Genomic DNA, 137,511 nt, shown 5'->3' with positions numbered 1-137,511 from the left:
GATGCCACTGCCTCCATCTCTCTTCTTCACAACAACGCTGGAGAATGCCCTTTCCTTCGACCACAGACCAAAACAAGGATGTCGGCTCTAAATTCCAGGCAGAAGTCTTGCCGTTTGTATTTTAAGCAGAAACAACTGTTCGCAGCCATTCAATCTTGTTTCTTAAAAAAAAACAGAAGCACATGAGATATTCCACCTGGGTTCTCAGGACTCCACTAGCTGCTTATTATAGGTTATTTTGAGCAGTTGTGAGTTTCTTATTTTCCTCCCAAATTTGATGTGTGTTGTGTGTTGTTTTCCCTACTGAATAATCAACAGAGAATGCAAAAAAAGAAAAAAGAAGTCCTCCAGCTCTACAAAACATCAAGGTCAGACAGTGACCATAGACATGAATCAAAGCATCTTCAATTTCCCCCCAGGGCTGGGGATTGGGGGTTCAACAGGCTGTCTGGACCAGAAACCTGTATCAATTTTATACCACTTTCACTTCCATCACTTTCCCCAAAGAATCCTGGGAATTATAAAGCTCCATTCAATGAGTGGTTTACTGCACACTCGTTACTGGGCACTCACGGATTATGACATCATGTCTGCCTCTCGCGCATCTTCCGTCCCTTCTGGCCTTTGTTGCACCACAAAACCCCCCAGAAAAAGTCCGGTTGCTGCTCTCTCCTACCGGACGGAATGGGGCTAATTACTTCCTGTTAGCATCGACAGAGAAGGGACGGGAGCTGCGTGTTTGACTTAGATATGATGGGGCTTGTAGTTTGGTGAGGTGCTCAAAATGATACAGGGCTTTTCTACGCAATGCATTTACATGCGCTGGTCATTTCCCACTCATGGTTATTTATGGATTCTGTAGATGATGACATGACTTCCCAGTTTTGCTTCTGTGTTTAAACCAGCACCTTTGGTGAGGTTTTTTTTAGAGCAGGGAAAATGCGGCATTTAATTGTGAAAGCAAAAGAAAGCATGATTCCTGCAATGGGCAGGGATTCTCTTGTTCTATTTGAGCGATTCTGCAATACCACAGTGCCACCTAGATGTGACGTAGGAGAAAAGCAGGAAAGGAAATGGTCCTAGTCTCTACTGCTTAGATCTCAGTTCTGTGATGAAACTGGAAATAGGTACAACCAATTAAAAGCTGATTAACACACTCATAAGAAGAGCCCTGCTGGATAAGACTAAGGGAGGTGTTCCTAACATCCTCTTTCTGTCAGGGGCCAGCCAGATGCTTTTAAGAAGGCTGCAAGCTTCTCTTGTTTGTCCCTAGCATCTAGTCCTGCTTCTGAACATGTGTGTGATCCTTTTTTTAAGGCCCTGTAGGTGGGCCATCATCATCAGCTCTTGTAGCACTAAATGCCATATGTGAATTGCCCATTTTGCAAAGAAGTGCTTTCTCTTGTCTGTCCTAAACTTACTGCCAATTTTATTGGAGGACCCCCAGTCCTACAGAGATGAAAAGAGTGAACCATTCTCTATGAGAGATACCCAACTCAATTCCCACATCACTACAGTTCCCAGAGTTCCCTGGAGAGAAGGAAGGGCTTTAAAGCCCATAGTTATCCTTTGGGCTGTGGATATGTCTGCATTGAACCATTTATTCTCAGTATTTCTACTCAGCAAAGCAGCTAGATCCATGAACTCATAATCTGTTAGCCACACACACCCTGATTTAATTCTCGCTGTGCTATGTCCCCCAGCAAAGTGAGGCGCATTTGCACAAGAATGACTTACACCAACGGGTGGAGTGTTTGCTGTGCAGAGGCCTGCGGAGGCCAACGGCCCAGAAAAGAGCTGAAATTACTTCAGAAAGAAAGACTTCTCACGTAGAATCTCACTCAACTTTGCCTGCAAAAGTTCAATCAAATTGAATGGGTGTTTTTGGATAGAGAACAGTTTATTATTTTAGAGGGGGACTCTAAAATTTTGAATTCTGTCATTACTTAATGTCACTGCCTTAACGTGTCTTTTCAGCAAGACTTACTAAGTTGTTTTTTTTTAAAAAAAAAATCCCTTAAAATTGACTTCTACAAAATCAAAATGTGAAGAAAATCTTTTTAGTTCATTTTCTTTGTACTCCATCTTTCGCCTCTCATTTTACCATCACAATGACCCTGTGAGGAAGGCCAGGCTGTGACTTGCCCAAGGGCACCAGGGACTTCGATGGCTGAGTGAGGGTTTAAACTAGAATTTCCCACATCCCAAACTCCACAGTCCGGGCACTGTGGCACAGTCTCCATACACACAAGAACGGTGTGCACAATCAATATATGCAGCCCCTCCCCTGGTGTGACAACTGTATGCAGTTGTGCATTGGGGGGGGGGGGTTACAGCTGCTCCCAGACTGGAATTCTGAAAGTGTGCCACATTTCAAGTTGGACTAAAGTTCCCTACTGCTCTTTCCCCAAACATAGCTAGATTGTGGTGTTCCTATGCACTTTAGCAGTCGTTCCCAGTCTGGTGCTTTCCAGATGTGTTGGACTACAACTGCCAGAACCCCCAGCTGGGGGATTATGAGAGCTGTAGTGCAACAGCTAGGGGACAACTACACTTAAGGGTGGGCATGTCACCCCTCAGTATAATAAGTATAAGACATATGGAGATTCTCCTTTCTTGCCTCAGTAGTTAATCAGCTCACCGGGTAGGATCCTGTGTGAATCTTTCCTTGTTCCTCCATTAAGGTGATGGAAGTTATACGTAGACAGTCTTCTGGAGTTAATAAGCCTTTTGTGGTTAAAAGTGGACATCTGTACAGGTGAGGGGGTGCACATGGAGGAGGCATTCCATCAAGCAGGAGAAAGATTAATTTGTGGTACCTTATTATTTGGCATGTACACGCTGCTCCAGGAAGCCATTTCATCCACACTGGGGGAAGAGATGGGCTTCTAATTGCTCCACCAAAATGCCAAGATGGGATGGTCTGAGAAGGGTTTAAATCCTCCTCTGTTGAGCTCCTCTGTCTCTAGCCATGGCTGAGATAAATTACTGGCTCAAGGAGCTTTTCTACACAAGGCATTGATTGTGCGCGTGTGATTGCTGACTTATGGTTGTTTAAAGGCTCTTTAGATGACGTTGTGATCCTGCAGTTTCAGTTCTGTTTTTTCAGAGCATTTTCCCGGCTTTTTTAAGAACGGGGGAAATGGGCCATTATTTCTGAGAGTGCTGTTTGTAGCTGTGTGTTTGTACTAGTCCGCTATGCCACAGCTCCACCCAGAGGCCATTTAGCAGAAAAGCAGGAAAGGAAAGCTCTTTGTGAAGAGCTTGAATCTCAATTCTGTGACAAAACCAGGATTATATACAGCAATTAACAGCCTCGTGTAGAAAAGGTCAAGTTGGAGGTTGGCTCAACCATTTCCAGTGCTTTCAGCTCAAGGCGATCACTCTCCTGGGTTTTCTGAAGGAAAGAAAGCATTGGAAAGCGTTCAGTGCAGTGATGACAAGAATGGACTGTCACCACTTTTTCCGTAGCCCTACTCCTGTGTCCATAATGGTATTGCCCCCACCACCATACCCCCTTGCCGACACACATGATGATTCATATACTCACAAAATAACAAGTGAAGTTTTTCCTGGCTTGCACAGAGATAAAGAAATTGGGAGATGTTTCCTCTGCTCAATGCCTGCATGTCAGGCTGCTGCTTTTCTGGCATGGGAGAAGGGCCGAAAAGGGGAGGGCGGGGCAGCAGGCATGATGAGGGGATCTCCAGTTCAAATTCTACTTCAGTGGCAAACTCACTGCATAATCTTAAGAGAAGCCGTGAGCTGCCGTCTATCAATGGCTAAAATGCTGACTCTCCCAGCCTGGTGCCCTCTAGAAGTGTTGAACTGCAATTCTGACAGCCATGATAGGAGTTGCAGTCCAACACATCTGGAGGGGAGCCTCCATCTTCAGAGGCAGTCTACCACTGAATAGCAGTTGCTAGGGAGAAACTGCCCAGAGAGTTTCGGCTATGGGGTGGTATATAAATGTAACAAATAAATAAATAAATAAATGAACAGCTGGGCAGAGCTGTGGCTCTTTGTTTCCTGCTTGTAGGCATCTGGTTGGCCGCTGTGGGAAGCAGGATTTTGGACCTGATGGGCCAGCTCTGGTACCATCCAGTAGGGCTCTTCTTATAGGCTACTTTAAAGGGTTGTTGTTGTCAGCGTGGCTGAGATCATGTATTTGAACCAGGAGTGGGCAGATAGTAGATCTCCAGATGTTTTTGTATTTCAATTCCCAGCATTTGTCACCAAGGGGCTTCTGGAGGTCGAAGTCCAAAATGTACTTTCTGCCCAGCCCTGCTCTAAAGTACTCCATAAATGCTAAGTAATTGGATGAAATGTGATGTCTCCATGATGACATCACCAATACCTCCATTATGAACATTCACAGGACAGGATTTTTCCTGCTTCCAAGCCCTCCTCCTCATCTCTGCCATCTTTTAGCTCAGGAGAGCTCACATCCACAGGTGGGTCCCAGGTAGCGGCTTCATTTTCTGTAATGGCACTAACAAGCCTTGTCCAAAATGGCACCTCTTTTCACAGGGGACCTGAAGCAACCAGGTTCACACGATTGCCAGGCAGTTAGCAAACCACGGTGGCTTGTTAACTGCCCAGCCGTGGTTGTCGCATGCCAGAGGGATTTGCATAATTACCCTTGGCAGCGCAGCTTGTGATGTCATGTGAACTTGGCCAGCCCGGTGGCCACCCTGGTGGCCAGCCTGGTGGTCTGGTGGCTTGTCATCCATGGAAACAAGCCACCCTGGCCATGTTCACAAGACACTACAAGTTGCGCTGCCAAGGGTTAGTTATACAGATGCCCCTGGCACATGACCAGGATAGTTGACAAGCCACGGTGACTTGTTTACTGCTTGCCATTTGTACGAACCTGGTTGTCTTGAGCGTTAAATGTCTGTGCAGCAGGGGTGAGGAACTTGTGGCCCTCCAGCTATTTTGGCCTACAACTCCCATCATCCTTCACCTTTGGCTATGCTGGCTAAGGCTGATGGGAATTGTAAGGCAAAGCACCTCGAAGTTTCCCATCCCTGATATGAAGGCCCATTTCAACCAAGCCAATTCCAGGTAAGTTTCCAGCGAGGAATAATGTTGTGCTACATCATAACAGTCATTTGCAATGTCCACAAGTGCTGCACGAGAGACATTAAGGCTTTTTTAGCCTCACTCCTTTCAACTCCTGCCAAAAATGTGGCTGGGAGCAGATTGTCTGCCTTGGGATACAGAAAGGCTGTTGTTACCTGTGATAACAGTTTGAGCAATAAACCATGTTTTTAAATGTAACAATGAAAGGCAGATAGCCTTTGAGTGTAAATAGATCAGAATTTAAAAGGTCACTTATCCTCAGCCTCACTTTGGGCAGAACATTATCTGTCAGGTTTTTGGTGTATGTGTGTGTGTGTCTGGGTTTTTTCTCTCCATAATATGACATCCATGGTATGTGCTTTTCCAGAACTCATCTAGTTATACATGCAGTTAAAGTCACATGACATGGAGTTCTTGGGACTGTACCGTTTTAGTTGGCAGGTGGGGGACTGTATTTAAAACAACCCCCTCCCCCCAAAAACCCTGCATATAGAAAACTAGTATCTCAGGGTTGGTATAGAACCTTTTCCTGATATAATTTTCCATGAGAAGGGAATTTTTGAGATTGGGAAGCATTCAAACATACCTGTAATCTGAACTCCATGCAAAGTGAGTTATCTACATGTGGAGGTCAGCTCTCACAAGCTGTTATTCCTCCCGTTATTACAATATAGTCATTTCCATGGTATTCTGCTATTTCTCAGGTCTTGACTGCAGGGGAACATGCAGTTAGGGAAAGAGAGAGATGGTAATTTTAATTTAGCACTTTGTCTCTTCCTTGTTGTAAGGAGTAACATGGGAGAGAGAGAGAGATGCCTTCCCTTTCAAATTCTAAACTTCTGAGTGGGTGTGTAAAAGTAGGTCATTCAGTCCCATTGGAGAACTGCTTCTGCATGATCCAGCCTTGGTTCTGAATTTCCACAGGAAGATTTGTGTTCAAGGGTTGTGTGAATGTCTCTGAGCCTCAGGCTACATATTCCCATGGCCAGCAGCACAGGTGGTTGGGTTGGGTCATTCCCAGGGCCCAGAGGCTTGCATTTTCTGCTAGGCACCAATGAAGGCTGGGCACAGTGGATGAAGCCAGAAAATCTTTTCCCCTTCCTCTGAGTACTGGAGATGAATTAGAAGAAGGGGCAGGTAGTGGGCATTTCTCCAGAAGGTTGGAATCACACAGCAGGAACAGACACTCCATCCTATCTCCCCAGAATTGCAGTCAAAAGTGACAACACCCCTTCTCCTTTGGGATCTATTCGGGAGGGGTGCAGGACTTCCTAGGGTTCACTGGGTTCCTGAGGCCAAGTGAAGTCAGCAGAGACAGGGAAGGAAGGTCTGGGCAGATACTGGGGGCACAGAGGCTGGATATCCCATACTCCACCAGTTATGGGGACCACTAATGCTTCTCACCAAGGGTCCTTAAAGTCCTGGGGTCTGCCCTCCATATTTCCAACCTCCTGCACAGTAGCCTTGGGCTACTACTATGTGGTCTACTGTACTCCCCATTTGCCTTGCCACGACATTTGCAGGGGGACAGGCCTGATGTTCCTTAAAGCGTTCCCTTCAGCTGGGACCTGAGCTGGCCTTTGAGGAGGCTGGTTGAGGCAAAACACAGCTCAAGATGTGTGTGTGTGTGTGTGTGTGTGTGTGTGTGTGTGTGTGTGTGTGTGAATGAATCAGGTGCCAATAAGAATAAAGATAATTTGTCTGACGTTGTCAGCAGCATTTGTGCGTGTGCCAATGGACTTCCTAGCTCGTTCTGTCTGCTCATTAGAGTGGGCAGTCTGATGTCGGATCCCACCTTCCCTTTCCACATTCAGCATTTAGATGGACTTCCTACAAGCAGCAATCGGGAAGAAGGTGTGCACGTTTTTTGTTATCATCAGCCTCTGTAATTGCAGGCTTTAAAACGTGCAGCAATAAATGCCATTAGCAGGAGAGAAAACAAAACACAGGCCGAAAGCAATTCCACGCTTCACAGAGAGAATGTTCAAGCTATCAAAACCAGCCACGGATTCTCTGAAGAGGAAGTTTTAAAGGAGCAGGAATGTAATAAGAATATACCATAGTAAACAAGGAATGGTATAAAGGGGAGAAAGATTTCAGATGGAAAAAGAAGAATGTGTGTTGTGTGTGAGAGAGAGATGCAGTGTTGCTGCATTATTTTGGAAAGGTATGTGCTGTGCTGAACCATGGAAATGGAGCTTTATGAGGTTACTGGACAAGTCAGAATTATCACAACATAATACTCCATGGAAAATAGTTATTCTTTGTTGGATTATTTCCAGCATTTATGGAACTCAAGAAGTTCAAGGTGGACTTCTAATCAAATAATTTAGCAGGTAGGAAACCAAGGATTTCAGCAATGAGTGGGGTTCCATTCCAGTCCCAGCTGAAGGGCAAATTCCCACATTAGAACTAGCCATCTATTTGCAGCTTATTAGTTCATGTGGACATAGCGCAAGAGGTGAGAACTCATGCAGTGCCAGAGCAGCAACCTCCCCCAAACAGGAATTTCTGTTTGCAATTTACCCCCCACCCCATCTGCTACTTCATCCATTGGTTTGCAATAAAGATGTGAAACTTGATTTCCTGCGTAGAAAGCTATGACACAAAAGACAGAAACACACACACACACACACACACACCCCTATTGTCAGGGTGTGTGGGTGTCTCAGTGGTGGCCAGAATTTACTCAGGACATAACTGGAGGCATTTGTTACCACAGGAATTCTGTGGTTCTGTTGAAAGGTTTTACCCAGGGCCAGGCCTCTGGGGGCCCAAAAGCACTTAATATTTGCTCAAAAGTACCCATTACTTCACACTTTCCAAGCCCTGATGATTCCGAAAGGATTTCTCAAAACGATGCTGTTCCACAGAGCATAAGAAAATCCACAAAGCTATCTAAATAGCTTCACAGATACGGGCAGTGAATGGAGACTAATAGAGCTAATTTCTAGCGGCATATTACACTCGGGCACTTGCACAGGAAAAAATCCAAGATTTTAAACACACACACTCACAGAAGCTCTTTTATTCAGTGAATGATTAAAGTTGGACAAGTTTTGCCCTCAAAGAGTCCTCGTCCCTAATTCGATGCAAGTCCTCCTGGACAAGTCCTCTATTTGCACAAAGGGGCAGTTGCACTGGAGCCCAAAGCCACACTGAACGCGGCTTTCCCATTCACACCCCCTCATTGTGATTAATTGTTCTGCTGCTTCATCCTGTAGTTTAAGAAGTCACATTTTGATATTTGAGAGGGGGAAAGCCAAATATCTCCCCCCACACTCCACAAGTAAGATGGGGCATAATCCACCAGGAAGACCATCCCAGTGGCGCCTTGAGGATCTCTTCCGTCTCCCACTCTGCTCCCATTAACAGCATCCCAAATCCCGCAGCTCATTTTGTATCACGAGAGTCACCTCTGACTACACCCCGCGCCTTCCCCCAGACTTTAAAGCATTTATTTCCCCTTCACAGCAGTGCAACGGTACCAAAGCCCAACAATCCTTCCACTAGTGTCAAGTGTTGTTGTGATCTCTGCGGTAATGACTTAGTGGGGTTCATAAACCGACAGAGGCCGTCCGCTAATCGCTGGATTTGTCTAACATCTTAAAGGCTCACTGTGCTCTTCTGTGGCAGCTGCATGCTCACCGGAGAGCGCTCAAGCAACAGAATCTCCTTTCCAAAAGGGAATTAAAACTTGCACCAGGGGTGGGATAGCAAAAGCTTTGCTATGACACATTGGCTCAATGACCTGTCTTCTTGCTTGCTTGGTTACAGAGGCGGGGTCTGCTCCAGGCAAAGACAGTGTGGGGAAACGGGGCCAAGTCCACTTTAGAGCTGAGCACTCTGTGTGTGTGGAGAAAGCAGGGGAGGATCTTGGGGAAAGTGCAATTTAAGCCTCTCCTTCCCTGGGATCTCCCCCTCACCCCTTACACACAGACTCACCTTCCACAGATCAGCTGAGGAGCACCTGAGACTGGTGCAGTGTTGGAGTGTTGTTGTTTTTAAAAAAAGTTACAAGGAAACGCTTTTAACTTAAGAACAACATTGCACTGGTCTCAAGCATCCCACAGGCAGCTTCCCAAAAGGGAGGACCTTAAAGGGCAGGCAGCCTGGGAGGGTCTCTATGAAGCACCTGAGACTAGCAGGATCAATTGTTAAAAGGAATTCCTTTTAACTTTAAAAAGAAAATGTGATACTCAGGAGGCTAACCATATGGAAAGGAGGTCAGGGCTCCTGTATCTTTAACAGTTGTACAGAAAAGGGAATTTCAGTAGGTGTCATTTGTAGGCATGCAGCACCTGGTGAAATTCCCTCTTCGTCACAACAGTTAAAGCTGCAGGAGCCCTGCCCTCTTTTGTATCTGGTGAAGAGGGAAGGGCTCCTGCAGCTATAACTGTTGTGATGAAAAGGGAATTTCACCCGTTACTGCATGGTGAAATGGCACCTGCTGAAATTCCCATTTCTGTACAACTGTTAAGAGATACAGGGCCCCCGTCCTCCTTTCCATATGGTCCCTGTACTCAGGAGCTCCCCAGATGAGCAATATGTAGGGAAAGGGAGACAAACATTTCCCCTCCTCTCCCCACTCAGGAAAGACAGGCAAAGCAAGTCCCTCTTTTCCAAGCAGCCGGGGGTCAGGGTGGGGGACTCAATTAAGGAGCTGCTTCCTCAGGAGCCAGTGCTCCTCAAACCTGTTCTGAGGGGCGGGGCTTTTGGGAGTGGGAGGGCCCTCAGCAAATTGGGCAAGCTGGAACTGCCCTGCAGGCCAAAGTTTGCCCACCACTCACTTTTTGTCTGCTTTAAGCTTTGTTTTGCTTTTGATTAAGATGTTACTGCCCCCTTTTAGTAAAAACCAGGCGGACATTGTGGGAAAGAGGAAGACTTCAGAGCAGTGGGGTGGGTGGGTTGTGACTGCTGCACTCTGTTCAGCCTCTGTTGAACTGTTGCGAAGGGTTCTGGATAAATAACACCACTTGTTTTGTTTGCATCTTCCTGGGCTTTGAGTGTGACAGCAGTGCTCCATTCTCCTCCTACTTGGTTCAGGCTGGTTCTCAATTGGCTTCTGAAAGTTGGGCCCAGCACTTGGAAGCAACAGGAGTTTGGGGAGGGGGAGTAGTGTGATGGCACCACCACCCCAGGGTGAGTAGCCTCCCCCCACCCCAGTTTAACCAAAGGAAACCTCTTCCCAGATCTCCCATCATGCCTCTTTAACACACACGTCAAATCATACCTCTGCAGTGAATAGAAACCGCATGCAGAATGCCTCTTCTAAGGCTTAGTTACTGGCAGGAAGAGCTCGATGCTGTAATAGGCTGACACTTTAAAATACTATTTGTATTTTTGGCCTCCCCCCACCCCTTGTACCACTGGAACGCAGGCCCTGAGGACTTCTCCCAAACTGAATTCGGCCCACAGGCTGAACGAGGTGCCCCTGCTCCTGCCATACAGGGAGAGGCTTGGCAGGACAACTGTGTGATTCTCTGACCCACCCACCCCAGATGGAAGAGATTAATCTGACAGGTAGCAAAGCCACCTTCTTTGCCAGCTGCAAGTCCTTGAAGCGGTGGTTGCCAGGAGCCTAATGCAGGATGGAAGCTAGAAAAGCCCTTTTAAGATTATTCTGCTGAAGAAGAACTAGCAGCTCTAGACTCCGGCTGGTAGCTGTGGAGAGGCCCTGCCTTGACCCACACACGCTAGTGCTGGGATCTACAACGGCACCACTCGTGGCTTGCTGCCCCTCCTGATTTTGATTTTATTTCTTAAGTGTTAAAAACCAAACAAAGAGACTGAGATGCCATAAGGCAAAGGGCTGATCACCAGTTCCATCGTTTGCAGGTTCAAAAGTGTGATTTTCTGTTTCTGTGTTCGGACTAGGGATGTGCTCCGCTTCTAATCAGACCGGAGAAGCAGTAGCGGAGCGGGGGGCTTCGCCTGCCCTTAAGGCGGAGGCGAAGAGGATTGGGGGGCCGGCGGAGCGTGGCGAAGAGGATCGAGGTGAAGGCGGATCCTTCGCCTCTATCCGGAGCTCCGCCGGAAAGGTAAGTGGGGTTTACCGGGCCCTGCCGCTGTCGCCCATGCGGCGACGGCAGCAGGGCCCGGTAACGCCCCCCGCCCTCCTCTCCCTTACCTGCCTCCGTCCGTGGTCCATCAGCGTCTCCAATTGAGCCCGTGATTCCAGCAGGAAGTCTGGGCCGCACTTGCGGCCCAGACTTCCTGGTGGAACCACAGGCTCAATTGAAGATGTTGACGGACCACGGACGGAGGCAGGTAAGGCCCCCCTCCCCCTTGGTCCCTTACCGGGCTCTGCCGCCGTCGCCGCATGGGCGGCGATGGCGGCAGGGCCCGGTAACCCCCCCTATGGGGGGGGACCGGAGCTCCGATCCGGATCCGGAGCTCCGAGCGGAGCGGAGTGGGCACAGGCGGAGTGGGGGCGGGGCGGAGCGGGCCAATCCGAAAATGGCGGATCTTAAAGTGAAGCGGAGTGGGGGGGGGTCCGTGCACACCCCTAGTTCGGACCCCACCACTGCTTTATAATTTGGTTCTTGAGCAGTTTCTCTTCTTTTAGCCTCTCCAGTTCCCCTTCTGGGAGATAAATGTTTTGTGATTGGCCATGTCCACCATGGCACCCATTTTACGCATGGGCAACACCCCGCCTGCATGGCAGCCATTTTGAAAGAGTGCCCAGTCTTCTCAAAATTCTAAATGAGTCTATAGACCCAAAACATGTTGGGGGCTACTGCCTGGAGTAGGGGTGGGTCAACTTGCAGCCCTCCAGATGTTTTGGCCCACAACTCTATCAGCCCTTGTCAGCATAGCAGATGGTGAGGGCTGATGGGAGTTGCAGGCCAAAACATAGGAGGGGCTGCAAGTTGCCCATCCCTGGTCTAGAGTAGCAGCTCATCTGTTTCCATCCAGGTTCAAACAGCAGGCCCCCTTCAATGAGATGCTACTACTGCAACTCTCCAATCTTGCACCTTTAACTGACAGACCAACAGCGGCTCATTTCTAAGAGCCTTGGCCTGGAAGCCTTGGCCCTTGAATGGAAAGCCCTATGGGGGAGGATGGAGAGAACACAAATACCCTGTATTTACAGTGTTGTCTGACTGGGAGTCAGAAATATCCTGCTTCTAAACATGGGCACGCCATGCGTAGCCATTGCTCACAGGCACTTGTAGAACTGTCCTTCTCTTTAGGCTTGTCCAACCTGTTTAAAAAGCCAGCTAATGGCTTTCACAGCATACTGCTGAGATATATAATTTAATGACACAAGTCGGGCCTGCAACAGACTGTTGCATTTAAATGTTTCCCTGGTCCTTAAGAAGTACATGTGTTCAGGGGTAGGGCAGAAGATTCAAAAGCCAGGAAGCGTCCAGGGGAGGAGACAATTGCTCTCCTTTCAGCATTCCTGCTGTACTCTCCAGCACCAGGTGGCACAGATTTGAGTTTGGCAGTCAGCCCTGAACTTGAGCATTATTATACTAGCAAATGGACTAGGCTTTGCACAGGTTGGAATAGGCTTTAGCTTGATACAGTAAACCCTTCAAGCAAAATTACACAGCTGTCAGAACCAGGCAGACTGTGCCTACTCCAGGAGTGATGCCACGCCTGTTCGCCCCCAAGGCACAGCCTTTGCCATGGTTCACCCCAGTAGCCCCCTGAGGAAGGGGCCTGTCCACCACACTCCCCTGAAGGGGCAAGCCTAGAACTCTGCCCTGAGCCTGGTCGTCTCCTCTCTCAAACTGCAGAGCTGTGCTGGCAAGAGACATCTACCCCTATTGACCAGAGATCTTGCTGCAGGCTTCAATTAACTCGTGTGTTTTAAAATAACCTGAAGGTGCACACCTCTAGGGTCCCCTTAGAATGCATGCCAAGTTTCAGGTATCTAGGTTTCACTGTCATGGTGCTCTGGCATGGACAGTCAGACACACCCTCTATTATTCATCATGATCATCATCATTAATGCAAAGGGGAGGGCATAATTATGGAGAGTGGGAAGGGGCAATGGTGTCCCTTTGTCTTTCCTTTTTCACAGAACTTCATCATACATCACAGGGAGTGGTTACTTTAAACTTACTTTAAGTGTTAGATAGGGGCTTGAACAAGTAAACTCCTTCTCTCCCATTTTCCTTTCCCTCCCTCCTATCCTAGCATTATGTATCTTATCTACACTCTACTGCTGGTTTGTTTAGAACTATAGTTTAGCGTTCCGTGAATGATTAAGCTGCTTCCCCCATCCTCCCCAGCATGGCCGTGAGATCAGAAGGATTCACTTCCATTTAAAGCTAGCCATACTTCGTCATTTCATCCAACCTGGAACTATGTATAGTTCATTTTGAAGAACCCAGGATCAGAAACCATGGCTTGATCCTGGCTTGATCACATAAAAACCATCGTTTAAATTAACCATAATCTTTCTCAATTCAGAAAAAAAATGGGACACTGATTATTTTAAAAATGAAGTGAGTACTTCCAATCAATTCCTTGCAGGCATGCCAGAGAAGAGGGGGGGGGGGGGGTTTAGGAGGAAACTGAGGCTCATGCACGCAACAATAAGCTATGGCTTAGTATTATATTTGAACATTCCTTCTTTCTGAATGTCCCCTGGGCAGGAAGTGAAAGTTACCTATAGAAAACAGTGGAAAACCCCTAGACTTCAGCATATCTGTAGTTGGGCAGCAGCACATCTGTTTAACAGAAGGCACTAGCAAAGACATTGGTTTTCAATGGGAACCTGGAAGTTCCCTCTCCAGACAATGAAGCTAATTATTTCAGAATTTCTTATCTCTAAGTTGGTACCAAAATTATGCAAGTCTTGGAAGCTCACAGGTCCTTGCCAGCTCATTTTGAGGTTTTAATTTTTCTCTTTAAACTTACAAACTTATATACTTTTGAAATTGTAGCATTCTACAGATACCAGTGTGGCTTAGCACCCAGGTCTCTACCCATCCTTGCTACCAATTCCACCAAAAACCTCTGGCATGTGTTGAGGATTTGCTGAAAAGACCAGGTTTCTCTACATTGTGCTGCAATATGAAGAAGCTAGGAGAAAGCATAAGAACATAAGAAGAGCCCTGCTGGATCAGACCAAGGGTCCATCTAGTCCAACACTCTGTTCACACAGTGGCCAACCAGCCATCGGCCAGGGATGAACAAGTAGGACATGGTGCAACAGCAGGTCTCTTCTTTTACATCCCCACCCCAACTCTGCCAAGCCCTCTAGTAAGCACAGAGGGCTTGGGAAAGAGGTGGAGTCTACACTCACTTGCACAGAAGTGTGCATAAGGAGCAGCATGAGAAATGCCTGCAGTTTCTTTTTTATATACAAACTGCATCTCAAAGGAGAAAAATCCCCATGTCCCTTCCAAGCTGTGCGTGCTTTCTTCACAGAGAGGCATGATCTTCTCTTCTTTGCAGGAAGAGTTGGCAACACCAGACATTTTTCCCACTCTTTCCTTCTTCAAAGCTTCCTGCAAATTCGGCCAGACCTCCCGCCCTCTGGCAACTACGAAGCGTTTGAGGGAGGAACAGGATCATGCCTGAATGACTGAAGGCACCCACTGTCATGCCATTAAAAATATGTGTCTTTAAGGTGCCAAAAGATTCTTTGTTGCTGCCATTTCTTTAAGTTGCCAACACATCCTGCTAGTCATAGAATCATAGAATAGTAGAGTTGGAAGGGGCCTACAAGGCCATCGAGTCCAACCCCCCGCTCAGTGCAGGAATCCACCCTAAAGCATCCGACAGATGCTTGTCCAGCTGCCTCTTGAATGCCTCTAGTATGGGAGAACCCACAACCTCCCTATGTAACTGGTTCCATTGTCGTACTGCTCTAACAATGAGGAAGTTTTTCTTGATGTCCAGCCAGAATCTGGCTTCCTGTAACTTGAGCCCATTATTCCGCGTCTTGCACTCTGGATTGATCGAGAAGAGATGTGTGACAACCTTTTAAGTATTTGAAGAGTGCTATCATGTCTCCCCTCAGTCTTCTCTTCTCCAGGCTAAACATGCCCAGTTCTTTCAGTCTCTCTTCATAGGGCTTTGTTTCCAGACCCCTGATCATCCTGGTTGCCCTCCTCTGAACACGCTCCAGCTTGTCTGCATCCTTCTTGAAGTGTGGTGCCTAAAACTGGACACAATACTCTAGATGAGGCCTAACCAGGGCCAAATAGAGAGGAACCAGTACCTCATGCGATTTGGAAGCTATACTTCTATTAATGCAGCCCAAAATAGCATTTGCTTTTTTTGCAGCTACATCACCCTGTTGGCTCCTATTCAGCTTGTGATCTACAACAATTCCAAGTCATGCAAGCCTTCCCTCAAACCCTCCATACTCACTAGAGGGCTGGAGGGAGAGGCAGATCTTTTCTCCCTGCAGGAAGCTTTGCAGAAAGACTGAAATGGGAATTGCTCTCATGGTTTCTATCCTTCTCCAAAGCTTCCAGTACGTGAAAGAAGACCCCTATCTCTTGCTTCACTTGCACAGATGTTTAGATAAGATAGAAGCAGCAGAATGCCTGCAGTTCTCTTCTTACCAAATTACTGCATGAGGCTGCTCCGGGTATCTCTTGCCAGGGGCAACAGGCGTTTGCCCTGAGAAAGGTATCAAGTACATGCCTCCATTACAAAGCTCTGTGTTTAAAGAAACATGAAACCTTTGCTCCTGGTGTTTGAACTGGGATGGCTGTTCCACACACTCCGTCATCACTTAAGGCGGCAGCCATCAACATGCGTGTCACCTCGAGACTTTTAAAAGCGGGGCAGAACCAATGTGGAGAGCCGCTCCTTGTGGGGAAAGAGGATAATACACCACAGGATACTTAAAAGGCACAAACATTTATAAAAGTTATCAAGGTGCATTATCAAACAGAATAGTGAGAGCTTGAACTCGCCAAACAGACAAACATTAGGCAGCGAGGAAGTTCGCTGGTATTTCTAACAAAAACACATACTAAACAGGGTTTAGCTTTAAAAAATAAAACAAAACAAAATGTAACAGGTCAGCAAGCTGAGCTGTCAGCAGCTAAACAGCTTTTAAAGTGCAAGATAAAAACGTAACTTTAACGTCAGTAGCGAGGCTGCTGCTTCTAGGTCAGGATCGGACTGCGCTCAAAGCGATCAGGGACAGAGTCAAACCGACCGACGTTGCGGTTGCTCCTGTCAACCCACTGGCTAAGGCTGAATCGCTGGGTTGTGCGGTTGCTTCTCTGAGCATAATTTCTGGATAGGGGAAAGAGAACAAAAGATTTAATGTGAAATGTGATAATGAAAGCAAGGACAGAAGCAAAAGAGGCAACCCCCACAGAACTGCTCCTCCACCCCCAATTTTATCTGTTCTTTGTTATGGTTCCTTCCCCAAACACATACGGAGGAGCATCAAGACCCCCACCCCACAGTTGCTCTCCAGCACCTGGCATTCAGAAGTATAGGACCTCCAAAAGGATATTTAGCTCCTGTGGATAAGAGACCTTTCTTCCCTGCATTCACCTAATCCTGTTGTAAAGCCATTCGAGCTAGCAGTTACCACAACTTACAGAAGTCAACTCCTTACGAGAATTATCTGTTGCTACTGAATATTAGAGGCGAGTCATATTAAATAGCAATCAAGTTATCTTGACTAGAGTCCAGGATCATGTCAGGAAACCACAGCTAAGAGAGGTGTGCGTGTGCGTGTGTGCTTTTCGCACTGGGAAGGCTTCCTCGGTAAAGGCCCCAGAGCTGTCTGAAGGCTTCTTCATGCATGACAGTACAACCCCCCAGAGTCAGAAGAAGAATTTCTGGGAAGCTTCCGTGGCTTAGTTTTAAAGTTGTTAGAGTCAACGGGCAACTGCTGCCCCTCGCCCTCCCCGCCATGCTACTCCTCAGGCATGTCAAAGAACAGTGTTGCCCTGTCATGAGAAGCGGCAGCTTTGCCCCTCGGGCACCACTGAGAGGATCAAACACCAAAAACACCAATGGAAGTGGCAGCCACACAAAGAGCCCCCCTTCCCCCCCCCCCCGGCTCACTAAACTGAGACTCTGCAGATTGAAGGACCTGCTTCAGAGGGTCCCGAAGTTGCTTGAGGACCCTATTTTTCAAAGTTTTACTGGAAATCCACCAAACTTTTACAGCTTTCAAGCGATAATCACACTTTGAGAGAATTCTCTGGCTGGATTCGCCCCCCTGCCACCTCTAACCCCATTTATATTTTATTAGATGGCTCTTCGCCTCACCAAAAGTGCCCTTGAGAAGGAACAAGCTTTGTGTGTGTGTGTATGGGTGTGTGTGTATCTGTGTTAGTTAGCAAGGCCAGAACAATGGTGCTATTACAAACAATCGGTGTTGCAGATTTTGCATTTCATGGTCATTTGGCCACATTGCTTACACGGTTCCCTCACTGCACCCATACGTATAACACTTCATGCATGTGATGTAGACTCTAGTTCACAAAAGCTTATGTCACAATACATGTTAGTCTTTAAGATGCTACAAGGTTGTTGTTTTCCAGAAGGGCAATTGAACAGGTTTAAGACAGTGCTTTTGTTTCCTAAGGAAGCTTGCCAATAATAATAATAATAACAACAACAACCCGCCTCTCCCTCTGGATTGAGGCGGGGTACAACACAAAAGCAAACACCATAAAATACATATAATTGATAAAAACATTTAAAACTAATACATTATTTAAAGCAGCACATTAAAAGGCATCTTAAAATTCAACTGGGTAGGCCTGCCGAATAATAATAATAATAATGATGAAGATGGGGGCCTGCTGTAACTCTCATGAAGGGTGACACAGTACCTGACGGTGAGGTCTGTTGGGTGCACGTATCCAGTAAGATGTTTTTGAGAAGCCACCTTCCTCATTAATGTGTGCAGTTCATTCACCTCCCCTGAAATTTGGCAGAGCAAGGCATTAATTGAGAGGTGATATTTATTTATTACATTTTTATACCGCCCAATAGCTGAAGCTCTCTGGGTGGTTCACAATAATTAAAACCACGAAAAGCATAATAAAACAACCAATGGTCTAAAAACACAAATACAAAATACAATGTAAAAAGCACAACCAGGATAAAAACCACACAGCAGAAATTGATATAGGTTAAAATACGGAATTAAAACAGCAAGTTTAAATTTAAGTTAAATTAGGTGTTAAAATACTGAGAAAATAAAAAGCTGGCGACGGAAGGAATACAGTGTAGGCTTCAGGCGAACCTCTCTGGGGAGCTCATAGAAGTTTGATTATAAGTTTATTTGTATTAGGTATGATAAAAACAGCTCTTTCCCCCATTCCAATCCCATCTGCTTCCACTAGAAGCAAATATTTATCTGGTGCCAGCTGTATGCTAGGACACAGGGAGTCAAATGTACAGTGACCCCATTTTGCTAGTCTCAAAACCCCACTGTGCTAGTCTCTGAACATTTCAGTCAATATTACTGCAACTGACAAAGCTACTGCAGATGCCCAAATTCAGTTTCCTTTGAAATGCTGAAGTACATTATTTAAAGAATGGATTTCCCAACTAGGGATGAGTTATATCAAGTTGGAACAAACTAAGAAAAGTTCGAGGACATTTATTTAAATGCATGTAACTTGAAGGATGGAAATTGCAAAAGAAAGAGACAAACAGACACATCAAATATTTTCATGTACAGGTAGCACGACAATGGATTGGAAGATGTGAGGGATGGGGAGGATAAAACCTGAGAGGCACATGCGAGAGTTGAGCAGAAGAAGCAAGAGGAGACATGGAAAACAGAGTGTCTTTGGATGTTGCCTTTACAGACGGTCTCAGCAGCACCTGGCACAAGCTTTTATACTGCTATGTAGATACTGGAAGACTTTTCGAGTCTCAGCAGGCTTTGGGCCCAAAAAAATTATTTATTTATTTATTTCATTTCTATACTGCCCAATAGCTGAAGCTCTCTGGGTGGTTCACAAAAATTAAAACCACGAAGAGCACAATAAAACAACCAACAATTTAAAAACACAAATACAAAATACAATATAAAAAGCACGACCAGGATAAAACCACACAGCAAAAATTGATATAGGTTAAAATATGAAATTAAAACAGCAGAGTTTAAATTTAAGTTAAATTAGGTGTTAAAGTACTGAGAAAATAAAAAGGTCTTCAGCTGGCGACGAAAGGAAAACAATGTAGGCGCCAAGCGAACCTCTCTGGGGAGTTCGTTCCACATCCGGGGTGCCACAGCAGAGAAGGCCCTCCTCCTAGTAGCCACCTGCCTCTCTTCCTTCAGCAGGGGCTCACGGAGAAGAACCCCTGTGGATGATCTTAAGGTCTGGGCAGGCACATATGGGAAGAGGCGTTCCTTCAAATAACCTGACCCCAAGCCGTTTAGGGCTTTGAATGTTAATACCAGCACTTTGAATCGGGCCCGGACCTGGACTGGCAGCCAGTGAAGTTGTAGAAGGACTGGCGTAATATGATCTCGTCAGCCAGTCCCTGTTAGTAGGCGGGCTGCCCTGTTTTGTACCAGCTGAAGTTTCTGGACCGTTTTCAAAGGCAGCCCCACATATAACGCATTGCAGTAATCCAAACGAGAGGTTATCAGAGCATGGATAACTGTAGCTACGCTATCTCTGTCCAGATAAGGGCATAGTTGGTAAATCAGCCTGAGCTGATAAAAGGTGCTCTTTGCCACTGAATTCACCTGTGCCTCAAGTGATCCAAGAACACCCCCAAACTACGGACCCGATCCTTTAGGGAGAGTGCAACCCCGTCCAGGACAGGGCAAAGATCACCTCGCCGGACAGATGAACAGTACCTTCGTCTTGTCTGGAATGAGTCTCAGTTTGTTAGCCCTCATCCAGTCCATTACCGTGCCCAGGCTATGTGTTAATCAGCAGGGGCAACCGTAGAATCGGAAATATTCCTTCTCAAAAATGGCCTCCCAACACAACCCCATCTGCAACAACAGCCTGTCAACTCCATTACCTAGAACCTAGCTACCAATGCTGTAGCTAGACCAATACCATGCACGTGGCATCGAGGCTTCAGCCAACATAGCTATTTAGGAGAAAAGAGCCATTCCAAATCCTCCGGAGTACGGTGAGCAGCACAGAAGAGCAATCCTAATTCAAACAATCCTACCTGGATAGCAGTTTGCAGAACCGCTAGCTGAAATATTCAGTTATGCTGCTAATGACCCATGAAAGCTAATTTCCTGAACAGAGGTTTGGGTGGGGAGAGGCAAGAAATCTTTCCAGAAATTTGCTCTTTGGAGTAAACAAAAAAGCTCTCAGCACTAGACTTGCTGCCTGGAAACTGTGCAAAAGGGGTGGGTGTCCTGTGTCTCTTACAAAGCGACATTAGTAATGGGATTTAGGCACCCAGCAGAAGCAGGGGTATTCCAAAGGCATTTCTTTTTTACATTCACCAGCTCTTAAAGAGCCATGTATGAAGTGAGCAGATACCGAGAATGCATCCAAGTTTTAAAAAAACCAAGTCCCTTTTCAACAAGGAAGAGGCCACTGACACACCCTCCTACCCCAGGACAGAGAGGAAACTACGTGTTCATGTTACTGCTACTGATATGCCAACTTGCAGAGAGCCAGTCTCTTTGAAAGCCAAGGAAAACAGGCCCATCCCTCGCTTCATTTAGGCGACAGTGTATTTCCTCCACTGTATTCTGGCGCCATCTGTAAGCTCAAAGAAGTAAAGACTTTTGCCTTCCCTTTACAAAAAAAACTCCACCTACACACATGTATGCTATTCTTCTGTTGGGCACATGGCATGAGATGTGTACCACACTCATGGTCATAACCTAACAAGAGGCTGTACTCTGGCAATGGCCATTTCCCTAGGTGCTCTGCCCATTGAGCCATCTTGGACTGTAAGAGCTTAGAACAAAAATGCTTGAGATGTGTATTTGTCACACTTGTGTGCCCGTTGCTGCCTCAGGCAGGCAGGCAGGCAGGCATTCGGTGGATGTGGAAATATGTTGGCTTGACAATTATAATAGCTTTGCTATTCAAGTGGAGAAAACAGAGAGGGAGGAAATGTAATAAGAACAGAACTTCAAAGTTCCTCCAGCTCCTAGAAATGTCAGCCACACAAATGTTTCAGTCCATGCAAATCACCCACAGGAGGATGTGCAAAAAAAGTCCTGTGTGTCATCTAGAATTTCTTTCCCTTTAGCAGAAGCCTTCCTTTTAACGGACCTCCTGCATGCCCTACCCAGCCAGACAGCCTGCCTGCTAACCACCCTCCCTCCTGGAAACCCCACAGGAAGCATCAGGTGTTGCACAGACTGATGGGGTTTCCTTTGGAAAGATCAGCTAAGATTTTTATTCCACCCACAATTGCAAGTTGTCAGGCATGAGAACATTTTTATTGATTGATTGAAGAGTTTTATGCACTGCTTTTCAAAACACAACGTTTTCCTAAGGCAGCATACAAAATGTGACAAAATGAATTTGAAATACATAATCATGAGCAGAAAGTGCCATAACATCATGTTACTTCATTTCGGCCAGCCATTCTACCATAAAATCTGAAGAAACAGGGCCAGTGAAAACCATACAAACCTAACCAACCCTCTCAATTAAATGTGGTCAAATAAAAAATGTTTACAAGGCCCATCTAAAGCAAGGAGAGAGTTAATCTTAACTCCCAAGGGAGGAGTTGCACAAGTACGGGGGGCTACCACTGGAAATACCCTGTTGCTTGCGCTTGTCAGCCTAACTTAGGTGCTTCCAGATGGAGGGCTACAAGCACTACCCTGTGCCTGCTTACCCTACCCTGTACCTGTTTGCATTCTCTTCCCCTCCTTATTGTTTTACTATGATTTTATTAGATTGTAAGCCTATGCGGCAGGGTCTTGCTATTTACTGTTTTACTCTGTACAGCACCATGTACACTGATGGTGCTATATAAATAAATAAATAAATAATAATAATAATAATAATAATAATAATAATAATAATACCAGTCAGAAGGCATTGTGCAGCATTTCTGCCCTTTTCTCCTTAACAGATTTTCCACAGTAAGGAAAAAGATAGAAGGAGCAGTGGGAAAACATAGGAGGGTTACAAGGGGAAGACTGTGTTGCCTAGACCACCCATCAAACTCTGTGAATGAGGCACAGCAATGGTGCTATAAACGCCCCATCTAGAAGCACCTTTACTCGCCTGGTGGACGCACGAGCAGGGCCTCTGTAGCTGAGCTCAATGCTTAGGCAGGTTCATATAGGCAGAGGCAATACTTTGAAGTCCATGCTCCTCACACCTCCTTAGCTTTGCCCTATTTACATAAAGCCCCCACTGTCCACGTCAACTGATTGTGGGGAAATCCTCTTCCATTGGACCTCTTTCAAAAGAAGTGGGAACCCTATTCAGTCGGTTTACCAAACTCTCTTGCAGTTTCAAAATACGAATCTTTCCCCTGAAGAGTTGTCAGATGATACTGAATTAAAAACCGCTTTCCTTTAGGATAATCTATAAGTTTTTAGCTGTCCTGATTGTGAAATGCATAGCAAGATTAAAGAAATAATCTTGTTTTCGTTTATACTACCTGTCTTCAGCATCTCCCCCTTCTGCTGTGTGTATTAATAAAATACTGAATTTGGACCCCCTCCCCCAAGTGGTGAATATGTAAACCAGGAGCTACTCCCCACAAACTTGGCAGTTTACCCAGGCTCTGGGAGAGGAAGCATGAGGAGACTAAGAGAAGCTTTCGTCATCCTGCCCTACCCACCGATTTCTCCTCTCTCGTTTCACCAAAAATGATGGTGGCACTAGAAGCCTAATAACAGGGAGAGTATGGGCAAGAACATGGATCAAAGGGAGTCCAAATCTTCCCAGAGGGGTAAAAGGTAATATTCAGTTAGCACTTTTAGACCACCATATTAAAACTAAACCCAGGATCAGGATCCAGCTAACATTAAGATCTACAACTGGCCAGGAGCTACTCTGAGAAGAAATTGCCCGAGTTGTCCAACAGAAGAGTTAAGTCATGCTAGTCTCAGTCTGGCTTTGCCCTTTCCCCTTCTGTCAACTTTGCCTCCACACCCATCTGTACTTCTCCAGGAACTTGTCAGTGCCCCACAGTCTAGGTCTCCTGACAGCATGCATTTGCGCGCGCGCACAGCAGCATGTGCTTGGGACAAGTGATGGCCTCCACAGATTGATCAAGTAATATAGTAGGAGGGGAATCAGGGATTTTATGAGCAAACTAGCCCAACTGCTACCAGTCAGGCTGAGGAAAGGACACCCTGCTGATAATAGGAGGGAAGAGTCCTAGCAGCCTTGCCGAATGCAGGCCTGGAGCCAAGCGAATAGAAATTAGTCACAACAATGCATATGCAGGCAGTGGAACTATAGACAGGGCACAATCCACCAGGAAGTTTTTGTGCCGCCTAAGTCACTAAGGGTACCATTTGCACAGAGAAACCCTCCCCTAGCCCCCCACCATGTAGTCATCTAAACCACTTTTAAAGCCATTTCATTCATAAGACCTTCTCCTCTTCACCAAGTCCGATCAAATTCCATTCTATAAAAACTCAAGATACCTGCAATGTTGTACATAATGGCCTGATTTGCACACAACTCTAGCCTATGGTTTATTTTAACCTATGGTTTGTTGCCCTATCCAGGGTTTGTCTGGAAAACAACTGAACAAGCCATGGTTTGTTTCCTAGTCCCTGGGTTGTTCGTTTCTCTCCTCCTTTGCCTGTTTCCTCCCCTGCATAGCAAATGCCTTTGTGACACTGTAGTACCAGCACATAGAGTGGCTTGGTTTTTTAACCGCTCTTGCTTCCTATCTCTGTAGCCTGGTGAAACAACCCATGGGTCTGGGTTCACACATAATAACCCATGGTTTGAAACAACTCAAGAGTCCACAACCCAAAAATAAACTTTGAATCTTCATTCTGGGTTGTTTGTGGCTGACAAGCCATAATTGGCATGGCTAGGTTCATACTTCATGACAACCCAGAATTCAACAACCCATATCACGGGTTAGCATTATTAGAAACTAGGCCAATGTCACAGGTGTTGCCTTACAGGGCTGTTACAAAAGTGATTGAGGTGAAATGTATACATCAGCATAAAGGGATGCTTACATAAAAATTCACAGGAGAGCACAAGGTATTAGTATGGGCTTCCCTTTCTGAGCAGTAGGCTGCCCTTTTACCTGCTTTCACCTAGGAGCACCCCTCCCTCGCCAGTCATTCCCACCCACCAATCCTATGCCTAAAGCCATTCGAGAGAATACATGTTTGTGCTAATAACCAAACAGCTTGCCCACATTATATAAAGCATTCATGAGCAACTTCGATGTGAAGCGCCAGAGCTCTGAATGTACACCGTGCATATTAATTTGAAATGCACAATGTAAAAAGAAAAATAGGACCCTAATTAGACTTTTCCTTCTCCTCACATTATTTATGCTCAGTGTGTATACTGGAAACAGCCCAGCAGCTGTGCAGCTGTTCATATTGTATGCATGGAGACACAGAATCTTTGGGCAAGAAGCAATATCGTTGACTTTCCTGAAAGAGCCTCTTCATCTGCCCTGGAAGAAACCAGAAAACGAGCTTTCATACGGAGTCTGGAGGATTCCTCTTTAAACTCTGGGAAGTTCTTAGAGACTCAAATCCGACTAAAGGAAGGGACGGGTTCTCTGCTCCTCCCTGCCCGGCAATCATTTATGAGAGTTGATTGCCAAGCGGATGGGGGGTGCAAAGGACATGCCCCTTCCTTTGGTCAGATTTGAGTGGCACTCCATACTGTGCCACATGCAAAGACCTGGCACATGGCAGAAAAGAGCCCCAGAGCAAAATGGATGTCCTGCACACTAAAGGAAGAAACACAAGCAGGGGGGAATCTACACAGCGTACTGAAGGCGCACGGAAGCACCTTCAGTGCGCCCCGAAAACGCCTGTGTAGATCCTGCCTTCCGAGGTGCAGGAAGAGGCGGAGGAGGAGGAGGCTGGGGAACCGGCCGCGTCCTTGCCGCCGCCTCCCCGCCGGCCTCCTGCTGCCAGGGTAAAAGCCACCCAGGTCGGAGAGCTTGGCTTCCGCTTCCGCCGAGCTCTCCGACCTGGGTGGCTCTTACCCCGGCAGCAGGAGGCCGGCGGGGAGGCGGCGGCAAGGACGCGGCCGGTTCCCCAGCCGCCTCCTCCTCCGCCCCTTCCTGCGCCTCGGAAGGCAGGATCTACACAGGCGTTTTCGGGGCGCACTGAAGGTGCTTGCGTGCGCCTTCAGTACGCTGTGTAGATTTCCTCCAGTTTGCCTCAATAGAGCCAGTGCAGCCTAGCAGCTAGAATTTCTGACTGGGGAAACCTAGGTTCAAATTCTTGCTGAGACATGGGGGCTTTTCTAAGTCAGCCTTGGGCAATATGTGCTGCCCCCACACCACCCAGGATGACCACTGCTGCCCCTTGTAGTGGCAGAAAAACTATTTTTTCATTAAAAATTGTGCTTTTAGAATTTTTTGTTTACAAGCTAAATTTGACCCTTTTAGGGTTCCATCACACATAAAAGAGTCAAATTTAGCTTGCAAACAAGCTAAACTGAACCCTTTTAGCTTTACAGAGCAGTTTGCCAGCAAATTTCAGTGACAAGCCACCAATTAGGGGTGTGGCATCCCATGGAATGCTGCCTGCAGATGTTTGTGTGTATTGGGGGTGCAAAATGGCCTCCAGACCTGCTGCAGTCGCTCATCCTTGCTTGTCATGAACCTACCTCACAAGGTTATTGCAAAGATTAAGTGAGAAAATCCCCTCAAAACCACCCTTCGAGCTCCTTGAAGAAAGAGTGAGAAAAGTGCAACAAATAAATATGAGGAAAGTAATATGAGGAAAGTAAAGACACTCACAAGGTCACCAGCCTTCCTGACCTCACTTAGACAGAGTGATTACAGCACCCAACTACAATAGAAAACCCCCGTTTGTACAGAACTCCACACCAACTGATGCCCACCCCTGGCCTGGTTGAGGCAAAATGCACACACACAAAAGGAAGGAACTCTTTCTGGCAGCAATCTTGATCTGATAGCAACCCTTCTCAGCAGCCATGGCTGGAAAGAGAAACCCAGGCATTACTCAATCTCCACTTTGAGCTCAGTTAGGCTTTGGCAACCCATAATTGTGTTTAACCTCAAACCTACCAATTGCGGGTGCAGCACGACTAGCATGGTTAAGTACGGCGTAGATGTATTTTTCTTTGCTTGACTCGAGGTCTGCCTCTTGAATGCATATTCGCTTAGGCCTTATAGGTAGAGAGGAGGGGGAAAAACATGAGAAACGTCTAACTTCTACTAGGCACAAAGAGGACAAGTTATGGGGGGGGGGGGCTGAGACTGGAGCATGGCCTTATAGAGGTTGCTCCTGCAATAACTGCCCCACGTCTGGGAGGCCGTACCCCCGATTTTTGAAGAATCATGTCTCCCACATTTGTATTCACTAAAGTTGAAGCACATCATTAGATGTTAGGTGAAAAGTTGTAACAACATTGCTCTGAAATGCTGGGAGTGGGGCGGAGGAAAGGAAAGTTTACCTTACCTGTAAGAATTTAAGAGTTATGGTTTTCAGATATTTACCCCCACTCTAACCTGTAGATAAACTAGAGAAAGTTTTCCCTTCTTAATATGTATGGAAGATTAGTACTTTTTAAGTGCACACTCCTCTGTAACTAAGCAGAAGGAGTATAAGTGCAGATTAAAGGGTCAGCCCCATCCAAATAAAGCACATTTCCACAACTTTCTCATGTTAGAAGTCAGGGCTATAGGTAGTCTGTAGCACAATCTGGCAACAGATGTATGCAAGCTCTCTTGGGAATCTTCTGGTTTTGAGGAGAAGCAAACTCCTAGCCCTTGTGATTGCAGCAAGAGGACTCAGCAACCCAAGGGGACTCTCGTGCAATGCTTCCCATGAGTGAGTTTTCTGTGTTCCTGCAGAACTGGAAACTGGGGGTCCCAGCAGAAACAAGAAACACAGGAAAGAGCAGGAAAAGGTGAATTTAGAACATAATCTAACTACACAGTCAATAAGAAGTTAGTATGTTAGCTTCCAAATCACAGAAGGAGAGGGGCCCTCCTGCCAACTTAGATATGGCATCTACCCAGCACCTCTTCAGCAGTCAAACTGGGTGCCTGCCCCTGCCAAAGGAAGTTAGGGAGGTGGCTACCAGAAGGAGGGCCTCCTCTGCTGTGGCACCCCGGCTGTGGAATGAGCTCCCTAAGGAGGTTCGCTTGGCACCTACATTATATGCTTTTAGATGCCAGGTGAAGACCTTTTTATTCTCCCAGTATTTTAAGTCTATAAATAAATTTTAACTTGGTATTTTAAATTTGTAATTTTGCATTGCTGCTGTTTTGATCTGGTTGAGCTTTCATATTGTATTTTATATTATGGTTTTATACTGTTGTTTTATACTTTGAATGTTTTTAAATTTTGTGAACTGCCCAGAGAGCTCCGGCTATTGGGCGGTATAGAAATATAATAAATAAATAAATAAATAAATAAATAAGAAAAGCCCTGTCAAGTTTCAGCACTGTTTGAAGTGGGCACGCGTACACCCCCTCCCAAATGCAACTCCCTAAGTTCCCAAGATCAAGCTTCCCAGAGCAGCATGAGAGCAGAATAACACAGACCCTAGCAGACCATGCTCCAAATCACTTGAGAAAGCAAGCCTAGCGGCATACATCAAGGGAAGGTGTTCTGACCTCTTTGGTTCTTTGGCACTGGGATCTTCCACCCGAGCCTCTCTTCGGTCACTGACAGAGTTGGGTGGTGCCGCTTCCCCACGTGAGCTGGCAGAAGCTGACTCTCCTTCAGCCTCATGTGGCAAGTCATTTGTACTGTGACCTCCTCTCTCGTTTTGTTTCGTGAAAGCCTGTCCTTCAGAGAGCCCTTCAGCTACCGCATTAGTTGATGCGTGCTCAGCCGTTTGCTGGCTTGCTGCTTGTGAATCCTCTCTCACTGCCTTATCCGTGACCCCAGACACAACATTCTCATCTTCACTCAAAGAAGCTGCTTCAATAACTGGAGCAGCTTCTGCAACCATGGGACTATTTGAACCCAAACCAAGTCCAGCTTGATTCTGAAATCTCTTGTTCAAATAGCTCTCACTTGCCAGATTCCCAAAGTGTTTCTTGCAAGCATCACCACTGCTGGAGGAGGCTGAAGGGCCAGTCTTATCTAGAGCCCTAGGAAGCTGCGCTACTTTAAGAGATGCCAACATAGAAACACTTTCCACTTTCTGTGTGTTTAGTCCATATACTATGGAATTTGGGGAGGTCTCCAGATCATCTGACAAGAGCTTTTCCTCAGCTTCGAGGGAGAGTCCAGTGGGCGAGTCTAGTTTTTCCCCAAATGAGGGCTCAAGCAATGCGTCATCGTCACTATCAACACAGCATCCACTGGTGGCAACTGAACAGATGGGAGAAGTTGCTATTCCATTGCTTGGGGACGAATGAAATGAAGGTAACAGAGATGATGAGCTGCAGCTTTTCATATAGCGCTGTCTCTTCACATCTGCCCGATTTCCGTCTTCAAACTCTTCTAAGTGCCTCTTGCTCCTGGGAACTGAATCATTTAAGAAAGTGACTTTAAGATCACAATGGAGCCCAAAAGTGCAGGAGCGGAAAGTATGGCTTGCCATGATGCTGCTTTCCTGGCTTCTCTGTGGGTGTTTAAAAAAAAAAAATGTCTCCCTGCTCTACTTCTGCTGTCCAGACTAAGTAAGGGAGGTCCTAAACTCAAGACTTTCTTTCAGCCAAACCACTTCTCAGTAACCTGCAAAAAGAAAAGCAAAAGAAGTAGGCTGAAGTGATCATGACACTCAGCTCTTTCCCTCCTTCCACCCTTACCCACCTCTACATTGGAAAACAGAAACCGCTCCCACTGCTAAGGACTCTTCTCCCTCAAAGACTGCGTTTATCTTACAGAAAGCGGAGGAAGGAACTAGAGGATCAGCTATCCTTGACTTGATACTGACCAATAGGGATGACTTAGTGGATAAAGTGGCAGTTATGGGAACTCTGGCAGAAAGTGACATCATACTTGAGTTCATAATTTTAAAGGAAGCAAAATCCAGATTGGCCATATGTGTACTCTGGATTTTAGGAAAGTGGATTTTAATAAACTCAGAACTATGATAAGTAAGGTCCCACGGTAAGTAAGATCCCTGCTCCTCCCACTCTGCATTTTTGCTAGATGGGCTTTTCCGCTCATCTAGCTGGAGCTCTGCAGAGCGGGAGGGAAGGAGGCTGGGGAGGTCCCCAGACCCCTTCTCTCCCCACCCGCAGTCCTTTCCTTCCTCTCCACCCCGGCTGCTCACAGGAGGGGTGCTCGGACTCCTTGCACTTAGTTTGAAGCGCTAAGTCCAACATTAGATCCAGGAATCCTAACTATGCTATGCCCACCCACCCCGACAGTGTCCATGGTCTATGTGAGTGCTCTCTTTTCTGTTTTAAGACATCCTTCCTCAACCTGGTAGCCTTAAGTTGTTTTGGACTTCAGCTCTCATCCCCCCATGCATTCATTATTCACAGAAATTTTACATCTTCAGTCTTTCTATAAAAGTGTGTTACTATTACATCATTTTTAGAAATCATTTGGGGAGAATAAATATTGTGTGGCTATACTGCGCAGAAGCCAATGGGGGCACTTACACCCACCCACCCCAAATTCTGTTGTGCCCTGCCAATTCCCTTCCAGAAACAGCAGTGCTTCTGGGGGAAACTGGAAACAAGCAAAGATGCTTGTTTCTGGGACATGTCAGGTCAGTGGAGCTCAAGCTCCACTGATCTGTTATGATCTAAAAATGAGCATTTCCCAAATTTTTCCTTCTTTTTCCTGGGCCTTCACACCTCTGTGCAACCCTAAACAAACTTACAAGAGAATAAGTCCTATCGAACTCACAGTGGGGCTTATTTCTGAGTAACTATGCTTAGGATTGCACTAACAACGCATTCAATGAGAACAAAAAAAGATTTAATCAGACTTGCATCAATAATCTCATAAGAACATAAGTGCCCTGCTGGATCAGACCAAGGGTCCATCTAGTCCAGCACTCTGTTCACAGTGGCCAACCAGCCATCGGCCAGGGATGAACAAGTAGGACATGGTGCAGCCCTAGTAACCTCCCATTTAGAATACTGCAATAGGCCTGTTCAGACAACATGCTAAGCCATGGTTAGGCTGCTAAACCTTTTGCAGCAAATGGTTAGTGAGTAGTTTAAACTGCGCAGAGCGGTAAAGCAGCAGTTTCTGCAGCTGAAACTCTCCCCACGGCCTAAGTTTGATCCCAGCGGAAGCTGATTTCAGGCAGCCGGCTCGGGTCAACTCAGCCTTTCATTCTCCCAAGGTCGGTAAAATGAGTACCCAGTTAGCTGGGGGAAAGGTAATAACGGCCGGGGAAGGCAACAGCAAACCACCCCGCTATAAGGCCTGCCAAGAACACGTCAGCGAAAGCTGGCGTCCCTCTAAGAGTCAGTAATGACTCAGTGCTTGCACGAGAGGTTCCTTTCCTATGTAGGTAGCATGGTTAGGAATGGTTTACATGACATGCTAAGTCATGGTTCACACAGCACGCCAAGCCATAACGTTTAGCTCAAAATGCTTAAACCACCATGGCTTAGTGTGTTGTCTGAACAGGGTCAATGTGCTGTATGTGGGACTGCCTTTGAAGATGCTCTAGAAACTTTAGTACAAAATACAGCAGTTGGGGTTTCTGGAACTGGCTTGCGATCATATTACACCAGTACTATGTCATCTTCGCTGGCTCCCAGTCTATTTTCAGGCTGTATTCAAAGTACTGGTATTAACCTATAAAGCCCTTCCCAGCTTGGGACCACAGAATCTGAATAATCGCTGATTTCTAGGCATATTCTTACCCAAGCCTCAAGATAGTTAAGAGGCCCTGCTCAAGCGTCTTCACATGGTGAGGTAGAGCAGATGGACACTTAGGAGTAGGCCTGTTTAATAGTACCCCCACCCCCATCACCTGTAATAAAATAACTTCCTCAGAGAGACAGGCCTAGGGGCTACTTCATTATCTTTTGAGCAAGAAGCAAAAACATTTTTATGATCTCAGGATTTCTAATCCTCTGTAGGTTTCTGCTATGGTATGCTTAAGTAGCTTTACCTCTATGCCGTTTTTAATTGGTTGTTTTATTAAGCTATTTTTGATCTGATTTATAGGACTTTTTTGTGTTTTTATTGTCCATCGCCCTGAGAGCTATAGGGTGACTAATAAAACCAAAATAAAAGCAGCAGCAAAATAAAGAAGCACAAATGTCTAAAAAGCACTGAAAATACTGTAACACAGGCGTCAAGCAAGCCTCTTCGAGGAGGGTACTCCACAGATGGGAGTGCCTCCACTGAAAAGGCTCTCTCATAGCCACCCCGGTAATCTGGCTACAAGCCATTTAGGGCTTTAGAAGTTGAAACCAGCACCCAGAAACAGAGTGGCAGCCAACGCAGATGGCAAACTAGTGTGGTGTAGTACCTAGAGTGTCGGACTGGGAGTCCGGAGATCTGGGTTCTAGCTCCCATTTGGCCATGGAACTCACTGGGTGATTTTGGGCCAGTCACAGACTCTCAGTGCAGCCTACCTCACAGGGTTGTTGCTGAGGATAAAATAGAAAGAAGGGGGATCATGTACGCCGCCTTGAGTTCCTTGGAGGAAAAAAGGTGTGATATAAGAGCAATCAATCAAACTACTGACATATGAGCAAACTGGCCAAGAAAATCTGACCCAATTAAAAATTGCCAAGTATGTTACCTTGTAAGTGTTGGGCTCAACAAGGTAGTAACACCTTCTATAACAACGTAAGATGCGCTTACAAGAATACTGTTAGAATAAACAGGGATTGGCAATATGGTGCCCATGGGCACCAGTGTGCCCTCAGATACCTTTCTTGACACCTGAGGTGCCCCTCCTCTCCCACTTTTTATTTTTATTAACAAACTTTCTTAATGGCAGCTGGGATCACTTCAAAGCAAAGTGACAGCCTCTAGCTGTTCCCAACCTTTCCCCCCATAAATGTCTCTTAAGCTGCATGTGGCGCTCAGAGACATTGGCCTGGTTCGGCCGACATATTAGGCAACAGAGTGGGGAACAGCACACTCACCGTGCATTATTTTGCTGGTACTCCCTATATGATATGTTGCCCTTTCCCCCGGTCGCACGGCTGAAAGTCCCGGCATCCTTCTGGGTGGCTGCTGCTCCACCCTCAGTCCTCCCAGCCCTATCCCATCATGCATTAAAAGTTCTGCTGGCTGTACAGGAGCAGCCAGGGTGATTTCGGCTGCTCCTCCCGGAGAACTCTATGACCTATGGAATAGTGCACTCGACAGGGGAGATTATATAATGGAGCCCTCCACACAACATTTTAATCAATTGATTAATGGATAAGCAACAGAGTAGCCCGTTGTTTTTCTGTGTTCCTTAATTCAAGAAAATAGGGTACCATGCGTTGCGTGTCTGTTGTGTGTAGAGATGTGAAGGCCTGGAGAAAAATTAGGAAAAAAACGGTCCGTCCCCCCGGTTTCCCCCCGAAGCCTCTTTTCGTTTTTTCCTGAAAAATTGGAAAAATTGAAAAAATAAAGAAAAAATGGATTACGGGGTGTTTTATTTTAGCATGATGAATAAAATGTTTAAGACAAGGTGTTCAGATATTTACTTCTCCAAATGATTTCTAAAAACTGTACAGTATCAGATTATTACAATGTCTGTGCACCAAGGACAAGCAAGTCCTAGGTTGCAAACTGAGACTACACCTCTCAAATGCAAGAGCAAGATGCATTTCTGCCTCTAGGAGGCACTGTATTGAAGCAGAGGCTGAAACTAATAGCGATAGCTATAGGTCAGAAAATGAGTCTGATTAAATTTCATGCATATTCATTGAATCTTGGTTCCCCCTTTTTTCTCAGTTCTTTTTATAGGAATGGGTGCTTTATGTCTTGACACTGGAGGACTAGCGGAAACATAATTTTGTTTGCTACTAATGTTGTTGGTTTCTTCTGTTGTTGTTTTTAATTGTTTTTTGCCTGCTTCTCATAAACTGGCAGAACCAAAGAGGTTCCTTACAGTTCAGGTGTTCCTAACAGTTCAGGAGCTTGTAGCTCCATTTGTTACCAAAAAAAGTAAAAAAGAAAATTTGTAATAATTGTTTGAATACACTGTACTTTTAATGTACCAAATGTAATAGTTTTATGCCAAACCAACTTGGACATAATTACATTTTATGTTACTAAAGTAACAAAGTGACTTTCAATCTGTAAAAAGTGCTAATATTGCATTATTTCAATTTTTCTGAAAATTTGTTTTTCCCCCGAAACCCCGTGGGAAAAAAACCATTTCCCCCCCCCATGGCTTCAAAATTTCTGGAAATTTTACATCTCTAGTTGTGTGTCGGCCTCCCACAACACTATGATCAACACAATGGATTGATTATCGTGTCGTCCGAACCAGGCCATTCTCAGGCAATGAAGATGGCAATGAAGATGGCAAGTGGCTGCAGGCTGATGCGTTCACCTGCAATGCACCCATTCTGTGTTGGTGTCCAGCACAGTTTCTTAAATGGCCAAGTGTGTCCATGTGCCCAAAAAGGTTACCTACCCTCACAAGAAAGAGCAGAATAGAGTTCTCTTCCAACTAGGGAAATATAATGGGCAATGGCTAGTTTACAACTTGCAATGCCTATTCTGTTAACCACAAAAAGAGTCAACTTTTTTTAGGTGTAGGGAGTGGAAACAGTTGCAGACACTTGCAGGGGCAAACAACAACCACAAAGGAAGGAAGTCTGTTGTCAGGAGGCTGGGCAGAGGGAGAGAAGTCATCTCAAATATGTTTAAAAGGCATAGCTATGTTAGTCTGTGGCAGCAAAAACAACAAAGAGTCTTGTGGCCTCTTAAAGACCAACAAATTTATATGATGAACAAAGTAAAATGGGCAGTTTCCACAAAAGCTTATGCTAGAATAGGTTTATTAGTGTTTAAGGTGCCACAAGACTTTGGGCCGATCTACACCAAGCAGGATATAACACTTTTAAAACAGTACGAAAACTGTATATGTAATGTGTCCTGGGCCTGAACCGTTGTCATAACCATTATAAACCGTTATAAGCAGTAATGTAGATCCTGCCCTTGTTGCTTTTGCTTAAAGGGGGAAGATGCTGTGCAAATGGCATCCTGAGAAAACCACCTTGTGTCAGGACACCATCAATGGAATTCTATTTGTGGGATTCTACTTCAGGTATTCTTACGCCCCAATTCTAAGGAGGACAGTAAGCTGACTCAAGCCCGCACTCCTGCTCCTTAGGATTGGCCTGCTGTGAGCTCAAAGCAGCAATCTACCACAGCCTCCACCCACTTTGAAGAATCAAAGTGTCCCTTGACAGGGGAGATTACTCGCAGAGAAATTAAGGGGCTCAGGGTACCTCTCACCTCCTGGGAGCTCAGGATCCCTCCCACCAGTCATCAAGAATTGAAGGGGACAAGAGTATCTCTCCACCTGCTGTCCTCCTGCAGTGTGGGTACAGTGTAATCCACTCCCAGAAATACGGTAGGTGCTCCGTGGTTATCTAATTCCACATGAGTTGAGAGGGTGGGTGGGGGGAGAGCACCTCCTACCACCCTGGAGTAGCTGGGGGACAGCCAGTGCACACCCCTCCCTCTCTCTCTCTCTCATGGCACTAACCCCCCCAACCTACCACGTTTATATTCCCCCTCCCTTCTTCATTTCCCCAATATCGAATTACAGATTGTAAGCCGCTCGAGACAGGGACCTGCCCAGTTTCATTTTGTGAAGCGCTGTGCACAGAAGTGAAACCACATCGGTAACAAAACGCATCTCCCTTCCTTCCCCCATATTGGGAGGCTCTTCAGCCCTTCCACTCCTTCTCCTAACCCCTTCTTTGCTGGCAGGAGAAGCTGCACGCCCCCGCAGCACTCTGTATGGGGCGGGGTGGTGGGTGGCAATGACTAAATGCCCCCACAACTTCATCCCTGGCCTCGCTAGTGCCGGTAGGGGTGGGTGAGGGGAGGGAAGCTCGGTCCCCCTCCCCGGTTCCTTTTCAAGAGGAGGTGCGGAGCAGGGGCTCAAAGCGCCCCCTCCAATCCTGCCCCAGCCCCCCTCCATCTGGGGGGCGGGAGCTGAGGGTTCCCGCTTTGAACCCCTCCTACACCTCACAAGGGGTGTGGGGCATGAGTGCCTTCCCTCTATCCCCACACTGGGCTCCTTAGTGCTGCGGCTGCTCTTCTTCTTCTTCGCCCCCCAACCGGTCCTCTCCCTCCCCGGCGACGAGGGAGGCTCAAACTCACCCGCCGCCATCTTGGCTCAAGATGCGCCGGGAAACGCCGACGCCGCGAGCCAAGACGGACAAGCCCCGCCCCCTCCCTCGCCCCGCCCCCTCCCTTAGGAGATGCCGCGGGAGAAGCCGCCAAGGAAGCGCCGCCCCCTTCCTCGCCGATCGAGTCTCTCGGCGCTTGTCTAGGAGAAGGCGAGGCAAAGGCTGGGGAGTAGAGCGCCGAGAGCAGGGAAGCTGATGCAACCCAGAGAAGACCGGCTGGTGAGTGCACGAAGCGGGAGGGAACGCATGAGTGGTGGAGGGGGTTGCCTTGGAGACCCCTCCCTTGCGGGCGAGGGGAGGCCGTGAGGAGTGGGGCGGATGAAAGAGGGCAGCGCCATCCCTCACACAGGTGGCCTTGGGTCCTGTGGGGACCTTCGAATCTGGCCAGTGTGGCTCCTGGCTGGACCAGGCCCTGATTCTATTCTGTCAGGGATGCTTTAAGGTGGATTCCTGCATTGAGCAGGGGGTTGGACTCGATGGCCTTGTAGGCCCCTTCCAACGCTGCTATTCTATGATTCTAGACGGAAGGCCCTGGGCTGGTGGGCGCCTGTCCTGGCTTGGGTTTCCAGGGAAGGGGCCTCTGACTACCCCTGGCTGGGGACACACGAGCAGGGGGTCACTTGCGCCCGTGCCCCGCTGGTGGGCTTCCCCTGTGGCCTAGACAGGCGCCCTTTGGTCTTTTGTCGCGCCAGGGCTGTTCATAGGCTTTAGGGCAGGCAGGCCGGATTTAGGCCCTCGATGACAGTCATCTGTTTCCCCCTTCTGAACGGGGAGCCGTCGTTCCTCAACCAGGCGACGGGCTGCTTGGTTGCTCAGACCGGTCCAGCGCATCCGTTTGCCAGAAAACATGGGGGTCCTTATGGCCACCCCGGATCCTGCCTTCCGTGCAGGGTGGGACACTCAGGGCAGAGGTGCTGGGCGGGTCGGGTGGGGGGCTGCAGGTGCTGGTCAGTCCTAGGCCTGCTTGCCTTCAGCCAAGGAGGTTGTGCCACATTGCCTGGAACAGACGCTGCTCAGGAAGGGCGTTTGTGTGTGTGTGTGTGTGTGTGTGTCTTTCTCCTCTGCTCCTGAATCTGTGGCTGTTTTGCCCCCTGTCAGGCCATTGATTCATCACGCTCACTATTGTCTGCTGACTTTTCCCCAGCTCTTCTTCCTGAACTTCCAATGATTGAACCTGGGGTCTTCTACCTATGCCACACGCGTGTGTTCTGACCCCCGAGTTCTGGTTACTCTCTGCCACTACTCCCCTGCTTGGCCTCAGTCCCACCCTCACTTGAGAAATGCAACACATACCCAGCAAGTCCAGAACTCTCCTGCTTGTTGTGGCCCATGTAGCTTTGTCTCTTGAGAGGCAACAGAGGGAGCATCAAGGGCTGGTAGTTACCGATCAGGCAGAATGATTAATTTTCATAAGAAGAAAAAGGAAATAACCTTGTTTTTATAGCATACCAGATTTGGGGTGGGGCAGGCAACCCCATCTTTGCACTGGCAATAGGTGGGGATGCTGAATGATCCTTGTCCCTCCACCCACATTAAAAAAAGAACAAACACACAAAAAATACAAGACAGCTTTTGGTTCAACTATTAAGCCATCCCTGGGGAAATAAAAAATCGGCTAATGCTGAGAATGCCTTGTGAGGAAGCAGGAGATAAGGGCAACGTATGCTTCTCTTTGATGTGGCTGTCTACTCAGTGCTTCCACCTGCTTTTCCTTGAACAACGTGCATTTTCAGTTTCTAAGGGCTTGTTGGCGAGTGAGCAGCTGCTGGCACAATGGGGCACGAACTGACAGCACAGGAGAAGTACAACCTGATCACCCGGAATTTGCAGGTACTTTGATTGGAATGGCTAAATAGGAGGCTGAAATGTGTTTCCAGGGTCTTATTCAACACCTATGTATAGAATTAGGTTGAATAAGGAACTGAAGTTTGCATCACTCTGCCCCCCAAAATAAGGTTTGGGCCACCTCAGATATCATCTCCCCCACTAGGAGACTGTTCCTTTGTAATGTTCCCACTGAATTATTTTCTGATACACATATGAATAAGGAATTGAGGCTGTGGTGCCCTGAAAGAAGTCTTGTCCCACCACAATTATTATTATTATTAGTATTATTAGTATTTATTTATATAGCACCATCAATGTACATGGTGCTGTACAGATAACACAGTAAACAGCAAGACCCTGCCGCATAGGCTTACAATCTAATAAGTTGTAGTAAACAATAAAGAGGGAAGGAGAATGCAAACAGGCACAGGGAAGTGTAAACAGGCACCGGGTAGGGTGAAGCAAACAGTATAGAGTCAGAACAAACTCAATATTTGAAGGCTATAGGGAAAAGAAAAGTTTTTAGCTGAGTTTTAAAAGCAGTGATTGAGTTTGTAGTTCTCAAGTGTTCTGGAAGAGCGTTCCAGGCGTAAGGGGCAGCAGAAGAAAAAGGACGAAGCCGAGTAAGGGAAGTGGAGGTCCTTGGGCAGGCGAGAAGCATGGCATCAGAGGAGCGGAGAGCACGAGCGGGGCGATAGTGTGAGATGAGAGAGGAGAGATAGGCAGGAGCTAGACCGTGAAGAGCTTTGAAGGTCAGCAGGAGAAGTTTATATTGGATTCTGGAGTGAATTGGAAGCCAATGAAGAGATTTCAGAAGTGGAGTGACATGGTCAGAGCGGCGGGCCAAGAAGATGATCTTGGCGGCGGAGTGGTGGACAGAGACCAGCGGACTGATGTGAGACGAAGGAAGGCCAGAGAGAAGAAGGTTGCAGTAGTCCAACCGAGAGATAACCAATGCGTGAACGAGAGTCTTGGCAGAAGAGACAGACAAAAATGGTCGAATCCTGGCAATATTATACAGGAAGAAATGACAGGATTTAGCTACTGCCTCGATATGAGGAATAAAGGAGAGCGAGGAATCAAATATAAAGCCAAGACTACGAGCTTCCTTGACCGGAGTAAGCGTGACATCGTTGACAGTAAGAGAGAATGAGAGATGAGGAGAAGGTTTAGGAGGAAAAACAAGCAATTCAGTCTTTGCCATGTTAAGTTTCAAATGACGATGAAGCAGCCAGGCTGAGATATCTGAAAGACATGCCGAGATACATTATAGAGTCTTGCCACAAGGACAGTATCCCCTATGAGATGCCCTAATGTTGTGTCTGGGCAAAGTATCTTTGAGCATGCAAGCAGTTTTAAGTTCTAAAACTTGAGCACAGATTGGGCAAAAACAAAACTTTAGGCTAAGGCTTCTCAAAATGACAGTCATCTGGTGATGAGGGTGCATGATGAATTGGAAGGCCAAGAATTATTTTGGGGTGCTAGCTTCTCCCATGTTCCTTATTCATTGATATAGTTGCAAGAAATTAGTATAATTTATGTAGAGGAATTACACTTGAGTGTCTTGTACAAAAACAAAGCTTTGGGTCAGACATAGTGCTAGATCATCTCATAGGGAGTCTCTCAGTGCAGTGCTGTACAAGCATCAGTTCCTTATTTATGTTGTTCCTGCACCTATGTTTTGAATAAAGAGGAAAAACCAGGAGCCAATTGAAGTGATAATATTGTTTGTAATTTGCACAAGTATCAACCCCACCAGAAACCTTTTATGCAGGATTTTAATAAATCATACAAGTAACTGTGCACATTACCATTTGGAGCAAATAAACAGTAAATGCACTTACCAAATGTATCTTATCCAGCTCTTGGTTATTTGTACAGGCAGGCAATCCCAGGCAGCTAAGATGTCAGGAGTTGAATTAGTCAACAAAGACACAAATGTATCCCTCTCTATCTTTAAAGGCATTACCACTTGGGTTGAGGTGGCAACCTCACAACCCATGTGATTTCCTGAACCAGTGCCAGCTCTGGGATCTCAGGTGGCTATTAACTGAGTTTTGACTTCTAAGTTAATTAGCATTAATATCTAAAATTTTAGGTAAAGCAGTTTGAGAAACATGTTTTTAGGGGAGAGAGATAAGAAAAGGCAGGAGGTTTGCACAGGTTTGGTACTGACTTGTGGCTGTAAAGATGCTTTATTACGTTTGAGCTTGCGAAAAGCATCTTTCTTGCTGATTGGTAGTTTGACCTCCTATGGTAGAGTTCTTTGAAATTCACCCTTTCTTAACCCACCGCAGTAATCTAATCTAGATGTTACCAGAGAATAGACTTCTGATACCAAACAATTACCCATCCAGGTAGCCACAACTGGTAGAAGACACTATGTGCCTCCGAGACTTCCTGAGTCTCCAATGACAATGATGGATCCAGGAGTACTTCCAAGCTGCATATTTGCTCTTCCAGGAGAGTGTGATCCTTTCCAGAGTCAGTTGCAATTCCCCCATACAGACAGAGGAACTACCCGCCCCCACAGGCAGAGCCTCAATCTAGTCTGGATTGAGCCTTAGTTTATTCGCTCTCATTCTATCCAGTACTGAGGCGAGACACTGGTTCAGCGCATCCTCCACCACACCTGCTTGAGATGAAAAGGAGTAGAGTTGCATGTCATCAGCATAGTGATGACAGCGGTAAAACTCTGGATGACTCCGCTCATGTAGAATCATAGAAGAGACCTATAAGGCCATCGAGTCCAACCCCCTGCTCAGTGCAGGAATCCACCTTAAAACATCCCTGACAGATGGTTGTCCAGCTGAATGCCTCTAGTGTGGGAGAGGCCACAACCTCCCCAGGTAACTGGTTCCATTGTTGTATGCTCTAACAGTCAGGAAGTTTTTCCTGATGTTCCGCTGGAATCTGGCTTCCTGTAAATGGAGCCCATTATTCCGTGTCCTCCACTCTGGGAGGATCGAGAAGAGATCCTGGCCCTCCTCTGTGTGACACCCTTTCAAGTATTTGAAGAGTGCTATCATGTCTCCGCTCAATCTTCTCTTCTCCGGGCTAAACATGCCCATTTCATTCAGTCTCTCCTCACAGGGCTTTGTTTCCAGACCCCTGATCATTCTGGTTGCCCTCCTCTGAACACACTCCAGCTTGTCTGCATCCTTCTTGAAATGTGGTGCCCAGAACTGGACACAATACTCAAGATGAGGCCTAACTAGTGCCGAATAGAGGGGAACCAGTACCTTGCATGATTTGGAAGCTAAACTTCTATTAATGCAGCCCAAAATAGCATTTGCTTTTTTTGCAGCCACGTCACACTGTTGGCTCATATTCAGCTTGTGATCTACACAATTCCAAGATCCTTATCATTTGTAGTATTGCTGAGCCAAGTATCCCCCATCTTGTAATTGCATTTGGTTTCTTTTTCCTAGGTGTAGAACTTGGCATTTATCCCTATTAAATTTCATGCTGTTGTTTTTAGCTCAATGCTTCAGCCTATCAAGATCACTTTGGAGTTTGTTTCTGTCTTCCAGGGTATTAGCTATCCCACGCAATTTTGTGTCATCTGCAGATTTGATAAGTATTCCCTGCACCTCCTCATCCAAATCATTAATAAAAATGTTGAAGAGCATGGGGCCCAGGACTGGGCCCTGCGGTACCCCACTCATTACCTCCCCCCAGTTTGAGAACGTACCGTTGATAAATACTCCTTGAGTCCGATTCTGTAGCCAACTGTGGATCCACCTAATAGTTGTTCCATCTATCCCACTTTTAGCTAGTTTGTTAATCAGAATATCATGGGGCCCTTTGTCAAAAGCTTTGCTGAAGTCAAGATATATTATGTCCACAGCATTCCCACAGTCCACAAGGGAGGTTACCCGTTCAAAAAATGAGATCCGTTTAATCTGACAGTATTTTCTCTTGACAAATCCATGCTGTCTTCTAGTAATCACTGCATTGTTTTCAAGGTGCTTACAGACTGACTTCTTTATATTCTGCTCCAAAATTTTCCCAGGGATGGATGTCAGACTGACTGATCTATAGATCCCATGTAGATGTTAAATGGCATGAGTAGGCTTCATAGGGTCAAGCAATATTGCCCAAGCACCACTATCTGGAAAAGACCATGTAGGTAGGAGCAGAACTACCACAAAGCAGCGCTCCCAACTCAGACTGTCGCTTCAGAAAGATACCATAATTATGGTACAGAATGCTGTCAAGAGATCAAAGAGTATCGACAGGGACACACTTCCCTGTCTCCTGTTGCCATCATACAGGGCAACCAAGGCAGTCTCAGTACTAAAATTGGCCTGAACCCTGACTGAAATGGATCCAGAAAATCAATCTCAGCCAAGAGTCAAGGAGCTGGCCTTGGTTGTCCAAAATGACCAAATCACTTGTGGTACCTTAATAAATCTGTTAAATCTTTGTAGATTAACCCTTTATGTATAGAACCCATTTCATCAGATGCATGCAGTTTCTCTGTACAGTGGAGCCAAATGGCCCTGAAATGTCCCATCTGTGACTTGTCCCATCTGTGACAATCCTATGTAAAGCTAAAATGTATGCAAGGTAAGCACAGTGGCCATTTTCAACAGCAGTAATTGGTGATGTCACAACCTTCCTAGCTTTTCTGCATTGATTTCACATTCAGGCCACAGCTAGGCCTAAGGTTTATCCTGGGATCATCCAGGGTTCGCTCCTGCCTGAGCATTAGATCCCCTGTGTGTCACTAGATGAACAGGTTTGACCCCTGGATGTTCCAGGGATAAACCTTAGGTCTAGCTATGGCCTCATAGTAGAAAAGGAAATCAGTGTCTCAGTTGAGACAAATAAATCCTCTACTGATAAATTATATTTCAGCAACGTCATGCTAGTGACACAAGTTGACATTTGTTTGAGAATGGCAATTCTCAGTTCAGCAGTGGGAGTGTCCTGGGAGATTGAAATAATCTCCCTGTGGTTTCTGAATGTCAGATTTGTGTCCTTTTATATTTTTGCATGGAGACTGATCTGTTTGCCTCATGCAAACAGCAGATAGGCAATGTTGGCAGGTGATAGAATATATCACACTGGAATATCAGGAGGTGAATGAGCCCTTGAAAGTTTGAGCTGCCATTATTTGCTCCCATTAGAGCATTGCCCCATGGGAGTTTGTTGCAGGGCCTTTTCGCTGGGTTTCTCTTAGATGGCCTGTTGTTGCTGCTCAGTAACCATTTTAGATTAGGGGGCTATTTATAAGCGAGGAAAGGCCTCACCACCAGATGCCTGTGAAAGAGTACGTCATTGTCGAGGATGGAACGTAGATCACTTGATAGGTTGGGAGTGGTTTTACCTGGGAACTGTAGGTCACACCGAGTAGTGTTCTTATGTCACTTTTTCTTCTGGGCCTGCCCTGTAGAGCAGGCAAGGGCAGACCTCAGGCTTGTGAGATCTACTTTTCATTGTAGTAGAACCATGAAGTCCAGCAGTGGGAGCAGAACGTTGCTTTGAGGCCTGTGCGTCATGATACAAAATAATGGCTCGGGGGCAGCACCAATGGGCTACTGCGTCCCACCTATGCCACCGTTGCCTTCGTAAATGCAACGGTGGCGTTTACCGTTTACTGGCCTTGTCAATCTATTCCTTCACTTCATCGGGTGGGTATTGTACTTTTAGGGATGCCTGATGTAAATCCTCAGGGCAGCTTTCCCCAACCTGGTGCTTGCCAGGTGTTTTGGACTACAGCTCCCATCAGCCCCACTCAGGGAAGGTGGGAGCTGTAGTCCAAAACATTTGGAGGGCAGCCAGTTGGGGAAGGCTCCTTTGAAGTGTGGAACTGTGTCTTGAGGACCTGCAACGGTCTAGCATGGCTGCCGCCTCTCTGGAAGTTGCATTTATTTATTTATTTATTTATTTATTTATTACATTTCTATACCGCCCAATAGCCGGAGCTCTCTGGGCAGTTCACAAAAATTAAAAAAATTCAAAGTATAAAACAACAGTATAAATCCATAATATAAAATACAATATAAAAGCTCAACCTTCTCTGTCTCATGGTGGCAGTCTCTGTCCAAGGGACCTCCAGGACCCCTCAGTGGGAAGACCATTAATACTGGACAAGATCCCCTGAAGAAGCACTTGACTGCCGAGCGCTGCTGCTCATCTTCTCTTGCAGTGTGCAGGCGTGGGAGAGACTACGGTAGAACCACTACCTCTGGAGGGCGCTGGATTGGGGGAGGCGTCACTAAGTTAACCCTTTGCTACCCCCTCCCTCATTCTGTTGACCCTTCATGATGGCTCTTCAGTGTACATAAAATGTTCTATGATCCTTATCTTGCGTTATCCTTCCAACGGCCCCCTGAGGTGAGCTGGGGGGGGGGGGGGGAGTTGATCTGGCCAAAGGCCCACCAGCTCTGTTTAGTGGTTGAGCATTTGCTCGTGGCTTTTCACATGTCCGGTCTCAGCACTGCCTCTTTGCTGATGCCAAGGGCTGGCATTGGGCTGCCATTGTGGATGTCTTCGGGATCCCAAGGATGCCTCAGATTTCCCAGCATGGCCTGGAAGTGTGACTGCCTCTGGGATTATCCATTTCTTACCTCAAAAACTGTACGGTGAAGAATTTAGGTTACAAAGCAAATGCCTAAACCATTCCCGGGGGTTATGGAGCTGTTTGGCTTTCACTTCTTGCTTTTTCCCTCAGGTGCCCTTTGGTTTTCCTCTTGTGATAGTATCTTGTCCAATTTTATTTTCTGGGTTTTCCTGTAATTCACATTGCTACATCTCTGCTACATCTGAGCATTGAAAGCAAGGTTGAGCAACTTGTGGTCCTTCAGATGTTGTTGGACTGTATCCCTCACCACTGACTAAGTCAGCTAGGGCTGATGAAAGTTGTAGTCCAAGAACATCTGGAACATCCACATTGGCATGAAGAGAAGCGGATGCAAAAGAGCCAATGGGAAAAAGCAACACCACAGGCAGGGTTTTTTTTTGGCAGTCCGATGCAAGCAAGCTTTTGAGTCACATAAAACTCTTATCTCTGGCTGTTTTGTAAATGGAGGGATGTCACCCAGCCATATCTGTGAACTTTCCAGTACAAAAGAATAGAGGACGTAATAACATTTGAATTGCTGATCTTGATTGTGTCCTGATTAGAAGGTGAGCGCCCAGAACAATGAATCATGCAAAGATGCAACAGGCAGTCTCCCTTGAGAGCAAGTAGCTCTGTTGTGCATCTGCAGCTGGAGTGATTGAGTGACCCAGGCCATCCAGTATGAAGACGGGGCCCAATGACCTGCTCCATGGAGGGTCTGATTGGAAGAGGCAAGGCTGGAGCAGAGATGCCTCCTCTGTTGGTGGATTCATTGGGATCACAACTGCTTATTTCTTGTGCTTTGTGTATTGCTGATCTCATGTTTTACCCAACCCTCTGCGTCAGTACCCTGGCCACCAACTTCTCAGCTCTTGTCTCGTTTTCTAGCAGAGATATTGAACCTGTCTCTCTCACTTGCAGGAAGTTCTCGGAGAGGATAAGTTGAAAGACATCTTGAAAGAGCGCGAGTTGAAGATCTACTGGGGGACGGCCACGACGGGCAAGCCTCACATAGCCTACTTCGTGCCCATGTCCAAAATAGCAGACTTCCTCAAGGCCGGCTGTGAGGTACGGATGGCTTCTGTGGCTTCTGTGGATTCCCTTGGCTGTTGAAAAGCCATCTTGGGCAAGAAGAGCTGTGGAATTTCAGAAACCTCTGGAGAGGGAGGCACCACGTTTCCCTGCATTCCATGCACAGACTGCTTGCGCATATACATCCACACCCCAGATCCCTGTTAGTAGAAGTTGGCCCCCCAATTTCAGGACAGGAGTGCAAATATTATGTTCCCAAAAGTTTTCCCTAGTATGCCTTTTTAATTTGGGGTGCGGGGAGTAAAGCGGTGCAGTTTGGGACACTGTGACTATATGGGTGGAACCTGAAAAGGAAAGGATGTCTAGCAGTAATGCTACAGCTTTAATTTCTTAGTGGCTCTGGCCACTGGACAAAACACAGATCTAGCAAAGAAGTGTGAATCTCCTGAAAGAAAGAGATGGAGGGAGAAGCAGAAGGAGCGAGACCATAACCACATAGTTTCTTGGGAATACGGACTCCCTGGGGATCCATTCCAAATAAATGTGGTTTCCAATCAGATTATCTGTCTGTCTCTTTGTTCTCTGACATGCTGAGGAATGTCTTGTTGGTGCAGTTTTGCTAACATTGGGGTGTGCAGGCCCTGCGTTTGACTCCCTGTTGCTCTTTCCAAAGTTAGTTGGAGGAAGGGCCGGGATTAGCATTAAGCTAGCTAGCTAGCTCCAACAACATGTGCTCCTCTCTCTTAGGTGACAATCCTGTTCGCTGACCTCCACGCGTACCTGGACAACATGAAGGCTCCCTGGGAGCTTCTGGAGCTGCGTACCCAGTATTATGAGAGTGTGATCAAGGCGATGCTGGAGAGCATTGGGGTGCCGCTGGAGAAGCTCCGCTTCATCCGGGGGACCGACTATCAGCTCAGCAAGTAAGTCTGCTTAGAGGGAATGTGGAATTGCACCATGATGAAGGGGGGGCTTCTTTGAACAGAGGGCTTTGAACCATTAAGGTCTCTTCAGCTGATTCTTAAATTCCCATTGAGAAAAGCTCATCGTCCTGCTAAACTCTAATCTGATGCCAACCGTTGAGTTGGATGGGAGGTTTGCTGATGTTCCATACGATGCCTGTTTGTTTCTGTGGCACAGAAGAAACTGAGGCTGTTGCCCATTGTCTTCTTCAATGCTCCGTGGACCTGCTGGAGCTCAGCTGGGCCTCTCTGGAGAGACCCTGTGGCAAGTCTCACCAATATCTGAGGCTTGTTTGGTGGGAACGCACAGTAGAACCTTCTCTCTTGCCATGCCTGGGCTCCTGGATGACATTTTGCTCCAGACCTTTGGCTGGTTGGATGCTTGGATTTGGCTGGGTTCAGATATTTATTTATTTATTTATTTATTTATTTATTTATTTAATTACATTTATATACCGCCCCACAGCCGAAGCTCTCTGGGCGGTTTACAACATTTAAAAATAGTAAACATTAAAAGTATACAATTTAAAAACACACACACACACACACACACACACACACACACACACACACACACATAAAAACAGTATAAAAACAACAGTATCCATTTAAAAACAACAATTGTGGGGTCCATTAAAAAAAAAACTTAACGTTGTTAAATGCTGTTAAAATGCTGTTAAAAATGCCTGGGAGAAGAGAAAAGTCTTGACCTGGCGCCGAAAAGATAACAATGTAATGCTCTCTGGGCGGTTTACAACATTTAAAAATAGTAAACATTAAAAGATAACAATATAATGATAAACCACATCGTTCAGGTGAGCTCCCCCCTTCTCCCTCCTTTGATGCAGCTGCAAGGAAAATATTGGAAGCTTTTGCTTCATAAGAACATAAGAAGAGCCCTGCTGGATCAGACCAAGAGTCCATCTAGTCCAGCACTCTGTTCACACAGTGGCCAACCAGCCATCAACTGGGGATGAACAAGCAGGACATGGTGCAACAGCACCCTCCCGCCCATGTTCCCCAGCAACTGGTGCACACAGGCTTACTGCCTCAAATACTGGAGATAGCACACCACCACCAGGGCTGGTAGCCATTGATAGCCTTTGCCTCCAGGAATTTATCCAACCCCCTTTTAAAGCCATCCAAATTGGTGGCCATCACTACATCCTGTGGTAGTGAGTTCCATAATTTAACTATGAGCTGTGTGAAGAAGTACTTCCCTTTATTTGTCCTGAATCTCCCACCAATCAGCTTCATGGGATGACCCCGGGTTCTAGAGAGGGAAAAAAATGTCTCCCTATCCATATTCTTCATACTATGCATACTACTTGGCAACTACTTGCACCCCTGGTTAGATGATGAAGTGCACAGGGAGTGATCCCAAAGCAGGATGTTGTTCTGGGACATCCCAGGTCTCAACCCAGACTGCAGGGCCCAAGCCAGTCCTACAGACGTTCCTACCAGCCATGCAGACGGTTGGGATCCAGCATATGCGGTAATACCCTGCTTGGGTGAATGGTGGGCATTGGATGCAATGGCTTGAAATGGCTCATCTGCCTCATAGCGGGAAACTCTAGCAATGCACAGAGGAGCTTCTGTTTGAAGGCAGCGTCATATCCAGTCACTTAGGGAAGGCCCAGGTGCGACTCTGCATCTGGTCACCCTGTAGATGGTAAGTTCCTTGGGCTGCTTGTAGTTCTGGAAAAGGAAGAACATCTGGTGCAGTGACTCCCTCTTCTTTCTGCTTAGGGAATACACGCTGGATGTTTACCGTCTGTCCTCTGTCGTCACTCAGCATGACGCCAAGAAAGCCGGTGCGGAAGTGGTTAAGCAGGTGGAGCATCCGTTGCTCAGTGGCCTCCTCTATCCAGGACTGCAGGTATCTATTGTTAGCTTCCCCTTGGTGAGCAGGGGTGGGAGGAGGAGGAGGAGAGAAGAGCTTCTGCCCCGGCTAACAATGGATATCCTACCTAGAACGTATAGAACCATACATACATTTCTTTCACGTGAAAAAGGGGCAAGAGAGAGATCGTAAATTGGCCGTATGGTAAGTGTGTACTGCAGTGTCATTTGTGGAGCAATCGTGTCTCACGTTACTGTATGTGCATGGTGCAGAGTTGGACAACACCCCTGTTTTTCAGCCATGTGTGTGACCTGGCCCTAGCTCTGTGGGTCTCCTAACTATTGATTTGCCAAGTTCAGTACTATTTTCAAATGATCCAGGGACTTAATACGGCGTCTAAAAGAATACCCAGTTCTTGCATTCAACCTTGAGCCTTTGGGATAAGGAACGAATAAAAACCTCAACTAAGAAATCCCTGGGGTTGTAGAAAAGCAATCCTGGTCTTAAAATCAGTGGGAAGGCAGGCAGTTCTTTATCCTTCTGTGTCCCTGCAGGCACTGGATGAGGAGTACCTGAAAGTGGATGCACAGTTTGGAGGAGTGGACCAGAGAAAGATTTTCACTTTTGCAGAAAAGGTGAGAGCAGAGATGTGCTTGGTCTTCTGAGACAATCAGACCGCTGGTGCTGAAGGCCTGGGGGTGGTTCGGCTATGCCTGGGAGACAAAGCTGTGCTTCCCTTGGTTGTGTGTTGTGCTCCAGACATTTTGGTTGCCAAGCTTGTAGGCACAACGCACTGGGGCCTTCTCCCCCGCAGGTCCCATTGATAGGAACAACAGCTATAGAACAGCACGGTAGAGGGGAGGGGACTGGCCCACTCGGGCAACCCACTTCCCTCCCATCTTCAGCCGTTCACTTTTTGTAGAGCAAAGCTCCTCCGTCTTTTCTCCACCCTTCACCCCACCAAGCCCCCACCTCTTCTTTCAAGCCCCTGGATCTTGCAGCTGCTGAAGTGTTTATGGCCTCTGTGCGTCTCTCCATAGTACCTCCCGTCCCTGGGCTACGCAAAGCGCATCCATCTGATGAACCCGATGGTGCCAGGATTGACGGGCAGCAAGATGAGCTCGTCGGAAGAGGTCAGTTCCGAAGCTTGACTCTTGCCCTTGACCACCACGTCCTGCAGGGATGGGATCTTGAATGCGGGGGTCACCTGGAGAGCTGTCCTTGTGGACATTCAGGGAGTAGATGTGCAGCACAGCCTTATGCATGGGTACTCAGAAATAAGTCAATAAGTGCTTAATCCCTAGTAAGCGTGTTTAGGATCTCAGAAAAGATGCAATGCTCTGAAGCTCTCTCCCGCAGGGATGGGGATGTTTGGGGCAGGCCTAAAGTGTGGGGTGCCCTTCATGTGCTGATTTTACACGCTTCAAGGGGGCTCGTGTGATGCATAAAACTGCCAATGACAAAAAATATTAGATTATGCTATAGGATTGTAGCCAAAACAGGGCTACTGAGAAACAGGAGGGAGGTATTAGCATGCTTGGGTGAAACCCAATGTTTGCCGAAGTAGAAAACAATATTTAGGGGGGAAATAAGACAAAAATAAAAACCCCAACACTCCAGTTAGGATTGAGCATGCTCTGGGGCCATGGAATATGGAGGCCCAGTTCGCCACCATGAGTGAATTTCCCTGTGAGGCTTCCCATTGTGGCAGCTGTCATTTTGAATAGTTGGGGCGCAGCAGGGGAACACCGTTATGAGAGTAGGGTGTTGTGGTGGTTGGCAAGCCACCCAGAACCCTAAAACAGCCCATGGGTTCTGTATGGTTTGTCAACCACCCCAGCAGCCCACCCTAACCAGGTTCACACATAACAAGCTACGGTGTGCCCCTGCTGTGGTTCAAATATTCAAAAAGGTGGCAGCCACCACCACAACAAATCCCGTGGTGGCTTCTCGTTACATGGAAACCAGGTCTCTGTGTCTATTAGCGAAACGGAATGGAATATGACGCACGGCTGGCTGAAGCTCTGAGTGGGAATTCATCACATACTCACATTTTGTTGCAATCTCCACTTGTACAGAAACTATAATAATGGTTTGTGAGTCACTTTGTGCAACTCCGTTATTTATTATTTCTTAAATAAATAATAAAACAACAACGCAGAGGACTGGTGAATTAGAGCTTCGGATATTGGGTGGGATAGAAATGCAATAAATAATAAACTGTTGCAGCAATAAATTGATATGCTAAGTACTGGAGATGCTCAGAGATGCTGAATTTAAAAGTGAGGATGTGTAAATTGTGGGAGCTTGCTACTATGGCAAAACTTACCAGCTATATTACAGAAAGCAAAGGCAGAAATGCAAGATTTTTTTGAAAAATTGATCACTGTTCACCAAATAGCTTTTGTATGATGTAAGGTTTTCTTTTTCCTCTCTTCAATTCACTTTCTGTATGACTTTTGCTGATTTATTACTTCCCTTTGTATCCAATTTGACTCTCATTTTGTGTTAATTGAATAAACGATATTTCTGGGGGTAAAAAGCATTCTTTGTCTTTTGGGTGTTGCACGTGTGAGTCGCACCAGGCATACCGCCTTTAAAGAGGCAGTCCCATCTTTCTTACATAGGGAGGAATGCATCTCCTAAGGCTTGCTTCTGTAAGCGTTTGTAAAACATTTTAAAAAGAAGGTGTGCTGGCCAGCTAATTGGGAACTCCTTTTAAATCAAGCAGTTGGATCTGCCCAAATGCTTAATTGGCTTCAATGTTGTCTCCCTCGTTCTGTGCCCTTTCTGCAATGGTTCCTCCTCCTGTTTGCAAACTGGCTGGCTCCAGAACCGCTCCGCAGCCCATGCATGGAGGCTGTTTCCAGCAGTGACACCCCCCCCTCTCTTTTAGGAATCCAAGATTGATCTCCTGGATCGTAAGGAGGACGTGAAGAAGAAGCTCAAGAAGGCTTTTTGTGAGCCAGGGAATGTGGAGAACAACGGCGTTCTGTCTTTCATCAAGCACGTGCTCTTCCCACTCAGATCAGGTGATGGCAAGCAAGGCTGGGGGTCTTGATGATGGGCATAGAGGAGTTGCTGGCAACCTGATGGGCCAATCTCAAGTGAGGGACTCCGAAGTTGCATCTCCTCCCCCCCCCCTTTTGTCCTCCTCCTGTATCCCCTGTGTTGCTCCCTGCTGGCTTAGATAGTAGCCCAGGGAAAGTGGCTGTGTGTCTGGCCTTCTCCCTTCTCTGCCTGGGGTAGAGAGAGGCCCTTTTTAGCCACTCAGAGAGCACTGGTGAATGTGGGGCTGCCTGCAGGCCCGGTTCTCTCCCACAAAGAAGAGAAGACAAAATTGTTGAGTTGGGAGGCTGCCTTGTTGGTAAATTAGTCCACCCACCTCCCTGCTCAATTCAGGAAATTCAGAGGTACAGACGGCTGTCCAGTGTCTGCTTGAAGACCTCTAGCGTGAGAGTGCCCCCACCCCCACCCCTGCAGGGGGATGGATTCTACGGTTGAATTGCTCTTACCATCCAGATGTTTCTCCTAATGTCCACCTGAAATCTACCCTCCTGGAACTTATTTTATTTATTTATTTATTTAAGGATTTTTATGCCGCCATTCAGCCGAAAAAGGCTCTCACGGCGGCTTACAAAAGTATTTCTTGACAGTCCCTGCCCACAGGCTTACAATCTAAAAGACATGACACAAAAGGAAAGGGGACTGGGAGGGAGGAGGAGGAGGGGGGAAAGGAAAGCAAATTCAGGCACTACAATCTTAGTTGTAAAGTTCAGCAGTTACAGATGACAGCAGGAGGGAAGGGAGGAACTGGCACCTATCAGATCACATATGGCCTTCTGGGGTTAGCAGAGAGAGAGCAAATCTTTGCCCTCTTCTCTGTGACAGGCAGCCCTCCAGGGATGCCTGTGTGTCGTCTCTTCCCCGGTCCCTTCGACCTCCCCTTATAGGACTTGTTTCCCACACCCGTGACCATCTTCACTGCCCTCCAGCTTGCCTGAATCCAGGACTGGAGATGGCCCCCCAGGTGAAGTGCAGCTGGCGTCAGTCAGCCTGGCGTACAGTTGGGTTCTTTTCTAGGCACACTTAGTTGGGAATAAGTCCTCTTAAATCCGGGGCTTATGGCTGAGGAAACGTTGGAGAGATAAATAGCCAGGTCCTAGGCCTGTTTGCTCAGAAATCATGTCACTCCCAAATGCTGTTTTGTGGCCACGGGCTCATGGAAGTGCTGGGGCTCATCTTGCTTTGACTAGCCATGGGGCGCGCCAAAAGAGGCCTGGTGGTCCTCTCTGTTACCATCCGCTTCATCACCAGGTGCTCAACTGTGCCCTCTGCAGCCAGAAGGGCTTGGGACAGGTGCAGGTCCCCTGGCTGTGGGCCTTACCCAGCCTGCTGAGCCTCATCCGAGCCCTGCCTCCTCAAGGAATGCCCCCCCCCCGGGAGGGAATCCCTGCTCTTGCCTCCGATCTCGGAGACATAATGGTGGGGAGGGATGCTGCCATCAGGCCCAACATGCTGACGCCAGACCCACCAGCGCCATCCTGCCTGCAGGGGGCCTTGGGGGGGGGGGACAATCTGGCCGTCACTCACGTAATGTTTTGTGACCCTGGTTTAGGAAACTGCGTATAGTAAAAGCAGAGTGTTTGAGGGCGCTGGATCCCCATCTTCCACTTCTGCGTTGTGCTTTTGGCTGCTTGAATATGTACAGCTTGTGCTCACGTGGATCTTCTCTCTCCTTCCCCCTACAGAGTTTGTGATCCTTAGAGATGAGAAGTGGGGAGGGAATAAAACCTATACAAGCTACGGGGACCTAGAGAAGGACTTTGCTGTGCAGGTGAGCTACTGGGATGGGCTTGAGGTCTGGATAGCAAATGGGGGAGGGGCTTGTGCTTCTTCGCTCTTGACTTGCATGTGTAAAAGGCTGAGGGATTGGCCAGTCCTGGCAGGCAGGCTTTGAAATCGGGCATTTGGGAGGAAATCATTCTGCACCTCTGTTAGTGGAGTCCGACAGAAAGCCCATACAGGGAAGTTGAGTCACAGGGAAGGGGCTGGTCTGACTTAGAATCAGAAATTGAGAGCATTATCGGACGGTTTGAATACGTGAAAATGATATGGTGATAAACCTTGGAGGGTTCCACTCTAAATGTATAGCTGTGGCTCCTTTTGTGAACCAGTTACGTCCTACTGATGAAGAATTCTCGAAACAGGACTTGTACCGGACTACTGTTTGTTATTATTAGACGCTTTTTGAAATTATTTATTAGACGCATATATTATGAGATTATTGATTCTTGTCATGAATGTTTAATGGATGCCAACTTATTGTAGGCTTCATTATGAATGTCTGATGAACAACTTGTAAATGTTATCTATATGCCTGTCTTTTGTACATTTGTGATATCTTTTGAACCATTCGTCTATAAAAATTTCTTAATACCTTTATGGTTGAGTGTTATCACTCCTATTGTACCATTAGAATCATAAAGGCCAACTCTAGAGTCATAATGAATACAGACCACAGGCCTTTTGATAGACTTTCCAGGGTTGTTTTTTTTTAAAAAAAGGCTGTCCTGATGATTATGTACTACCAGGAATGTCCTCCTAATGGAGGCCCCTTGGAGTGAATGTGCTATTTACTCACTTCTCATTCATGTCATTTGGTCTGGCAGAACAGAAATTCCTACTGGTTTGTGCCCATTTTAGAGATGGCAGGGACTGAGGAGAAGCCATTGGGAATGCACAGGGCAGAGAGAGAGCGCATTTCTGCATGTATTAGATATGCATCACATCAAGGGAGAGAGATACTAATTGGATCTCTATCTTTCTTCCTGGTGGCAGGTTGTCCATCCTGGGGACTTGAAAAACTCTGTGGAGGTAGCCTTGAACAAGCTCCTGGATCCCATCAGGGAGAAATTCAGCAGCTCGCAAATGAAGAAACTCGCTAGTAGTGCATATCCTGAACCATCCAAAGCAAGTAAGGGCTAAAAGTCACTGGCGCTCTGTGTGTGTGTGAGAGAGAGAGAGAGAGGGGGAGAGAGAGAGAGAGAACGAGAACCTACCTGGTCAGCTCACAGCAACGGGGAGTGGCAGCGTATGCCTTTGGAACACTTTTCTTTGGCCTCTTCTCGCTACCTTGTTGCAAGACCTTGAAAATGCCGCTCTCCTAAGGTTTGCCCTTCCCTTTCCTTCCACGTGTGCAGAGTCTGCGATGAAAGGCCCTACAAAGAACTCCGATTCCGAAGAAGTGGTGCCATCACGAGTGGACCTCCGCATTGGCAAAGTGCTCAGTGTGGAGAAGGTAAGGGGTGCCAGCGTCACGGCTCCTGGACACGTGAAAAGCATCCCCTTGCCTTGGGTTCCGGCCAGAGAGTGCAGCTGCCCTGACTTCCGGCAGCCCACAACCTGGGAGGGTCTTGTTTAGGTTCCCCCTTCTGGGCCTTGACGCTGCTCTTCTCGTGTCCTCAGCATCCTGATGCCGATGCCCTGTACGTGGAGAAGATTGACGTGGGGGAGCTTGAGCCACGGACAGTGGTCAGTGGCCTGGTGGAGTTTGTGCCCAAGGAGCAGCTGCAGGACAGACTGGTGGTGTTGGTGTGCAACCTGAAGCCTCAGAAAATGAGGGGGGTGGAGTCCCAGGCCATGCTGCTCTGCGCTTCCAGGTGTGCACAATCAGAGAGGCCGGGGGGGGGGGGAATTGATCTACCTGCCATGTTTTTGGGCAGGGGTGAAGGCAGACGGACATTAGCTCAGCTGCCTTTTCTGTTAGGTGAGGAGAGACTGAAGCCAGCTGACATATTGCTAAAAGAGATATGTTCTCTCTCTGTTGCAGCACGGGGGAGCCCTGCGAAATCGAACCTCTGGACCCGCCGGCAGGCTCCTGCCCTGGGGAGCGCGTGTTTGTGGAAGGCTACGAGAGCGGCCAGCCTGATGAGGAGCTGAAACCCAAGAAGAAGGTCTTTGAGAAGCTGCAGGTGAGCAGGGAGGCCTCTTCCAGTGGTAGGTTTTTCTGGTCAGGTACCTGAGCGGCTTACGCCTAATGGGGTCCCATCTTCGCTTGGAGCAGCCTGAGCCGCTCCCAGTCTAGGCATCATTCTGCAGTGCAAAGTGGCTGGCCAGGCCGGCCCGCGTGGAGGAGCTGCGTTTCTGCTTCTGGGCCAGGCAGAAGGGGCCCGAGGCAAGTGAATTAGCACAAGTTATGGGGAAAGGGCCAGTTGGTGTTCCTGGGCTACCTGGGGCTGCTACTGCTTTTTATGGGTGCAAGACTTGGGACTCTGCATCAACCCAGCCCTTGAACTTCTTTGCTCACCTTTTGGGAAAGCAAAATGTGGGAGCACTACTAGATGACAAAACTGGAGGCGTGTTAATACGTTTCCCCCAGTATTGGGAGTAAGAATAAAGGTAGTCCCAAGCAAGGCTGAACTGAGATGACCACTTTGATGGATGTTGAATAATCAGAACGGTTTATTGAAGTGCTTGGATCAATTACGTTAGTAGTGTTGTATGTGGCTATCTTTGCTCAGTTATTCAGGGGAGGGGCGTTTGTTCCTTTGACATCTGTTGCAAGCCAGGGTTCCCATCCCCACCCGTTAATGACTGTGGATTTCGGCGCAACGTTGGATGCTGTCTTTTATCACGTCAGCCCCATGGTTGCTGTAGCTCAGTTTATTGTCCACACCAGGGAGGGGAACGTGTAGCCCTCCAGTGTTGCTGGACTGCAGCCCCCCCCCCCAATCCTTCACCATTGGCTGTGCTGCCCAAGGGCGGAGGGGGGCTGCAGTCCAACATCTGGAGAGCCACACGTTCCCTCCTCTGACCTGCACTGACCAGGAGAGGCTCTCCAGGGACTCAGAGAGCCCTGCCTGGAGGTGCCAAGGGCCAGTATTCAGAGCAGGTGTGGTGGCGCTGGGGCATTGTCCTTTAGCATGCCCTAGCCAGGGAAAAGTCACCCTTGGCCATGAGCTGGAACCCAGCCTATATTTTCTCTCCCCAGGTGGAATTCAGGATTTCTGAGGAAGGTGTAGCCCAGTGGAAGGGGAAGAGCTTCATGACCAAGCTGGGGGCCGTCACGTGCAGAACTCTGAAAGGCGGCAGCATCCGCTAAGCACCCTTGCCTCCCCCTTTCGCCTTCTCCATGCCAGCTGCTGCCTGCTGATCATCCTCCCCACATCCGCTGCTCTCCCAGGCTGGAGATCCCAGACCAGCTGCACCTGCCCCACGAAAGAAATGAACAGACTTGGCTTTGATGTGGACAAAAGGAGAAAGGGGCATCTAGAAGCATGTGGCTACTGCATGGAGACCCATTCCCTCAGGTCAAGTCATGTGTATTTATATGGGGGAGGAAAGAGCCAGTTGCTTCACCAGACTGACTACTGGAGGTAATGGGAACCCCGCTCAGATGTGCCAGGAGCAAGGAAACCCGGCTGAAACATCTGCCCTCCAGAACATTGGCGGACTTGCATTCACCTTACAACCGTTGTGACTTTGGTCACGCTTGGATCCAGGCTGGCAAACTTTGGCAGGAGAAGCTCTTGGTCAGATCAGCAATGGTTAGGTTTGTCTGTCATGAACACTGAAGTCTAAATCTGTCATCCATCTCCACATAAAATGGTCTTACTCTGGCTCTTTTAAGTTAGTGGCAATAAAGGGGCAGTAAAAGCTCACGGTCTGTTATATACCGGAGTGAAAACGAGTTTCAAGGTTGAAAAGTTGCAATTTTGCTGATTCAGCCCCTCAGTAAAGGCTTTTGGAACTGGGCTCCCTTTATGCTAAGGGCCCTTGTGCGCTCTCTCTCTCTCTCTCACACACACACACACATACACACCTCCCTCTTCCTCCAGCTCCTAGTATATTCATGTCACAGCCAAGAAGTAAAAGAGTCAGCAAGCAAGCTTTAATCATTCCTCTTTACAAAGACACTTTTTTTAAAAAATGGAGCTCACCATCATTTTTACTCCTCCCTTTCTCAAAGGTAGATTTTCCCTCCTGTTTTACAATCATGGAAATCAAACCAAATGACCCCAGGATTTTTAAGTATATAAATCTGTCATCTAATGTTTCTAGAGAACAGAAAACAAAGGCATATTGCGGGGTGGGGACAGATGGGAGATGTTTGGTCTTATTTTCGAACACGCCTAGCCCCAGTGGGGCGCCCAGACCGCTGCTCTGCTTTGTCCGCCCTCCCTTTCTCCTGCCTTCAAAGTGTTGTTAGTTCCCAGCCAGCAGGGAGGTGGGAGAGCCCGGCCTTCCATGCTTGTAGGGATGGCGCATTGGGCATCCACTCACCCTGCCATGGCAAATTACGACACCTCCCCACTCTGCTTGGGTGGTAAGAGCAAAGGGTACTCTTCTGACAGCCTCCGTGGCCTGGGAAAGGCCCACTTGGGGGGTTGTAACATCAGGCACATGTGGTCATAAGAGCAGTACCAGAAAGGAGAAAAGGGGGGGGGGGGCTTGGCATGGTGGCACCTCAAAGCTCTGCCTCCCAGGACCACCTTTCTCTAGACACCGTAGGGATGGCTATGTGTGTTTGGCAGGCGAGTTGAAATCCTCTCAGGTGCAAAGTACCACTTTTCCATGGTCCTGGCACCAAAACGAATAGGCCACAGCATAAATTATCACTTGTCACACTTCAGAAAAGTGCTTTTTGAAGGCAGGAAACCCCCTTCTCCTGAGTGAGACCCCAAGTCCATCGAGCCCCATGCTGTCCAATGGCAGCTGCTGTAGAGGGTCTCAAGGAGGGTCTTTTCCAGGTGGAGGGAAAGCACCTCATGCCAAGTAGGTGTTCTACCACTTAGCTATTGACCCGCCTTTGGGTCTGCAGCGTTCCTCTGTGGGATGATTGGCAACGGCAGACAAGCAGCCCCGAAAGACTGTTTGCTTGCGATGACCAGTTTCCTGGAACCCACAGCTGCAGAGGTGCCTGCTGAGATGGCACACATCACATCATCCTCTGTGATGCAGAGCAGTTCTCTGGCTAAGAGGTTAAGGTGATGAAGGTCGTCAGAGCCATCACGGACTGTGAGGATCATCCTGGGTTTTTCTACCATGCTGGTCAAGGCTTTGCCAATTTCTGTACAGTGGGATCCACAGGGATACAAGAACCAGCACTTTTGTATTATTAGTACTACAAGGGACACTGTTGTAATCTGCCCACCAACAGAAGACTTCCCTTTGAGCTGTGGGGAAACGCATCAATCCTGTGCTCCTTGGTGCAATGCAAAGTATGTTGTGGGGTAGCTTGTAACTGAGTGGGTGATTTAAGACCCACTAGCTTTACAAAAGACCTGCTCTCCCTAGAGATGAAAACTGCCAGAAGTGGTTTGTTGATATGGATCCCACACAGCCACCTGCATTTTTGGACTCTCCTTGGAGGGGGGGGGAGGGGCGTAGCTACGGGGACAGTCATGCTGAGCATCTGCACTTCAACATTTACCACTACACCACTGTTTCTGTAGCAGCACCAGGGCAAAGAAAATTAATGTGCACACCTTGGACAAAGAGGATAGAACTGCACCACTTTCAGTAAAGGGAACTCTTTGCCTCCAGCCAAAGTTATGGTTTGGGTGGACTTGGGCCCTCCAAACGGGCAGGCGTCTCCTAAGAGATACAGCTGAGCTCCCTCCAAAACTGGGATGGGCCACAAAGTCCTTTTAACCCCTCTCCACTTTCCTGGCATCCAAACACCTTCAAGAAATATCAAATACACCATCAAAGAAAATGCATCTTGTTGCCAGAATTATGCAACGTCCATGGGGGATTGATGACGGCAGGAGCATTGGGGATGTGCCAGTATTAGTCCTACTTAGAGTAGTTTTGTTGAAATGAATTAAGTTAGACAGACACCTGGGTGCAACCCAGAATGCTTGTGGAATTGTGTCTGTCCTCAGACTCGAGGCAAGACCTCCTCCACACCTGGAATGTTTGGGTGCACAACTGATGGGTCTCTTGCTTTGTTCTGGCAGTGAAGAGCGCTGCTCTGGCTGCCTCTCCCACCAAGCCTTGACAGCGGTCTTTTCTAAGGCCCCTGCTAACGGGTCAGTAAGATCCTCTTGGACTTAGTGAAGCTGGGCTGCCCAGCCCTCTTTCGGAAGAGCCCTTCAAAAGATTTTGCCTTGCCCTCACCAGCGCCACGCGAAAAAGGGGTTTAAAACCCAAACCCTCAAAAAGAACTCAGCAGATAGTTCCAGGCACAGAGGAGGTAACGCAAGTGGCATTTGCAAGGATTGAGGGCTTTCCACGGTGTGCGTGTGCTACTACCCACCCACCCACGCTATGTCCTAATTTGCGCTGTGGCCGAATCATACTGGGCCTCCTCCCAGTGACCTGCCCTAAGAATCCCCCCACTGCCCAGAATAAGCTATTCAAGACAGACAGGTCTGCACAAAGGAGCCCCACCCATGTTATCTATGTCACAGCATCGTCCTCCCTATAGAACAACAAAGCTAACCAGCAGGGTCCCTTGAGAGCACGCTGTTGCAACCGTCCACAGGATGTAAGCAGAAAGGAGCCGGCCCCCAGCAACACCGGGGAGGAGGATGGAGCTGCCGTTCCCCAAGGTGGCGGTCCCGGCTCTCTCCAGCCTTGATTGGAGAAAGTGCTTCGACGTTGTACCGTTCCAGGTATGCAAGAGCAGACTATTCTCCCCCCTCCCACACACACTCCAGCTGACAATGCAACTCATAAAGGGGGGGGGGCTTCTTTTGAAAAACACGCCAAGCAGATGCAACTTCGTCTGGCTCTCCTGCAGGTGGTGTTGGGGGAAGGGGAAGCTGTCATGGACCCCCCACCCCTCTTTTTAAGCTTTTTCCTCATACACAAAAAACTTCCAACGGGAAAAACGAAACACCAGCAAACCGAGCCAGAAAAGGCTGCTCAAGGCAATAGCCCTCAAGGGAGGGAAAGGGAGGGAGGGAGGGAGGCAGCAGGAGGAAAGGGTTTTGTGCTACTTTGTCGTTAAGATGTAAAATAAAGCTGTATTGTTGAAAATAAAGTGAAAACGACACAACTTTTGCATAAATATCAAGGCCATCAGAGGCTAAGGCTGTTTCTCTCCCTTGTCACCACATCCAAGATCATCCTCTGGCCTGTGCAGGTCCCTGAGATTATTTTTTGTTTTCAAAATTCCTGTATGTTGGGGGCAACCGTACCGCAGGGTCCTCCTTCACGCCATCTCCTCCCGTAAGTCTGCAACAAGAAGAGCAGAGTCGGTACAGCTTTCCAGACAACATTTGAGAATTCGGAGCTGGGCTAGCAATTCAGGATTTGAGAATTCAGTTTCACGCTACTAAACAGCCTTGCCCAAGACTACACCATTCTCTCAACCTCAGTTTCTCAACTGTGACATGGGAACAGTCTGGACTGTCTTCCGCCACCAACATCACAGAAGTGTAAAGCTTCGCATCTGGGCAATTAAAATTTGTTGGCAACAAAAAGCTCCCGGTCGATGCTTGCGAAGTTTGAATACTTCTATCCTGTTCTTGCTAGTCACAGGAAAGGACAAGCCTCACTATTCCAGCTTTTGAAAATTCAACAGGCTTTGACTGCTCTAGCGGAATGAAGCCATTCTGCCATTTTGCAGTTGTTCCAAGTTTAAAAATAATATGGGTTATTTGGGATTTAGAGGCTATTCTTGGTAGGGGGTTCAAAAGGCCATAGAAGGGCAACAGGTCAGTGGAGGAAATGCAAACCTATCCGCAGGGTGCTGGCGGTGGAAACCAGAAACAGAAAAACCTATTGCCCTTCTGATTGGCTAACAGGCTGGGAGAGGAGGTGGAACAGGGTATATAAGTGAAGCAGGCAGGCTAAACTACAAAATACAGAGTTGCAGAGGACCACAGCTCCAGGGATAAAGGAAGCGGAGCCCCAAAGCAAGAAGGCAGGAAGCTGCCCTGTCAAAGGATTAGGATGAGCTGAAAGAAACGGCTTTATTCCTAGGACACGGGTTAACTGTCTAGAGGAATGTATTTTTTCCATGTTATTTTCATAGCCTCATTGCTCTTATGTTTAACTGCTAAAACTGTTTTCAGATGTTTTTCTCCTTAGAAGTTTCATTCCAATAACTCTCTAAATACTATTTTTGTAACTATATTAAAAACTAAATTTGTTGGTAGTTTTAACCTTCGTTTGATGCCTTGATCTTCACCCCATGCTTTCCCACTCTACCCAGTTCAGAGCTAGGGTCAGTAAGGAACTCCGTAGGAAAAACAAAATGACAAAAGAAGGGCTATTTTAGTGGTCAGGGGGAAAAGTTCACCTGACGGTAGCAGTGAAGACCAGAGGAAGAGCAAGACAAACAGGGAGCAGATTAATTGGCTTGCTTGTCTCACCCCCTGCCCATGCTGTGATAACCACACACTCTTAAACATGCTGTCATAGCAATATGGGCTAGAAACTTGCTTTTTAAAAATTAAAGTTAACATCTCAGGAAGAATGCCACATCTTCTGCTTATTGGACAGGAAACACAGCCCTGGTAAGAGTGACACACCTCACAAGGCTGGAAGGGGACATAGGCATTTTGAAGTGGAAAAGGCCTTTACAAGGCTTACTTATAAAACAAAGGCTATATGACAAATGTTGGATTTGTTATTGTTTGTTTTTAGAAGTTTGAAATGAATAAAGATATACTGAAATGTGTTGAAATTCTCATTCCAATCAGAACTCTGCTGGGGTGTGGCCAATGGACGGAGGGACCCAGGCAACTCAACAGCAGCTAAGGGACTGCAATATTTCGTTGTCCCTCACAAAAAATCCAGTAGCAGCGTCCAACACCGAGGGAGGCATAAGAATTTTGGACCCCTTGGAAATGGAGAGTTAAGATTGAGGGACAGAAATTCTGTGCTCCCTGGGAGGGTGGCAGAGGGTGGAGTTGGAGCTCACCCTCCAGGGTCCACCGTCACAAGTCAGCTCATGGGCGGGGAAGTCCCCACCCACCCCTTGCCAGCAAAAAAAGGGGGCATTCTGGGGACAGACGGGGAGAGACTTTAGATTCAGCCGATCTGGGATTACAGTGCTTATTTTCTTTCCATCGTTCCACCCTGCCATGTTGGATCGCTCTGCCTGTCTAACAGATTGAGTTCAGAACCAGAATTCTTTGGCTTCATCTCAGCCATGCTGTGAATTTATCGGGAGGCCTTAGACAAATCTTTCTTTCTCAGCCTCAGTCTCCCATTTGCAAAATATGGGAGTCACAATTACAATATTGGATTACTGCAATGCGTTCTATGTGGGGCTGCCCTTGAAGCTGCTCCGGAAGCTGGAGCTAGTGCAGAATGCTGCAGCTCGGCTGTTGTCTGGAGCTGCCTCTTTCCAGCACATAACTCCTCTGTTGAGGGAACTGCACTGGCTGCCTATTCGCTACCGGGCCAGGTTGAAGGTTCTTGTACTTGTGAACAAAGCCCTAAACAACTTGGGACCAGGATACCTGAGAGAGCGCCTTCTCCCTTACCAACCTGCCCGGTCACTGAGGTCATCCGAGGGCCTGCTCCTGGTGGTTCCACCTAGATCCATCCTCCGATTGGAATCCACCAGGGGAAGAGCCTTCAGCATGGTGGCACCCCTCCTGTGGAATCCCCTGCCTCTGGAGGTCAGGCAGGCACCAACCTTGTACTCCTTTCGGCGCCTCCTGAAAACATCTTTATTTCAAGAAGCCTTTCTTTAACATGCAGCCTTGGATTACTGTTATTGCTTCTTTTTAAATTTTTGTTTTAACTGTTTTATTCTGTTTTTATTTTCATTTTACCTTGTAAACCGCTCCGAAATTTTTCAATGGGGAGCAGTATATAAATATTCTAAATAAATAAATAAAATGACCAATCTCCCTTACAGGCTTTTTTTAAGGGTTGCAGAGAATTATATGAAGCAGTCTGAACTCCTGCAAGTGCTGCCTGCAGGAAACGTTATTCATTCATTATTAGTTATTAATGACTCTTCTTGTTAACGCAGCTAGAGAGCCATAGAATCAGAGCTGTTGGCAACTTCCCTGAGTCAGACCCTGGGTCCATTTAGCCCAGTACTGTCAACCCAGACTGGTAGCATTGGCTCTCCGGGTTTTTGGGTAGGGATCGAATCTGGGACTGAGCTGTGGCACAGAGCGAAAAGTCAACACTTGGCCCTCTAAGTTCTCTTGCTTAATAAAGCAGCCCTGCAGAATTGAAACGTTTGATGTCTCACGGTTTTTATTATGTTGTCGTTTTTAAGGTAATTTTGAGTACCACCCTGATATGCATAGACGAAGGGCGAATTTAAAAAAAATATTCCTAAATAAATATGCAGCGACCCATTGGCGCCACTTTAGGAGGGCAAAAATGACTGGCATAAAAGGAAAAGGCACAGGCGGTACTTGCTAAGGATGGGATGCAAAACCCGATCCAGGATGTAGCTTTTGCTGGAGTGGACAGAACAGAGCCCACCGCGTGATGGAAAGGGCACCTCCATGCATCCTGCACACTTGGGTCAACCACAGTAGTTCTGACCCAGGTATTCAAGCCATCAGAAAGGTTGTGGGGGCAGGGGGCGGGGCTCAGCATCTGTGCAGATGTGGAGGCCTGTTTGAGGGGGGCCCACCTGGCCCCCACTTTTCTTTGCCAACGCATAAATAATCGTTTATTTGGCTGTTTGGCAGCTCCCAATTCTGCTGCATTTCTTTTTTTGGGGATGCGTTGCTTATTTTTATGGCCTGCCTGGATTGGTGACCTTTATTGCTGCTTATTCATGATTCCTTTTTGTTGTTTTGCATTTTTATTACCTTTTGTCATTTCTACAACCTCGTGTGGCACAGACTGGTAAGCGGCAGTTTCTGCAGCTGAAACTCTCCCCACGGCCTGAGTTTGATCCCAGCAGAAGCTGGTTTCAGGCAGCCGGCTCGGGTCGACTCAGCCTTCCATCCTCCCGAGGTCAATAAAATGAGTACCCAGTTAGCTGGGGGAAAGGTCATAATGGCTGGGGAAGGCAACAGCAAACCACCCCGCTATAAGGCCTGCCAAGAAAACATCAGCGAAAGCTGGCGTCCCTCCAAGAGTCAGTAATGACTCAGTGCTTGCACGAGAGGTTCCTTTTCCTCCTTTCCCTTCCTTTGTCATTTCTATTATTGCTATAAGTGTCTTTGGATTATTCTTAGTGGGGTAAAATTGGACTAGTCGTGGCCATGTAGTGGCACTGTTGAGCAAGTGTTAACACAAAAGCCTTAGAAAATGTCTTTAAAATATCGAGGGAGAAACCTCAGGGCGTCCTTGAGCTGCCTCAGCCCCCAGCCTCCCACCACAGCCAGGGCCTGCCTCTGGCAAGCCCCCAAACAAGACACGGTGGCAGCCAACCTCTCTGGTTCTTGCCCCGGAAGAACCGGTCTTCTGGAGCTGGAGGCGTTTTATGACCACCCTGACCGGTGGGAAAAGGATTTATGAGCCACAGGGGAAGTGGGGAAACGCTTCATTCCTCACCAAGGATGACCACCCAACATCCCTCATGGCAGAACTGCCAAAGCGGAGTGCGTTGCCCTTGCTGGATTGGGACCGCCCCACACCCCTTACCTTGTGCCAGGGGGCTCTGCAGTGGTGTTTCCGGCCCCGCCGGGGGGCTGTCGCCACTAGGCCGCACAGCAGAGGCCTGGCTACCAGGCCCCTCCTCCTTAGTCCTCTCCCCGACTACAGCCAGGGGGGAGCCCAGCTCCTCCGCTCCCGGTGGCTTTGGGCTCTGTGGGGACTGCAGGCCCGGCCCAAGCGAAGGCTTCTTGGCGATGGGTGGGGGGATCTTCTGGGCCTTCTGGGCCTGGGATTTCCCAGCGCCCTGCTGGGTGAGCCCCACGGCAGCTGTGGAGCGCTGGCCAGAGACGTTAATCAATTCTGCAACCAGGTTCTTCTTCAGGTTGGCCTGGGCCTCCCGAGAAGACGCTGTCTCGATCACCAACTTCTTCGAGCTCTTTGCAAAGATGAAACTGGCTGTGGAAGCCGGGGATTTGTGCAGCGGGGACACCTGGCCGTCCTTGGCCTCGCCGGCGGGGGGCACCACCGCTGGCAGGGTCAGGCGGTGGCCCGCCTTCTTCTCGGCCGCTCCAAATCCTGCTGCTTCCCTGGAAGACAAGGTGGAGGCCTTCAAGCGCACGGCCTCGTGCAGCGGGTTTGAAGACGGGGTGTTTTTAGAAGCCGATGGGGGCCCCCTCAAGGAAAGCGACTTGCGGATCGGCTTCTGGGGGGTGGGCTGCCCCAGCTTGCCGCCCCCCAAACTGGGCCCGTTCTGCTCCGCCAGGGCCTTGGTGGCAGCTGGGCTCGCTGCGGGGCCGTGGGCGTCCATGTTGACCGAGCGCAGCCGCACCATCTGCAGCAGGGAAGGAGTGACAATGGGCAAGTTCGCGTCCTCCTTTGGCACAGAGTTGCTCTTGCTGCGCGTGGCCGGCTCCTTCTTGAGATCGGCGTGAGAGCCGTTGGCCGGTTTCTCGAGGTTTGGCTGGGCTTGGAGGCTGGAGGGCGCAGGTGCTGCCGACACCGACGTCACGGGCTTCCTGGGGATGAGCTGGGGGCCGGAGGACTCCCCCGCCGTGGGGAGCTTCGGGGGTGGAGGGGGCTCGACTTTCGCCGCTGGCAGTGGCGAGGCGTCCGGGACGCCCTGTGCTTCGATCTTCGAGGAGATCCTGGTGGAGAAGGAAGGCGAAAAGGTGGGCGCTTTGCCCTCCGTGGCAGCTGCTGCTCTTTGGCTGGCTGGCTGCTCCACAGCGGGAGCTGCCCCAGGGGCTTTCACGGCGGGTGTTTCCACGGCGACTGGCTGAGGCAGTGAGAAGAAGGCCTCATCCGGGGGAGGGAAGTCGGCCATGGAGAGGTCGTGCTCTTCTGGCACAGGCGGGGGTGGAGGGGGCCACAGTCCGTCTGGCTCAGTCCCCGAAGGGGCTGGGGTGGCGGCGGTGGCAGCAGCGGAGGCCTCAGGACTCAGGCCGGCCTTCTTTGTTGGAGGCGGGGGTGGGTGGTAGGCCGGAGGGGGTGATGGAGGCGGCGACCCGCTGCTGGGCTTTGCAAGGCCCCCCGGCCGCTTGTCAGCCTGGCCAGGGCCGGGCGAGGAGGCAGGTGCAGCGTGGTCATTTCTGGGCTCGGCCGGTTGGGCCTTGGTGGGCGGAGGGGAGAAGGGAGCCGGAACTTTGGGGTGAGGCGGAATAAGAAACTTGTCCATTTTGTTTGGAGCAGGAGCGGTGCTGGAGGGGGGACCAGCCATCACCTCAGCGGGAGCTGGATCTGAGGCAGAGGAGGATAAGGACGTCAGGGAGGAGGAGACGGAGACTCCTGGGGACTGGAGGGAGCAGACCCGCTCCGGTTTCTTTGGTTGTGGCCTCTTCCTCCCGGGGGACGAGGCCTGGCCGACCAGGCCCTTGGGCTGGAGGGTGGGCGTGCCGCTCTGGCTTGAGTACCCGCTGGAGGGCGACATGGTGCGGCCCGGGGAGCTGTGCTTTGAGGCGAGATCCTGGGCCTCGCCCACCCTCAGCCCGGCCGCCTCTCGGAGTTTGTCGATGGTGATGGGGCTCCGGTGAGAGAGGTCGGGAGAGCAGGCCAGGCTGTCGGAATGGAGGCTGCTGGTCTCGCTCCGTGAGCAGGGGGAGAAGACTTCGTCCTCGACCGTCAGGCTGGGGCTGCCCCGCTGCCCCGCGGCCCACGCCTCACTGCTCTCCCGCTGGGGCCTGCGCTCCGGCTTGGGGGGCAGGCCCATTGCTTTGGGCGCCCCCTCAGCCTCCAACTGCTGGGCCTTCTGGTGCAAGGAGTACGTCCTCCGCGGGGGCGCCGGGGCTCTCTTCATCTTCCTGAGGGAGACGCTGCGGGCCGAGGAGCGGTCACTCCGTATGCTCATGCTGTCTGAGCCGTCCGCCGCACTGCCGGTGCTGTAGGCGGGCGAGGCCCGGCCGCTGCTTCCTGACGACCGCACACCCAGGAGGTTGGGTGAGGCAGGGGCGGCCTTGGCGCTGACGCAGTTGGAGCTGGTGCCGCTCATGGCGCTGTAGGTGCTGAGCTGGTCAGGTTCAGGCCTCCTGGCCGCTTGGGCCCGGCCGCTCAGCCCAGCCTCACCCTTCCGGCTGCCGCTGGCGCCCCCGTGTGATGAGATGGTGGAAGTGTTGGAGACGATGGTCTCCGTAGACTGGGAATGGCTCCAGTTGTCGCTGGAGGAGGAGTGCTCGCGGCTGCGGGGGGCGGAGGGGAAGCGCCCCATTGAGCGCACCGAGGTGGCCGGGCTGGCCGTCGCCAGGCTGCAGCGGCTGAGCGTGCGCACCTTGTTGCGGGAGAGAGCGATGACGTCCACCATGGGCGGCAAGATGGCGTTGGGAATGATCTTCGACAGGTAGGTGCCCTGCGGTGAGATGGACATGACTGGGGGGCTCAGCAGCTCTGGGGAGCCCGGATGTGTGGTCACCCAGGGAACAGCCAGCGACTTGGGCCTTGCCAATGGGGAGAGCTTGGCGGCCGTCTGGCGCCCCAGCAGTGAGTCATCATAGTAGACGCGGTCGATGTGGCGCTGCAGGGCGGTGTCGGCCACCTCGGCCTCGAGCACCTGCAAGGAGACCCGGGCGCCCCCCTGGGGGACGGCCGCGGGCTGCAGCTTCCCGTCAATGGTGGGGATGTGGATGGCATTGCCAGGCACCTGGCCGCCATTCATCAGGGCCGGGGGGGTCAGGCTGGGTCGGACAGCGATGCTGCCGGGGCGCTTCTTGGCATCGTACCCATTGCTCAGGCCTGGAGGCAGGGAGAAAACAAAGCGGTTAAGGCCAACCAACCCCAAAGCAGCCCAGAAGCAGCAAATAAAAGGGGCAAACGAGAAGCAACAGAGTGCTGGGAGGGAGGAAAGCTCTCTGGTCCCCAAAAACGCTCTCGGTCACTTGAGAAGGCCTTGTCAGGAATGCACTAAGGAGCATTCCTGCACTGAGCAGGGGGTCTATTTATTTATTATTGCATTGATATCCCACCTGCAAGGAACCCAAGGCAGCGAACATAATCCTCCTCCTCTCCATTTTATCCTCACAACAACAACCCTGTGAGGTGGGTTGGGCTGAAAGTCTGTGACTGGCCCAAAGTCACCCAGTGGGTTTCCATGGCCGAGTGGGGACTAGAACCCGGATCTCCTGACTCCCAGTCCAACGCTTTAGCCACTACACCACACTAGCTCTTAGAAGCCCCTTCCAACTCCACTATTCCTATGATTCTATGATTTCCCCCCCCCCCCCCACCTCACTGCATAACTTACGGCTGCTCCACACCTGAGCCAAGAGAGAGGGGCAGGTTTCACAATCTCAGAAAGTCATAGAATCATAGAATAGTAGAGTCAGGAGGGGCCTAGAAGGCCATCAAGTCCAACCCTCTGCTCAATGCAGGAGCATTGAGTCGTCCCATCCACCCCTCCCTCGCACCCCAAACTGGGAGAGAACACTTTCTAACGGCCAAGACAGTCAGGTCCACATAACGCCCTGCGGCCTCGGCAATAGAGCCAGGCACCTCCCCGCTCGGACTGAACCGGAGGGGCAAAGTGTTTGGTTCATCCTCTCCCTCAGGGACGCTGTCATCTCACCAAATCTGATGGGCTGCACAATGGGCCCCGGGAACCTGGGGCATCGTTTTTGGTGTTTTTAAATCTTCACATTGGTGATACTTTTTTTGTTTTGTTTGTTTTATTATGTCTGCTCGTTTCATCTTGTTTTCTAACTGAATTGTTTTATGTTTGTTTTCTTGCTACTTTGGAGAACTTTGGGTTTTGGATGGTTCAAAAAGGTGAGAAGTAAATAAACACAGCGATGTTCGGCATAATTCCTGATTGGCTGGGAAGAAACAGCCTGGCCCAAAATGTACGCGGGTGGTTCACGCCCCCAAAGCCTTACTTTTTGCCTTACAGAATTTCTAAACTGAACACCCAGTTCAGCTGTTTTTTTTTTTTTTTTTTTAATTTTTATTCATTTTCAACACTATATAAACATAGATAAACATTTCCAAAATATAACTGAAACTAACACAATAAGAAAAAAAATACATCAAATATCTGCTGCATACATATTGAATAATTGTTGAGTACAAATATCAAAAACTATTACATATGCCTTATCACTCTACAACATCTTCATTCTTAACATAAATGTGCACCCCCCACCTCGGGATCATTCTTGAGTCCAAAATCTAATCATTTCTTCTGCTGGTGGTTTCCCACTTCCCTTAGTAAACACGAACACTAGGAACTGTTTCCAGATTCCTTCGAACTCATTTATTTTAGTTACGCCTTTTCTCCACTTAATATTACATGTCAGTTTATCATTAATGGCTATGTCCCATACTACTTTATACCATTCCTCAATAGAATATTCCCCTTGGATCTTCCAGTTCCTAGCTATCATCAATCGTGCTGCAACCAACAAACTCGATATCAGCTCTATAGTTCCTTTTCCACACTTTATATCTTCAAATAGTGACAGCAATGCTATTTTTGGTGTTTGTTCTATTTTCATTCCCACTATTTCTTCAATTTCTGAAAACACCATCTTCCATAATCTTTGTACATATTTGCATTGCCACCACATATGTAAATACGTTCCTTTTTCCCCACATCCTCTCCAACAATTTGCTGAATGTTGATCACTTATCTTATTCAATCTAACCGGGGTTAGGTACCACCTCCATAAAATTTTAAAATAATTCTCCTTTATTCTTACTGATAAACTTCTCAACACTCTTTGTTTCCATAGTCCCTCCCAGCTCTGTCGCCCTATTTGTATCTTCAAATCTGATTCCCAAATCATTTTCTCTGTATTCTCTCTAAACTCCTTCTCTAACAATATTTTATATATTTCACTCATTAATCCTTTTGAAACTATACTACTTCCTTTTCCTTTCTCCTTACTTACTACTAATTCTTCAAACCTCGTCATCTTTCTGCACATTCTATTATCTTTAATCCACTTTTTATTCCATTGCTCTAATTGACCATATTCTAGCCAAGATAGCTTCTTCTCCTTTAACAAATTTTCCATATCTTCTCTTGTTTTAATATCTCTTACCCAATCCTTTAATTTTATTTTATTTTTCTCTTTTAATATTTTACATAATCTACCCTTTAGATCCTCTGGGAAATTCTTTAACATTATTATCGGTGCTAAGGGAGAGTTGCTCGGAAGCAGCTTCCCTTTAAATTTACTCCAAATTTCCCATTGAGTCCTCAGGAGTGGATTATCTATACTTCCAACCCACTTTCTTCCTCCATCTTTAAAAAAAACATTCTCCAGATTCATCTCTACCTTACTTATAATTTTTTCTTCCATCCAATATAAATCTCCTACTCCCATAATTGCTTCTACAACATGTCTTAATCTATTTGCTACGTAGTATAATTTTATGTTTGGGAGACCCATTCCCCCCTTTTTTTGGCTTAGGTACCAATTATTTTTATTCACTCTTGCTCTCTTTTCTCCATTACAATATTTATTAATAATATTTTGCCAACTTTTTATCTCGGTTTCTGATATTTTTATAGGTAACATCCTAAATACAAAATTAATTTTAGCTAATATCTTCATTTTTATCAAAGCTATTCTCCCAAACCAAGATAAATTTAATCTTTTATATTTTTCCAATTTCTCTAGTACCTCCTTCTTTAACCTCGTTAAATTTTCCCTTTCTAAATTCTCTAGATTTTTTGTAATTTTAATTCCCAAATATTTAATCTCGTTCTTAACTTTCAATTCCATTCCCTTAACTTCCCAATCCTTTTCTTCCCTCTTAGTATAGTTAAACAACATCATCTCTGATTTAGACCAATTTATTTTTAACCCTGTAATTTCCTCAAATTCCCTCAACTGATATTTAATTCTTTCTAATTTTCTTAATGGATTCTTAATGGTCAATAAAGTATCATCCGCAAACATGTTTAGCTTTATTTCCCTTACCTCTCCAATTCCTTCTAATTCTTTATCCTCCCTTAGTGCCTTCGCCAAAACTTCCATAACCATTACAAAAAGGACCGGCGAGAGCGGACATCCTTGTCTTGTTCCTCTGGCTAGTCGTATCTTTTCAGTAAGTCCGTCATTTACCACCACTACCGCCGTATTTTGGGAATATAGCTGTTCTATTACATTTTTAAATTTATTTCCAAATCCCAATTTATCTATAATACTCTTTAGTGCCTGCCAGCTCACACAATCAAAAGCTTTAAAAATATCTAATGCCATAATACCTGCCTTAATATTTGCTTTTTTTATTACATTTATTATATTTAAAACTCTACCCACTAAATTATGCATATGTCTTCCTACCACAAACCCACATTGATCTGCTCCTATATATTCTGCCAAGAATTTATTTAATCGTTTGGCCATAATAGATGTAAAAATTTTAGCATCCTGATTTATTAAAGAAATAGGTCTATAAGAATCGGGATTAGTCAAATCTTTATCTGGTTTTGGGATCAGAATTATCACTGAATGTTCCCATGATTCAGGTATCTTCTCTCCTGATAATATCCTATTATAAAGTTCCATTAATTTTGGAACTAGACAATCTTTGAAGACCTTATATTATTCTGGACCCAAACCATCTGCTCCTGGTGATTTACCCACTTTTAACTTATCAATAACCTCTTCAACTTCTCTTTGAGTTATTACTGACTCCATTAACTCCTTATATTCTGATTTTATTTCCTTCTTTATAAACCTTCCAATATACTCCTCCACCTTTTCTTGTTGAATTTCTTTACCCTTGTACAATTCCTGATAAAATTCCTGAAAAATTTTTATTTTAGCTTTCATTGCATGACAATAATTCCCTCGGCTATCTTTCAACGTTTCTATCCCATTCCTCCCTTTTTCTTTTTGTGTGAGCTTGGCAAGCAACCTCGAGTTCTTATCACTATTTTCAAAATATTCCCTTTTCATATACATTAAATTCTTTTGAATCTCTTCTATATTTAAATTTTCTAATTGTTTCTTCTTAGCTTGTATTTCCACTAATTTATATTTATCTTTACTTCGCCAATATCTTTCCTCCAAGTTTTTAATTTCTATCTCTAACTTTTCCTGTTCTGCACGTTGTTGTCTTTTTAAACTACATGTTTCTCTAATACAGATTCCTCTTGCTACAGCCTTCATGGTGTCCCAAATGACTGACCCAGCTGTTCCTCCTTTTTCATTAATTTCCCATGACTCCGACAGTTCCTTCCGAATTTTATCTACTATTTTATTGTATTTCAATATCTTTGTGTTCAACTTCCATCTATATGCCTCTTTATAATCTTTCTTAACTGTAAATTCTAAACTTAACAAGGCATGATCAGTTACTTTTATTACCCCCATTTCCATTTTACAAATCCTCGTTGCAAAGTCTTTTGAAACAAATATATGATCTATCCTGGAGTATGTATGATGAACTGGGGAAAAATATGAGAATCCAGGCCTATTCCCGTTAAGTAAGCGCCACGAATCTAAATAATCATTTTCTTTTATTAATTTATTCAATATAGTCATATTGTTTCTCTTTTCAACATTAGTGGGATTTGACCTGTCTCTTTTATTATCCATAACCATATTAAAATCCCCCGCTAATATAACATACCCCTCCTTAAATTCTTCTATTTCTTTAAACAACTTTATAAAAAACTCTCTATGCCTCTCATTTGGGGCATAAACATTAATCAAAGTATAGACCTTTCCCTCAATTTTACCTTTTAACATAAGATATCTACCCTTATCATCCTTTTTTACCTCTTCTAATGTAAACCCACTTTTTTTTGAAATCAAAGTGGCCACTCCATTTTTTTTTGATGTCCCTAATGACTTTTCATAATAGGCTAGCCACTTTAATTTTATCATATTCGAATTCTCGGAGCCTTGGTGTGTCTCTTGGATCATTATAATATCTGATCCCTCTTTATTAAGCATTTGTTCTATTCTCTTCCTTTTCACGACTGCCCCTAAACCTTTAACATTGAGTGTTGATACCTTTATCTTTTTATCCATAATCACCCTTTTGAAATCTCTTCCGATCCCTTGTGCTCAGCAGTTCAAACTTGCTTACATAAAAACACAAACTCCATACATAAAACCCCCACCCTCCTACCCCAATCCCTCCTCCCCTACCTTCCCCCCCTCCCCACCCCCCCACTCTAATCCCCCCCCCATATCCCCGTGAGTCTAGTACTCCAGCCATCTACTTTAAAGGGGGAGGGGGGAGGCAGTGCTGTGCCTGGCCGGCAGATTTCTATATTAGCATTTTTATTTGCAATTATCTCCAAACATAATTAACAATTCTCTTACTCTCCAGATGTCCCAGCCTCATTCCCTCCCCCACCCACTCCAGCCCCATCTGCTTCCCCATCCAGACCCAGCCTCTTCAGCAAATCTTTACCTTGATCCAATGAGGTTACTCTGTGTTCCCTCCTCCCATATGTAAATCTTAAAAAAAACCGGGTAACCCCATGCATAAGGAATTTCATTCTTCATTAATGTTTCCATTATTAGTTTAAGACTACTTCTCCAATTTAATGTACGTTGAGAAAGATCATTGTAAATTTACACTGGTTTGCCTTTATATTATATCTGATTCTTAAATCTCAATTCTTTCATAATTTGCTTTTTTTTATAATAATTACCAAATTTCACCAAAATGTCTCTTGCCCCTTTGTGGTTTTGCCCCCCCACACGCTGGACTCGATCCGGATCCAATCCGTCTATTGATATATCGGCATCAGCTCCTTGAACCAGTTCACGATGATTTCTCTAAGATCTTCTCCCTGCGACTCCTTTAGCTGCTTTATTCAAAAAGTAGATCTACTAGATTAATCTTCCGAGGCAATCGATCACAGTACCCATTCTTTAAATTGTATATTAGTTGATTTCTCAAAAGCCTCTTATTCCTTCTGGTCCAAGTCCGCTTTAGCCTCTATCTTTTTGATCTTATCCGAATTCCACCTTTTTTATCCGCTAAATACACAATTAATGTCTAAATTCACTCATATGCTGATCCATTTTTTTTAAAATATAACAATGTTATTTTCAGCTATAATGGGCCTGATCTCCATCAACGAGGGAGGGTTACTACCACTTTCTCCTCCTTCAGTCATATTTTTTCTTTATTTGGTATTGTATCCAAAGGGACTGGGTCTTTATCTTCCTCCTCTTGCTCAACTCCAGGGGCTGTCCTTTCCAGGAGGGAGAGGCATGCCGAATTATGATTTGAAAGTTCCTTTTTTTTTTATAATTTGAAGGTTTCTTATTTTTTTTTTTTTCTTCTTTTTTTCTTTTTTCTTTTTTTTTTTTCTTTTTCTTTTTTTGTATATTAAGCTTTGCCCAACTTTTGATCTTTCTTTTAATGTTAGGCATGGGACTCTTCTGGGTAGGGCATAAATCTTAGAGTGTAACTCGCTTCCTTAGCAACTTATGCTGGCTTCTCTGTTATATATCAAACACTTTTTCTTTCTTCATGAGGGGGGGGAATATCCAGTTCACAACAGCATTCACTAGAGGGGATCAGTTTAATCATTCGCAGCCTCTCAGCTTCCCACATCTCCCTCACCGAATGCCGAATGCAGCTTCTTCCACCTTCTCTCCCCCCCTTCTCACCACGCCAATAAATCCAATCAACAACTTCCACCTTACAAAGCCAGCATTTCAATCTTTCCCATGTGAGATAAGAATGAAAGGTTATAACACAAATCAATGTCCAGCAAGCATAAATTCCTTCTTTTTAAACTGCGTCAGTGTTACTTTCGGTTTCGATCGTGTTGCCGTTTATACAGACATTGTATTAAATATCAATCATCTCACCTCCCTTCTTCAAATCTCTCAGCTTTTCCAGCTCCTGTGACTTTTATAATCATTTTCTGTCGTTTGCTCAAAGATTTATGCCCATTAGAAGAGAGATAATTGCTTTTTCCGGCAAACGCCGCTTAGAGCCTCAGAAGAAACCCGCCATTGCTCAGGCGGCCAGCTCCGCCCCCCACCCAGTTCAGCTGTAGTGGAGCGCTTTACCCCTGCAGAAGGGTAACTTTTGGAACGGCAAGGTTCAGGATCAGTTTAGAAAACCATTTTATTTATTTAATTGTGGAATTTATGCGCTGCACTTTGGCAAGGGCTCTCAGAGAGGCTAACAAATCCTAAAATAAAATTAACACACCATATTTAGTTATACTTAGACCCTTTGACCTGTTTCACACATAATGCTTCATGGCTTGTTTAATCCATAAATTGGCAGGCCTGCACTGAAGCAAGCCTTGGGTTAAAACTTTTGAGTTGTTTGTCCCTCAACAACCCAGAGTTCTGGGTTTGGATGTCACATCAAACAGCCCAGGAATGGGGCATTCCTGGGTTGTTTATGGAAGCTGATGCAAAGCAGAAATGGTGAGCGGGCAGGAGGCTGCATGGTCACTCATTACTGCATGGTCCCAACTAACTATAGGTTGTTTAACCCATAGTTGCTACATGCAAAATGGGGTTTTGAAATCAATGGGACTTGACTCCCATTCATTTCAATGAGTCTAGTCCAAGTATGACTCAACTTGAATCCAGCCCTAGTAACAAATAAGTGCAGCACACATTAAAAGCCAGCAAAACCACTAAAACCAGCCAGCTGATATTCCAGAAGGGTGCTTCCAGGAGAGGCTCTGATGGTGCCGTCAGCCTGCCTTATTTATGGGAATTTACAGGGGGTCCAATTGACAACGTCTTCCCTTCGTGGCCCTCCCTGGTTTTCCCACCACTTCTCACTGCAGACAATCCATTAAGGAGAAAAAAGACAAATAGTTGTCCAGGGCCTTCTGGTTATTTCTGCCAGGACTCCTCTGTCTGGAGGCACCGGAAGGCCTGGAGAAGTAAAAGAGACCCTGGGCCTGAAGCTGCAAGGACCAGGTGAGCCTCGGTGGGATGGGCACTCGTGGGCCATGAACCCAGTGGCTGACCATGAGCAACTCACTCTCAGCCTCAGTTCCCCCTCTGTAAAATGGGGATAATCATAGTTATTACAGAGTTGGGACAGTGAATGTTAATACAGTCATGACTTCCGCATACTCAGAGCACTAAGCAGACACCTTACATTCATTTCATCAGATGAAGGGGTTCATGTTCAGCCTTCCACCCCACCGCGGAATCTATTAAGTCTCCTCCTTCACAAATCTTTTTCCTAGGCCCTTTCCCCAAACCAGCTCCCTAAATTATACAGCCAGAGTCAAGTGTACATACACATTCCTGCGTTTTTATTCAATTTCCATCTCTCATCCTAGCTGAAGTTTTCCAACTCCTGAATTCAGATTTGGGAGTTCAGTTTCTCTCCCCATAGCCAATCCCGTTTTCCCTTGACCCAACTTACCCAGCTCCTTCTGCACATGTTGGGGGAGGCCCAGAACAGTCGTCCTCCGCTCCCGCCTCCTCTTCTCACCCTTTCCGGAGGACTTGGGGAACGAATCGTGCGGCCGAAACGTGGAGCCTGGAAGGCAGGCAGAGGGGGGAAGGGGTGAATTAGGCTGAATTAAAATCAGCAAAAAAGACTCAGGTGGCTGGCAGGAACTACTAAGGCTGTTCAAGTAGCTAAAGGGTGGCTGCAGAAAAGAGGGTTGTAACCTATTCTTTATCATCCAAGCCTGGAGCTCACGAAACAGGCTTCAGTTTCGTGAAGGCAGGTTTTGGTTGAACATCAGGGGGAAAAATCCTACTGGTCTGAGCAGACAGACAGAAGAGCCAGCTGTCTAGGAAGTGCTGAGTTCTCTGTCGCTGGAGGTCTTCAAGCAGAGAATGGACAGCCATCTGCCAGAGATGCCTTAAATAGGGTTCCTGCACCAGAAGGGGGTTGGACTCAACGGCAGGGTGACCATATGAAAAGGAGGACAGGGCTCCTGTATCTTTAACAGTTGCATTGAATTTCAGCAGGTGTCATTTGTATATATGGAGAACTTGTTGAAATTCCCTCTTCATCACCACAGTTAAAGCTGCAGGTGCCCTGCCCTCTTTTAAATCTGGTCACTCTAGTCTAGCTCCTGCAACTTTAACTGTGGTGATGAAGAGGGAGTTTCAACAGGTTCTCCATATAGACAAGTGACACCTGCTGAAATTCCCTTTTCTATGCAACTGTTAAAGATCCAGGAGCCCTGTCCTCTTTTTCATAGGGTCACCCTACTCAACGGCCCCCTTCCAACTCCAGGGTTCTCAGAAAAGAGAGCTAAACTCCAACTGCTCAGGCTCAGGGAAGCAGCTCTGTCCTGCCTTGATGTGGGGATTCTTACGAGGCAGGCCCGGAATGGGAGGGGAAGGCAGGCCCCAGCCCAAATGTAGAAGGCTTTACAGACCCTGATACCCCAAGCCCAGCTTCCGACTCCTCTGGGCCCCCGCGATGTTCCCCAGCCCAGGACGCCTCTGCCTCCGGTGGTACCTTTCCGCTGAATCATCTCCGAGCGGATGGAGAGGGCGTCCTCGGAGGTCGTCTCCGTTGTGCAGGACGGAGTCTGGCTTCGGAGCGAGAGGTCGTCGCCCTCCGTGGACGAGCGGGAAGACTGCATGCCGAAGCGGGAGGGAAAGAGCGGAGAGGGTGAATCCCCAAAGCCCCCAACCACCCCTTCATGCCCCCAGTCATGTCTTAAAAGCTGCTCATCATCATTTTGAAGGTGTCCCTAGCAGCCCACAGGTGGATCTCACATGCATGGACATCGAACTTAGCAAGATTCCTACGAACAGGAAAGCAAGCCAGGGCAGGAGGCAGATCCGAAGATTCTGTCTAGAGGCTGCTGCAACCATGCCTCATGCCTTGCCTCCGTAAAAACAATAATATATAAAAAGCAAGAATTAATGTGGGGAGCAAGTTACAGACAAGTGCAGGAACATCCCGCCTTTCCACCAGGTGGCGCTGCTTGCCAGGAGTACTTTCATTACTAGCCAAGACCCACGTCCGCTCTCAAGGGCACAAATCCCTTTCTGATTAAAGGACCATGAAATCAGCAAAAAGAGGGCACATTAGAGGGGTGCTGACTGCCGTAATTCACATCGCACATGCCCAGAGACACCCTCCCACACCCCCAACTGGATCGGATTGCCTATGTGTTTGCTGACAAAGAATTCAAAACGGGGGGTGGTTGCCGTGAGCGAGTGCGTCCTCTTGATGCAGAAAGTGTCCAGCTTCATCCCCAGCTAACGGAGGTCAGAGGCAGCGGTATATAGGTGGCCTACACTTGAGACCCAGGGGAGATGCTGGGGCCAGGATGAGGCAAGGCGGGCCCAGGCGGAACCCCTGCTCGGACTCAGGATGGAGCAGCTTCACATGCCATCGTGGCAAGGCGACTGCCAATGCCCCGGGAGCCATTTCTCAATGGGCTGGGGTTCCTCAACTGTAGCCAGAACTGCCCACGTGCTGCAATTCCATGCCACTAAATAATGTGGCAGGATGCACAGGTTCCGGCTGAGAGTCCCACCAGATGCGGTTGGTTTTTTCAGAGCTTTCTAGTCCTTAAGGTTGTGAAGAATGTTGAAATCTCAGGTGCCAGAGGAGTGCGGCTGAGCGTTTCCAGTGCTGAGCGGGGTGGGGGGAGGCATCTCAGTGCCCTGCATGACTCCTCCGGTCTCCCCCAAGGGTGAACAAAAGCAGCAGCAGAATGCGGCGAAAATCATGAGAGTTGCAAAATAACTGATGCAAGTTTGTTCCGCTTGTGAAATCTACGCAGGTTGCAGAATTCAGTTTGGGGACACAATCTAGGCTACTGCAATGTTGGATCTGAATTTAGCATCAGCAGTACTTTTGAATACATGGCACTGATGTGGCCAGAACATACAGAGGGGTCTTTGGGACTCCAAAAAGGCCAGAGATCTATTCTGATTTCCAGAGGACTGTGATTTGCCTATTGAACAGAGTGTGGGTATGTCTATTTTTTTTAAGTGATTAAAAGCTTTTGTTGATTCAACTGATTAACAAGAGCACAGAATGACATTTAACAGTCATTTCTCAGGCCTATGTGAAACTGGAGCATGAGGAACAGGAGGTCACGCCGTGAGAGGCCAGGGGCCTGCTCTGTTGCAGTTGGGTTATCTTGGTTGGTTGTATCCCCTGAACCCCAAAATGGGCATACAAGCAAGAGCCCGGAGAGGGTGGGTGGGCAAGCAGCCTTCCAACGTGATGACTCCTGACATGAACCTACCCACTCACTGCGCTCAACATCTAAGGGAAGCTCAGAGGATGGCAACAAGGGAGAGGGCCTTTTCAGTGGTGGCCCCCGATTATGGAATGATCTCCCCGAGGAGGCTCGCCTGGCACCAACATTGTTATCTTTTCGGCGCCAGGTCAAGACTTTTCTCTTCTCCCAGGCATTTAACAGCATTTAACTAGACTAAGTTTGTTTGTTTTTTAATGGACCCCAGAACTGTTGTTGTTTAAAATGGATAGTTTTATACTGTTGTTTTTATATTTTTGATGGTTTAAAATTCTGCATACTTTTTTTTAATGTCCACTGTTTTTAACTTTTGTAAACCGCCCAGAGAGCTTCGGCTATGAAGTGGTGTATAAATTTAATAAATAAATAAATTTGATAATAAATAAATAAATAAATAAATAAATAAATACAACGCCTACCCTCCCAAACTCTCAGCATGTCAATTGCCTCTGCTGGTTGGGGGTGATGGGAGTTGAAATCCAATGCACTGGGAAGGTGTCAGGATGAGGAAGGCTGGCTAAAGCCAATATACTCCAGAAAGAGGGACCTGGGAGGAGCAGGAGATAGGGGGCGGGAGGCCGGCCTTCGTCATGGGGGGTGGAGGTTCTTGTGGGAGTGACCAGCCCGGAGAAGGGAAGGGAAGTTGCTGGAAGGCTCAGGGACAAAGTGCAGCTGATTACAGCCAAGATAAATAGAAGAGGAGAAACAGCAGAGGACAGGAACAAGGTGATGGGGTCTCTATTTGCAGAATTCCTTCCCCAGGCAGAGCAGGGGGGAACCACCCCCAACCCCATTCCAGGGTCCTTCAGCACAAGAGCATGACTTTGTATGGTGCAAAATTGGGATTAGCTTTTTCTTCTTTTTCTGTGAAAGCATGAAAGAAGCACCAATATCGTATAGCACAGCCTCTCCGCGGGGCCAGAAGAACCACCTGCAGGGGGTCTCATCCACAGGGAGGCGGCGAAGACTCAACAGCAGCCTTCTCCAGATGGGTTGGATTACATATGTAATCCACAGGCCACGCTGGCTGGGGATAATGGACGCTGTAGTCCAACCCACCTGAAGGGCAACCGGTGGAGGAAGGCGGCTTCACAAGTGAGCCCCGCTGCAGCCCCGCAGGACATTCGCAGCCCCACCGCAACACTAAACCCGCCAGCCGCTTCAAGGGGAGCTGCTTACCTGGATGCTGCTGGCATCGCTGTGGTCCCAGGTCCTTTTGGTCTGCTTCTGTTTCTCTAGAAGGCAACAGCAGAAAAAGCATTGTCTGCCAGCTCGCGATGGACGGGACGCCCCCAAGTCCCGATCCAGAGTGCTGTAAGCGGTGAGCCTGAGAGTGGAAAGCGGGCGCCTTTGCCCGCCTGCCCGTCTTTCCTGCTGCCCAATGCCCCTCGGGGCGATTCTGGCTGTGACCTGGCGCAGCCCCACGAGACAGCAGTGAGAGAGCAGCAGCCATCCGCCCGGGCAAACCAGGGACACTGGACTCTGCTCGATGCTGCAACTCGCTTGTCTGTTCTGCGCAGCTGCAAACACTTTTGCAGGGTTGGGAAATGCAGTTGGGTCTCTGCTATGGGCAGAAGCACAATCAAAGAAGGTGGGAGGAAGACCCACCCAGAAGCCTCCATCTTTTTTTTCTGTTAAGGGGCAGTATAAAAATACTGCTAATAACAGAAATAAATGGTGTGTGTGGTGGGGGTGCAACATTCCCACGTCCACCAATGTCACCCCAGATGTGCCCAAGACAGCATCAAGTTCTTCAAAGGAAGCATTCCGTTCTAGAAAAGGGATTTGGGGTGGGGATATCTCAACCCTGGAAGAAAGGGTTGCTTCCACTCTCCCATAGATGTGGGGAGGGGGGGGGGCTGGCGCAGTGATTCAGTGGAGAAGGAGATACAGCCTGCACATGCTCATTTCAGAACTGGATCCTGGCTTTCCAAAGGGGCTCTGGACACGAGCCATGGCTCAGATTCAGTGGGACTTTAAGAGAACACCTTTCGTGAGGATGCCCAGGGTTCATAAAGCAGCACCCAAGCTTTTGAGGCACACAGCACTCTGATTCAGGCTGGATTAAAAATAAACATGTATCGGATAGAGAGGTTGTCTCTGTTTTCTCCTTTTCATTTCACTCCCCCCCGCCAACACACACCCCACCCCACCTGAAAAAAGCCTTACTGCCTGAGGAAGTGTTGTGTAACTCTAAAGCAGGGTGGGGACCCTCTAGAGGTAGGAGGGCCCAATTAAATTTCAGTGAAACCCCCTGGAGTCTGCATTTCCAGTGATGGGCGGGGCTAAGGCACTAGGGCGGAGCCAAAAGCTCAATGCTGGAAAGCCAATGGACATCACACGCCATGAAGGTCCCAGCAACACTCAAAGGGTTCAAGGGCTGAGAGACTGGTGCCGATGGTGGAAGAACTTCACCCATTTACTGGCAGCACCTGATGAAGTTCATAGAAACAGGAGCCGGCCCAACTGCCATATAGAATTTGAATTCAGCGCTCTCTATTATAACCACATCTGTGTGCAATTTAGGTTTTGGATCCCATATTAGGTCATAGTGGCTCAGTTCAGACAACACGTTAGTCAACGCTGTGTGGAAACTCCACCCAACGGTTGAGCTTTTAGGGGGTTCTCCCCACACAACATGTTCTAACTCCACTGTTGTGTGATTGCGGGGCTCCCAATGGAGTTGAGTAAAATCCATTGCAATATTTGCTTTGTAGTATCTTCCGCCCTCTCTCCTCCCCTGGTCCTACCAATGGTATCCCATCAGCCATTGCTGCAGAAAAACAATCCCGGTGGCTCTCCTAGAGTGGCACTCGCTCTTTTCGCTGCTCTTGCCAGGGAACTCTGTAGCTAGTGGGAAAAATCAACTCAATGGAGCCCTCCACACAACACGCCACACAACGGTTGTGCACGAACTCTCCTCTGCACCGCATGGATATTCAGCATGGAGTATTTTCCAAACAAACTCCACTGTGGGGTGGTGTTTTTCCACCAGACAACACATTTCTCAACAGTGGTATAAAAACTCCACCGTGGAGTTCTAAAACCACCGTTGAGAAACATGTTTTCTGAACTGAGCTACTGTCTACTAAGCCCTTAAGCACTGCTGGATTTAATGTGGTATAATATCCATTAGCTTCCAAGTACTGCAAGCATTTTCTGTTGGGATTCCATGTGAGATACATACAATTATACCTTGTAATAAAGTGTATACAGGATTTTTTTGCATACACAGTATAGTCATACATCAGATCTATTTTTTTTATCACTTTTGGTTGTTTGCATTTCCAGCTGTTGCCTTTATTTTGTTGTGTTATCAGAGCAAAGTCTCCGGAATGATGAAAAAAAGAGAGGCACTCAGAGGCAGGAGGGCCGCCTGAGCATCAATCCCCCAACTGGTACCTTGACTCTGCAAAGACTTGAGCCCAGCCTGGGCCTGGATGTGCAGCTCCTCAAGGTGTGGGGGGCGGTTGCTGGGGAAGAAAACATTGTCTGGCCGCTCGTCTCCAGCCTTGTACTGGACGCTCAGCCGCTTCTCGTTCTCCGCCTTCCCGGCACCTGGAAACACAAGAGGTTTGGGTCAGTGAGTGGAGCGTTCCACCTACCTCCGCTTGCATGGAAGGCTCCTGCTCTGCCACAATCCGTCACCCCCCAGGATTCACAAAGGGCAGGTCTGCCTTGGAAGCTGCCTTTGACCAGGTGAGGCCATTTGTCCACCTAGGGGGTCACTGCAGAGGAGCAACTTTCCATCATCCTTCCTGATGGAAGCACCAGGGTTGGAGTCGGGCCGCTTCGGCATGCAGAGTGGGTCTTCTCCCACAGTCCCAACCCACTCAAATGTCCCCAGCTACGAATTTTTGTGAACTGCCCAGAGAGCTCCGGCTATTGGGCGGTATAGAAATGTAATAAATAAATAAATAAATAAATAAAAATAAATATATAACCTAGGCTGTGGCAGGGAAAGTGCCAAATCCCACCCCCGCAAAGGAGAAAGGCCTGCAATTGTAGTTATGTGTCTTCATGGTGACCCACTCCCCCTCTTCACCTACCCTTCGAAATACAGCCCTTCATTGCAGGCGTAGCACACACTCTGTTAGTCAGGGACAAGCGCCATTTTCTCTGGGGCTCAATTGCCCCTCTGTAAATGGGGGGGTCAGCCATGATCACAACAGAGCCAATGAGACAGAGAAGGCACTGTCCCAGCTCACCACAAGACGTGGCAATGCGGACGGGTGTTAAATCAATATGATCGTTAATACTTAATAATTGTAATAAATGCTCATACTGACATAACGTCACAGTTATCAACGAAAGTAATTACCTGCATTTTAATTAAAAACACAGGAACAAGGGTCTCGGGTGTTTTACGAAAACCTCAGGATCAGTACCCTTTGGAGGAAACAAATGACCTTTGCCAGCCCCGGAACACCTCGCCTGCACGTCTTGCCCCGGACCCAGCTTTCCGTGGGCCTCAAGTGTGGAAGAAAAGGTTGGAGGAGCAGTGAACTCCTGCCTCAATGCAGAGATCAGCACTGCAGCTCAAGCCTACAGGTTACTCTAAAGTAAGTCCAACTGAGTTCAGTGAGACTTACTCCCAGTAAGTGCGTGTACAGGATCGGAGCCTTAGGCCTCTTGCTGTTATCGTGTAGGGGTGTTGGCTGATTTATTGTGCTTTATCATGTACTGCCTATGATCCACATTGGTGGACAAACAGGATTTCTGAGAACACATTTAAAAACCGCTCACGTGACTGCCGCCCCCGTGGCAGGAGAGCTCTGGCCTGTAACCATGACAGCCCTGGGGATCTTTTTACAACCCTCCGCTGGCAAAGGTGATCCGACACCGGTGTTGGCGCCCCCAGCTCCCGCTCAGCCGTGGAAGGCCGCCGGCTCCGGCAGTGCTTACGTTCCAAGCCTGTGCCTTTAAAACCAGTGTACTGAATAAGCGAAAGCACCCCAGGGCCATATCACATGACTGATAGCAGAAATATCTGTGCACCTTGCGCACGCACACACGCACAACGCCAGCCAGCCAGCCAGTCTAGCTTAAAGGGGCAGCGCTCAGCACATTCCCCACCCCCACCTACACACAGCAACCATATCCAGAATTGATAAGAGGGGATTTGGGAGTAGGGAAATGGAGCAGGAGCAGAACCAGAACAGGTGCATTCACACCTGCCTTTTCAAACAGGACACTGGTAGTCATAGAAACATAGGCCCATCTCGCTCAAGATTGCCCTGCTCTGGTGGGGGCTCTCCGGGACTTTAGGGAGAGGACTTCCTCGGCCTACCTGGAGATGCCGGAAATTGAACCGGGGGACCTTTGGCAACGCAGGAGCACAGCCATTATCTATTTGCTTGGCTGTTTGAGCTGGGGATTAAGTTGCTGCTGGCCCTCTCCGCTTTCCTTTCCCGGCATTGTGAGCGTGGAGCTGTTCTGCCTTTTGAGACGAGCACACAGCAACGACTCCTGCCCAGGCGCCATCTCCAGAACCATCTACAATATGTCTTTAGGGCGATTCCCTCTGGGATGATCGAGAGCAGAACTAGAACTTGTAGCAGTTCTTGAAGTCCAGACCACCGCGGTTCTATACATACCCCACAAACAGGGATCCTTCTAAATTTAAACAATGACCCACTGTTAGTGCCACATGGGGTGGAAAGCCAAACACCACCAAGAGATCTTAAACAAAACAAAAGCCTAATTGTCATGTGGGCAGCAGAGTTGAGCAGGGGCTGGATCCAAAGGCTCCACAGGCCAGGGGTGCTCTACTGTGTAGGGTGACCCTATGAAAAGGAGGACCAGGCTCCTGTATCTTTAACAGTGGTCTAGAAAAGGGAATTTCAGCGGGTGTCATTTGTAGGCAACCTGGTGAAATTCCCTCTTCATCAGTTAAAGCTGCAGAAGCTATACTAGAGTGACCAGATACAAAAGAGGGCAGGGCTCCTGCAGCTTTAACTGTTGTGATGAAGAGGGAATTTCACCAGGTGTTGCAGGCATACAAATGACACCTGCTGAAATTCCCTTTTCAATACAACTCTTTAAAGATACAGGAGCCCGGTCCTCCTTTTCATATGGTCACTCTACTAGTGTGGTACAGGGACTGAGCGAGCCCCATAGAAAGGCTCGCCTTTCCACCCTAGTAGCAGGAGCTTAGATGGCTTGTTTTGCTCTGGTCTTATCTTTGTGCAACGTGACTGGAAAGAGGAAAATGTTATTCCCCCTTTTTTGCTCAGATCAAGCTCCCTTGCTTAGATTCTTCACAAAGGCAATACCTCAGTTCTCATTATATCAGAATAAGTAATCCCTCTCCTACAATTTTGGCTGCTAGAGAGACATGGCGTATAATATCACGTCAATTACAGTTTGATCCATTCTCTCATGCTAAATTGACTATATGGGGAAATCCAGATTTAAAAATTGGAAAGAAAACATTTCTTTGGAGGACATAGACAGATAAGGTGATTTTTACTTTGGATCAATTAATAGGCTCAGATGACGAGCTTTTGTCCTTTTCAGAATTGTGTGTTAAATATAATTTACCTGCTACGGCTCAATGACAATACTTGCAATTGCAACACTTGCTGGAATCTAGGTTTGGCTCAGCTGCTTTTACAGCTTCAGAGCCTCCAGCACTGTTAGAAACACTTTCAACAGCTGAACTGACACGTAGATCCACAACCCATATATATATATATAAGTATTTAATAGCACCAAGTAAATATGATACCCATAGTTTAAGACTAGATTGGAATAGAGAATCGGAGTGTCTTATCTTGCCTAACCAATGGACGGTTGCTCTAGCATCTGTATCGGAAGCTTCTATGGATCTTAGGTTACGTCTTATTCAGCAATTTTGTTTTGTTTTGGGTCTATTGGACTCCACAACGCCTTTTCAATAAGGGTTTGTCTAACTTGCATAACTGTTGGAGATGTAATGCATCTAATGCTTCTTTAAGTCATGTTTTGGCAATGCCCTGTAGTTGCCCCCTTTGGGGAGGTGGTTATAATAAGGATGAATTTTGTACTGAAACCATCTATAATACGGAATAATGTACATCTCCTCCTAAATTACCTTCTGGCTTCTTAGAAGTTAACACATGGTCAGCACAGATGGAGCTTCAGAGCCCTTATGACAGCCAAAAGACTTACATTGGAAGGAGAAATTCATATCTCCCGTAATGCAATGGATCGAGGACCTAATAACACTATCAACTTTTGAACGAGTGTTATATGGATGCAACTTGCAAGTGGATAAATATACAGATATTTGGTCTGCTTTTCTTGAAACCTTTGTATAACTCTCTCCCTTTGTTGTTGTTGAATGGTTTATATGATGGAAATGATAATTCTATATACACAATGTATGGTCAATGTAATACATTTGCATGATGTATTTTCTGTTTTGTTTTTTGATATTCACAATAAAAAAGTTTTAAAATTAAAACAAACAAACAAAAAACCCCACCGGTGTTATTTATCACATGCCTTTTGACCTGACACTCTGGGAACACCTAACCAGTTGATCCCAATTCTGGTGGCCAGGCAACTTACATGGGCTGAGACTTTCCCAAACACGAGGAAAAACATGGAAGAGTCACCAATTATCCATGGAGTGAGGCTTAAGCCTGCACATTTTCTTCTCTGTGGCTAACAGCAACTCCGAGGGAACCAATCTGAATCGGGAGGCCTGGGGAGAGGCTTAGAGCGCTATGACACACAGCCTCGATCCAACTCAGGGCCCCACCTGGCAGATTTTGCAAAAAAAGAAAAGAAAAATGGTGGTGGGAATGCCTTTAACAGAGGGCCCCGGGGTGAGGGACCTGCCCCAGAGGGAGATGAACCATGTGATGGGGTTGCCCTTTGGTGGATATAACCTCCCTTCTCCCCAAGAATGGTTTGTACATGCACCGGCTACAAATTCTCCCGTGCAGAGAGCTGCTGGGATGAGGTGCAATTAATTAGAAGTAAAATAAAACAGAAGAAAACACATCAAAGATCGATCTCACTCAGCTTTCAGTGGATGAAGTAATGTTGTGAGTCAGACCAACTGTTGGTTAATCTAGGCCAGGGCTGTTTGCTCCTGACCAAGATCCTGGCAGAGAGAAGACTTTTTCATGGCATGCTAGTGAAGCCTGTGCTTTATCAGTGGGCTGTGTCCTCTTTGGTGCCCAACAGAAGTCAGCGAGGTGCCTTGGGATGTTCACAAGCAGCCATCAAGGAATGGGCTGACTCTATGCCTGCTCTCTGGTACCCAAGAAGAGCTTCCCTTGAACATGGAGGCAGCTGTAAGCATCACCAGAAACAAACACCAAGCTACTACTTCAAACTCCTCCATGAACGGTTCAGTTTTAAAGCAGAAGTTTCATTCCAAACCCCCAGAAAGAGAGGGTTTGCTGGAAAGAGGGGCTGCAACCATCTGAAGTGACTCAGCCTCTCAAGGCCAACTATGAATTGGGCTACCAGTATCTGGCTGCTGGTAAACAACTCACTGGATTGGGTTACAACCAGGCTAGAAATTCCTTTCTATACCAGCCGTTAAAAATAATATCAATGGAGCACAAGATTTCAACAAGAGATAGGAATTGCTTTGAGCAAGGACAGATAGCAGCTTTCCCCATCCTGGTGACCTCCAGATGTTTTTGACTTCCACTCCCATCAGCCCCAGCCAGTATGGTCAAAAGTTAGGAATGCTGAGGGTTGTAATCCAAAACATCTAACGGCTACAAGTTGGGGCAGGCTGGCATATAGAAACCTAAACAACAAGACTTAAATCTTTTTTAAAAGGGAGAATCTTGCATGATTGGAAGCATCATTCTGCCGTGTCCTGTCTGAGTAGGACCAAGCAGAGATCACAGAGGGGTGAACCGGCTTCTCAAGGTCACCCAGACCCCTGCAGGCCTGGAGATGCTGACTCAACATTGGCGTTGATTCTTCCCTCCCTCCCACCGCCACACACATCTTTGTTCTCAGCCTAACAACCAGATCGATATTCATGGAGCCACCTGCTTTGCTGAAGCGTTGATCATCCATCCATTCCTTCTTCCCAGAACCAAACACAAAGCAACACAGGGCAGGTCCTCTCCCCTGCTCCACCCCGCTCCCCAATCCCATTTTCTCTCCCTAGAGGGCAAAGGCAACCTATCCAGGAAGCTTGACCCATGGAAAGCCAGGCAGCTGGGGGAGAAAACAGGGAGGTACCCAGAGGTCAAAAGGATGGCCACCTTAGGCCTAGTAGCAACATAGGTCTTACATTATCTCTTCATGGAGGCTTGCGTTGAGTAGGAAAGTGGTGTTTAATCAATTTATCGCTTAGATTAAAAATCTTTTTTAAAATGCTCCCGATTAATCAAGCAGCAAATGGCTTGCATTTTAAGTCATTCTGAATACAGGTTCTCACAGATCACAGGTGGGACAGGTACCTATTCCCTTTCTCTCCCACAGAAACCCAGCAATGCCTCTTGGAAGATCAGGTCCTTATGTATCTTCATCCAGAAACAAAGCTTTTTCGTCTTCTGAGCTATTGTGTATGGCTGCATACATTTGCATATGAATACTCAATTAACTGATCAAGCAAAAGGGGGGTGGATAAATTCCTAGAGGCAAAGGCTATCAATGGCTACTAGCCCTGATGACTGTGTGCTATCTCCAGTATTTGAGGCAGTAAGCCTGTGTGCACCAGTTGCTGGGGAACATGGGCGGGAGGGTGCTGTTGCACCATGTCTTGCTTGCTCATCCCTGGCCAATGGCTGGTTGGCCACTGTGCGAACAGAGTACTGGACTAGATGGACCCTTGGTCGGATCCAGCATGGCATTTTATTTTATTTTAAAGGTGGTGCTCACAGCTAACCAGCACTTCTCATCTTTCACAAAATTCATTCCAATCTTTTACTGCACAGCACTTGCTATTCCGTCTAGACAGGTAACACAGATCGAAAGGTGGGGACTTGCCTTACAATAAGTTCATGGAGGAAGTAGGGCTTGAACCCAAGCCACCTGGATTCCAACAGCTTTCTCCAAGAATTAGTGCTTTAGTGTCCCACTGAACCGTGTCACATATATTATGGGTTGGTTCCAAGGTATAGTCATACTTAAGAGCAGCCCCTTTGAAATCAATGGAACTGCAGTTAGTCCAGACTAGGGTAACTCCAACTGATGTCAATGGGTCCAACTCCAAGCATAACTAAAGCTGGAACTGACCGACTCACTGCCTGTAAACCTTCCAGTAGCCCTGTTTATAAGGCAGTTTTAGAAACCAGTGTTGTTATAACCAAAGAAGTCTAGGCCACATAGGAGTTCACAGCCGTGGTAAGATTTGGGGACAACACATCAGACTGATGATGAGGTCAACATTTATATCCTGCCTATTTTCTTCTTGCAAGGAACCTAAAGTGCATCCTCCTTCTCCTCCTCTCTCCCTCTTATTTTCACAACAACCCTGTGAGGTAGGTCAGGGTAAGAGCCAGTGATTGGTCTGAAGTCACCCAGTGAGCTTCATGGCTGAGGGAACACAAGAACCTGGGTCTCCCAAGTTCCAGACTACCCCGCTCACAGCCGACACTCTTATTTATTTATTAAATTTATATACCGCCCCATAGCCGAAGCTCTCTGGGAGGTTTACAAAAGTTAAAAACAGTGAACATTAAAAAGTATGCAGAATTTAAAACCATCAAAAATATAAAAACAACAGTATAAAACTATCCATTTTAAACAACAGTTCTGAGGGTCCATTAAAAAACACACAAACTTAGCATATGTTGTTAAATGCTGTTAAATGCCTGGGAGAAGAGAAAAGTCTTGAGCTGGCGCCTGAATGATAACAATGTTGGCGCCAGACAAGCCTCATCAGGGAGATCATTCTACAATTGGGAGGCCACCACTGAAAAGGCCCTCTCCCTTGTTGTCATCCTCCGAGCTTCCTTCGGAGTAGGCTCTTGGAGGAGGACCTTAGACGTTGAATGCAGTGTATGGGTAGGTTCATGTCGGGAGAGCCGTTCCGTCAGGTATTGTGGTCTCAAGCTGTGTAAGGCTTTATAGGTTAAAACCAGCACCTTGAATTGGGCTCGGAAACGTATGGGCAGCCAATGCAAGCGGGACAGAATCAGTGTTGACCACTTTGCTAGGTTAGCTCTAGCCACTGGACTGCAATGTTTCTCAACATGCAGCGAGATGCATGTTGGGCTGACCTTGCAATTTCCACCCCTTGGCCTGGAAGACCAAGAAAAGAGGGAAGCAGTTGCTGCCCCCAGCACACAACTGCTCAGTTCCTGGCAGAAGAGATTCGGCTCATCCCCTCCGCCTGCAGCAGCCAGAGAAAAACAAAATTCGAGTGGAAGAGCAGGAGGGGGGGAAGCAGAAGCAGAGAGGCTGCAGAAACACTGCAGAGGGGGCCAGACGAAAGCAGCAATGTTTCCGAGAGCATCGAACACAGGCCCCCTCCCAGGCCAAGGACACCCCCCCCCCGCTCCGACACACCACACACACAGCCTCCTGGTTCCAGCACTGGCCCAGATTAACAGCTAGGCAGCTTTCATGCTGGCTTCAGCCGTACACCCAGGGTGAGGGAGGGCGCTGGACAACAATAGGGGGTAGGAAGAGGAGGGTCCTCACTCTGCTGAGCCACAGCAAAAAATAAAAAAGGGGGGGGAGGAGGGAAGAGATGCCCCCAGCCAGAAACAGCCTGGCTCCACAGCTCCCCCCACTCCGGCCTATTTCTCCATCGCCGGTCAGGTCAGCAGATTCCAAGGACACTGGGCAAGTCCGTCAGTACACGCGTTGAGGGGGGGGGGGTTGTAACGGGGAGAGAATAAGCTAAATAACACCTTCCTGGCCTTTCACTGTACTCCAAAATCCCCCCCCAGCTGCCTAAATGCCATACCTATCCTGCGTGTGTATGTGTGTGTGTGTCCCCCCCACCGCAAATGTTTGCCCTCAAGACTCAGTGCTTCCAGGAGCACTTGCGAACGAGTCTCGCACAGTTCCCCGCGCAAGGCTTCCTCCAGAGAAAGCCCCCCCCCCAATAAAGCGGGACTGACTAACGCCCGAGCAAAGGCGCGCAGCCTGGCCCAAGGGCGCCCCCTCGGCTGCAAGCGCCCCCCCCCGAGGGCAGCAGGACTGACTCCCGAGGAGGCGGGCTCGGAGCTGGGCCCCCGCCAGGCCAGCTGCGCGCACAGGCTGCCGGGGAGCCCATCCCCGCGGAAGAGCCGGGCGAGCCCCGTCCTGCGCCGCCGTCCTCGGGAGGAAGTTCGGCCACCCCGAAAGGCGCGGGGCGGGGGCGAGCTCCCATCCCAGCCGCCGAGGCGGGTCGGAGCCGGCGGCTCTCTCCTCGACGGCCGCCGGCGGGGCGTCTCCAAGCCAACGGCGCGCGCAGCTCACCCTTCTTCTTGAAGAGCGCCAGCAGCGAAGGGAGGTTCCTCCCGAGGAAGACCACCATCACGCCGCCGAGGCCCCGCTCGCCGGCCCGGGCGAGCTCCGAGCGAGCGAGCGAGCGAGGGCTGCTCCTCTTCCGCCGCCGCTCAGCCCAGCCTCGACGGGGAGGCGCAGCACCGCCGAAGCCCACGCCTGGTCCCGTTCTCCTTCAGCATCGCTCGTCCGCCTCCCTCGCCGGGGCGGGTAAGGCGGAGGGAGGGAGGGAAAGAGGGAAGGACCAGCGCTGCAGCTTCGCCCCGGGAGGGTGCGGGGACTGAAAGGGAGGGAGGGAGCGAGGGGAGGAGATGGCTGCCGTCGGAAGCGGCCCGAGAAGGAGGCGGGGGTCTCTTGCGCGCGCTCCTTGGCTGCGCGGCCCCTCCCGCACCAGCCCTTCCGATTGCGCGGGGTCAGCGGGTGGGTGATGGGAGAGAGCGCAGCGGCCTCTCCAGGCCCCAGTGCAGAGGCTCCGCTCCTGCGAATTCCCACCAGCCAGCGAACCTGATTCCAAATTGCTGTTGCTTTTAAAGCACCCCCTCCCTCCCAGCCTGTGAGAGCCGCTTCCATCGTGACGGGCTTTTTTGCAGGTGTGCTAAAATGCTTTTAGGAGAGAAGTTGTTGGATTCCAGCTCCCATCAGCCCCAGCCAGCATACCCGAGGGTCAGGGAAGATGGGAGTTGTAGCCCCACAATATTTTGAGGGCAACAGGCTCCCCATAATCTTGGAAATGTAAAAGCATTAATAGACATGGATTTGTTTGTTTGTTAGCAAACAGGGGTATCCCACAGGTTTGGGGCAGCTTCATAGGAGCATCACCGCTTGTACCATCACAGATAACGGCGACAGTATTTTCATATCTCCCCGTGTCACCTGAAATGTGTCTCCATTCCTGTAATTAAAGCCCAGCAAGCATACAATAAACAAGCTGAGAGGTACACGTGCATGTGTGAATCCATTGCAGGCTTTAGAAAGCCTAGCTTGGCTGCCACCCCCCAATGGAGCTGTATTTTCAGAGACAAATTTGGCACTGTGGAATTGTGTGGAAAAGTGAAGCAGGAGTGAACTTCAGCTGTCCGCCCTCCTGAAGGCGGCACAGCGGGTCCCACAGTGGGGGAGACACCACTCCAAGCCCTCTGCAAATGGAAGCCTGTGCAAGATCCCACAACTGGGTTCAGGCAGGGGGGAGGCAGGGGAGGGGGACAACTTCACCGCCCTGCTGCCCTCCCGGACCGGTTGCCATCAGGAGAGACAGCACTGCCAAGCTCAGGAGCTAAGAAGGGAGGAGAGGTTTTCTATGATGACTGCAAATAAGCGCAAGGTAAAAGAAGCCTTCCTCACCTGGTGCCTTGCAGATGTTTTGGACTACAGCTCCCATCACCCTTGACCCATGCTGGTTGGGGCTGCTGGGGGTTCCCATCCAAAACATCTGGAGGGCATCAGATTGCCTAGTCCTGGTTTACACTCTTCTGGGGAAGCTCTCAGACAGAACAAGAAAATCAAAACAATGACAAGACAAAACAGAAAAACAAAGCAAGGATGGAAAAGGCCCAGGAAAATAAAAAAAAGAGTTGCTTGACTTCAAAACGACATCAAGGTTAGCACCAGCAATCCTCCATGCAAAGAATATTCCACAAATGTAGCACCACTATGAGAAGGCCTTTTCCCTAGTCACAGCGGCAGCATGCTGGTGGGGATACTGAAGGGGGGGGGGCTGTTTTGGCATAGGAGAGGATTTTGGAGAGAAAGCAGGGATGGGGTCAGTGGCAGAGAAGTGGGAGCTGCACAGACACAGTGGTAATTGAGAGACTGGCAACTGAGGGCCAGTAACGGTGCTGGTGACGGGCAAGATGTGGAAGGGTGTGTATGTGCTGCATTTGGGTGGGCGGCAAGAAATTACATTTGGAGGTTAACTGCTGGCCCTATTGTTTCCCTCACCCGTCAAAACTGGCCATTGCTTTTTAAAATAAAAACTTATAATCTGGGCCCTCAACGTCTGCTGGGATGGAGGTGGAGAGAGGTCGCCCCCCCCCCCCAATCCATTTAAATTTGACACATTAACCTGAGTATCCAGCAGCTCTGCAAAAGGATTGATGAAAGCAGCCTTCCCTAATCTGGCACCCTCCAGGTATGTTGGACTATGGCTTCCATCAGACCAGCCAGCATGGCTGGGGCTTGTGAGGGGTGTAGTCCAATGCCTCTGGGGGTCCCCCAGTTGGGGAAGACAAGATTAAAACAACTCAGAGCTTTTGAATGGTGCTGTTCTTCCACCTCAGAACTTATGATGTGATAAGACTGCTTCCAAACAAGTGCAGGGTAATTTCTTTTCACCATAGATTGATCTCAGACACCAGGTACCAGGAACGAGGTACTGGGAGTCCAAAAGTGAGGAATCTCTGCATGCACCTTTCTCTTTAGCAATTCACTGTGGCTGTGGATGCTTCAGCTTCTGGGGCTTCCTGCGTCGGGACTGAGTCTCCCATTTCTCAATCTTGCCCTCCTGCTCCATCTCTCCTCTTGCTCTTGCATTCTTTTCGGAGCAAATTAAGCCCATTCATTGCCAGCTGTCAGGGCCCTCCTTTCACCCTTCTAGAGCGCTCCCCCCTCTCCAGCTGAATATTCATCAGGCCACTTAGAAAGAGAGGATACCCAGGCAGGTCAGGCCCACACCATCTGGCATATGGCAACCGCTCCCGCCTTTACACAACTCCAAGGAACATGGTAAGGAGCAATTGCAGCTGCAAGGCCTGGAGACAGAAAGGAAGCTGGCTCATTCTTCTGGAGCAGCCGCCGTCTGGATCTGGGTGTGTGTGTGTGTGTCCGTCCATCCATCCAAAATAAGGGCCCCAGAGCAAGGAGTTAAGATGTAGTGGAGCAGAGGGAGAGGACTCCCCGCCCCCCCCCCACACATTTCCACCAACATGTCAGCCGTGTGCCAGATGAGTTCAGGCGTTAAGGCACCCCTATTTTCAGGTCTGCATCTTTCATACCTCTCCCCTTGAAGGCCTGCTCTGCATGAGAGAGCAACACTCTTAGGCCTGTTAACCACTCGCTTTGATTTCCCATCCAGCAAAACCCCAAGAGGCCACACTTTAAAGCCCACTGCCTGCAGAATGGCCGGATTTAGGTTAAGAAATACCATGGAAATACAGCACTGTATTTTATGTTTGTTTTAGGTTAGCCGCCTGGTGAGTCTTTTGCCCTAAAAGGTGCCCTAAAAATATTTTAAATAATTCAATACAGAATATTGGTCTGGAGGGAACGGGTTGCAGCCATAATCAAAGTATGACGGGATTCTGTTCAGAAGGTCTCCAATGGCAAAGGACATTAGGCTGCTTTATAGCAGGGGGTTAAGCTGTACTCTCCTAAGATGCGTGAAGAGTACACCTGGAAATGCAACGTGTGAATGTGGTAAACATGTTTGCAAACAGGTACCTCGCACTTGAGGAAGCCAGGACCAGCTGGGGCTCGGTGTTGAGTGTTCACTCGCTGGCAAAGCCAGCCTTGTGTGAAAGGGCTTTCAGCTGCTTTCCCATCAGCTTGACTGGGAAATATCCAGTTTTTAGACGATAGAACAGGGGTGCTGAACATCTTTTAGCCCCAGGGCTGAATTCCATCTTGGAAAAGCCAAATGCAGCAGGATCAAAGCCAAAAATACCAGACTATTTTAGCTTAAAGCTCTCACTGCCAGTTACTAAGCCTTAGGACAGACATTTCAACCTTTGAGAAGGGGGGGGGGGGGGCAGGTTGCACAAAAAACGGGAAACCACCAAACAATCAGTGGTCAAGGAGGGGGGAGCAGGGCCATGTAGGGAACCAGAGGGATGGATTTGCTCCCTTGAGCCCTTCCATGAAGCCTTTGGTGTAGCTCCTTAGTCCTCATTCCCTTTTGAGCCCAAGCTTAAGTATGAGTCCAATTACATTCGCGCATAATTTTAGCATTCGCTTTCCTCTATTGCCAGGGCTGGTACCAGGCTTGGAGAGGCCTCCAGCACCCCTCCAGGCAGGCCCTTTGGCACTGGTACTGTCCCCTGGGTGGGCAGCTGCACCACCACCAGCACAGCCACTGCTGTCCTCTTCCTTCATAGTGGCAGTAAAGCAGGCACAGCAGCTGCAAAAGCAAAGCAGGGAAGACAGTCTAGACAGCCATCATTGCTGCTGCTGCCCACCTTATTCCCACAATGCTTCTGGAGCCCCAACATCGTGTTGCTCTGGAGCAATGCTATGTCAGGGTCCCAGAGTCATTGTGGGGGAATTAAAATGGTGGGTTATAGCTAGCCGCAGGCGCTTGGGCTTCAGCGCCAGGCCCAGGTGGCTGTAGCTGGCATTTGGGGCTAGCAGCAGGGCAAGCAGTGGGCCCCCTGTGGCTTGACAGTGGCATCAGGCCTATGTACCCCACTGTTTTGACTACAGCCTCCTTGGGCCAGGAGTTTTTGTTGTTCTTGTTTATATTGCTTTGTAAAATGTCTATTGATGGCACCATGCCACCCTTGATGGACCCATGTAAAATGTCCCAATGATGGAATGACCATCTTGGCCGCTAGACAGAATAATGATCAATCTTGGGTCTCTTGTGGAAATTCTTGCCTTCTCTCCGTCCCACCGATTTTGGGTCTCCAACCCTGACTGTAGTGTAGCTCAAAGAAATGTAGCCTGGCTTGGGCCTCTGCTTTGCAAATGCCACCTTTTTTGGCAGCCTAAGCAAAGTTATCAAAGGCCACAGGCCAGCAAGCAACCAAAGTCAGGCCCAGGCAGTCTCCAGTTACCTGCTGAGACAACTTCGAGGCCAAAATAATTGTTCTCCTGCCATTCAAATTTCTCTTGCTGAGACACTCACACAAAAGCGGAGCTATTCCTATGGACAACACAGCGCTTAGATGACTCTGACATAATAGGCGTCTTTCCTGCCATAATAGTCTTTAATGTGCCACATGACCCTTTGACTAGTGCAGCCACTCTTAAAATGAGGCTTGTTGGATTCTGGATTTGTTTTGGGAGTAGCACCACTCCTTTGTGGCATGCAATTTGGTAAACAAACAAATTTTGTTTTACCTTCAGGAAGCCGATCAACATGACAGACTTAAAACCGGTCATTCCCTCTTCCCAATGACCCTGTGAATTGTAGATATATTGGGGGCTGTGAGGAAGATATCTAACAGAACTATCAGCATTCTCAACTAACTACAGGTCCCAGGATTCTTTGGGGGGAACAAAACAGTTTCATTATAACCCCCTCCGCAGCTCCTCCATCTTTTGCAATGCTCTCTCAGAGACTGCTCAGATACTAGGATATCAAAAGCAGGAGGCAAAACACAGGGCAGGAAGAATCTTCTTGAGTTGCCAGCAACATGCCTGGACAGAGGAGATGCCTTGTAAATGAATCTCTTTTCCCTACAGGTGCTCATTAGTTTTGAACCTCTGACATGACTAAGGCACCTTCAGTTTGCAGTGTCATGTTGGCATAGCGTAGTAGCTAAGCATATGGGGCTGAGAGTCAGGAAATTCTAGTTTATGGCTAATAGACCTGCTAGCTGGGAATAATGGAATTTGGGATTGTGGAAGGCAGCAGGCTGTGGAAGTTTGCCATAGCTCAAATAATCTCAGCCATGAACTCAAGGGGATTCAATTCCAACACAGCCCTAAAAACTGACCTGACTTTTCACTCTGTTCTCCATTGTTAAAGGATGTAGAGCATTCACCACAGAGATGCCAACGCCTAGTGTGGCACCACTCCGCATCCATAAAGAATCATGGTCAATGGGGGCTTGCGATTTATAACAAAAGCTCATACTGTGTGCGACTTGACTTTTTCTGTCTCTATGAAACTCACTAGGTGGCCTGACACAAGTCACGGCTTGCTCAGCCTCAGTCTCCCTCATCTGAAGTATGGCCATAATGTAAGCCTGCCTTCTAAGGCTGTTTCTGAGATGAGGGTTGTGAAGCACTCTTTGTGGACTGCGTTAGAGTTTTTGGAGGGAGAAAGAAATACAATTTTCTGACTAGTGAAAGTACATCCTGTAACCTCCAAGAATGTTTTAGGAGAACAGCATCCCCATTAGTGGTTAAGCAAAACCAGAAAGCACCTCAAAGAAGAGGTCTAACGTAGCATGGCAATTTGGTGGAACCATTGCTGGGTTTGATGTATAGTTGAAACGTCCTCTGAGCTGATCCTGCCAGTACATTTGGACTTGCAAGCAACGGCCCAGGGATTGACTGGTTTTCTCTCCATGCCAGTTGGCGCACTTGAAACTGCCAAGTTGTACTTTATGAAATACTAGGTAAAACAGGTTGCCAGTGGCAAGTAAAGATACCTTTGAAGTGAGCAGGAAGGTAAACTTCACTTTATATATTTTTATGTTCCATTATTTTTATCCTGTTTTTAACACCAGTTATCAAAGTAGCTTAAGAGGAATAAAAATAAAAGATTCTAAAACAAATCAGATAAAAATGGGATAGCGTTACAGCCAGTATGAAACAGATGGTCTATTAAAACAGCAGATTGAGTGATAAAATGCCTTCTGGAATAGAAAAATAGTTTTCAATACCCATCTAAAACCAGAAAGGAGGTGAGCTTGCCAGAGCTCTCCAGAAAGACAATTCCATAGCCCTAGTGCCACCACCGGGAAGGCTCTGAGCAGGGCCTCCAATGATGATATTAAAGTTTGGGCTCATGCTGAAACTTTAAAATAGTTTGTGGTTCTTCCTTTTATGCCATGGATGCATGGTCAGGTGGGCTTGTAGCTTTTGTGGACTTTGGCCTGTTTGCAAAGCTGAGCCAAAGCCCAGTCAAATTTGATAAGAGGGGAAGGGTAGGAATGCAGAGCTTCAGTCCTTTTCCCCAGTCTTAACCAGGATGGCCCATTCACATCTGCAGATCATGTGACGGTCATCCTGGTTAGGATGATGTTGCAGACATCATGTGACGGACGTGCATGTGTGAACCAGCCAGCTGTTAGACATCATTCAAAAGTGCTGTATTTTCCCATAGCGTCAGCTCACCCATATGCAATGGAAGTGATCAGAAATTAAGGCTGCAATCCGGTGCAAACATCTCTGGGGGTAGATCCCACTGACTTTTGTAGGATTTACTTCTGAGTAGACATACATAGGGGTATATATACATATGAACCAACCCAATAATTCCCAATCGCTTTCTCTCTTGTTCCAGTGACATCCCCATTGTCAATCCTGTCCCGGCTTTTACTCTTCTGACACTCTTTATTAGTATTTATCTCCTGCCAACATAATACACTTCATGCCCAGAGGGTTTGCACAGGCCAGCAGGAGGCGAGATCATCCTTGCAACACACTTTTGCAACTGAAAGGGCCACTTCAGATTCTCTAAGGCAGTGGTTCCCAAAGTTTGGCCCCAAGACATATGGGGGAAGAATCCACACAGGTATTAATACCGTTTAAGAAGAGTCCTTTTAATGGTGAATTGAAATGTTTCAAAAGCACCAAAATGCTAATGAAGAGACATACCCTGCTTGGTGTGCTCTGCCATGCTGGCTGCAAAACAGAGGTGTTCGCTCTCTTTTCCCTCTCTCCCTCGGCAAGCCTGTGGCGGGTGCTTCCTATTTAAAGGGGCCGCGCGCAGCATGGCCCCTTTTTCATTCTCAGCTCCTCAGCTCAGCTCCTCCGCCCAGCCACCGCCGCTGCTCAGCCCGGGTGCCCAGACCAGCAGGATCCAGAGGAGCATTAAGAATTTACAGAATAGTGAGGTACTCTACCCTAGTTACTAAATGTGATATCTAATATTCTTGCTAAATGACTATCAGACTTTGAAAAGAAGATACTGCTGGATCAAGTTCATCAATTATGTTTAATTGAATAAACTAAAAAAACGTAATAGATTTTGAATAAATATTCAATTAATTGTTACAGTTTTGAAAACCGCTATTCTGAATAATTCTTTTTATAGTGTAGGGTAGGGGGCACTGGGCATGAGTTGTGGAACCAAGGGGGCAGTTACCTGAAAAAGTTTGGGAACCACTGCTCTAAGGCAAGGATGGGAATGTGTGAACCTCCAGATGTGGTTGGGCTGCAACACCATCATCACCCACCACTGGTGACACTGGCTAGGGTTGAAGAGCTCTGCAGCCGAACAACATCTGGAGAGCCACCCCGGTTCTGAAGGGAACATCTTGAGTTCCAAATAAGCGCAGGCACTAGTACGCAACACGTACCATCTCTTGGGAGGCGTTGTTTTCGTGCATTCCCATTTACAAGTGTGTGTCATCGAAAAGGAGCGTAATTTGGGCTGAGCACACATGGCTGCCTGAACTCTGTAACCCCAGCTCAGCTCTGCAACTCTCCCAGCACATTCCAATTTCAGTGCATCACGAAACTCAGACCCGGCTGGCTCAGAGCAACAGCAGGAGATGCCTGGGGCCGAGAGCAGCAGCAGTAGTGAACACGAGGAGGAAATGACAAACGCAAGGACACTGGGCATGAATGAGATCATGGCTACAAAGCTCTGTGCACAACAAAAAATGACGTATCAATAATGAAACCAAGTTGTTCTGGGCTGATTTTGAGATGTTCTTGCACTGTACAGAGAGGAGATCAGCCCTCTTGGGCTTCCGTGTGATTTCTGGGGAGAAATCACCACAAGTACCCCAAAAACCAGCGCTTCAGCAAACGAGCAACCTGTGCAGGTGGCTGGGGGAAGCACTGTCACCAAGCAGGTTGCAACATCTTACCAACTGTCTCTGCAGAGGCCACCAGTGAGGGAGGAAGCAGCAGCCAGGTACCTCTCCACCGTGCCTGGGTCCAGCTCCAGCTGAGAGCCCCCTCCCTCCTGCTACCAACTGTCTCTGCAGAGGCCACCAGTGAGGGAGGAAGCAGCAGCCAGGCACCTCTCCACCGTGCCTGGGTCCAGCTCCAGCTGAGAGCCCCCTCCCTCCTGCTGTCAACTGTAACTGCTGAACTTTCCAACTAAGATTGTAGTGCCTGAATTTGCTTTCCTTTTCCCCCTCCTCCTCCTCCCTCCCAATCCCCTTTCCTTTTGTGTCATGTCTTTTAGATTGTAAGCCTGTGGGCAGGGACTGTCAAGAAATACTTTTATAAGCCGCCGTGAGAGCCTTTTTTGGCTGAATGGCGGCATAAAAATCCTTAAATAAAAATAATAATAAATAAATAAATAAACATCTTCCTCCCAGCCACTCACCAAAGTGCCACTTTCTTGTTTCGACTTTTACTGCAACCATGAAGCTGGGGGTCCCTGTCACTCTCGGGCGGATCTGCCTGCTCTGATCACAGCTTCAGCACCTCTGCTTCAACTGGCCTGCTGCCCATGGCAGGGAACACCCAAAGTTCAGCCACGATGAATGCAATAGACCGACTCAGAAGGCAAAAAGGGGATAGGGAGGAAGGGCGTGGAAATGAAGGACACACGGACATAGGAAGCTGCCTTATACTGAGTCAGATCATGGGTCCATCTAGCCCAGTATTGCAAACACTGACTGGCAGCAATGGCTCTCCAGGTTTTCAGGCAGGATTCTTTCCTTGCCCTACCTGGAGAAGCTGGGGATTGAACCGGGGGCCTTCTGCATGCAAAGCAGGTGCTCTATCACACTGAGCTATGGCCCCAACCCCTAAGAGAACATGGATATTAGGCATTCATAAGCAGCGTCTCAAGCTGGAGGCAGATGGTAGTGTGACATGGGTTGTCATGGTAGAAGGAGGGGAAGAGAAGGGTGTGGCAGTTGGGAGTGGTTAGAAGAGGGGAGGGGAGAGAGGAGGAAGAAGGGAGGAGCAAGAAAAAAGAAAGGAGGAAGGTTTTCGAGGGATTTTGGGAAGAAGGTGGCATTGCACAGAATGGCTGTAAGGAGCAGGGAGTTGGGCAGCCGGCCACGGTGAACAGAATTTCAGGAGCGGCATAGGAAGTTTATCCAGGCAACGTGCAAGGAACGGCTGGACAGTTATTTAGGAGTTGAGATAACTCAGGGACTCACAGTGTGTTAATGGTTAAGTTGACCTTCTTTATGAGAATGAGGAAATTTGTAAGGCATTTAAAGATTTCTACCAAAAATTATACACTAAGGACAACCCTGAGGTGGCCAAGATTGACAATTTCTTAGACATGCTGACTATCCCCAAATTAAAAGTAGAACATAAAACTCTTCTTAATAGACCTATAAGAGCTGAGGAGATAGAAGAGACCATAAAACGTTTTAAAAATGGGAAATCACCAGGCATAGAAGGACTTGGGGGGAAATTTTATAAAGCTTTTAAAGTCACCTTTACTCCCTATCTAGTGAGATTATTTTATTTTATTTTAGAAGGTGGGGAGATTCCAGAATCCTGGAAACGCACGCGCTTGATAACTATCCCTAAGCCAGGACGAGATCCCCACCTAGTGAACTCTTACCGCCCAAAAGCGCTTCTTAATCAAGATGCTAAACTCTTCACAACCTTGCTTGATCATCGTCTGAACCAATTTATAACAGAATCTGTAGATAGAGATCAAACAGGATTTATGCCAGGTCAACAGTTAGCAGGTTCAAGCCTCAGCTAGACCAGGGGTTTTTACAGCGCCGATCTCACAATTTTATGATCATGAGATCGTCGCCCTGGTCTACACGTGGCACGCAACATCGCACCCGCCATTTTGGTATTTTTGTTAAAGCAGACGGAGCGCACAAGCGCTCGTGCAAAATGGTGAGGTTTTTTTTAAAAAACTATTACTTTCCCCGCTCCCCCCAGCCCAACCTCGACGGGCACAGAGCTCCTCAGGAGCTCTGCGCCTCGTGCGCGGTTCCTTGCTCCTTGCGGTTACTCGCGAGGAGCCGTGACAAACTGTGACACCCATCCACACGTTCCGCGGTCTTGGGATCAGCCCGAGACCGTGGAAAAAGCGGGCTAGAAGTGTAGGGTGAGATCCCAGGGAAAGGGAGGGATCATCCCTCCCTGCTCCCGGGATCCCCTGTGCATCATGTGAATGCACAGGGATGATCCCGGGGCAATCCCCAGGATATTGCCCCATCTAGCTATGGCCTCAGTGTGCAAGATACTTAATTCACCAGAGTGAAAGCCAAAAGTCCCTTTTGGCACTGTTTTCTCTCGATGTTTTCAAGGCATTTGACCGCCTAGAATGGTCTTTTATTTTCCACTTACTTCATAAAATGGAGTTTGGTAATCAATTTCGTAAGGTATTGAAGCAATTATATTCTGATGCTAAGGCAACAGTATGTGTTAAGTCTTAGGAATCAAAAAGGTTTCAAATAACTAGAGACACACATCAGGGCTGCCCACTCTCCCCACTTATCTTTGCCATTGCAACGGAAGCCCTAGCAACCTCAATTTGGGCAGACCCAGCTACATCGGGACCTAGAATAAATGGGAGACATCATTGCATCAACCTTTTTGCTGATGATATATTGCTTATGTCAACAGAACCTAAGGTTGCTCTTCCTGCTCTTTGCACACATCTGGATACCTTCAAGAAAATTGCTGGTCTGGAGGTCAATTATGACAAATCTGATTGGCTCTGTGTTAATATCACTTTGGCTGAACAGAAAAATATTCAACGAATTTCCAAAGTCACTTTAAGATTTGGCAGTTTAAAATACTTAGGCATTCAGATCACTAAGCAAATTAAACAACTGCGTACACGCAATTTTGATCCTTTATGGAATGCGCTAAGAAAAGATATGGCACTGTGGAAGAAATTTAAATTATCTTGGCTAGGGAGGAATGCAGCCCTGAAAATGACTTTGTTGCCTAAACTGTCTTTTCTATTTCATATCTTGCCAGTAGATATTCCTGGAAATGAGTTCAAATGTTGGCAACAAGCTCTAGCCACATTCAGTGGAGGGGGCAAGCGCATCTGTGTCAATCAAGAGACACTATTCTGGCCAACTAAACTAGGGGAGTTTGGTGTCCCAAATTTTAGGCTGTACCAGGATGCGTTTCAATTGAGGAACCTACTCAAAATAATGAGAAACGAGACAGCAATCCCTTGGGTGTCAATTGAAAGTATACCCTGCAACCCTACAATCAGGGCGATCCCATTTCTTCCAACAATGAAAAAACATATACAAACAATTAAAAACCATTTTTAAAAGCAAATTTCACAGAATCATAGAATAGTAGAGTTGGAAGGGGCCTATAAGACCATCGAGTCCAACCCCCTGCTCAATGCAGGAATCCACCCTAAAGCATCCCTGACAGATGGTTGTCCAGGTGCCTCTTGAATGCCTCTAGTGTGGGAGAGCCTACAACCTTCCTAGGTCATTGGTTCCATTATCGTACTGCTCTAACGGTCAGGAAGTTTTTCCTGATGTCCAGCCGGAATCTGGCTTCCTGTAACTTGAGCCCATTATTCCGTGTCCTGCACTCTGGGATGATCGAGAAGAGATCCTAGCCCTCCTCTGTGTGACAACCTTTTAAGTATTTAAAGAGCGCTATCATGTCTCCCTTCAATCTTCCCCCCTCAAATTTAAAGGTATGGGCAAAATGGTTTTCACCACACCCTTCCCCCTAATCCCTATTTTAGACCACCCCCAATTCAGAGATCAATATAGACAATTTGAAGTTTGGGAAGAAAAAGGGTTTTTCCATATTTGTGTTCTCTTTATGCAAGGAAAAGTCGTATCTATGCAACAATTAGAGGCAAATCTGAGCTCACTCCCTTGTACCTGGCTCCAAAAAATGCAAATAGTCTCTTTTGCAAATGCTCTATATCGGTTCCATAACATTCCACACTCACTTACTGTATTTGAGAAAGCTTGTCTGACTTATTCTAGAAAGGTTAAAGGGGGAGCTTCTGATATATCTCACAGGATGTTGAATCGTTAATTCCCAGATAAGGGAGGGTTAAAAACCATTTGGGAACATGATCTGCAGACGAGTTTCACTGAAGGTGAATGGAAAAGCTTATGGCAATCAGCACCCTATAAAACAATATCGGCAAAAGTTAAAGAGCTCACCCTGAAAATCACTCACAGGTGGTAGACTGCACCATACTCTGAGAAACAACTGCATCGCAATTGCCTGTCCTAAACCATTCACAGTCCAAAGCCAAAACAAACCCGCACAAGTAACCCATACTTTTGAGTAGAGCTACATTTGCTGGCGGGTCAGTGCACAGTTGGAAAAGAGCCCTGGCCGTCCCCCGGATCCCTGGCAATGGCACAAAACGTGATGGGGTGCAACAGGTTTGGACAATCGCAGCAGGGGAAGAAGCCATTGTGGTTGCTCCTTCCGCCCCTGTGCAGGCTGCACGCAACTGCCACTTGCATTATTTCCCTACAGCACAGGTTGGCGTGTTGTCCAAACCCAGAGCGCGGCACAGAGGGGGAAGCATTGTACCCACCCTACAACATGCAGCGGAGGTTTTTGGGTGGCTATGAAACACACCCCCTGTGCTGCGCCATTTGCTGGGTTCGGACAACCCGCCAATCCGCACTGCAGCACAGGAAATAATGCAAATGGGGCAGCCATGATGGCTTCTTCCCTCATTGCAAGTTGATCCATCACAGCCCAGCATTGTCTACCTCAGCTGGCAATGGCTCTCTGTTCCCTTGGGATATTTTTGTATTTGCGGTGCCCAGGTGGTGGAGGACACAGCCCACTACGTTCTATATTGCAGATTATATGAGACCCCCAGGAATAGATATTTAGCAAGGTATTTGGATCAAATGGCCCACAGCACAGACCGGGACAAAATCGTCCATCTTCTCACAATGAATTCTATATCGTTGAATCTAGCCTATTTTGTGGTGAATGCAGCAAAAATCAGGAAAGCCTTTTTGAATAAGGATGTACTTTAAGAACTATGATAATTCAAATGGAGTCCTATCGGAAGCCATATGTAGAATAATACTATGTAATATAATGTAATATATGTATTGATGTATTCGTTGTATTTGATTTTATATATGACTTGTAATTGGCTAAAACCCATTCAGGGTTGCCATAATAATAAATGAATTTAGACAATGGCTCTCAAACGCTTAGGCACACAAAGGCCTTTATTTCCCAGCGTTGCTTCTGAAGAACTTCAACTGAAGATGCCAGGAGGTGGACCTAGGACATTCTACATGCCAAGCATGTGCTTTGCCACTCAGCTATGGCCCCTCCCCTTGAATTGCATACATCTATTATCTGGTTTAAATCAAAACAGGAGTTCCTTCTACCGCCCTCTGTTCTAAATCAAGGAGGAAGAAGGTGCCAGGGCAGGGCAAGACAAGTTTGAATTGCACAATTGTGACGGATCTCCCACGGAGAAGGGCCAATTATACATGTCTACGCATTTGAAGGAGCTTTGCGGGGTTCTCTACCAACAGCCCTGGAGATTGCAGCAAGAAGGAAGCTGTAGCTTTAAGATGGTGCCAGTAACTCCATTCTCCAGCCCTGATCCAAGTCTTTTGCTCCAGAGTTCTGCTGGAGCTTATCCAAACATTTGCTGGACTTTGTGGGATGCGCCCCCAAGGAGCTACAGTGAGATATTACATCCAGACTAGATTCTGGGGGTAGCCTTGCTCTTGTCAACGTAACACATAGCACTTTTTTAAAACAGTGAAATTAATGTTAACCAGCAGAAATAACAATAAAATGAATCTGTTCACCTGCCTTTACAAAATCAGTTGCCGACTTTGTGAGAAGATCTCTCTGCCTCATCATTTTATTATTATTATTTATTATTATTTAAAATATTTATATCCCGCCCTATATCACTAAGATCTCAGGGCGGCGTACAGATAAAAGCATACAGTATAAAACAATAAATATACAGTTAAAAACAAATTTTGCATGCACACACAGCTTCAGACCATAATAATTTGTAAAATGGGAGGTGGTGGAACTGTTGGGAACCTTCTCATCTTATACCTGATGGGCTGGAACTGGTTGCGATTACTTAAAAAAAAAAGAGAGAGAGAGAGAGAGAGAGAGAGAGAGAGAGCACTCTCTGCATGCTTAGAGGCACCCTCATCCTCATTACTGCTTCACACATTCCAGGGCCAAGGCTGGGCACTAGAAATCAAGTTTTGGAGGATAAATATGAGGGAGTGCCGGAACCTTGTATTTAAGCACCGGGACCCAATTGTCTGCAGAACCAGCCATGTCAATGAGGGCCTAATAAAGGAAAGAAATGCCCTCCCCACTTCAAGTTAGCAAGGTGAGGGCAGACCATTCCCCCACCAGCGCTACCATTTTGTTCCCACTAGGCGCAACCTGGCCATGGGCCATGTTCCACCAAGATGACTCAGTGAAGTGCTTGGCGTGCCCATCCTGATAAGGGAGTGATCACTCTCTCCTGTCTCTATGGCATCCATGGCCTGCAAAGGCCATTCTCAGGGAGAGTTTCCAGCTTGTGTCCTTGCGGGATTCAAAGAGGACAAGAAGGGAGGAGGAAGGGAAATTCACCCGATTCAGCATGGGCAGCAAGAAACCCTTAAATCCACCAGGCAGCCTCTGCTAGAGGCAGATGGGTGTGCCAGTTTCCATGGCAGTGTAATAAATATATAATGTTTGGGGCACCAGCCTAGGGTGGAGCTCAAGAAAAAGAACACAACGTCCAACTGCAAAGACCTGAGTGCACAGAAGGAAAGGGACTGTGATTCAGTTGCCCAAAGATAGCGGAGCAAATAAAAGGAGCCCATGTACATTTTTCCAGGACACCACTCTCCAGGATCTAATTTGCACCCAGGCTCAGTCTGGTACTACATTTGTTAAAAAAGAGGGGGAAGAGCACCACTAAGCCTGTGCAGAGTTCCTTTGCACTGATTACAACTACCCCTGCTCAGTCTGGGCTTAGGAGGTCATGGTTCCTGGGTTAGACGGCACAATACCCAGGCATGCTGGAGCCCCAATATTTAGTGCTGTCCCATTGTACTGTCACGGAGGCGACAATATTTTTAGAGTGGCAGTGAGGCAGCGCACACGCCTTGTGCTGGAAACAGAACGCAGGACTCTTGGGGCCACTCTCAGCGACTTGGACATTTCCTTGCATTGCCCCCACCCCTGGTTAAATCAGACCCAAAGGGACAGGATGCCCAGCACCCAGCATTTGCTTCTGTCTCCCTCTGGACACCTGGAAGAGATGGAGCAGCCAAAAGGCCCTGTAGTGCAACACTTGTGGCACTGTCCAGATCAGAGGCAGGTTCATGCATCCAAGCAAAGGTCCTGGCACGGGGAGTAAGAAATGGTTCTCGAGTAAAGGAAAAGCACCCCACAGCAGATAGGACAAGGGAGGTGCAGCATCTCACCAGGAATCAGTCCTATAGCCAGCTTCAGAGCCAGGGTGCAGCCAACCATGCATGAAGGATTAAAGCAAGATGTGAACCTCTGAGCTTGTGCATCAGCCTCACCGATACTTACTGGATTTTCGTTGTTTTAAAACACTGCAAGCTTTCATGCATCTCAGTGATCAGAACAAAAACTGTAATCTTATCTCATGTATTTTAACGCCATCCTTCCTCCTAAGAACTCAGGACAGGAGGCACATGGCTCTGCTGCTCCCAAAGGTGTCCTCTCAACAACCCTGTAGGCAGGGCCAGATTAAGACATGGCGAGGCCCTAAGCCATGTCAAGATTTAGAGGCCCTATATGATAAGAATAAAGAGGGGGGAAAGTGTATTACATTATAATAAAAAGGGTAGTCAAAGGGTACCACCCAGCATTAGGCGGTGCTTGCGGTTTAACAGCCCTCTCTGATGATATGTAAGGTAGTCTTCTCTGACAATGTGTAAAAAGCACTAATAAAGTAAATTGATCTGAAATTCTTTTAAACTGGCTCTAGCCTGTATTTATTGCCTCCAATACTAAATGCTGTGTTGCCACACTTTCTGTATTTAAGGCAACTCTGCTGTAAGTCACACCAGACTTTCCAACACATTTAAGCTAAAGTGATTTCAATTATAATGCACTTTAGTTATCACCAACATATTTAGAGGCCCTCATAATAGGAGGCCCTAAGCCATGGCTTACTTGGCTTGTTCTGGCACTGCCTGTAGGGTAGAGGATAGGCTGAGAGATTGTCACAGGCCTGAGATCACTCAGTGAGCTTCATGGCTGAGTGGGGATTTTAACTTGGGCCTTCCCCATGCTTTCTGACACTCTAATCATGCCACATTGCCTAACCCAGCTACATTGGAGGTAAGCATGGAACATAGAAGCGCAACCCCTCAGGAGCCAACACATGGCCCTGTGCATTATGCGCATACACACACACACACACACACACACACACACACACACACACACTTGCACAGTTCCCATTCATTTCAATAAGGTCCCTGGTGGATCCTGTCCCACAATAACTATATAGCATGATGCAATTAATTTGCTGTCATGGGACACCTGTTTCTCCTGCTCCCTTTTAACCAAGAGTCTTCCATTTTTCTGAGGATTGAAGAACAGGGAGTCTATCACCACCACCACCATCACCTCTTCATTTCCTGCGCAGGGAGAATCTGGGCCCATAGCAGGCCCAGACTCTCCGGCAGGGGCACACACCCCTGCCCCCACCTATCGATCCCAGCCGAGCGCCTGGAAAACGCTGAGGCAACACAATGCAAATTCTTTTGCTTTGTGGCCTCTGGTCGGTTGCCATGGCGCCAGGGCTGTGAACAAGCCAAATGCGCTCCATGTTTCTCAGGCGCTCTCCTGCCCCATGCGGTTTGCTCAATCCCTCTCCCCAAATTTACTGCTATCTCCTTGTATGTTCACACATGCGGCGAACTCTTGCACTGCAACATGCCTTATCACCACAACCCAAATATCGTTTTCCTTCAGGTGATGAATGCAGAGATTAAAAAAGTAAAGGAAAAAGGGCCTCATGTTTGGCTTTGCCCAACTATTTCATATTGACCAGGCCTCGGAACCAACCATTCACTCTCGACTCACACTTCTCTTTTCAGAGGCATTATTTAAACTTCTCTTTCACAACCTTATCTCCAGGAAGGGTTTCAGTACAACTCACCCCACATCATCTTATTTTATCCTCACAAGCCTCTGCAGTACATAAATGAGTGTGAGGGAGTGGCACATGCGCTAGGCCCCGGATGTGAAATGTTTTAGCAACATCAGAAGCTGCCTCTTGCTGTCTACACTGACCGGCAGCAGTTCTCTGGGGTTTCAAACTGGGGTTGACTCTTTCCCAGCCCTACTTTGGAGATGTCAGGGATTGAACCTGGGACCTTTTCCATGCAAAACAGGTGCTCTACCACAGAGCTACGGCCCTTCCCCTATGGCTTCCTTCATGGCTGAAAAGGGACATGAAGCTGTGCCTTCTATGTACTGGGTTTCATGTGAGCTTGGATTATTATTCATAAAGCTCCATGAATTCAAACGGCACTTTGCAGCATAGGAAAAAGACAGGTCCTCACTCCCAAGGAACTCACAATCTAAAGCTACAGGGCTTGGGCCCTGGTCTTGTTTAAATTACTATATCTCAGCCCAAGAACAAGAAAAGTCATAATCAAAGCTTCCAGATCAGAGGGTTGGAGTTTTCCTGACAGGCCTAAACAATATCAACTCTTCTTTAAAACAACAGCAGCAGCCCACTAGGAGTGTCTCTGAGCACACTGAAAGTGCATTTCCTTCACCACTGTGCCAGTCCACATCGACAATTTAGGGTAGGGGATGGGACTTGTAGATCATGGGGCATAAGGCCCAGCAGATGTGAACATTCAACAGAAATTAGAAATGTGCTATGTCTAACACCATCCCAACTTGACAAGCCAGCTAGAAAGGGACATGAGAAAGAAATGCCCAGTTCTACTTTCTTAATACGGGACATTTTCAACCAGGCATGGCTTGTGGCCTGCAAACCCTTCATAACGACAAATTCTGCAGGCAATTTGCCAAGCTCGTTTGGGGATACAGCTGCTCATAGACTGATATATAGTGAATGAAAATGGAGCCCAACACATCCAAAAGCAGACTAGGTCTAGAGCTGAAGAGACCAGCATGTAGCCCTCCTGATGTTTTTGCTGACAATTCCCATCTGCAATGGTGAGGAAACATGGGAGTTCTAGGCCACAACATCTGGGGGGGGTTACTCTTGACCATTCCTGGTCTAGAAAAACAACTGGCAATCACTTCTCCAATGGAGAGCTGTACTTTAAAAATACCTTTAAATACATATATAACTAGAACTGTGAGCCTCACTATGCCACTGATTTCTAGGATACCTTGACTGACTCGCTTAACTGCAATTGCCTTTGCCTTTTTGCAAAACTGGGAATACTCAATCCATGATGCAACTTCCTTGAAGTGAGAGTGAAAGTTAGGAGGGCTAACAAGAACAATGAAGTTTGTTCATCTTCAATTGTATCCTTTCCTCCCTTCAGAAACATCCAGTCTTGTCTCTAGATTTCGCCTTCAAGGTGTGCTGCAAATGGGAAAGCGGAAATGGGATCCCAGCCAGATATCTTGCTGCTTATGAATGGAAAGTAGGCAGAACGGAGAAAGTCAGAAATTAAAACCCTTTGGGGTTTCTTTGAAGCCTTTATTACAAAATCCAAACACACGTTCAGCCTTTCAATTAAGGAGTGAACATTCCCAAAGATGCTTAGAAAAAAACAGCTATTAGCATCCCTACTTAAGGAGGCAGAAAAAGTGTGCAGTATTCTTCTTTTTACAGTGAGAAGTATGTTTCGAAGGCCCAGAAGTCCTTCCATCTAATCCCCAAGTTGGATAGAGGCTGGTTGTGGTTATTCAGTAGCTAAGAGAATCAGCAAGCCCCTAGTTTGAATAATCAGCTCTGCCAAAACTCACTCCATGGCCTCTCTTTTGGCCTCCCTACCCTCACATCTGTACTATAGTGATAATAACACTAACCTACTTTACAGGGCTGTTGTAAGAATTACAAGATAATGTACACAATGTGCTTTGAACAGTCAAAAGCACCAAGTATGATTATACAAGGATAAGCAATCTATGCATGTTTCCAAATACCCTTTTCTGTTATTGTAATTAACAACAACAACAACAGCAGCAGCAGACTAACCAACTTTTTCTCAGCAGGGCTCCTGGATCTTTGACTAGAACAGCGGTTCTCAACCTGTGGGTCGGGACCCCTTTGGGGGTCGAATGACCCTTTCACAGGGGTCGCCTAAGACCATCGGAAAACACATATTTCCGATGGTCTTAGGAAACTGTATTGACTGAACTATGTCATGTATCATCTTTTGTATTATTAAAGCTATTGTTATGTATTATTTTCATTAGCAAACCATCCCATGACAATGGATCGTGTAGAGAAGAACTAAAATAATTTTATGGTTGGGGGTCACCACAACATGAGGAACTGTATTAAAGGGTCGCGGCATTAGGAAGGTTGAGAACCACTGGACTAGAACATGATAACCAGTGTGGTGCAGTGGCTAAAGTATTGGACTGGGAGTCTGTAGACCTGGGTTCTAGTCCCCACTCGGCCATGGAAACCCACCGGGTGACTTTGGGCCAGTGACAGACTCTCAGCCCAGCTTACCTCACAGGGTTGTTGTTGTGAGGATCAAATGGAGAGGAGGATTATGTATGCCGCCTTGGATTCCTTGGAGGAAAAAAGGCGGGATATAAATGTAATAATAATAATAACAATAACAACCAGAAAGCCCGCAGGTAAAGCTTTTTCCATCACTGCAGTTGCATGATGGGAGGTGGGGGAGTTGTTAGCTAAATTTCTGCTTGCCACCCCACAGCTCAATGCACTGGAGCATTGGTGGAGGGAAAAGTTGGGAACTTGAATTGTATCACACATTTCGGGAATGAACCCAAGCAATTAAGAGAGAGAGAGAGAGAGAGAGAGAGAGAGAGAGAGAGAGAGAGAGAGAGAAAAGGTCCAAGGTCAAGTCCTAATTAACCCCAGTTCAAGTTTTTTTCAAATTCTGCCCTTCCCTTCTTCCATCTGATATCTCCATGACTTCCACATGCCAACTCTTCGGCCAGCTCTAAAATGGGCTGATTCCTTCTATCATTTGGTTTTGAGTTCTTTGAATCTGGTCTCACCTCTTTCCTTAACTTTCTTGCATGCTGGTTTGCATCTGGCCACCCTACTAAAAAGAGGACAGGGCTTCTGCACCTTTAATAATTGTGTAGATACAGCAATTTCAGCATATGTAGCTTTGCCTGACAATTCCTTCTTCTATGACACAAGCGTTAAAAGTGCTACTCTATGTTTTTGCAAGCAGTCCCAGTCTCGGCCACAAAAACATGCTCACAGCCGACACAGAAAAATCAGAAGGGAGGAGCCCAGACAGACAGGAGGATGAGCTCAACAGTATCCGAAACAGTGAACCTTAAACCTCCCCCTCCAAAATAGTCTCACAGTTTTCAAGGAATGTGTGTAGGTCAAGGTTAAAGGACATCACGAACAGGGCCAAACTAGATGTGACACCATTCACTCAATTAGCAATTGTGTTAATATTTTTTAAAAAAAGTAAATTCAGAGCATGGAGAAGGGGGGCAATTTAGATCGGGACCCTCACGGGGAGGGCAAGAGGGCTTTAACACTTTGCCCCCCCCCCAGTACTGTACTGATTGGAGCTCTTTACTCTTTGAAAAAACACCCATCCACATTTGCACAACTGTGAACTCTGTGAATGATGTCGCTTCTAGTTAGGCCCTCAGTATATTTCTTTATGTCAGACATCGCCAGTGTGGTGCCTGCCAGATACGCAGAACAACAATTCCCATCATTCCCAGCGAGCATGCAAGCTGTGCAGGTGACGTGGCCATAGCAGGGCTCCTGTGCTTTTACCTGGTGTGTAGAAGAGGGAATTCCAGCAGGTGCATCTGTTTTTCTCATGTCCCTGCACGACACGGGAGCTCCAGTTGCTCAAATTCCCTTTTCTAAACAACTATGGATAGTACAGAACGGAACAGAATAGACATCCTACTGCCCCTCTAGGCATCTGGTCACCTTAAATGTAGATTCAAGAGTTAGGGCATAGCTAGACCAGCCAATATCCCGGGGATAGCCCCGGGATCATGCTTGTGTGTCCACATGAGGCACAGGGCATCCTGGGAGCAGGGAGGTATGATCCCTCCCTCGCCCCAGGATATTGGCAGGCCCTCCCCCCCCCCACGCTTTTTCTGAGGTCTCGGGATGATCCTGAGAAAGCGGAACTTGTGGGTTGTCCCAGCTCCTCATGAGTAACCATGAGGAGCCAGGCCCGGGGCATAGAGCTCCTCAGGAGCTCTGTCCAATTGGGGGGTAGGGTGGGAGAAGGGCGAGCACTCCTGCGCTCCTTTCCCTTAAAAACAAAAAGCAAAATGGCGGCCACGATGTCGCGCACTGCGTGTAGACCAGGGCAACGATCTCACTATCATAAAATTGCGAGATCGTCGCCCTACAACCCCCTCATCTAGCCATGGCCTTAGTGATATGCTCATTGCGTTGCCAACATGCCAACATTTTGGGATGGGTAGGCTGTCATTATTTCCAGCCAGGGAAGGAACAAGAGGCTCCCCACACCCACTCTTTCTTTCTTGCAAGGCGCCTTGCAGACCCAGTGTGGGTTAAACACCCAAAACATTGGCAATGCAACGAGTGTACCGCCACACGTACCATGCAATATTTTCCCCACTACATCTTGCAAAATACCTAACAGGGAAAGTCTGTCATAGAAGCAGACCCAAAAAATTAAAAGCAGAGTTGTCTTGGCAAGGTCATTTCAGGAAGACGGTTTCAGAATTCAGAACAAAGAACCCTGCAAAATCATCTGGAGCTCACCACCATTCCTTCCACCAGGGCCACAGGGCTAAACCAGGAGTCATCCTTTATTCTGCACCAAACTCATAAAGGGCATGTTCAGGCGACAGGTTAAACTATGGTTAATATAATCTTCAGGGGTCCTTCTCCATCAGCCCCTGCCAAAGGAAGTGAGGCGGATGGCTACCAGGAGGAGGGCCTTTTCTGCTGTAGCACCCAGGCTGTGGAATGAGCTACCTAAAGAGGTTCGCCTGGCACTTTTCCGACACCAGGTAAAGACCCTTTCATTTTCCCAGTATTTTAATGTTTTACCATCCTATTCTTTTAACTTGCTGTTTTAAATCTGTATTTTAAATCTGTATTTTGCTGCTCAATTTTATTCTGGTTGTGTTTTTATATTGTGGTTCAAGATATGTTGGGAAAGCCTCGCTCACCGTGTTTTTGCATGTCAGGTTGCTTTTAGAGGTACAGGTTGCCCTGCCATCCCGGGGATCTTGGAGAACGAACCAGACCACCCACAGAACCTCTCCTTGCTCCTATGCAATGCCAGGCCAGTTAAAAACAAAACAAATATTATCTATGATTTCCTTATAGATGAGGAGGCTGACCTGGCATGCTTCACAGAGACCTGCTGGGAGATGACAGTGGCCCCGATTTCCTGAAGCGGAATCCAGACAAGACAGAGGTGCTTATATTCAAAGGGCCCAACCTGGGTTTGGAGGTGTGTCAACCAGTCCTGGATGGGGTTACACTCCCCCTGAAAGACTGCGTTCACAGCTTGGGGGTGCTCCTGAATCTGTCACTCCAAATGAACAGCTCAGATAGAAGCGACGGCCAGGAGCTTCAGCTGATACATCAGCTGTGCCCCTTCCTAGAGTCAGAAGACCTAAAGATGGTAGTGCACGCGCTAGTAACTTCGAGGCTCGACTTCTGCAATGCACTCTACATAGGGCTACCTTTGTGCCTAGTCTGGAAACTTCAACTAGTGCAAAATATGGAGCCAGGTTGATCACCGGTACATCTAGGTGTGACCATATTACACCAGTTTTAAAATCATTACATTGGCTGCCAATTAGTTTCTGGGCGAAGTATAAAGTGTTGGTTATTACCTTTAAAGCCCTACATGGTTTGGGTCCAGGTTACCTGCGGGATCGCCTTCTCTCATACAATCCACCCCGCACACTCCAGTCCTCTGGGAAGAATTTATTTCAGCCAGCAGAAACTACATTAACAACTGTTACCCAGAGGACCTTCTCTGCTGCCACTCCCAAACTGTGGAATGGCCTGCTGGGAGAGATCCGCCAACTCAATAGTCTTTCTGAATATAAAAAAGCAATAAAGACTGATCTCTTCCGGCAGGCCTACCCAGTCGAATTTTAAGATGTCTGGCTGTTATTTTAATAATGTATTAGTTTTTATATGTTTTGATCAGTTTTATGTATTTTATAATGTTTTGTATTTTATGTTGTTTCCCGCCTCGATCCGGAGGGAGAGGCGGTTGATTAATAACAAGAAGAAGAAGAAGAAGAAGAAGAAGAAGAAGAAGAAGAAGAAGAAGAAGAAGAAGAAGAAGCTGATCACAGCTTTGAATTCAGCCACAAAACTATTAGTGCCAAGGTTGGCAGGTGAAGCAGTAATAAAGATGACAATGCCTTTGTACATGTGCAGAATGCCTTCCCTTCACCAGTGAACAAGTACAGCTAGCCTCACACGCTCCAGAAGCTCTCATTTTAGAAATTAATTAACATTAATTCAAACAAAAAGAAAATGGAAGAATGAAGTACCATTCTTGTCCAAACACAGATGTAATGAAATATTTAAAAGTTGCAGTTCTTCGTTCTCCAGTATGGCTCATCTTGGCAGCTGGATCGATCAGGAACTTGGCAAGGGGCTTTATGCTGTGCAAAAGACACAAGGGTGAAGCTGACATCTAGGGTGGCACAAGTTGAGGGGTGCCAGCCAAGCTAGAAATGGTCCCCGAAGTCCAAATTGCTCCTTGACGGGGTGACACGAGGCACACTGAGAATTCCTCCCTGCAATATCACAAGGGCTGTTGAGGCCTGCATGCATTTCACATGGGAACGGCCTGGTCCGGCCCGGCCCCACCTAAGCTGATAAAAACCCATGTGCCAATGTTGGGAGGACAGAGGGCCAGGGGAATAGTGGGGGTTAGAAAAGACGTACCTTGAGTTTGCACACCAACCTGCTTTGAAATAGCAGCCTACTGGTGGCCCTTTCCCCCCTCAAGTGCCCCCCTCCCCCAACCAGCCCTTTTGAAAAAGCACAACAGTGTCATCATCTAGGAAGACCCTTTATCATTTGCCCCTTATTTCTGGGGAAATGTATTTATACCCCCCTGTCCAGTAGGAAAACAGCAAGCGTGGTTAAGCGGAGGGGGATTTAGCATGAATAGTGGGAATAAATTAAGGTACAGAACTGAACACTCCTGTTTATATGGATTATCATCAACCCGTTTGTGTCAAGATTTTCATTCAAAATAAACATTAGCTAAACAGAAACCTCTGTTTTGTGGAGTGGGGGTAGGAGACCTTGGCTTCCCTGAATCAGCAGCAACACCCAAAACACAACAACCTACCAATAACCCAGGAGTTCTGACCTCCCCCAATCACATGTTCTAACCATGGGAGCATCAACAGGCTGAAAAATAAAATGAACATTTGGGTCCCTAATCCAGCAGATGTTAAATTAGGCAAACAAAATGTATATTACCAAGCTACTAGAAGAAGTGCGATGTGTTTTCCTAGCCACACTCCCAGCTTGTGTTACAAAAAACCCAATGCTTTGTACACTCAAACACACTTAGCACTGATTAGTTCCCTCTTAATATCCCTGAAACAATTGGTTCATTAGTGATTTTTATCCAGTCTTTCTGTTCACAGGAGTGAATAGAAAAACCATAAAAACAACAACATGATATCTATGAAAACAACATCACAAGAGATAAAACAGACATCGAGATATCAATTCAAATTAATACAATAAGCCAAATTAATATAGTATAAACAAATAAGATGGCTCTCAGCCCCATGGCACTTACAATCTGAAGTTTGACAGATTGAAGAGGTAACGATAACAAGGGATGAATATGAGCAAATACAGTTACACGGATTTACCACTGTGGATCAAGAGGGTGGGAGGGCTAAATGAAGACTTCACAAGTTAGGTTTTGAGTAGAGTAGGTAGCTGACCAGAAATCTGGGTCTTTCATAGCAGAAAACAGCAGGTCAAGCTTTTCACAGCATGGCAATAAGAATTCTATTCTGCTAATACTAGTGGAAAACCCATGTCGCTATGGGCACAAGTAGCCCCGTTCCTTTCCCAAAATCGGTCTGGTAGATCTCTAGTAATCAGACTTACGCTACCATATTTTATATACGAAAAGACGTAGATGAAACTGCCTTTAAAGGTACAGGCACTGGTTCAAAAGTTGGCAACCTTCGTTTTGAGGATGGTATTCACAGTGGGACTGTTCCGACAACATGCTAAGTCATGGTTAGGCACTAACCCTCTTGCAGCAAATGGTTAGTGAGCATGTTCAAACCACGGTTATGTTTAGGAATGTTTCACACAACACGCTAAGACATGGGTGACGCGACACGCTCAGCCATAATGTTTAGCTCAAAATGCTTAACCAGCATGGCTTAGCGTGTCGTCTGAACACGGTTGTAGTCTAAAACTAACAAATGGTTAGTTTCTTTCCCTCAACCTGCCAATGTAATTTTCCTATGGATGGAGAGAAACTTCTAGTCCATACATGTGACTGTCAATACAGAACCAGGAAGGTCATGGTCCAGTTTAGTTAACACGAGTCAAGGGAATATGTGGTGATCATCTTCACTCAGCACCAGCCACAGAAACCCACAAAGCAGCCCCATGGAAAGTTCCAACAGCCACCCACCAGTTCCAGGCACCCAGTACGCAGCAAGGGCAGGCCCCAAATTTCTCAGAACCTGGAGGAAGAGACGCTGGCTCTTTGCAAGAAGCAAACCAAACCTGACAACAAAGAGAAACACCAGCAGGCCATGTAGTCACAGGGATGCCGGCAAGCCAACCATTAAGGCCCAGTTGCCAACTGCAAGGACCTCCAGAGGAGATGAGCCATTACCACCCCCCAAAAAGGCAGGGGCGGGCAGTCTCTCAAATAGCAAATACACCAAAAAGCAGCAAAATAATTTTAAAGACGATTTTGTTAGAAGCTGATAAGCTACGATGGTTTAACCCTTCCTCTCCAGGTATAGGTGTGTCTGTGCCTAAAATTTGGAGGGGATATGACATGAGGGGGACATGTATTTATTTATTTATTTTTATTTATTGCACTTATATACCGCTTCCATAGCTGGGGCTCTCTGGCCGGTTTACAGAAATATATACAGATATAGCCCCACTATCTGGAGACTGAAACTCCTTTCATGCCTTACATAGTAACAAGCAGGTTTGCCCCCAAGCATATAGGCAAACAGTGAGCTGCAGCCAATCACAGAATAGCTGTATGATACTTCTTTTCTTTTCTTTTTTGATAATCACCTGTTTGTTACATTCACACCTTACAGTGTTAGACATGTACCTAAGCGTAACGTGCGAAGCAGAAAACCAAAATGGTCCATTATTTTTTTTAATGAAAAAAGGTGCTGGGGTTCAAGCTTGTTAGAAGTTGCAACTTCGCATCTCAGATGTTATGGGGTAATTCCACAATGGGGCGGGAAACGCCCCCCTGCAAACACACAGCTTCCCAACTGTTTCTTGTGTTCTGGGAATGAACGAGAGTTGCCATGTTGTTTCTGCCCCTGCTCCTCTGTCTTTAACAGCAGCCTGAGACAAATAAATGGAACAGGTGAAGCCTTTCCTGTCATAAAGATAAAGCCATGTGGGAAATAGCCAACTGCTGAATTTCTCCATGCCTGGCTGCTGTTCAAGGCGCAGGTGCACGGATAGGGCGGGAAATGAGCGACCCTTTCTGGGACAGGAACAAATGTCAAAAACTCTGGAACCCTGAGCAGAGGCACCAGGCCATGTTTAGCCCTGGCACCCACTGGGTGGAACGCCCTCCTTACAGAAGCTTTGCCTTCCTCCGTCTCCGTATGGTGGCCAGGGGGAGCCAGCTGGGTAAAAGATGGGATTTCAGCACACAGGATCATCCCAGACACCTGCTGAAATTCCCTCTTTTAGGCAACCTTGGTTTTGGCCACCCGACGTTTTGGACCCAGTCAAACATAGAGCTCTTCTCAAAGGCTTTTGGAAATCTGTGATTATTTCTGACTGTTTTGTGCTCTGTGCTCTGCTGATCTCGCTGCTGTTTTTTATTGTTGTCGGGTTTTTGTTTTACCACCATTGTTTTAAATTCCAGGGAGCTTTTACTGACGCTTTTTTAACCACCTTATAAATTTGCAAATGGAAAGGTGGGATGTAAATTTAATAAATCCGTAAATAAAACAAAAACAGAAGACTGGTTTAATTTAAGCTCTAGCTTCTTAATGCCTATACAGAACACCTACATTTAGCCTTGGGTTTAAAATTTAAGATCGCCGCCAGTGCTGTTTGGGTGAAACAAGAGAGGAAACAGCTATTTGGAGTGAGGATTTTGCAGTGCTGGGGTGTATCACTCTGCTCTGAACAGCCAGGATTTACTATGTTCTGGCCAGGGGTGAGTTCTAAGCAAGAAGTGCCAGGAACTCTGGGCTAGTGGGGAGCACAGTTAGGCACACAAAGAGAGAGATCCCTGGACCTCCGGCTTGAGAAACACAGGAGCTGAGCCAAGGTGCTACCCGGAGCCTAGTCTGAGTTGGGATTAATTCAGCCCTAGAATCGGGCTTCTGTGCCAGGCTGTGGCTCCTGAGCATGTGAATACGACAAGGCCTCTGAGCATACTCTGGCCAAGTTTCCCTCGCCACCGAAGAACCACCACCTCTGTGACTTAGCAAGGGAGGCACTTCAAGGTCAGGGAGTGCCGTTTCCTGGCAGGAACCAGCTTAGACATTCAGGGCCAAATCAGGGGCTTTATGAGTTTGGAGACTCTGAGGGGGAGGGGAAGTTATGAGGAATGTCGCCCCCTCCCCATGATGGCTGTTCTGAAGGACCAAAGGGCCTGTCAGACTGGGTCGAGGCGGACCCATCTAGCCCACCATCTAATTTCTTAAAGGCACGAGCCACCATGCCACCAGTGTCGCTCCCGGGTGTTCCAGGGGTTGTGGTATGGCGCAGGGGAGCTGCCTCCAAGGCTTGCCGGCATCTGCCCGGCCTCGCCCTCCCTGCCAGGCCTCCAGCAGGCTGCCAACCTCACGAGCCCATACCTGTCTTCCGCCTCTCGGAGCGGCCAAAGTTCCAGAAAGACCAGGTCTTGCCGTTGGGGGGGTTCCACTTGCGGGATGAGTTGCCCATGGAGCCTGCAGGGGCAAAAGGCACCACCTTCCTTTTTCTGGCCCCTACCCCGCCCCCTTACTGCTGGGTGGAGGACGAACAGGGTGCGACAGGGCTGAGCGAGGCAAGCCTCCTTTCTCCTTGGCCTGCTTCCAGCCGCACACAGCGAGGGAGAGAGGCACGCAGCAGCACTCTGCTCTGGCTTCCCATCCCTGTGGCTCACAGCCGTCCCACCGCTCGCTCCCTCGGCTGGGGGCTGAGCCAACTGACGAAAGGGAGGGGCCCAGGGGTTGGCCTCTTGCCTCCTTCTATCATTCCGGCTTTGCTGCCTCCTGGCTCCATCTCGCTCTCCTGCATGTGTCAGGCTCGTTAGCCACAGGGCTTAATTTTTATTTTATTTTATTTTTAAAAAAGGAGAGGTACCCAACTTGAACTTGCCTGAACGTCAGCCCTTTGACTTGGGGATGCTCAGAGGAACAGGAGAAGCACTCTGCACATGCTCAAGGTGCTACGATCGCTTCATGTGTTCTGGGGCTGAGCCCCGGCACAGATTAAGCCCTGGCCGCCAGAGCACACAAGACAGCTGATTTTCAGGGAGAGAACGCAGGTGACTCGTCTCTCTCTCTCCCATTGCTTCTCTTCTCCTCCACTGTATCTGCGAAACTCATTTACGGTCCAAAACATATCATTTTAATTGCAGCTTAACATTTTAATTGGTCCTCTTCTTCACCCTTCAATTTTTATAGCTCTCCTTCTCCTACCACTTATTTATTTATTACATTTCTATCCTGCTCATTAGCCAAACTCTCTTAAGGTTAAATTTCTTTTAATCTTTCGATATTCTTGTTTTCGATTTATCCTCCTAGATTATACACCTGGCAACCAGGCATTTCAACATAATTTTATAATTCCTAATTATTTAGACTTTTAGCTAGTATGTATGTATGTATGTATGACTTTTGATAAAGCCTGCTGTGAAACTTAAAAGCTTGCACATTCTAGTCCAGGAAAGTTGCTCCAATGAAAAGTATTACTGACCCGAACTTTGGTTCACACATGGCAGCCCTCCTTTTCAGTTGCCAACCTTTCACAGACAAGTCCAATCAAATGAAAATTTCTCCTAGGTCAGCCACAGATGTTACTAGTCTACAACATATTCAGTAGCCCACTTGCTGCCCACACATGCCTTTGTTAGATATCTGTGGCCTTAAATGAAAGGGAGAAAGAGAAACCAAATTCCATAACACTTTTCTGCCCAGGCACATGGATGCAGTTCCTACCCACTATAGGCAGCCAAGAAAGAACTGCTTACAAAGGGTGACATCACTGGGCTTTCACTACAAGGCCTTGTTCAGAATATACTATGATGAAATCATGGGGCATGGCTAGACGAGAGGGGTGAAGGGGTATGATCTCGCGATTTTATGATTGCGAGATCCCCCCTCCTCAGTCCACACACAGCGCGTGACGTCCAGAAAGGAAGAAGACGTTGCGCCTGCCATTTTAAAAATTATTATTTTAATAGAGAAAGAGTGCAGGAGCGCTCCTACAAAAATGTACGGTGTTGTTGTTGTTTTTTAAAAAACCACTCCTGAGTTCTGCGCCCTGTGCCCAGGTCCCGGCTCCTCACGGTTACTCAGAAGGAGCAGGGACAAACCACGACACCTGGCCACACGTCCCACGGTCTCGGGATCATCCCAAGACTGCAGGAAAATCCATAACAGAAGGGTTAGGGCGATATCCCAGGGCAAGGGAGGGATCATTCCTCCCTGCTCCCGGGATGCCCTGTGCATCATGTGGACACACAGGGATGATCCTGGGGCGATCCCCGAGATATCGCCTGGTCTAGCCATGGCCATGGTCTCTCACAGCCACAAATCTCAAAAGACATCACAACCACAGACACGGATATTTCTGCATGGATCATGTCCTCAGTGTGACACATCGCGGGGAACATCTCACATTTTGCTGACAAAATGCTCCCTCCCAGCAACATGTCTGTTGTTTTACAATAGCAATCATAAAAATCTGATGATAAAAAATCTGCTGTGTTCTTTGTGAGCAAATGAGTGTATAAGTGGGACCACCAAACACAACTTGAGCTCAGAAGCGTTCTCACTGGCGAGCGTGGTCCAACGCCTGCTTAGTTTGCATCAAAGCTGGTGATCCTGTCCCAACCAAAGTTTTCAAGAGATTCCACTTTTCAGTCATTCTCCAAGGTGAGAGACAAATCCAGGCCCATCACTCGTGAATCGAAACAAGTCTTCCAGTGATCCTCGAACGGAATTAGACTGCTAGTCCTCCTGGCCCAGTTCCCTCCCATCCAATTGGCAGTGGTACCCCAAGGAGTCAGGCAGAGACTACCTCTGCTGCCTAGCACCCTTTAAAGATGCCCTCGATGGACCTTGGGTCCTTGTGCATTACAAAGCCTTTGCTCCCCTACCATTGACAGATGCCCCCCCTCCCCCGGTCATGGGAATGAGACTTCACACAGCTTCCTGCCACCCTTGCTCCCCCACCCCAACCAGCCCTCCATCACCATTCTTTTTCCTCCTGCCATGTCAGCGGCTGCCCCATTCTTTGCCAATAATCTCCAAATCCTGAAAAACAATCTATGAAACACAAACATGTGCGAATTGGTAGGTTTGCAGCGCCCTACAACTGGGCTCAGATTTGGGAAGTTATTGCAAGCCCCTGCTTTGGATGGAAACTGCCCCCCCCCCAAACCCCAGGCTGAAATCTGTAAAGGGAATGGAAGGAAAGCCTTAAGGAGCAAAGCTGATTAAGTAAAACTCCTGAGCCAGTTATGGGTCACTGGGGATTAGCTGGTGAATCCAAGTTTTGGGAGGAGCCTAGCCGGTTTACAGAAGGCCGTCAGAGCCTCTGGTCCCTTAAGAAGGAAAGGAAAACTCTTCTAGATGAAAACAAAAGCCTCATTAAAAAAAAAAAGCAGAGGTTAAGATCTGGAATCATTAACAGAAATAAGGGACGCTGTGGCCAGTGATTTCCTGCTAAGACCTGATTCGGGGCCCTGGTGCTTTTATGCCTTCCTTCTGGCTTTGATCACAAGCAATCTCAGCAACCAAAGCAGTGGAAAGGGATGCGTTCTGTGCAATCTGCTCCTATGCACGTTTGCTCAGAAATAAGTCCTCCTGAGTGTCCTGGGATTTACTCCCAGGGAAGGGTGCTTCAGATGGCAGGGTCACTGAATCGACCCCGGGTTCCTCATCTGAAGCGGGAGACACACAGCAACCTGACGGGCTCCACCACCGGTTTGACAAGTCCATGCCTTTTCTAATTCATATTTGTTCAGCACTTTACCTTCATCTCTCCCCCTCTTCCGTGCCAGAGTCGATGTGAATGATCATATTGTCTTAAGAAAAGAAAACCTTCCTGGCACACAGAAATCTGACTCCAAAACAATTTGGGATGTTTTAAAATCAGATCTGAGGTTATGTTATTTGCAAAAGCCTTTCTTGCACTTTTCTCCAGGTGGAGTTGCTGCGGTCGGTGGAGACACACCTCTCTTTGTTCAACCGAGAAACTCGGCATGGGTTCCAGCTCAAACCAGACACTGGATTCCTGTTGTTCACATTTTCTGAAATGTCACTCTTGGCTTTCTGAGCCTGGCAGATTAACAAAATTATTTCACAAACACTTGGAAACTATTTCAGCAATTAAGGCGGTGTGTTGAGTCCCAGCATCCACAGCACCGTGTGTTAATTAGACCTGTGTAACGTCAGACTCCCCTAACCTAGCACCCTCCAGGCACTAACCCCAGCATTGCCTGGGGGGTGCTGGGAGTTGCAGTCCAACACATCTGGAGGGCACCAGATTGGGGAAGGCCTGCCCTATATGGTGTAGGAATTCTTCACCTGCAGAACGGTTTCTGAGGCTAAACAGAGATGGTCCCACCAGTTCAAATTTCAGATGACTTAAGTGGGCCGCTATATCAGTCTTCTCCAATCTGGTGCCCTCCAGATGTTGTGGGTGATATTCCCAGCATTCTTGACCATTGGCCATGCTGGCTGGGGCTGATGGGAGCTGCAGTCCAAGACATTTGGAAGGCACCAGGTTGCCTGTGCTTGGTCTGCACCGACTGGAGGCCGCTCTCACAGGTGTCGGGCAGGAGCCTTCCCCATCCTTACCTGCAGGGGCCTAGCTCTGATCCTGGGGCTCTCTGCATGCAAAGAAGGGGTTCTCCCCTGGGCAAGGGCCATGTCCTTCCCCACCATGCAGCAGAGGCTGGTGGCTCCACTGACAGCGGGGCAGTGAATCTGCTCTGGATTTCAGAATTCTAAAGGAGACATCCAAGGTGTGAAGCACGGGTCTGAGTCTGCGACGCACCTTGGAGAGCTCCTTGAGAGTTCCGACTGGAACCTGGAGTGGATTCCCTGCCCCACTGACATCAGAGTCGCTAGCCTCCACTGCCGGCATCGCATCCTGGGCTCGGCAGCATTACGCCACGACCCCTGGCAAAGCGAGCGCTCTCTTTGGCAGCTTTGCTACCCGGAATCGTTTAACCTGAAATGCAGCAGTTTACCCTCCAAGAGTTTGGTTTCTGCCCACTCCCTACCCCAGAACTCTACCCTTCAAAGATACCATCCAGGACCGCTGGAAAGATTACCCAGAGAAAGCATGTGACCTGCATTATCAATGCTAATTTATTCTATCCTGCTTTCAGCTTTCACCGGCTGTCAGCTCTGCCTAGTGAGGACTTTCGGTTGTGCAGAACCTCTTTCAGCCTTAAGGCCAACCAGCGCCTTGGAACAGCTCAGGTGGGCTGCATTCCAGTGCTGGGTGGTCCAAAGGGGCCAAAAACTAAAATAAAATACCAGCACAGTTTAGCTTGAAGCTCTTCCTGCCACTCACTAAGCCTTAGCAGAGGCCTTTCAACCCCTTAGATTGGGGAGAGACTGCATCAAAGCTGGAACCCACCAGACGATGGGTGAATGGGAAGGAAAGGGGGGCATGGCCTCTGGGGAATGCCCTGAAGATTTGGCTTCTGGGCCCCCACTCCAGGGCCTCTAGTATGACTCTTTCCCTTTCCCAGCTCCTTGTGACTGGGATCGACCCCCAGGACCTTCTGTGCATGGGCAGGGGCTCCACCACTCCACTCTGTGCTCTGTTGGACCTTCCCAGCAGTGGTACTCGAGCTTTTGTGGAGTGAAAAGGCCAGGAACTGAACCCATCATACCCAGACAGCCTGGACATTGGCTGTGCTGGCTGGGGAAGGTGGGAGTTGTAGTCCCAACAGCAGGCTGGGCAAGGCTGCAGCAAAGCATGCTAGATAGATGAGACCTTTAGGGACCTAACAGCGACATCCCACTCCTCTGCAGTCATAGAGAGTGAGGGTCTCGAGGAAGGAGGGCGTCACTCTGAGGAAGAGGGAAAGGATCCCTCAGAAGGGACCCATTCCTCAGGAGACGTGCAAATATCCTCTCACACCGAGGATGTGCCTCCAGTGGGAGTGGGAGATTCGATCATGAGACACATAGACAGCTGGGTTTGGGAAGCTGATTGATGGGAGACCCAGGACAAATAAGAGGAAGGACTTCTTCCCACAGCACATAGTTAAATTATGGAACTCACTACCACAAGATGTAGTGATGGCCACCAATTTGGATGGCTTTAAAAAGGGGTTAGATAAATTCCTGGAGGTGAAGGCTATCAATGGCTACTAGCCCTGATGGTTGGGTGCTATCTCCAGTATTCGAGGCAGTAAGCCTGTGTGCAGCAGTTGCTGGGGAACGTGGGCGGGAGGGTGCTGTTGCACCGTGTCCTGCCTTGTTGGTCCTTGGCCAATGGCTGGTTGGCCACTGTGTGAGCAGAGTGCTGGACTAGATGGACCCTTGGTCTGATCCAGCAGGGCTCTTCTTGTGTTCTTATGCGCTCCACCGCTGAGCTATCCCCCCTCCTCTATATTATGCAGTGAAGGGTCTGCATTGATGGAGAAGGATGCTCCTGTGCAAGGCAGATGGACAGGCAGGATGAATCTTCGCTGCAGCAGGGAGATCGGCTGGTGGAAAGACCGACTAGAAAAAGTGGTTGTGCACACGCGTGTCCCTTTTCTCCACTGTACTGAACTTGGTTCATTCCCTCGCATCATCTAGCACGAGCAATTTCGTAGGGACCTTGGGATGCTGTTTGTGCCATGCTGCAGCCTGGAGGATGGGGAGTTTTGAGGGTGGGAGGGGAGGGGTTCCTTGTTTTTGGACTTACCTTGCAGGTCTCTTTCATTCCCCTTGATTCAGTGGAGTAACTGCAAACACTCCTTAGACTTCTCGCCTACTCAAATTCCCAGACATTTCAAGTGTAGACAGTGGGACAGGACACGTGTCTCACCCTAGCATTGCTCTATGGTAAATATGTGGCGCGCACAAGGTCACCATTTCAGTGTTCACAGGTGTCTCCAGCAATGCAAGCTTGGGACGGAGGAAACAAAGGACGGAATAACTGCCACTTTTGGAAAATGCATTTTTCTAACTAGGCTTGGATTTTAAATTCTGGGTGGTGTGACCTGTCTTGTGCTGAAGGGTTAACGAGACACACCGTAGCCCTCCCTGCTTCAGGAGCCAAGAGATTGCAAGGATATAATTTATTTCTTTTAATAAACAGAAGAGAGGAACTCAGCCAGGTAGCTGTAGGGAGAAAGACGGAGCGGTTGAACCCCAACAGTTGGGATAAATCTTTGTATAAACAGGGAGGGTCCCAGACTGTTTCAGACATTTAAAAAGAAAGAGAAGAAGAAAATACCAGCAGCTGGCCTAGGGGAGGAAAAGGAAGGTATTTCAACAGCACAGTCCTAGGCATGTCTACTCAGAAGTAATCCCACTCCCAGGGAAGCATGCCTAGGATTGCAGCCCAAATCAAAGGGGGGGGGGAAATAAAAAATCACAGTTGGGGAATACCTTTAGGACAAAAGAGTGCTCCAGAACTCTTCACCAGCCTAGTCAAGGAAGCAATGGGAAACATTGCTCTTGTGTGTTATGAAACGCCTTCTCACAAGGCAACACCCAAGAATCTGAACTCACTTCCAGACAACAACCCCAGTCCAAGTCACCTTTGCCCAGGTTCCCCAGCACAGGCTCATGCACATTTTCTGGTTTTGAAAACCGAAACAACTCTGCCTTTGCAATTACAGCCAATGCATCATCTGGATTTTACAGTAGCAACCTTTTAAAAAAATAAACCTCCACAAAGACTTTGGGGTGGGTGGGGAATAGGAAGTATTGTTCTTTTGGGTAGCAGCTCATTTGCAGCCGAGAGGCATGAAGGATCACCCTTCCTCATGTGGACAACTTGCTTGATGACAGCCTTTCCCAATCTGTTGCTCTCCAGATGCGTTGGGCTGCAGCTCCCAGCATCCCTCAGCAGCATAGTCCAACCCCACAGTTGAAGGAGCTGCTTTATGACCACTGCAACCCTTACAAATGCTGCTCTTCCTTTTCCAACAGCCAGAACCTGCGTGGATTCGCTTCTTGGACAGAGCTGATCCAGAGTTAGAAGACTGCCCAGCACCTAGACTCCGGGGCATAGAGAAAGTGGATACAGGGATGCAGTCACTGAGACCCGGGTTCAAGTCCCTCCTCAGTGGGTGTCCCGAGTCTCCTGCTTTCTCCCCTGCGCCAGGCTACAGCTAGGAATTCGGATGCCCTGGGTTGTCCGAACAATCAGTTCATAAGAGGCAAGGCTGATGGAAAGCATTTGAAATCCATCAACCGTCTGGCCTTTAAATCAATAACATTTAAATAAATGACTGAATCACAAAATTGCAGTGCAGGAAAGGAAAGTACCAGTTGACTAATTGCCCCAATTAGGGCACAGTCCTATGCATGTTAAGACAGAAAAAAAGTCCTACAAGTATCCTGGCTGGGGGATGCTGGGAGTTGTAGGACTTTTCCCCCTGTATTAACATGCATAGGAATGCACCCTTAATCTATGAAATCTTGCAGACCCCATTAGAGTAGGTCTGCTGTAGGAGTAGGTCTGTTGGTGGAGGGGGGCACAATTTGGGAGCCCTCATAGTGCGGGATGGCCCAAACGCATTAGGAGAGGGGTGCTGAGCCTCTTTCAGCCAAATTCAATTTCAGAGAAATTCTGGGGGGGTGGGGAGATTACATTCCAATGGGGTGGGGGCAAAACCAATATCAAGTGCAGCCTGAAGGGAGACAGCATAAAAGCTGGGAGGGGGGTGCCATCTGGAAAGCCCCAGAGGGCTGGATCGAGACCACAGATGAGCTGGATTTGACCCACAGGCCTCTGGTTGTGCACCCCTACATTAGAGGGCTTCATGTATTAAGCTTTCTGAGGAGTTTCTATTTTAGGTGGGGGGGAGACACCAGGGAAAAAGCCTTTTAGGTATGAAACAAGATCAACGCTTTTGCAAAGTGTTATGATGCATCCGAGAATTTGATGGGCACTAACAAACTGGTACGAGGAAACCACCTGGCCCAACAGCGACTTCTTCTCCTCCTTCTTCTTTTTTAGCAACAACAACAAAAACTCAGACAGAATTGAGCCCAGCACGTCATGCATGAACATGTCTGGTTATGCTTCTGATTGGGCTCAGCCAATAAAGCTTAGCCAGGGCTGTGGGCAGACGGTGTGGCTGGAATGTTTTTGCGGTTCTGGGCCACATACTCGAGCTGACACCCTGGACGCGGTGTTAATGCATCCCAAAGAAGAGTCCGGGTGGAGCTATGGAGAGGGAGTGCTGCCTTTTGGCTGGGGAGACTCGGGTTCCAGTCCCTCCTTAATGGGAAGGGAGGGAGGGAGGGAGATCAGTGTAAGAAGTGCTCTGATGCTGGATCAGACCACGGGTCCATCTAGTGCAGCACTCTGTTCGCACAGTGGCCAACCAGCCATTGGCCAGGGATGAACAAGTAGGACATGATGCAACAGCACCCTCCCACCCAGGTTCCCCAGCAACTGGTGCACATGCCAGCTCTCAGCTCAGTTCACAGTTAATAATGCAGATTAGAAACACACACACACACACACCGCTTTGCCCCTAAGGTCCATAATGCATTGGATGCATTGGACTACCAGTCCCATCATTCCTACCTAGTATGGCTGTTGACCATGCTGGTTGGGAGGTTTTGTAGTCCAACACATCTAAAAGTTGGGGAACTCATTGTAGTCTAAGATTATTTTTCCTTGTAAAGATTTAATGTGATGGTTTGATTTATTTTTGGATAGTAGATAATGCAATGACTGTACCTGGATAATATAATTACATTTATTTCGTTTTAGCTTTCCACTAAAAGTTAGTTGCTAGATCTCACGACTGGAGGCTCCACTGAATGCCCCTTCAGGCTCAGAAACTAGAACAGAAAAGACACAGGCTATCAAATTTCTCATGAAATGTAACCATCTCAGTAGGATGGTAAAGCACATAGTTTGGACAATAATTTATTGTATTTTATATCATGTTTTTATACTGTTTGTTTTATACTTTGAATGGTTTAAATTTTTGTGAACCGCCCAGGGAGCTTCGGCTATCAGGCGGTATAAAAATGCAATAAATAAATAATAAATAAGGTCCAACCCAGTGTGGCAGAATACAGGCAAGCCACAGGGTGCTTGTGCCTGATGGCGGGGTTGGGGGGCTGTTGCTGAGTGGCAGAGCAGCAGCTTTGCCCAGAGAACACCACAGGTTCAGCCCCCTCATCTCCAAGCAGGTCTGGAAAAAGCTCTTGTCCGGAACCCTTGAGAGGCACGGCCAGGCCATGGAGGGGGAGGCAGCTTGGCGCCCTCCAAATGTTTGAGACTGCAACTCCCATTAATCCTGACCACTGAGCATGCTGGCTAGGGCTGATGGGAGCCGTAGTCCAAAACATCTGGGGAAGGGCACCAAACAATACAGAGTGAGAGAGGACAGTCAGCCTGACTTGGTACGAGTCTGCTTCCGATCTTCCCGCCGTGCTGCAAGAACAATTTCCGGGCACTTTTGCAGGAGATCTGGGTAAATGGAGGAGTGAGCATGTTCTCCTCTTTGCAGGAGGACGCTCAAGGTGACCGGCTGAGCGAGTGGGCCACAAGAACGCTCTGCAAAGAGCCATCCATGCTCAGCCCTTGTGGGTGGTGATGGGAGTTACAGGGAGCTAAGAAACAAGCGGTGCAAGTTCTGTATGCATCTTTAAATAACCGCCGGGAAACAAGGCGTAACCCTGGTGATGGCCGCTGGCTGACAAAAATACATTCTGTACCTGGGGTAGGGATTGATTTCCCATCACGGATCTCACACACACACACACACACACACACACACTCTAAACAGCCTCTCCTGCTGAACCCACCGAGGCCTGCACATTCAAACTACCTGCTTGCCCACTCTGTTCAGTTCTGACATCCCAGGGGCCTGGCTTGCCACCCTACAAATTTAGTGCACTTTGGAACCTGCTGAAGTCCCATGACTCCCAGCCAGGGAACTGTGGTCCTGTGCAGAGGCTGGCTCCCTCTGATGAAGACCTCCAGGGCTTAAGCTGCCCCCTACATACACCCCTTCCCAGCATCCACTGCCTCCCTCTGCCTCATATGGGTGCTTCTTCCTTAGGCCCAGGACCTTGCGCAGTGGCCTGAGCCAGCAGGAAGCCGCACTGCTCTCATTGACCACAGGCTGCCTTCAGCCTGCCCTCAGTTGCCCAGGGCGGAGTATAACATCAGGTGTGTATGAGGGTGGGTGGAGGCAAGCAGGACAGCTAAACCACTTTCAAACCGGTTTGAACTTGTAATGTAGAGGTGCCTTCTATTTGAGGAGCAGAGCCCTTTGTGATGATACTTCAAGGGTGCCTAAACCAACCAGTCTCTGTTCTTGGCCGGTACACAGCGGCAGGGCCTGGCTTGCAAGCATAAGAACATTAGAAGAGCCCTGACGCTGGATCAGACCAAGAGTCCATCTACACCAAGCAGGATATTCCACTATGAAAGTGGTATGAAAGCGGTATGTAAAAGGCAGGAGCCACACCAAGCCGGATATAGTGGTATGAAAGCAGTATATGCTATGTGTCAATGGGCCCCAACAGTTGTCAGTGCACTTCAATACCACAATAAAGCAGCAGTGTGGCTCCTACATTTTATATACCACTTTCATACCACTTTCATAGTGGATTATCTCCTTGGTATAGATGATCCCCAAGAGTCCATCTAGTGTCTGCATTCTGTTCACACAGTGGCCAACCAATTGCCCGTGGGAAACTCACAAGCAGGACATGAGTGCGACAGCACCCTCCCGTCCATGTTCCCCAACAACTGGGTTACATAGGCATACTGCCTCTGAAAGTGGCCTATAGCCATCAGGACTAGTAGCCATTGACAAAGGCAAACCATGTGGCCTAGTGGATTTAGACCTGGGGCACCTGGAAGGCCCACCTCCATCATGAACTCCTCCTCTTCCTCTGACCTATACAATGGGAAGGAGGAAGGCTCGCTTTGCAAATGAGAGGTGCTACAGAAAGGGGTAACAGCAGCAAATACAAGAGACAGAGCTGCTGCCCTCTCTGGCTACCACCCGGGCAGTGCCGCAGGACACAAGGCCATCTCAGCATTGACCAGCGAGCCAAGGTCTACCGGGACAGTAACCGCACAAATAAGCCAAGCCATTTCTTGGAGAGGCCTTACTTGGAACAGCAGAAGGGAAGCAGCGATTGATCCACGAGGTGCTCAGAATCCCTTGCACAAAGTCGCAGAGCGTGCTGGGACACAACGTCTGGACCACACACAGTTGTGCACATGCTTTGCATGCGGAAAGTTATGGGTTCGATCCTAATTAAAAAAGGATTCTGGGTCTCAGAGCCGCTGCCTGTGAGAGCAGGCAATACTGGGCTGGACGGACTAATGGTCTGGCTCTGCGGCTGCGTTTGGACATCATGATAAGCCAGAATTCTCTGGCACTCTGCCTCATTGGCAATGAGCAGTGAGCTAATGCCTGCTGCAGCCCAATCACTCCTGCTTGGCTCCTCTTGCAAACAGGAGCGGCTAAATAAACCATGAACCCTCCACCCATGACAACCAAACTGGGATTCTGGCTCCACCCTCCCCAAACAAACCAGAGTCATAAACCAACAACAAACTGTGGCTTATGACTCCAGCTTGTCTGGGAAGAGACAGGCTGGAATTCCTGGTTTAGATATCATGATAAACCAACCCTGGACAGAGGGTCCCTGGTTTCTTTAGCCCCTGCTATTTGGAAGAGAAGCCAACTGGGACCTATCAGGCAGCCCGCAGCAACACTCTACTCATGGCCGCTAACCCAGTGAAGGCAAATGTGGCAAGGCAGCTTCATATATTCTATGCTAGGGTTGGATTGTGTCTTGAACCAGCCTTGCCAGACAAAAATCTGAAACTGGAAGTGAAATCAAATCAAAGAGCAGAAATGTAGAACCCAGAACTGTTTGGGAAGCAGGATAGTCAAGGTGGACCTGAAACACTCCCTCTTCATTCACCTGGGGATCCCCCATTATTATTATTATTATTATTATTATTATTATTATTATTATTATTATCATTTTTATACCACCCAATAGCCGAAGCTCTCTCAGCGGTTAACAAAAATTAAAACCATTCAAAGTATCAAACAAACAGTATAAAAACATGATATAAAATACAATATAAATATAATATAAAAGCTCGACCAGGATAAAATGAGCAGCAGTGCAGAAATACAAATTTAAAATACAAATTTAAAACAGCAAAGTTAAAATTAAATTTGTAGACTGTTAAAATGCTATGAGAATAAAAAGGTCTTCACCTGGCATCTGAAGGAATATAGTGTAGGTGCCAGGTGAACCTCCTTAGGGAGCTCATTCCACAGCTAGGGTGCCACAGCAGAGAAGGCCCTCCTCCTGGTAGCCTCCAGCCTTACTTCCTTTGGCAGGGGTTCATGGAGAAGGACCCCTGAGGATGATCTTAGGCTACATACGGGAGGAGGCGTTCCTTCAGATAGCCTGGCCCCAAGCTGTTTAGAGCTTTAAATGTTAATACCAGCACTTTGAATCAGGCCCAACTTCACTGGACTGGCAGTCAGTGAAGTTGGAAAAGGACTGGCGTGATGTGGTCTCATTGGCCAGTCCCTGTTAATAAACATGCTGCCCTGTTTGTACCAGTTGAAGTTTCCGGACTGTTTTCAAAGGCAGCCCCACGTATAACGCATTGCAGTAATCCAGACAAGAGGTGATCAGAGCATGGATAACTGTAGCTAGGCTATCTCCGTCCTGATAAGGGCGCAGCTGGTATATCAGCCTAAGCTGATAAAAAGTGTTCTTTGCCACTGAGTTCACCTGTGCCTCAAGTGACAGTTCTGGATCCAAGAGCACCCCAAACTATGAACCAGATCCTTTAGTGGGACTGCAACCCCGTCCAGAACAGCCGGACAGGCAAACAGTACCTCAGTCTTGTCTGGATTGAGTCTCCATTTATTGGCCCTCATGCAGTCCATTACTGTGCTCAGGCACTGATTCAGAACAGCCACTGCCTCACCTGGGTTTGATGAAAAGGAGAGGTAGAGCTGGGGGTCATCCGCATATTGATAACACCTCAACCCACATCTCCAGATAACCTCCCCCAGCAGTTTCATGTAAATGTTAAACAGCATAGGGGATAAAATAGAGCCCTGTGTAAACCCCATGGCCTAAGGGCCATGGCACAGAGCCATAATCCCCCAGCACCACCTTCTGGAATCGGCCATCCAAGTAGGAGCGGAACTATTGCAACACAGTGCCTCCAACTCCCAGCCCAGACAACCTATCCAGAAGGATGACATGGTCGATGGTATTGAAAGCTGCTGAGAGATCCAAGAAAATCAACAGGGTCGCACTCCCCCTGTCCCTGTCCCGGCAAAGGCCATCCCACAGAGCGACCAAGGCAGTTTCTGTTCCAAAACCAGTCCTGAAGCCCGATTGAAATGGATCTAGATAATCCATTTCATTCAAAAGTGCCTGGCGTTGTCCTGCAACCACCTGCTCAAGCACCTTGCCCAGGAAGGGGATATTAGCCACCGGCCTGAAATTATTAATATTCTCCAGGTCCTGGTTAGGCTTCTTCAGGAGTGGTCCTCTTTACCCACCTGGGCCACAGACCACCTCCTGCTGCCATTGCCAAGAGCATCCATGAACTTCACCAGTCACTCCTGACAGCCTGCCCCCAAATCCCTACAATGCAATGCAGCAGATCCAGTCTCCACTCAAGCCCAATATCGGCATGCCCTGCAACACCCCATATTACACACAAGAAACTAATAAAAGTCTAATAATAACAACCTTACTTTTTACAGCTGTTTCACTCCACTGTGAAAAGTGCTACACACCAACCCCCAGCGTCGATTCCCCACCCCACTGAATGCAACCCAGGAAGGCATCATTGGCATCATAACACAGAGTGCAACCACCACTCTGCAGCCACGTGGCCAAGTTGCCAGCCGCCACCCTGGGAAGTTCCACTCCTAAGTAGGCCATCCCAGCTTCTGAGCCCTGCGTGTCAGGACGTGAGCAGCCGTGCAGCCGGAGCTGAAAGGGTTGAACAGGGCGTAGCCCTCCTGCAGTCTGCCTTTTGGAAGCAGAGACTTCTGCTGTGATGACAGACGGTGGTGATTTCATCCAGCAGCAGCTCACTGGAATCATAACGAGTGATCTAGCGTGGCTGAACACTGGAAAACAGGGCTACAAGAAACCCCCAAGAAACTTCCAGGTCTGCTCAGCCATCCCCAACACTCACATGTGCAGCTCCTTGCACCCACATGTTGTTTCGTGTGCCTTTGTTTGTCAAGTAGGTCCGCAATCTGAGCCTCAGTTTTTAACAGCCCTCCCTCTTGACTTTGGCAATGCCCTGGATCTTCACTGCGTGGCTGTGCTCCTTCGCATTTGCTTGCCGTCATGACCAACAGTTGGTCTAAATGAGGTGCAGAAGTGCCAACAAGTTGCCATTTACCTTCAAAGCCCATTGAGGACCGGGATCGGACTCCCAGCACATGCACCCCTGGACCAGTTAAGATCTGCTCCAGGAGATCAGGTCAACCTCACCAGGGGATTCTTGGCATGGCCCCAAGGCTGTAGAATCTCTTCCCAGACAAAGGGTACATGTGGACATCCAAATAGTGAAAAGATGGGGTGTGTGTGTGTGTGTGTGTGTGTATCCCCACTTGGGTGTGACTCTGACTTTGTGGCCTGTTGCCTGGGCAACATCCATAGCTGTTCCCTGTTGCCATGTCCAGTTCCACCACTTCCTCTGACCACCAGACTGACCGGTAGGGCAGCCTGCTTCTCTCCTGCCGAAGAGGTGTGTTTACCTGCCTTCTCCAACCTGCTGCCCTCCCAGTGTGTTGGAGAACAACAACATCATTGCGGAAACTGTCGTCTGACACATTGGGAGGCCATCGGACACCTTCCAGACTACAATCCCTATCTTCCCTCACCCAGTGTGCCAAATGGCCATGTTGGCTGTAGAATGATGGGACGTGTGATCCAACACATCTGGAGGGCACCTGCCTGGGGAAGGCTGGTTTACATCCTCAGAGACATAAAGACGTAACTGTGAGGCTAGCAAGTCACAAAGCAAAGGGCTGCCTTCTGGCGCCATCTCTATTTGGGTGCAAAAGAAGGGCTTTGCATTTGGGAACTCAGACCCGCCCCCTGCCCCCCACACCTCTGCCTTGTATTAGGTCCTTGGGTAAGTTGCTTTCCTTTTAGCCTCCCCACTCTGTCTTCTGGGAAATAGGTGTTTATGGCTGGCCATGCCAACTATGGCAGCCATTTTGTGAGAGTGCTCGTAACACTCTCTCAAAATTCCAGATGTGCAATCTGACTCAAAACAGCTGGGGACCCCGGATTAGAGGATGATTACAGGATCAGGATCCTGTTAAAAGTAGGGTCAGGGCAGAACGTTTTCTGCATTGACCAACTAGTGAGACTCTCCCATCATGCTTCCATATTACTTCATGCCCACCGGTGGCCATTTACATCCTGAAGAGGTCCCAAGCAGCAAACAAATGGGATGCCTGTTCATCCAAATGTACAACCATGCAATTTCTAAACAACAATGACTATGCACTGGAATTTAAGGGCTGTAGTTCTCGCTAGCCTTTTCTTGGGCAAAACTCTCACAAAATGGCATCATTGGGAAAAGGTGCCAGTGAGCTCGAGGACAGAGAAATGCAACATACAAGAAGAGGTGGGGCTTGCCTGGGTGGGCAGTGAACAGCCACACGTGGCGAAAATGTGGCCAACTCACTTTGTTTTTTAAAGGGATGCCTATCCTGAGAAAACCAAACGCCTCTTGAGCCACACCTCCTCCTCCCCCCCCCACCCGTGCCTAGAATGGCACAGGTATATATGCCTCACATTTGCCAGCACATGGCTTTCAATGCCTCCTTCAAAGAGCTTTTGGGAGCTGATACAGAAAACTGCTGCTAATCTGTTTTACTGTCCCCAAAAGTTTGTAAGTTCATTTTAAGAGGTTCGGATGAATGTTGCTCTAAACTATTGTTTTGAGTCGCCTCAAGCATAACAGAGGAATTAGACATCAACAACATCAATTAAGTCATTTCAAGGTCTCCAAACTTTGTAGGCAATGTGGGAATATTTGCATACGTGCCCGTTTTCAAAGCATAACTTTTCCTTAGTACAGAAGTGGGCAATTTCTGGGAGTTGTGGAGGTGGGGTCACAGAACCCCAGAACCCTCTGAGACCTGCACCCAACCCCACCAAAACTTCCACTGAGTTCATTGTGATGGCAAAAGAAAAGGTGATTATGCTTGAAAACGAGGCATAGAATCACAGAACAGTAGAGTTGGAACGGGCCTATAAGGCCATCGAGTCCAACCCCCTGCTCAATGCAGGAATCCACCCTAAAGCATCCCTGACAGATGGTTGTCCAGCTGCCTCTTGAATGCTTCTAGTGTGGGAGAGCCCACAGCCTCCCTAGGTAACTGGTTCCATTGTCGCACTGCTCTAACAGTGAGGAAGTTTTTCCTGATGTCTAGCTGGAATCTGGCTTCCTGTAATTTGAGCCCATTATTCCATGCCGTGCACTCTGGGATGATCGAGAAGAGATCCTGCCCCAACTCTGTGTATTTGAAGAGTCCTATTATGTCTCCCCTCAATCTCTTCTCCAGGCTAAACATGCCCCGTTCTTTCAGTCTCTCCTCATAGGGCTTTGTTTCCAGCAAAGTCAGTGGCAGTGATCCTGCAAAAACAGGTATGGGAGGCTGCAACCTGCTCATGGGCCACATGAGAGCCAGTTTAGTGTAATGGTTAGAGAGTTGGACTGTGACGCGGGAGATCTGGGTTCTAGTCCCTACTCAGACATGAAGTTCACTGGATGACTTTG

The 137,511-nt window shown here is 47.7% G+C and overlaps 3 protein-coding genes across 4 annotated transcripts; 1 reads left to right on the top strand and 2 right to left on the bottom strand.

The window, feature by feature from the left end:
• Positions 1-15,902: 15,902 nt before the first annotated feature.
• On the bottom strand, positions 15,903-35,396 carry S100PBP (S100P binding protein). 2 transcript variants are annotated; one of them, XM_063139850.1, is made up of 5 exons: positions 35,366-35,396; positions 27,760-28,831; positions 26,203-26,303; positions 17,868-17,958; positions 15,903-16,305 (listed from the first exon to the last, which is right to left on the bottom strand). In XM_063139850.1, the coding sequence occupies exons 2-5, from the start codon at positions 28,695-28,697 to the stop codon at positions 16,173-16,175; spliced, it is 1,263 nt and encodes a 420-aa protein (XP_062995920.1). In that variant the 5' UTR covers positions 28,698-28,831; positions 35,366-35,396; the 3' UTR covers positions 15,903-16,172. The 2 variants fall into 2 exon arrangements, with proteins under 2 accessions (XP_062995920.1, XP_062995921.1); XM_063139851.1 differs by lacking the exon at positions 17,868-17,958 and having other exon boundaries at positions 35,366-35,394.
• Positions 35,397-35,522: 126 nt separating this feature from the next.
• YARS1 (tyrosyl-tRNA synthetase 1) lies at positions 35,523-56,302 on the top strand. Its single transcript, XM_063139849.1, has 14 exons — positions 35,523-35,613; positions 37,128-37,224; positions 44,714-44,860; positions 45,572-45,747; positions 47,536-47,665; positions 48,184-48,264; positions 48,670-48,762; positions 50,526-50,661; positions 52,381-52,466; positions 53,471-53,606; positions 53,833-53,930; positions 54,098-54,291; positions 54,462-54,603; positions 55,623-56,302. The coding sequence occupies exons 2-14, from the start codon at positions 37,168-37,170 to the stop codon at positions 55,731-55,733; spliced, it is 1,587 nt and encodes a 528-aa protein (XP_062995919.1). The 5' UTR covers positions 35,523-35,613; positions 37,128-37,167; the 3' UTR covers positions 55,734-56,302.
• Positions 56,303-56,560: 258 nt separating this feature from the next.
• NHSL3 (NHS like 3) lies at positions 56,561-91,179 on the bottom strand. Its single transcript, XM_063139815.1, has 7 exons — positions 91,122-91,179; positions 82,149-82,304; positions 79,926-79,981; positions 76,982-77,102; positions 75,926-76,042; positions 64,157-67,330; positions 56,561-59,815 (listed from the first exon to the last, which is right to left on the bottom strand). The coding sequence occupies exons 1-7, from the start codon at positions 91,177-91,179 to the stop codon at positions 59,793-59,795; spliced, it is 3,705 nt and encodes a 1,234-aa protein (XP_062995885.1). The 3' UTR covers positions 56,561-59,792.
• Between the last annotated feature and the right edge of the window lie 46,332 nt (positions 91,180-137,511).

Source organism: Elgaria multicarinata, chromosome 13 (genome assembly GCF_023053635.1).
Source record: "Elgaria multicarinata webbii isolate HBS135686 ecotype San Diego chromosome 13, rElgMul1.1.pri, whole genome shotgun sequence".
NCBI lineage: Eukaryota > Metazoa > Chordata > Lepidosauria > Squamata > Anguidae > Elgaria > Elgaria multicarinata.
The sequence above is the reverse complement of the archived record's forward strand: the minus strand, read 5'-3'. Positions and strand labels throughout refer to the sequence as shown.

What these genes read in the sequence shown, in the direction of transcription:
- YARS1 (XM_063139849.1), top strand. Translation starts at nt 37,168, where the DNA reads ATGGGGCACGAACTGACAGCACAGGAGAAGTACAACCTGATCACCCGG. An exon ending in TCCTCAAGGCCGGCTGTGAG is followed by an intron (nt 44,861 to 45,571) that starts GTACGGATGGCT and finishes CCTCTCTCTTAG; the next exon opens with GTGACAATCCTGTTCGCTGA. An exon ending in TCCTGAACCATCCAAAGCAA is followed by an intron (nt 53,607 to 53,832) that starts GTAAGGGCTAAA and finishes CCACGTGTGCAG; the next exon opens with AGTCTGCGATGAAAGGCCCT.
- NHSL3 (XM_063139815.1), bottom strand. Translation starts at nt 91,179, where the DNA reads ATGGTGGTCTTCCTCGGGAGGAACCTCCCTTCGCTGCTGGCGCTCTTC. An exon ending in GGAGATGATTCAGCGGAAAG is followed by an intron (nt 76,043 to 76,981) that starts GTACCACCGGAG and finishes CCTGCCTTCCAG; the next exon opens with GCTCCACGTTTCGGCCGCAC. An exon ending in GCAGAGCCCCCTGGCACAAG is followed by an intron (nt 59,816 to 64,156) that starts GTAAGGGGTGTG and finishes TTCTTGTTGCAG; the next exon opens with ACTTACGGGAGGAGATGGCG.
- S100PBP (XM_063139850.1), bottom strand. Translation starts at nt 28,697, where the DNA reads ATGGCAAGCCATACTTTCCGCTCCTGCACTTTTGGGCTCCATTGTGAT. An exon ending in AGTGCCAAAGAACCAAAGAG is followed by an intron (nt 26,304 to 27,759) that starts GTCAGAACACCT and finishes TCTACCTATAAG; the next exon opens with GCCTAAGCGAATATGCATTC. An exon ending in TCGTGCTGCACCCGCAATTG is followed by an intron (nt 17,959 to 26,202) that starts GTAGGTTTGAGG and finishes GCCAAATTTCAG; the next exon opens with GGGAGGTGAATGAACTGCAC.